Below are 144,179 nucleotides of genomic sequence, written 5' to 3' on the forward strand. Positions count from 1 at the left end.
GAACTGCTAATGAGACAGTCTTTACTCATTTGTTTAATCTTTTAGTAAGATAATGGGCGATAAATATATCGCTATTCAGCCATCTTCAAGTCCTTAATGCATGGAGAGTGTTTTAAAAAGAGATTTGAGCTAATTTTTTACACTTGCATTTAGTAAATTCGGCTGACTGGGTAGGTGGGACGCCTGAAAGAGTTGGGAGACCTATATAATTAAGTGCCTTGACATTCTGCTTCTGAAGGACATTGGCGGATATCCAAATGCTGTGTTCTGCTCTCAAACCATTTAATTGAAACCATACAAAGGGGAGGGGGGGGTGCAAAAGAGAGAGAGATCTTGGCAAAAACCTTATGTGCAGTTTTTTCGCTATTGGATTGACCAGACAGGGCAACAAAGCTGATAAAACAGGATTAGCAAAATTGCATTGTTGGATATTATATGCTGTGTGACATGTACTACAGCAAAGGAATTTGGCAGGATTAACCTGCAGAGGATAAAGATGTACCAGACAAGAGGGATGAATTAATAGACTGCTGTGACCAAAGCAAGGAAATCTATTTGCATGGGATATTAAGGGCGGTAATAACCTTGTGGGATGGGTTGCAGTTGATGTCCCGAGTTCTGCGCTGACCCCACGCCCGAGTCCTGCTCAGCGCTCAGAAACTCAGCATACAAAACCCAGCTTGTTGGCATGGTTTCTCCTTACGCTTTCCTGTTTCTAAATATATAAAAAAAAAAAAAAGATAATTCCTAGGCAGGATTATCTGTGTTACTGGGGTTTTTGTGTTGGGTTTTTGTTTCCCCAAACTGAGAAGTTTGTTTTCCTGTTTATAGGAGATGAGATTCTTCTCGTGTCATCCTAATGTAAATATTTGGTTTTGGTGGTTTTCCTCAGGGCTTGTAGACCCAGCCGGCTGGACAGCATGGGGGAATGTAGTTCCCTAGCTGCTGGTTACTCAGCTGTTTAGGAGATTTTACACTTACGTACACGTAACCTAGCTGAAATCATAAGAAACCTTTCAAACCACATAGCATTAAAGAACATGAAACCTATTGCCAATAGATAAGTGAATAAAATCATACTAAGTAAAAATGGGAGGATATTAAAATTTCGGCTTAGATGTACTCTAAGACTATGTTGGACTATTTGACCGAGGGGGTAAAGAAGCAGAAAACCAACTTCCATCTCTAGTACATTAAGAGGAGAGAAAGTCTTAAATTAAGTGTTCATTTCTCACAACATATAATACTGTCTTTTACTTGAAAAGGCTTTTAAATTTGCTTCCTTGGGGAGCAAGCAATGCATATACAGTATCCTGCTTGTTTACAGTAGTCTGATACACTTAAGCGCAGATTGCATGAAAGGTTTCAGAAGGATTTAAACCACCTTGAAAAAGGCTCATGTAATTTGTTTTTCTTTTTCCACCCACAGTACTAGTGGCAGGCTTTTGTGTTCCCAGGGAACAGGGAACATACAAAAAGTATTGGCATTGTGTCACACACAGAGTAATGTGCTTCGTCAAGTGTGCTCGGTGCCACCACACGCGGCGAAAGATCTGCTCAGGGGAGACGATTCACCTTCATCCGGCACTATCGTGTCATCATTGATCAGCACCAGCCACAACACAAGGTCAGCTTTCGGCTCTTCCTTTCAAGGTTGAAGGCCGGATAATGGATATGCATAAATTATAAATACGTTGGGTTTTTCCAATGTATTAAAATTCCAGAAACTGCTCTTTAAATAAAAGCTCTGTTAATACAACATGCCTGAGACTCTACAAGTGTGCACACACGCATGGGTGTCAAGAAATTTAGCTTAGTTTCCTACAGCGACCAAATCGTGTATCTCTCTAGGATGTCTTCTGTTAATGTGTATGTTAATTGCTCTTCTGCCCAGGGACTAAATGTGACTGCGTCTCCCTTCTTTGCAGGGACAAGACAATGCATGAAGTTTCCTTTGGATTGAATTCGGTGGTGGGGATGGATGGGGGGACACTCCCTTCATCAGCAAGGTCGGAAGTTTTGCCTCCACATCTAACCCATATCAGGAGAACTATTAAAAACCAGCAGTTTCTCCCTGGAGGTTTGCTAGGCTTCACATGGCTTGCTGTCTGTCCGGTTTGCTTAAGGACTCCTGCAATGGGTCCTCGTCCCAGGGATAGTCCTGAGCTAATTCACAGAAACTCTGCTTTCTTTTGGGTTTTGGTTCCTGCAGAAAGTCTGTAATACACAGGATGAAGTTTATTATTTGCTTATTTTTCACAAATATTTATTTGTGCCTAGATGAATTAGCCCAATAAGGAGTTTTGAGGGGAATTGGGGAGAAGCTGGTGTTCATTTCCACATTTTTTTTGTCTGCTTGAAAAGCTGCAGGACTGCCTGGACCTGTGCTCTCCCCAAGGCCATTCCTATAGTGCTGCAGCATTGCAGCACTGAACTCTCGTGCTGCTGCCCAAGGCTATGATGGTCACCATGCTCTCCAGCATCAGCCCTACACAGACGAAGGGTATTTCTTCTTCCCTTGAGCAACATGAAAGCCCCTAGAATCTGTAACACTCTGTGGTTTCAAAAGACGATCAGCTTTCCTGGTCAGCAGTGGGTTGTGTCCCTCAGCTTCTGCGAGCTCCTGAGGGATGGGTGCCTTGCAGGGGAATGAAGGGCTGCAGAGTAGGACAGTCATGGGTCCCATCATGACTTCTGTGGGGTGGGGGCACCTTCCTGAATGCCAACACACTGGGCTACTTCTGGGAGTGGACCATGCACACACTGATGTCTCACCCACGTCGGAGGAGCAGACAGGGTGCAGACATGAGGGTTAATGGCAGCATTGTGCTCGGGAAGCCACACGGTCCCTGGAGCACCTCTCTCCTTCTGACAATGTCCTCGGATCTGTGAAAAAGCAGCCTGTTTCTCCCATGTCTTTGAGGACTTGACTGAGTTTCTAGGTTGCTTCCTGTGCCTGCAAGCCTCCATCCCTCCTGAGATGAGTGCAGGAAACGAATAGCAGGAACGCTGTACACATGACCAACATTGTGCTGCAGTGCCCACCTCTACAAAGCAGTAGATCTTGAGTGCAGCACCAAGTTGCCACTCTTATTTCTTTTTTTTTGTTTTTTCTTGGAGACACACACCCTTCACACATTCATATTTTAAACAGGTAGGGGTATATAACCCGTGGGATTGATGGACCTAACCCTGTCACTTTGCTTTCCAGCACGCAGCAGTGTGGAAGATGGACGCCAGAGGAGGGCAGAGCGTGGAGGAGCCTGGTGGCGGGGCGCCTGGCTGGGGGGCCCCTTCAGGTGCTGTGCAGCAGCTGGTGTTGTGAATCAGGCCGTCACCAGTCAGAGAACGGCTACTTCACAACACCAGGGTCGCACCACACCACGGTTCGACCACCGGCCGGAGAGGAGCAGAGGTTCCCGTGGGCAGGCAGGGGATGTGGAGCATCTCCTGGCTGCCTCCGCCCAAGCCCAGACCTGCACAGGTAATCAGGTGCTCAACTCCTATTTAGGCACCAGCCTCCCACTGAAGTCTGAAATAGAAGTTAGGCCCCTAAATATCTCTGTGGGTCTGGCCCCAAGACCCTGCCTTGCTGTGCAGTGCAGAGCAGTGCTCCAGCAGGCACGGGGCAGTGCTGTCAGCCACGCGGTCGCTGCCTGTTTGCATGCCATGTGCGTGTTCAGGAACGGGTAACTTTTATTAAGCCGTGGGAAACAGTAAAAAAAAAAAAAAAGCCTCTGCATGCTCTGTGTGTAGTTCTCCCTGACAGTTGTGTCTGTGGTCCTTGCCTGTGACTAGTCCTGATCCCTTCCCTATCTAGACACCTGATCATGTGCTTTCTGTAAGAGGTGCAGCATATACCAGGAAAGAAGCCAGACTCTCTGGAAATTATATTAAAACAGCCCTAGGTGTGTTGTAATGAATGAAAAAACACCAAAAATAAACAGTGGGGTTGTCCAGAAGTGGTACCAACAGCTGCTGTCCTTAAAATAGAGAAAATGTTTGATTTTGCATTGCTTAAGCAACCCTTCACAAATTATTAGGTTTGGAGGGACAGGGAAGCACACTCAATCCCACCCTGTCTGGAGTGGCCCTGTAACACATGCCACGTGTTTCAGGTCTGAAATGGCAGGCTCTTCCCTGCCTCCTCCCTTGGACCGCAACACCAGCGTGATGTTAGTTTGAGGGAGTTAGTTGTGTTGATGGAGGTCAGCACAAAGCTGATGGCCATATACAATCCCTTAAGTCAAACTGAAATGCTGTTCAGTTTTGATCTCTGAAAGCAGCCATCTGCTCTTGGGCTCAGGATGGTGTTTTATCTCATGGTTTTTCCCAACTCTAGTGGTTTTTCCCTTCCTCCTACCCCCTAAGATATATGCTGGGTATGTGCTCTTAGGTGTTGTCTGGCTGTTCTTTTGTATGACATAAAACACTGGATGTATCTAAAGCAAAGTGGAGAAATGCAGAGCAAACAATTAAGGTAACATAGAACTGATAAAGGATTTTTTGAAAGTTTTCTGTGTTATCCTAACTCATCTGGTTGAAGCCAGCAGTAAAAATGACTTAAATCCCATCCTGGATGTGTGATTGCTGGCAGGGAAGATCGATGTAGGGAAGAGTCAGGATATACACAAGATCAGAAGTAACATGGGACAGCCTGAAAATGCACATGAAAGGAGACAAAGGTGGCTACATTAGACACATCCTAATCTTTCTGTTCAGGTGGGCTTCCTACAGAAGTAGCCCTGAGTTCCCTTGATAGCAAAAAGTCCACAACTAACACCATGAACAACGTAAGAGGTGTGTGGGAGGCTTACTCATACGTTAGGAGAGGGCAATCTGTTGATGCAGGCTAGCATTGGCTTGTTGTTGTTGATCAGATGAAAAGCAAGACCATGTTTCTAATTCAGGAACTATGGCAAGGAGGAGTATGAATTTGTCAACCTGACATGCAAGAATTATGTCTTATTAAACTTGTACTCTGCTAACACAAACCGTGAGCTCTGTGTGAAAGTCTTATTGTTTGCTATAACCTTGCTTTAAAGCTTGATGCCTTTCACTCCAGGGCTTGTTTCATGGGGTAAAATACACAATTCTTTAGAAACAGGAGGCAACAGTGAAATAGCCCTGATAACCCCTGCTCACACACCGATTCACGTGAGCAGTATTCATATATAGAACTAAACACTGTTTCATTTTCTATTGTGAGCCAGAAACCTGTTTGACCTATTCAGTTTCTGTCAGTAAATACACATAACATTTGAAATAGGTTAATGCTTAATATCCGCTGGCGGGTGACCTGAGAGACTATCTCCATACTTCTCTAAGTGTGATATGTGGAGACAGGTCATTTCAGTTCCATTCGCTAAAGAATTTCTCAGGAACGTCCACTTCAGAGGGACCTTTGGAGCATTTATTGTACTCCCTGTTTCTAACTTGAATCCATCACACTTTATGCTCTTCTGAAGTGATTTCCTAGCAAATTAATGCGTACTGTAATGTAGCACTGCCGCTGAAAATCAGGCACTCCTGCTTGTCGTTAAGGAGCCTGATCCTGTCATCTCGTGGGGTGGATCGCAGGCTGCATAGCCGACTGTCGGCTTCAGGTGATGGAAGCAGTTACAAGTACTTGATGTTAGCATGTGCCGCAGTGAAAGGTGAATGCACAAAATAAATAGTTCTATATGGGTGTTAAGTTTGTGTGAGTGTTATTCTTAAATAAGCACCTACAGTTTGTGTTCTTGTTGACCCCCGTTCTGGCTGCTAAGCTGGAAAAACAGGGGCTTGCCGGGTTTCTGGGTAGCCCCCAAAATGGGAGGCCGTTGCAGTCTGTGGGTACGCCTGGAGAGCGTTCTGGGGCTTTCCAGATCCTTTCTCCTACTTGTGAACTATTACCAAAAATGGTAGTTTACCTCCCAAAAATATGGCATTAAATTGTTGAAAAGCCTAATTTTATAATCTTAATAAAACACTGTGCTCAGCAGTGGGGAAAAAAAAAAGAGCAAAGTCTATCAAAACTGAAATGTTGGGCTGTAATCTCTTGTGAGATTTTTTTTTTTATTGTTTTTAAGGGGTTGTGATTCCAAAAGTGCTTTTTATATTTAAGCAAATATTTAATTTCGCCCTTGTACCCTTTAAAATCTAAGTCTGATGGGTTTATTTTCTCAGCACATCCACTTAGTACTATGGCTGTTCTTCAATTACTCTGAACGGCTGTCTTTGTTTCCTTCCCGGGCTCACCAGCAGCACATGTAGCACTTCACAGAGTAGCATCCTTGTAAATTTTGTTCTCTTTCCCCTGCATGCAAAAGCCAAGCTGACAGGCACAGTAGGGCTCAGCATCTCTCACTTTGTGTTCACACACATGCTCCTTCGTTATCATGGGGTTCCTCATGAAAACTGCTATTAACGGATTTCCTTTTCGTCTCTTTAATTGGGCTTCCTCTTTTGCAGACAACTAATGTGAAATTAAAATTATATTTCAGGCAGCATTGCAAAGCAAACAGTAGGTGGGACTGGATTTTGGTACCCACAAACCTGAGTCAGGTTTTATTTCAGGGCTATAAAAGCATCTCAACAGGAGGGAGAAAGTACAGAAAGAGTCTTCAGGCATCTTACCACAGTAAGCAAGAGGTGACACTAAGGAGGAAGAAAAGAGGCTTGTTCACAGCTACTGTTTTAAAAATCAAAGCAGAATTTTGATAGGCTGATCAGATTAAATAACCTATGAAACTCCCATCTGTTTATTTTGTGCTTGGAACTTTGAAATAATTTCTGTGGGGCTTGTGCTTTATCCAGCATGTGGCAAAAAGATGGCCGGTGGCAAAAAAAAAAGCAGGAAAACAGAAAAAGAAGCAAAATGGATAAACAAAAAGGATTTGGGAGGGAAAGGGATGGTGTCCTTGCAGCAGCCGTTGAGGCCATGAGGCTGGTCTGCCTCACCACAGCCGCTCACCCCACCAGCAGCAGCAGGCAAGGCAATGCCAAAACCGTGACAGCACCAAGTGGACGTTATCTCCCTGTGGGTGAAGCAGCTGTGAAATGCAGGTCTTGGGCAGCAGAGACCTCACGCTGCTTCAGCGTTTGATTTCCACAGGCCTGTATGTATTGCTGTAAGGTGCTTGCTCTGCAGTGCAGGGTGCCTGGTGATGCCCAGCTTGGTCACCCTGTAGTAAATGACTAACAGCAATTTTTACAGGTCACAAATACAAGTATATATATTATGTATGTATTTCTTTAAAAATCAGTGTCTTCCCAGTATATAACCAGGCCTCAAGCATGCACATAAAAGGGGCCAAAACATTCCCATTGTGCAATGAAGTGGAACCACAAAGAGTATAGAAATCACCAAGTAAGGCTAAATAATCATTTCACTCAAAGGTTGATTTAAACAACAGAAGAGAGTAAGCAGCCTCTGAAGATCACATAAATTACTCAGAGAAGTTTTATAACCCATCTTCTAAGGAGATTCTCCCTGCTTAAAAGCCAAAGCAACGGAGATTTTCCTGTGTCATACTCCTTGTCTTTATGTATATGGCAAATTCCAGAAATCATGATGCTGCTTTGACAAACAGTTGCCGCTGTTCTTTAACAAGACTAACTACATGTGCCTCAATAAATGAGTTTTTATGTTGTATTTGATCAGACCAAGTCCTCCAACCACGCTTTACCAGCAAAGAGCTGCCCACATGTTCAAGCTTAGTGCACGCAGTCTCCCCGCCACGGAGACCATTTTGAAAAGGATGTGCAAAACAGCCCAGCCAGCTGCAATCTGATGCCCGCTTCATGCCAGGAAAACTCTGCTCCCAGAGGGGCACAGGCTCTGTGCTGGGTGCTAGGAGGGAGGCTGGGACTGGGTGCCCACCGCCGTGGCCATTGCAGCTTTGTCCCCCCAGCTGCTCCATCCGCAGAGCCTGGGGCAGGGGCTCAGGATGGGCTGGTTTGTTCCTGGACTGGGACAGCATGAAAGAGCAGAACTGGGAAGAGATCTCAGATGCATATTAATATTTTGAGTAAGTGGCGTCTCAATGATTCAGCTAAAAATTTTGATGGTTTGGGATGAAAAGCCCAATTCTGGAGGAGAACTCTTCGGTGTATGTCAAAAACTCAACATCCGAATACATTGTCCCCTGTAGGCTTTTAGTGAAGTGGTTATTAAGAGGGCTAAACCTGTATTTTAATTCCTTGGCACAGGGGGTCTCATGCCTAAACTCTTTCCCCCTGGTCTCCTTGCCTCCTTGCCATTTGGGATGTGTAGCTGCAGTAGCACACGTGTCCCTGGGCTCTCCAGAAGAGCTGGCAGCTCCTCCGTGTGAATAGCAGCCGTGGACTGAAGCGGCTGACAACGCTGCAAATTACATTTCCAAAGATCCAGCTGAATTTCGTAGCCACAGAGATGCCAGATCAGGTAGAGGTCTGAGAAGGCAGCACTTTGTGCCGTTTTTACCCTTCCCTGCTGAAGCACATTTCTGCAGGAGAAGCTGAGAAATTCCTGTAGTTCACACCCATTACGATAGTGGGGAGCACTTGGATCGTGTCAGAAAACAAGCCTTGTGAGCAGGCGTGGGAAGTCCTTGGGCAGGCCAGGAAAGGCAGCGAGGCAGTGGCCAGGGCCCTGCAGGGAAGGGGGGCAGTGACGGGCACCCACCCAGCCGCTCCCCTCTCCAATGCCTCCCCTGACGGCCAAAACACATGTAGGTGCCCACCACCCTCAGCCGGTGAAGAGCAGGACGGCCTTCTGGGAAAGGCACTGCTCTCCCCATACGCCCGATAGCTGGCTGGATTCCTCGCCACATGGCAAAAGGCTTTAGCGCTGATGACCTACAGGGGTTTTACATGACTGCTTTGTATGATGTAAATATACTGGTTTCCATAGTAACAGCCACCTGGGCTGGTGCTCACCCCAACTCTGGAGATATGTTGTAGGAGACACGGAGAATAAAAATCCCCACATGCCCCAGGAACTGCTGCACATCAGCAGGGTTTTTCCAGGGAAAGCACTCCTGCTCTCCGTAACCTCTCCCTTTGCTAGATTTCAACATATCTAGTTTATTATTTTATTGTTCCAAATAAACTTTTGCTGTTGTTCTACTGTAGAGACCTCCAGAGAGATCCGTAACACAACGGCAGCAGCTCCTGCGGTCTGTGATAACTCTCCAGTGAGAAGAAGCGGCTCTTTTCCTCCAGGAATGGTTTTTGATCTCTTCCCACTTTCAGCTAGTCTAAAAACCAAAAGCATTGCATCGCATTCTGGCGGCTGTGTTGCTGAAAAAAGCCCTTCTAGTTTTATTACTTGAATTAAAAGCATACTGTCTTCAAGCCTTGAATTCAGAACAGCAGTGTCGACTTTGCTGCCTAATCTCAAAGTAAGGGAAGCGGAGCTGGTGACTGCTCCCGACGGCACACGCCGAGGAAACGGCATCGCTCATCCTGTCATGAGGGAGAAGCGTTTGCTGTCAGGGAAGAGTAACCTAGAAATCCGCCACCCCCCAGCGATGGGCCGGTGAGGGTGCAGGCAGCTGCCTGCAGTGGGAGGTGGTGCGTGCCTCGAGAACAACTCCAGGGCCAGGGCAGCCCAAATGAGCTTCCCGTGCTCTGGGCTGCAACAGGCAGCTCAGTTGTGGGCAGGTGTGCGTGGAGTTGGCACAATTCCACAAGTGAAAGAAAGCCCACCCAGTTGGGGGGTGTTTTTTGCCTTTGTAAACAAAGTAGTTATATTTGTGCTGGGGAAATGGGAGATGTTCATCAAAAAGCCTCCCTGTCCCTGCCGGGATGAGCAAGCCAATTTCCAGTAGCCAAATACCATTAACACAGATGCCTCCAGCATGGTGCAGCGGAGCTCCCCGCTCAGCCCCTGCCCTGGGCTGCCCGTGTCCCACACACACATCACAAATTCCGGCACCTTCACTGGGGCTGCAGCTTCGTTCAGAGGAGCTGAAGACTTACTCCCTCAGAGCTAAGCCCCAGAAAAATACCAGATTGCAAAATACAGATGTTTCATAGTGACTGAAACGCTCAGTGACCGAGAAAACCCTCACATGAGCTTTTCTTTTTTAATAAAGCAAACTGCACTGCCTTGTCATGTGAATTAATAGCCCCGCAGCACGGCTTTGTGTATTTATTCCTTGCTGATGTTGCTTTTGATCACTACTAGATGAAAATGAAATCTCAGATGCTTCAGGGCTGCTGTTAGGACAGATTCAATGAGATGAAAACACATTTCAGGAAATACCACTGAAGCCAGTTTTTGTTTTAATTTCCGAGGACACGCGGGGCTCCAACTCCCCGGACACAGGAGGAATTGCAGTCAAAGAAAGGCACGCTGAAAACACACATCGAAAGTCTGTCCTTCCAACCCGCAGAAGCAAATGTCATTCAGAGGCATTGCTGTTATCCCCCTGTGTGGGATAACCTCCTTTCCCTGCTTGAGTTTCTATCCCCACATCTCTGTCTGGGAGGTGTATCTGGTTGGAGAGGTGGTATGAATGTCAGATAAGGCACGAGGTGCTCCTGTTACTCAACACTTGTAGTTACACAACCAGCATAAGGCAAATAGTGCCAGACCAGATGATTTATGCTGTGTAAATCACTGCTTTTCTCTACCTGCTTGGTTCAAACCCAACATCAATCAGTTTAACCTACATCTGAAGAATCGGGTCTCTTCTTCTAATTTAAGCACATGACTGGAATCCAACAAGTCTCATAGTTAGATCTGGTCAGGAAAAAAAATTGACTTTTCCCCATAAGTTCATAGAAGGAAAAATCCATATTTGGAAACAGTTTAATTGAAAAAGTCAGACACTCTGTTATTGAACATAACCCAGATTAACAGTGACAAACTCCAGGATTTTCTCAGAGGAAAACAAAAATCCAAACTGCTTCAAAATTATTTTTTTCCTATAAAAAATAGCATTATGTGGGGGACAGCAAAACTTCTGCCCACACCAGCCTCCCTCCACAGCGCAGTGGCAAGGGTCTGGGTGCCCTGAATGTCTCCCGCAAGGGCATAGGGTGGGCAGGCACGGCTCTCCTGCCACTCCTGCTGTGCCAAGGGAGCTTAAAAAGCCGTGATATTCGGCCCCTTTCAGATTTTCTTTCAGCATTTCCCCAGCTTTCTCCGTAGATGCATTGCACATAACGCAGTGGGGTTATGACACACAGCAGGGCTTCCTAAACACTTGTAATAATAAAAAGCAATAATAAAAAGCCCCGACCATCCCCATCTGGGTGTCTCACAGAAACAGATTTAAAGACCTCATGGTCTACAGACAGGGACAGAGCCTACAAAGAGGCTGACAAAATCCCACCACCCCGTTGCAAGGCGGGGAGGAGACCTCTGATGCTCTACAGCCCAAAACTGGGTCTCAACCACCCACATCGCCATCGTGGCTCAGTTTTGATCTTGATGACCGCAGCGCTCCAAAGACTTCCAGATTAGAGAAGTGAACAAATTAAGTTTGCTGCCACATCAGCCCAAAAACTTTGTAGCAAGGAAACAGACCTTGGACCTGATGTTCTTAGCAAGACCAAATGAAACCCTCTGCCATGTGTGAGGCTCGCTGTGGCTGTGTTTCTACACACAGACCAGCATCAGTCATCTGCAGTATGAATACAGTAATGCAAATATACTGGTGAAGTGATTCAGGAATTAAGGAATAAGAAAACTTGTACCTTCCTCTTGTCCAAAACTGTAGGTTGGGAGAGGAGGATATAGCTGAGAAGAGTCACAATGCCTTTGGGAAGCAAAAAAAGTTATATTGTGTTCATTTTAATTACCCTGTGAGGGAGCACAGCAGCTTGGGTGAGTCTCTCTCTATCCCATGGCAGGGTGTTGTTTCAGCACAGAAAAATACAGCAGAACAAATACCAGCCCAGATGGGAGTTTCTGAAACTCTCCATCAAGTCTTTCCTCTTTCCCCAGATAACCCAAGCTCTCTTATATAGCCACGACACAGTAATTTCACCTTCATTTAGAGCAGAAGATACTGAAATGGAAACTTGGGCCCTTCCAGAATGGAATCAAAACAAATCACTTTTTTGCATATTAATAAGGCTTCTGATTGAAAGTGTTCTAGCTGTTCATGGAGGAATATCAACAGTAGATGCTGCTAATTTAAGCCTGGCTAATTAAAAGCAAAAAGAAAAAAATTGCTCCCCTAGAAACAGCCGCACGCAAGACGCACTCACCCAGCACATTTCATCAAGCTTCATTTATTATATCTGGGTTTAGGGAAACAATCCCATGGCTTTTTTCCTCTCTTACTGTGTGGGGTTTTCCCACCACACATTGCCTCCAGCACCTTGCCCTTCTGCAGAGCTGGCAGCAGTGACTGGTGGGACCCACAGGGACATCTGTGGCTGTTGTTGTTGGACCTGTTTGGGGCTTTGGCAAGGCATCGCCAACGGCGCAGGGCGTTAGAGGTGGCTGAGGTGGGACCATCCCTGTAGCAGAGCCTGTAAAGACTGACATCTGCCAGAGTGCCATCGGGAACTTGTCACAGGTGTGCTCTGACCCTTGCCCAGCTCAATGGTAAAAACATTAAACCGTGCCAGCCCCAGAACTGACCCCCTAAGGACCAAACCACATCTCACTAATTGGCTACAAGGATGCTAGGGGATATTGTAGCATAAACCTTTCTAAAGTAGGGAAAAATGTCATCCACTGCCATCCCCCGGCCACCAAGGCTGTCATCTCACCTCACCACAGCAAGAAATCTGGTTGGGCACGATCCTGCTTCCCCCCATCCACACTGATTACAGATCTGTAATTTCATTTGACAACAGCACACACAAATGATGCAAAAACTCAGGGAAAACGATTAATGCAGGCAAAGCGTAGGAGGAAGGAGGGCCATACCCTTGGCTGCAGAGCGCTGGCAGTGTCCAGCGGGACTGGGGAGAGTGGGTGGCAGCGAGATGCCACCTTCCCCAAGCAGCAGTTCTGAAGCAGAGCTATAGTAGGAAAAGCTGCTGGTGGGCTCTCAAAAAGCCACCAAGAGCTTTGCGTTAACGGCTCAGAGGCGTACGGCTCAGGCAGCGTGGCTGCTGATGTTCAGCAGCGCAGCTGCTGATGAGGGGAAAAGAGTCGGACCCGTAACCACCGGTTCTGTGCAGACTGAGGGTACCTGCTTTCCAGGCAGTGCCCGTCCGCAGCTGCTCTGCGAGGCAGCAACCAGCCAGACCCATTGTCTTGCTACCCCTTCAACAAGCATCCCTCTTCTCCCTGCGCTGGGTCTGGGCTCTGCAGCCTAAGCAGGGAGGAGAAATGTCTCCGCAAGTCTGCTGTCAATCAGCACATTCTCACTGAAATGGGAAACGGGGTTTTGTTCTCCTTTTTTTTTTTTTTATTTTACAGTTATTTATTGTACCTCTTTGAATTTGCATCCCAAGGGCATCTGTAATGACAGAATGTAATAGTATTAGTCACCGTTTTACACATTAGGGAACATAATATTTAGCACTCATAACAATTCCTAGCTTCAAAGTGCCACACAAACATTAAAAATACACTGTATTTTTCCCTGTTTTTTTCAGGGATAGCTTGTTCTTGCCAGAAGCTGTGCAACCTGTCTTTGTATTATCCCTCGTGAGAAATGGGGCTTTTCTGTGACTACCTCTGTCACGCCAGAGGATGCCAGTTTTCTGGCCTCTCACTCAGAGCAGCCCTGAACAAAAGGGACTTCCCTGGCTCCCCCTTTTCCCCATCCGTCCGCATCTCCCACACACCTACCATATTTCTGGCTACTGAGGTCCAAGTCCAGCATTCAATAGCACCAGCAGTGGTCCAATCAATCCTTCCTTTTGGCAGTTTGTTCTGTTGCCTGTAGGATAAAAACTACAAGATGTTAAATTTCTTTCTTCTTTTCCACTGATGCTTCGCTCATGCCTCCAATAAGCTCGTTCTCTGTACAGGACTAGAGACGTCTCATAACCCACCTCATGGCCCCGTGGTTTGAGTCGTGACAATGACCCAAGTCACTTGCAACAGGCACATTTAAACAGTGGTGGTCTGCAGAGCTCCTGGAGGTAATGGTGAGGCTGCTCTGCGTCATTCTGGGGATCGAAAGGACCTTGTCTAGTAAATCTGCACCCTGAGAGGAATGCTGAATGCATCTAATGGAAAAGTAATATCTATCACATTTATGTGGGAATATCCAACTTGTGATATATGCGATATATTCTCATAACTTTCACTCGTGTATTTGTTAGACCAGAACAAATACAACTTATATGATCAGTCACATAATGTTCTCCATGCTATGACATATGACTTCTTGGTGCCTTACAGCAGCATATGAAAAATGGTTAAGAGTTTAAAATCTGTTCTCTTAACATCAGTGATTCTTCTACCTGCAAGAGTCCGAAGCTTTTGCAGGATCTATGAAGCTCCTCCAAGTGTCCTGCAAAAGAAGACTAAGATAAACGAGCTTGTCTGTTATTCAGTACGTGTCTGCACATATTACATTTCCAAAGGGCTCTGCACCTCTGCTGGAAAACATTTGAGATCCTCAAATCAAAAAACACCTCTTAATGTTATGCCTCAAGAAACATTTTTTGATCCTTTGCGTAACAGGTCTTAATCTTGCCTTCAATTTTACTGTGTTTAGACAACTGAGAAAGGAGGATTAAAAATACTGTCTCAGTTGGAGATATCACACAGGATTTGTATTCATTCCCCAAGTGTGATTTGTAGCATGATGAATTCTCAAGCAATATCTTAGCTTGGCAAGTGTATTGCTGGAAAAGAATGATTCAGGCTGGATGGGATCTCTCTTGGGTCATCTAGCCTGTCGCCCAGTAGTCGTGGCTATGCTATGACATTGGTTGCATGGAAAGGTCCTCAGTGAAAGAAAAGTCGGTCATGGTATGTATGTCACATACGCTAGATTTGACAAACAGAAAATCCCAAATCTAAGAACAATGAAGCATATAAATATGCCAATTCAGGAGCCATAACAATCCACAGTTTCCACAAATTGCACGCATTTTTCTTCCGCCAGCCCCAGCCTTACACGCCTCATGCATTTTAATGCACACTTGCAATGCAAATGCGTTTCCAATAACTCCTGTTTGTCGGTTGAACAAAACCCAAAAGTCTCAACCAGCAAAAGTTTCTCCAGACTCAACAGATGATCAGCTGTACTTCCAGCCTCAGCCTCTGCAGAGGAGTCAGTGCCTGAGCTTTGGGGAAGAGAGGGCTGGGAAACTGGTCCTCACGCATGCTGCTTTGGGAGGGAGGAAAAACTCGTGACTGGGAGTTTGTTCTCTTAAATTAAATTCCCTGCCTACGCGCAATTGCCAGGTAAAATGAATTCTGTAGCCCACTTTAAAAGAGGAGTAAGATGTGCTGCTTCTTGAATGACTACAGAAGTATCCGTAGTTTCTACAGTGCTCAACTGCAAGCCTGTAGACATCTCAGTTGAGCAGGAACTGGGGACCAGTGCTCATACAAGCCCATGCGGCCCCGGGCCCTCGCCTTGTTCCTTAGTGCAGGCAGCCAGCGGCCAGGTCCTTGCCACGGTATTTCAGCTGGTGTCTTCTGACACTCCCTTAATCTTATTTCACGATAGGTGGGGAAAAAAAGACAGGTCTTATATTTCACTGAGTGCTTCGTATACTCACTCATTTGCGACAGATGTAAGCACGGATGGGTTCAGCACAACTTCTTAGCCACACATGAAAAACTCCCCAGCCTGATCACAGAGGCACCGAGTTTCATACATCCATGTGCACATCCCTCCTCTTTTCCTGGTTGTCTGCAGGGACGGAGCCCTACGGCATGTCATCATAACCCTCCTCCACAGTTCAGCCACCGACCAGAAGCTGCCTGTAACTTGCCCCAGTAAGGCTGGTACCCACTCTCAAACTCTCTTTTCTCCTGTCAGATTTAAGTAGTGTCTTGTCAAATGAATACATATATTTGATCACCAGCAAGGGAGAATAAGGCCATAGGAAGGAAAAGACACCTCTAGGTTAGTTTTCATAGGCTATCATGAAGTGCACGTCAGTGTGCACTGGTGTGACACGCCGCGGGACCAGCCCAGGGTGCAAACCAGCTGTATTCTGGGTCTTCATGAGGCTCTGCTTCTGAAACTGAAAAGTTGGAAGCTCTGTTTTGCAGGATGATTGTGTTTTTATCACAACTCCTACTATAGAGCTGCCTCCAGCCTAACTAGCCAGTGGTCTTTGTTCCCAGGCTGGTGGAGATGTGGCAAAGTCAAGTCTCCGTGCAAGCACAGTTTCTAAGCTCCTCCCAAGCCTTGCTCTTTGCTCCAGTCACCCAGGAAGCTCCCAGGAGGCAATGCAATCACCTCAGGTCCGATTCACAACTTCTTCAGCAAAAGGCAAAAGAATTATACCGAGTATAGCCACATCCCATTGGTGCGAGAGTAGAGAGGATTGCTGTGGAGAGGACCATTGGAGCTTTGATGTATGGAATTAGGTCCGTTCATATGCGGGCCATGAAAAGATCAGGTAATTGAACAGCCTCATCTTTGGTTACATCTACACAAGCCATGTGGTATGGACTTGACCCAGGGAACCAGATGCTCAACACAAGGTCACAGTTTTGAACAGTCTTACCAGCTGGGCTTGCACAGTCCTCCCCCAAACCAGTCATGGAATCCCTAAGATTTTGAAGGGCTGGGCATAACTTGCTGCTATTTAGCTGGAGATCTTTAATGTATTTATTTATTTGCAACAGGTCAGAAGTTAAATAGGGCAGATGATAGATACTAAACCACAAATCCAAGACCTCCACTTTTGGGACAGACATTTTCTAAAGGCTTATGTGGATGCCTGCACCCAGCATTCTCCATTTTTCTACATTTGCAAATGTAGAAAATTCCATTCTCTACATCTGCAAATGATGCTTTGAAACATTCCAGTTCTTTTAGGGCACAGAGATTTCTCTGAAAGGAAAACCAAGTCAGCTATGATACATTTCTCTGCCCCTTCCTTTGGCAGCTCTCTGCAGAATCTAGATGTTGCACTGACAGGCAGCTGGCAAACTGCAGCAGAAGTGACAGCCAGTTTTTAAGTGGCCTAGGTTGCTGATTCTCGTATGCAAAAAGTGGGTGCATGGAGGCACCTAGGATATAATAGGAGGTTAAACTGGAGTCCTAACCTTGCCCAGGCTCAGAGCAGAAGCAGGTAATTCTAGGGCTATTGTTAAGAGGCTTTGCTCCAGGCAGACACTTACAGAGCAGCTGGGAGGGGGTGAATCTTCCCCAGTGCTGGCTCCTCCACTTAACACAGCATCAGGGTTGTCCAGGTTTACACTGCACTTCTTAAAAAGATGGTAGAAACTGCTCAATTGCTGTTTCTCCGCCCAACCCACAAACCTAAAATAGCCTCTGGATAAAGCCATGGCCTCGTGACCCCCTCTTGTGCAGACTGAGTTAAAGCTATTGCTGAAGGTGCCCCATTGGCAAAGCTAAATGGCTGTACGTACTGCGTTTGGACAATGCAAAGAACTGATAAAAGGCACTGAACAGCCTCAGAACTATCAGAAGATGTCACCTTCTTCTCCACCTGAAGAACAAGGCATTCAACCAGAGCCTGTTCATTCCCTGTGACCAAAAACCAGACGCAGGGCCGCTACCTGAGCCAACCGAGCAGGAGAAGTAGGCAGCAAAGAGAATTTGGAGTGACTGAAGATCGGAACGGGTAAGGAGGTCATAAAACAACTAACGAGATAAGGAGCCAGACGTGAAGCAGAGACATCACGCAGAGCATCAAAATGAGCAATTGCCAGTGGGCAGCACATCCATCAGAAAGACATAGTATGTCGGAGGAATCTCATAGGTGACCAGGGGAAGCGGAAAAAAGCCCTGTGCTGCTATGGGACCCACTCCAGGCAGGGGACTGCCACCCCTCCGGCAGAAAATAGGACTATAGGTGAGCACGAGTGGTCTCAGCCTTTTCCTGGGAGTCAGTTAATTTAATGCTGCTCACAGCAGAACTGCAGCAAGAATGCAGAATTTCAAGTGTCAAGTAAGTAAATTTGTATTAAAGTAACTACAATTATACACAGCCTGCACTCACACCCACGGGAGGCTATGGCAGGTTTGTGATGGACTTCACTGGAAGCAGAATTAGGATGATAATCGATACAAGCACAGCCATCATTTTGCATTTTCTTGTAGCTGCCAAAGCCTACGATAGTAAAAAGCAAAGGGCTTTTTAGATTACAGAGCAAAGGCCTGCAGAGATTTCAGCTACTCTCTGAATAATGGCATGTGATCAAGTCCTTTTGTGAACAAAAAAAAAAGAGAGAATTTCCCGCTACGTGCATGTAATTCCAATGCTGTGATAAGTTATTTGTTTCACTGCTAGTTAGATCGCTGCACAGTGTTCAGTGGCACAGAAAGTTTTGGTCAATCGATGCATTTTTCATCTCTCATATAAATACTGGTTTGTGCCTTCACTGTGTTAGTGGCAAATGGATCTCTGGTCTAACAAAAGCAAAACTAATTTTAGCGCTGTGAATAACCCACTGTGCTCAAAAATTAACCACTTCTTTCAATTACACACACAACCAGGTAGCTGAAAAAGTCATTCAATATATTATGAGTTTGATTGCTTTTTCAAAAAAAAAAAAAAAAAGCAATAATGGAAAGAACAGCGGTTTGCCCATCCAAATGGCAGGGGGCCAGGGTGAGTAATGGGAGGCAACCAGTGCTGCGGGTGGGTACCAAAGGTTGCTCCCTCGAGGCGTCTGAATTTGGTTGGGAAGAGAAAGGCTTGATGAGCACCGCTACCACAGAAGAGCTGAGGGCTGCGAGACTGAAGGTGTGATTACACCAGTGAGCGGCCAGTGCGAACTATGATCGGTCCTTCCCAGATAACTGCAGCTTGTTCCACAATTCTGCTCTGAAGATTATGGCAGAAAAATCCTCATTTGGCTGCCGTGCCTGGCTAACCTAAAGAAATAACAAGCTGTCTAAACAGGATTTATTTTCCAAGAGATACCTCAACCTGCTTCAGGGTAAGCCTGGGTAATTCCCACGGACTGCACGCAAGGTGGACTCTCTCACCATCTTCTCCAAGAGCCCACCTGCCTCAGAGCAACCTAATAACCCAAGAAACAGATGGGAGAAAGGGAAGCACTAATCACCCGCTGTTCTTCCTGGACACTAACTTTATATTGATGAGACCTCTGGATTTCAGAGGGTACGTACAGAAGTGTAATGCAAATGACTTGCAAGGAGCCAGAAGCTCCCTTTTGCATCCCAAAGCAGAAACTCATAGTTCACTTTCCTCTCACTGGGGGCCAATGATGTGACTCACCAGAAAACTTCCGTGGTTATCACAGAGACAGACTCAGACAAAAGAAAGACAAGAAAAAGAGGCAGCAGTCCTGCAGAACAGCCAGACCAAAATGGTGCAACTGTCGCACAAGCTGCTGCTCGGACAGCTGGGGCCAAGCTTCCCCACGCTGGCTCTCAGGGTGTGCGCGCTGCCAGCCCACCGCTACCTCCTTGAATTCCCTTCCGAGCAGGTGTTTTGAGAGGGAGCAATACAGAGGGCATGCTTTGGCTTTGGGTGCTCCAAGAGGAGCTCAAAGACCTGAAGGAGCTTGAACGGAGAAGAGGGTCTATCCACTGGCAGGTCATGCAGAGACCTAGCCCCAGTCAGGGTAAAAATCCATTCTGTACAGTGCTGGAATTAGAAAAATACATATGCACTTGCATCTGTGTCTCTTGTAGAGATTGGTCAAGAGCAGGTGGAGACAGGGAGGGGACAGGGGAGAAGATTGCTAGGAGAGTGGCGGAGAAAATCCTTACCTTAAGTTGCCATGTGGAAACTGTTAAAAAAAAGAGAGAGAAGAGAAGAGAAGAGAAGAGAAGAGAAGAGGAGAGGAGAGGAGGGAGAGGAGAGGAGAGGAGAGGAGAGGAGAGGAGAGGAGAGGAGAGGAGGAGAAGAGAGAAGAGAAGAGAAGAGAAGAGAAGAGAAGAGAAGAGAAGAGAAGAGAAGAGAAGAGAAGAGAAGAGAAGAGAAGAGAGAAGAGGAGAAGGAAGGTAATGATGATGAAACGAGACCTTAGGCTGGGAGGTCAGTAGTTTTTTTATTTCTGCTGTATGTTGAAGCTCATGGGAGCTGCCAACGTGCTCCCTCCTGCCCGTTGGGTGCATGCAGGTGAGAAATCGGCAGTGGACCTTCATGGTGGTGGTTCATGGCAATAGGGAGTGGGAGACAGAAAAGGGGGATCCAGCTCCCTGGTTTCTTACCAGTCCCAAGGCAATCACCCTGCCCTCTAATAAGCAAAATCCTTTCACCAAGGGCTGGCAGGATTTCTGCAGTTTTTACAATCTTTGGGTTCCCTACATAGTCTTGGGGAGAACTAGTCTCCTCTTCCTAAACTAACCTCCTCTCTGCAAAGACTCCTTCTCCACTGGCTGTAGAGCAAATCATGCCTCTTTCCCTTACAACCCAAGTTAGAGGGGGTCACCACCCCCTCGGTGCCAGAGGGCAGAATGGGACACGTCCTCCCTTGCTCCTGCACCTTCTTGAATTTCTCACAGGAAGATGGAGATGAGCAGCAAGAGTTGTTCGTGCTCGCTTTTTCTCTGACCCTGTGAGAGTGCAACACTGAGATGCAGGGCTGAGACACTTGCAACTTGTCCTGAACTTTGCTCCTCTACCAAGGAAATGCCAGAGCCTGAGAAGGTGCACTTCTCTCCCTTTCCCGTCTGCTTTCACCTGCCTGCAGTCAGGAGGAAGGATATATCTGAAAAATGGTTGTACAGTTCTCCTAGTAGCAAGTCCTGCCACTATTCAGCATGGTCGCTGGGATTAAAAGGGTTTCAGTTTTCAGCACTTTCTGTACACTCTCTTTTGACAACACGATGTCCTATTGCAGCTATTTTGCAAATCTTTTAGCTATCTGGGAGAGAGGTGTGATGGGCAGATTCGGCTATTGCCTTGTGCCCTCAGATAGGGCACAAGGGGTAAGGAGGATCATAGCAGATCTCTGCCTTCCCCTGGTTGCCCTGGGGTCAGCCAGATTCAATGTTTGCATTTTGTTTGATTCATTCACCACGCTGTCAGCGCAACCCAAGACAACATGGGTGACATTTGTTTGTGAGCTGGCCCCTTTTCATTAAGAATTGGCCTAAATCCACACACATTTAATGGTAATTGCTAGGCAGGCAGCACAGAGCAAATACCTTTTATTTCAAATCCAAGACAAGTCAGTGCTGGCTGATAGTTTGTTGGCGCTTTCCTACATTAATTAAGTACCTCTCATCTAATATTACACACGGTCTTTCTGAAAACCTCTAGTGAAAAGTCTATTTGTTAAAAGCGCCAGTTGAAGTCAAAACAGTGTCCAATATTGCAAATTAGGATTCCAGATTCCAGGATGAGATCTATTAGTCTTTCCCTGTTTAACTAATTAAAAACATGGAGGGACAGAATTTGTTTTGTCATTCTTCTGTCCATAGCACTCCTTACAATAGCTAAGAAAAGAAAACAAAATTCCCTTCATTTATCTCAAGATATCGGTTGGCTTACCCATCTGTGAGCAAAGAATGGTTTTGCTTAGCTTGCTTAACAAAATGAATCTTGGTTCACTTGCTTGCAGCTGAAGACAAATTAGGCTGATTATATACGAAAGGGCATACAGTACATCTAGGAATTAAACTGTGACTGGGTATTTAGGATGAATGAAATGAATAGGCAGCAACAGCTTTGCATTGCTCTGAACAATCAGCAGTCCCCTTCTCTCGCAATCTTTTTAAAGCACTTTCAAAATAATCCCCGGTGTTATTCTTGCATGTAAGTTGCTGGTTTGCAAGTATGGATTTTTAGAGGAACAAAAAAAGCCCCATGCAAACTTTTTCCCCTTGTGTACAGGAAGCCTTTCCGAGCCCAGCAGCTCGCTGCGATGCTGCCTTTCGTTCTGAGCTGAGGAATTCCTGCCACGCCACGCTGCCGGGCTGCTCCGTGTACAAATCGCAGAGGCAAGCAATAGCATCGCATCCTCCTTTTATTTCCCACATCTCTCTTACCCCATAGGACACCGCAGAACATATACAGTGTCTGCTGCAAGTGCTTGACAGGTGGTATTTCACATTCACCGCTCTTGGTGGTATGGGGAGTAGGCTGAAACACTCAGTTCTTCACGTGTCGGTGGTTTTCAGTAATTAGCATATTTCAGCCCAAATCACAAACATCCTGCCTTGAAAAGAATGATAACTGGTGACAAAATCCATGGCATGCAGTTTCATCAAATGCAAATTTAGGCTAATAAGACAGACACTAGTCTACACTAGAATAGAATGAACCATAATTTTGATTAAAAAAGGTAATTTTTGCTAATGTTTTGGGCATAATGATTTTTGAGAGGACATTTGTAATTTTAGTGTTTACATGACAAAAGTGAGGATTTGAAATATACAGACAAAAAAGTCTTACAGGACTGTTCTTGTAGTATACTATTGACATGAGCCCATCCCTTGTAGAACTGCTTCTCAGTATGGCCATGAAAGGTCCATACATCTCAAACAAACTGGAGCTTTAGGTGTCCAGATCCCCTCTGAAACACACAGCCTCATTTGTGCTATTCAAGGGACTTGCTGAGATGCAGTAATTCCAGTTTTGTGCTCTCTCCCCTCAGTATGGATTCAAAACAGAGGTGGAAGACTGCCTCTCTGGTCGTTTGAGTCAACGCAGGCTTAGGTTGGTGCTAGCTTCTTTGCAGTGCTGGTTTTGCAGCTTCATAACCCAAGCACGGGGGTCAGGAAGATGTTTGCTCCTGTGATTGATGTCGATAGGGTAAAGACAAGCAATCCCTCTAGCAACAGAAAACATACATTTCTTGAATAGTGGGTGTTGCCCATACACTGAAATCAGAAGAAAACTGAAAGGCAAATATTTGTGCCCGGGCAGGACAAACCTCTCTTTTGAAAACAGCGGACAGCTGCTGGGAAAGGTGGTAAAGGCTTGAACTGGCCAGAACCCCGCCAGGGAAATTCCCAGGGAAATATCTCTAAACAAAGATATCTCTAAACAAAAACACACTAAGGTGTTTGGAGCTTGTTGGCCAAAAGTCTTTCTACATTATGATCATCTTAAGGAGAGATGGTCTTGAGGGGCACCTTGACTTCTATTTGCAACTACACATAACTCCTCATCCATTTGGTATTGCATGCAGATACACTGCTACCTCTCAGGTGCCCATGGGTGACAGAAAGACAGAAATACTGCAGTTGTTTTACCCACTGTGACACAGGGAGCCCAAGCCAAAGCGAATACTGAACCCAGGTCCTCGGGATCTCAGCTCACAACTTCAGCTAAAGCCCTCTTTTCTTCCCATCACTCGTTTCCAAAGTCTGATTGTTCTTTCCACCTGCACCTGCTTTCCTGCCGCTTGGTCATCCTCTCTCCCTGCTGTCCTGTACTCCCATGGCCATACTCCCTCCCTAGCGAGCGGTGACTCAGTCGCTATGGGTGCAACACCTCATGCCTCCAACGCCTGGTGTGTTTTCTGCACGCTGTTTTAGCAGCATGGATAGTCATGGTAGGCTAACTCTCTGTCTCCTCATTTCAGCTGCTCTAACACATATTCAGGCTATGGAGAAGCAATAGAGCACTTTCTAGACCACAGGCACAAGCTTTTTTCTCTGACTAAAAATACCCAAACTACTGCAGCAACTGCAGATCCAGCCACTCTCTGTTAACTGAAACGTGATTCTCATCTCAGTAAGAAATCAGAACAAAAGTTTTCTTTCAAAGACTTTCTGACTGCAAAAACATGGGAAGCAAATATGACAAGTCAAATCCCCAGCCTGAGATAACATAGTCGATACAAGGCAGGATATGGCTTTTGGTCTGAATTGGATGCTGTCTTATTAAAAGCTGATAGGTGCTCATGAATATAAGTTAGCAGTTTCCTTTTATCTAATGTTTTTGTTTTCCTCTGATATGACAGGCTCCTGTTTTAGTATATAAACTTGCTTTTGATGTATTGATGCACCAAGAATTTATCAATCATGGGGAAAACAAGACAAACTATCATAATATTGAGGTTTTTGTAACACAATTGTTGGGCTTTCATGATATAAGCATCATAATAAAATGATTAACTACATACAGGAGTGCACATCCAGCTTGCTTTTGAAAAATCTCATTCCAAACACACACACATATATTTCTATAACAGCCATATAAATAGATACTCAGCCATATCCTAACTTACAAAACATATACTACTGGCAATCGGAGAGATAAACCCTTGTCTAACACTGAACAGCTTTGTCTCGTCCCTCGCTGCAATTCTCCACTATGTTGAAAACAATTTTGCATCTATTGCTGAATCCAGGCTCTGAAATCTGAAGACTGTTTATACCACCGTGCCGTACAATCATCAAATGCCAGATTAAAATATACACAAACACCATATTGTTCCATTATCAGGAGAGCAAAATATGTCTCCTTTCACATATTATTTATATGGTTTTAAGAAGCTGCATTTCTTTCCAGAAAAGACTGAGAATTTCCACCTTTATAATATAGTAATGTTACAGGTACCTAAAGGAAAAAAACAACTGCAGCAATTCGTTTTATACATACTTTGTATGTATAGAACGATTAGCTTCTTAAAAATGAGGACGAAGTTATACCTGTCAGAGATGTGAACATTTTGTAAAATAACAGTGCTTTTCTTGGCGTCACGAAGGATGAAATTCAATTAAAATTTTACATTACTGCTGAAATACATTTAAGGTAACAACAACAACAAAAAATACCCTTAGTAACGTTAATAGCTAGCTTGCTTTAACAGCCGCCAGTGACTGATCCTCACAATGATTCCCTGTGGCACAGAAAGCGGCAGCATCCCCAGCAGTCTGCACGCAGGGAAATTTTAAAAAGCAGTCACACAGCGAGAGATAAACCAGGATCAGAACAAAAGTAACCCCAGAAGCCCCACTGGGTTTTTTAGTCATAGATGCGTGCCAGTCCTCCTCTCATGTGCAGCACCGAGGTTTCCTCGCGGAGCCGTGCCAGCGAGAGCTCGGCAGCTCGGGGCGCAGGCAGCACTCCCGGGGCTCGGCTGTGTCGGGGAATCCCTCCCCTTTCCCGCTGACTGGGCTGCAATTATTGCGCTGGCGGCGCAGCTCGGGGAGCAGAGGAGGGAGAAGCAATGCGGGGGCCTGGGGAGGTGGGGAGCACCTGGGAATAACCCTAGCCACACTGGCCCTCTGCCTCACAGGTGTTTGGAGGAGTTTCTGCGGGAAAAATCTGATTTACGGACAAGGCAGAGAGTGCCCGTTTTCTATCACATGTGAGAATGAGGCTGCACGGCATATATGTGAAATTAAACCTACCTACATGCGGTGGAATTGCAGTCTCAGCTCAGCGGCATCATTTTCCATTGTGTAAAGAATAGCATTTAAAACCTGACAACAACTCTTTTAAACATACAGGGCTTCCTCAGACAGATGACTAAGCAAAAGCCCAGGCAAGAGGTGTATTGAGTATTTTTGGAGAACGTCCTTGTCTAGAAAAGAGGCCTGTGGCCACAATTTTTAAGTAATTCATGAAAGCCTAGCTGTTAATAGTCTTAAGATTTCTCATATAGGGTCTTTCTTTCCACTGGAAAAACTGAGGGATTTACAAATTAAATATATTTTTTAAAAAAAAGAAGGTTGAAAACTCTGGAATTGTCATCACTGAGATGCACAGACAAACAGCAGGGACGGACAGTGTCACTAACCAGAAAGACTGGCTGCACCAGCTGCCTTCACCATCCCGACCAGTGTGTAATCAAGAGGCTTCCCTGGGTGACTACTTCTGGAAACACCAGCAGGTTGCTCCGGCAATGCACAGAAGAAGAACAAAGCCAGAACTTGGGCTTATTTTGACTAAAATTTACCTGCTTGATGTGCGTTCAGACATCAGGAGACACCAAACCTCTCCTGAGCCCAGTGTCTGTGTGTCCCTAACACTGAGCAGGCACGCCGCCGCTGTGCGAGCTATGGCTGGCGGTTCATACAGCCCACTGCAAGGAACAGCGAGCCATCCTGGAATGAGTCAGTGCAAAACTTTTCCCAGGATAAAACTGGGTTGACTCCATTTTGGTTTCCTACTTTTCACCATGACTGTTTGGTTTTATGTGCACTGACATTTCCCAGTTCTGAGTGAAACTGGACATAAATGCCAGCTCTCCTCCACAGAAGCAGGAAAGCACAGACTGTTCACAACACTCCTGACCAAATCTGCAGACTCACTCCTTTCCCAAAGCATCTAAAATATTTGTTTGCTAATTCCAATCTATCCAGCTAACCCTCCATCCAGGATTTCCTGGAAATGACCAAGTTATTTAGGATACCCAGCAACCTTCTTTTCTGGGAGGTTCAAAAGCTAGGAAAATAAATGTGTCAAACGAGGATTTAAAAGGAATAATTAAGGTAGCAGGAAACATGAGCCAAAAATGGAGCCGGTACCTACTATCCTCTAATATTTTCCCTTTCATATTATCAAAGGATCAAGTTCTTAAGCCTGCTGAACTCCAATGGCTACAAAAACCTGAGCTCAAACACAAGCTGCTAATGAGAGGCATTTCCTAAAGCTGCTTTAGCAGGTGTTTCCTGCTGAAACGGGGAGGGTCACGAATGTAAATCTCATTTGGAAAGTTCCTAACCCCAGGGATAATATTCAGCGGTGCTGCCACTCTCGCTGCCATCTGCACTAGAAAGTGGTTCTGACTGAACTAGATAGCTCTTGATCCCACTGAGTGAGCCCAATTGTTTGCATTCTTGCACAAATGTGTGAATGGCAGCCTTCCGGCGAAGCAAATGCTGGGTCTGCTCCCTTCAAAGGCTTTGCCAGTGATCCTTGCCCTGCTGGCTTCATCCTTAATTGGCCTACACGGTGGGGAGCAATTAAAAATAAATGGTAGCTTGCTGCGCTGCTGTAAGGGGAAGTTCTGCGACTCCAGGCACGAGCGCAGCTACTTTAGTCCACTGCGTATGCCATGCACGGGGAACGGTGAGAGGGAAAGGGGAGAGACCTGGCTATTCTGAGTAAGCTCCAGGGGAAAAAATCACATTGTAGGCTGTGATAAATCATCATTAGCCTTACAATTAAAGGTTTGATTGTCTGGGGCAGGAGCACCCTTTCCCTGGTGTTTCTGCAAAGTGTGGGAGTGGCGTTTCCTATTACGCCTGTAGTCCAGAAATGGGATTTTTCATACCATCTTCGCAAGACGGTATAGTCCCCCTTCCATACAGTCTCAACGGCGAGAGCAGAACGGCTCTCATCCATGTGGAAAAATGAGGTTCTTTCAAATGAAACATCCAATGCCAGAAGTTGTAAAACTAGTCTTTAATGAAAGACAACTAATCTTGAAGAAAAGCAGTGCCCTCCCGTAACTGTGTCATCAGGCTCTCCGAAACTTTAATCATGGGAGGGGAATTTTGAACCAGCCATTAACCAGCCATTTAACTACTTGTTAAAAAAAGTCCACTATAAGGATGAACCAAAAATCTTGATCAGTTATGGAATTAAAACCTGAATTAAAAATAGAGACTTCTGCTACACACCAACCCATATTTCCATGACATTCGGAAGTGGATTAAAGCACAAACAAAGGGAGAGCTGAGAGTCACTTGATTTTCCCTCACTCCCAGAAGACATTTGACATGGAGCGTAGCCAGCTTCACCCAGGAACTAATCAGGTAACTCACGTCAGCAACAGCCATTATACAAACACTATGCGTACATCATTGGAAACGGCAGGCTTGCACATCACTTTTTGCATCTTGTTACTTTACTATAAAGCATCTCAATGCGTCCTGTATCAGAAATGTGTGTGGCACCTCAGGGGTGTCTCTTAATTTCGTGGTGGAATAAAAAGGGACAAAGTCTGCACTGGAAAATCTCCAGGACATCCTTTCCTCTTGTCTCTCTTTGTTGGTACTAAATTGAAGCTAACAAAAGGCTTTACTCAGATGATATCCTAAACAATCCGTGATGCAGTTTTTAAGAGCTTGCCATCTCTGGGAAAAGCTACTACTCTTTTTAAGCTGATTCAGTGAGCACAGGATAAACCTAGTGTATGGACACACACTTCTTCTTGCAGTCATTTTTATACCCAGTGTTTAGAATGAAAATCTAGACATACCTCTAAAAACTATTTCTCCCGTAGCTAATGTGTGATGTTCCAATGTCTGCAACAAATGTTGGGAGTGGGTCAGAAAGGTGTATTTATTATGTACCAACCCAGTTCAACCTCTGTGATTACAGAGAGCTCCTCTCTCCCAGGAAATGACCTACAAGAAGCAAGGGGAAAGATTTTTTTGCAGTGGATTTCATCTTCAAAGAGGAAACAGGTTACATAAATCAGGTGTCTGCAGAGAAATATCTTGTGTGTTGTGCTGCAATGTGGCAAACCATCTGAACTGCACTACAGCATATGATTTGCTCAGCTGCTGAACTGGGACATCTATGTGCAAGCACATACCTTCAAAATTCACCTTCTCCAAACCTGCAAGATTTCAACAGCAGTAGGGTGCTGTGGGAGCTGTGGAGATGCTTTTCATGTTCTCTCCATAGAGGGCTGGAGAAGATAATGTAATCCATAATTCTTCAATAAAGAAATGTCACTCATCTAAGGCACTTTCCTTTTAGTCCATTAATGTGTGATATAGTTTCTACAAAAGAAAAAGTTAGAAATGATGCAAATCATTCTCAAACAGTTCTGAGCAGAGAAACAGTGAGGGGCCAGTTGCTTAGTGATAATCACAAAGGCAGGGAAGGAAATACTGCAAGCCCTGCTATATCTGCACAGTCAACGTGGTGAAAAGGCCATGGCCTTGCAAGGGAAACAACACTGAGCTGCTTTGTTGTGTTGCTTGTGAAGATTTCTTATATGCTCATTCTACTTGATTACACTCAACGTTGATAATTAGGTCTTTTGACTCCAGGGTTAAAAATTTCCTACTTAATAACGTTAAGGGTTCTAATATATTGTTGCTATGACCTTTGTAATATTGTCTTTAAAAATCAGGTGGTATTTCAAAGCACAGGATAATCCATAGCATTTTGCATATACTTTCTGTTCCTCTCACATACTTACAATACAGTATTTAAGCACTATGAAATGTGTTAGGATGAGGCACAAAATATGCCAATGACATGAAGGCTGCCCTAAAAAATTTGTCTGCCCAGATGATTAGACAAGTTCTGCAGGGAGAATTTAATATTAAGAAGTTACTATTGCTAGGGCTCGTCTTAACAGCCATGAGGTCACTTAGGGGTCCCGCCCCCATTTCTCAGGAACCTGGATCCCCTATTAGTCACTCCATGGGCCACAGGCAACTGGTCCTCCATAAGGCAGGAGGACATCAGCAAAATCCTTTCTGAGTGCTGCCAGTGTCTTCCTGTTTGAGAAACACAAGCCAGAGCTTAGTGAACACTCACATTTTTTAGTGTCAATTCCCGAGTACAGTGCTTGCGATTACAACAGCAAAAATATGATTTTATAAAACAAATATAAAAATTGCAGTTTTGCTTACCTAACTGCTTAGTGCTTTTCACATTTACAAGTTACTCCAAGATAGTAGATCCAAAGATTATTTTTGTTCTTTTTTTGCCAAAAGGCTCAATAATTCTTTAATTAAGAATGGAAGAGGAACACTGCCCTGGCCCATCTAAGAGGACAAACGAAATGAGGGTGCACATTATTTCTAGCCCCAGAAGTATGCTGTATATTTATACAAATTATGCAAACCTTGAGTCAATACAATACAAAGCCAACAGTACAAATGAACTAAAGATTAATGCAAATGTAACAAAATGCCACAAGGGGAAATTCAGGTTGCGCAGCACCTTTGCATATGTGCAAACAGACCACTTCCACATTGCACAACGGCAATTTCCAGCATCCTCGGGATGCCTTTCCCTCAATAAATGTTGCATCTCAAGTTGCGTATCACAAACTGCTGCACAAGAGCTGGCAGGGGGGCGAGGAGCAGCCCTAGGCTCATCCCTGGTGCACGGCCACCAGCGCAGCAGCATCTGCTAACACACACACTGTGGACAGATCTTTCCAGCACCAGAGGCTGTCACTGCCCGTCTCCCTAAACACGAGATGCCCTGAAAATTTCTGCCTCTCTGGTTCTTCGCCCTTTTTTTCAGCAAAGATGAAGTGATTAATCACTCCAAGTTAATCAGATGGTTACTTGAGCCATTGACACCCAGGAGAACTTGGCAAAGAGCACAGTATGGCCTGCAGAAAGTTTGCATTTTAAGGTCCTATCCAAGAAGTCATTTCAATAGTGGCCTCTAATCTCTGCAGGCTAACTGCACGGGCAGGCATTTTCAACAGACTGGTACAGGCTAGTGATGCCAAAACGAAGCCAGGAACCTGAGGCAGGGCCCCTCGGACTGAGCAATGGTTTTGCATGTTCAACCCTTCCAAGGAGGCTAGTTTCAGACCTTCAAAAGTGCGACAGAAAAGGCAAGGGTTAATTCAATACAAGGTGGTGCAAGGTGAGAGATCTAGGCTAGTGAGCATAGCACCGACTGTGTTATTTTGCCAGCACTAAATCTGCAGAATTAGTCACATTTCCCCAGTCAAAACTATGCTTCATTATAAAGTAGGACATCAACATCTTTATTAACTATGAAAAACATCATGCATCTTCCCCACGTCAACAGCAAGAGCCAGCTGGAAAATTTTGGCAAGCTTTTTTGTGCTCTCAGAAAATTTTTTTCTGCTCAGAAAAACATCCATTGGAGGAGTCTGAACCTTTGATGGAAATCAGAAAGCTTTCACCCTGAAATGGTACTCCAGGACAGAATTTCTGCACCCTCGGAAGGGCTGGTTAGGGGTGTGGGCAACATGCTGAGACAACCATACTGCTGCTGCTGTGAGAAATACCTCAACTGGTCCTTCCTCAGAGATCTCCTCACCCCATCCCATCATGTGGCACAGGCAGGGCCAGAAAGACATTACTGAAAAATGGCCAAACTTTTTGCTTGAAAGAAATGCTCGATTCAGTGATACTCCCAAGGGTTTTGTGGTTTGGGGGTGGGTTGGCTTTTTTTGGCAAAACCTTAATTCTTGTATCTCCTTTAAAAGCAAAACAAAACCTCCAAGAGCTAAGGATCTTTTAGTAAGAGGGAGGTAAGAGTGAACTGAACTAAATGATATTATCTTAAGGTATAAACTGTACATAGAGCAAAAGATCTAGGAAAGACACCCAGGAATCCCTGACAAGTTGTAGGCTTTATTCAGTATCAGCCAACCAGTTGTGCATGACGTAAAGTGGTTCAAGATGACAAAATATATCAGAGACTTAGAGACCAGATGCACTTAGAAGAGCGAATTCATCTAGTTTGTTAAAGAAACTCTTTTCCACTCTTACTGGTAATCCCAGTGGACTGTTAGCACAGGCAAATCTGCTTGTGTGTTCAGACTTCCAGCGAGAACTAACTTTTTATTCCCTAAGAATACCATCATAGATTAACAATCAAGAAAGGGCCATCCATTATGTTTTTCAAATAAATGCTTCCTGTTTACAGTTACTAACGTATCAAAATACTACTAGGTTTTCATCCCTATCTGTCTACAGCTTTGCAAATTCACTATGCCACTGTGTCATTTGTCCCACGATGGTATTTGCAAGTAGAGCAGTCATTCACTCCTGAAAAATCCGATGTACTACCCACAACCTATATTTCTCCTAGAACATTTTATGATTCTGGAAAACAATTTCTATCATGAGGATTTCATAAAATAGCAGGGAAAATTGAGCATATAAATCTATATACATACCTAACTGTAACAACCTCTGGCACTTTAATTCAACATAGTTTAATTTCCTCCTCATAAAAATGGTTTCATTTCACAAAAGGTACATTTTAACATAAAGATTACTATAGTTTGAATAATCTGAATGACATTTCTGACTAATTCTTTTTTCCAACTACTTTTAGTTACAAAAAGTGAACAGGAAGGAAGGTCACTGTGACCAGCAGTGTTCTCTGAATCCAGCTGGAGACTGCTAGCAGTAGCTATTTGGTAGTTTTAGTAGACAAATCCACAAGCCCCAAATATTTTTCAAGTGTTAAATCAATTAGTTAATATCAAAAGGCCATATATGATAAAATTATTCATTCGGTTGCCCCTGCAAACATTACTGCTGTTACCTCACGTGTACAGGGCACAGCGGCAACTTGCAGGCTCCACCAGTTGGTGCCTCATTCTGCGAGCCACAGAAGCCCAGAGTGATGGTCCCTGACCCAAAAGCTTGCAGTTTCAAAGGCAAGTCTCCCCAAAAGGGTGACATATATGAGGGGTTATATGAGAGGGAATAATAAAAATGTGTAGGTTGTGCATTCTAGTGAATACTATCGCAGTACATATAATTCTTTTTCAGAACAGTATCTCTGAATCTCTACCTGACTAATGAGGTGTGCTATTTTAGTTTGCTTTTATTTCACATAGGCCATGTACTAACTCATATTACATAGCTTGAAGCCTTCATGCATGGTGTAGCAGCAAGCAAAGGAGGGAAAAGAAATGGCAGTCTCCTCACAAGACCATGTCAGTATTTCTCTCTCCAAAGTCTCCTGCTTCTCCTTTTTCTTCTTCTCCCAGAACGCAGAGGTTTGTACATGAGTTGAATGCTGGCTGTGGTGGCAGAACACAGACTGCAGTTCACAGGGCCAGCACGTGCTTGTAGAGGAGGTTAGCTGTCACTCTGAAAGAGAACAACAGATACAAAGCTCAAGGTGAGGGTTCAAGCACACTAGTTTTGGCATGGAAGGATTTGTTGAATACCAGTTTCCATTCACACTGGGGTATCTGCTTAGCTTCTACTTGCACGTAAAAGAGGAAGATACAGGTGTCAGGGAAATTGTTGGCCGGCCACTGATTTCAAACAGCTTTCAGGCCATCTTTAAATCCTTACACCCCTTTATTGAGAGAAAAGTGTGCTCAAATGCCAGGAACGTGGGCAGTCATTCAAAATGAAGGGTCAGCTAAACCATTGGCTAAGGCTTCAAAGCCGGAGGCTGGTGCTCCGCAGAAGTGGGAGCAGGGCTTCCTAGCAGCCCCCAGGCTAGCACCAGAGGGCAGTGCCTGCCAGAAACAGGCGCCAGAGGGTCCTGCCTCATTTTTATATTTTAGCAACACTTGTGTTGGTTTTGTCCTGCTAATAATATCCAGTTGAATCTGACTGAAATTACAGTCTCTGCCTAGCATTCACTGCTCGGGACTCCCGGGGATAAAAGGGCATACGGGAGTGCAAAAGCAGCAACTTGCACGGGACCATTTCATTGCTATTTCTCTGGAGTTAAGCAATACCTAAAACCCCATCGCGGAGCTCTACACGACCCCACATGTAGCCTCTCGGCAGTGCGGAACATCCAGCAGCACCGACAAATCCCAAAGTGAACGTAAGGACTCAGCGCACACCCTGAACTATTTACAATAACCTTCTTCCCATCTCACTCACAGAAAACATTTATTTAGGCAAAGAGAAGAGGAGGATGAGGGTATCAGAAAACCGGTCTCTGAAAAAGAAGCATCAAACGTAAATGCTCTGCATAGTGCCTGACTTTTTTAATGAGGCAGCGATCTGTTAATTCATCTTTCTGTTTTAATAAATGCAGCCTATAAAGTAAGGGAACATATTCTATTCACAGAAGTCTGTAACTACATCAAAGTAAAGATGCTAATTAAAAATATCCAAACAGATTCCTGATTAGGAATAATTATTTGACTTTGGTTACATCTTTTCATTTCCTCAATGGCCAGGAACAACAGGCAACACCCCCCAGGAAGACCACAATGTAGATTTATGTGACAAACCACTACCTGAAGATGAAATGTAAACGCTATGGGATGATGGGGAAAGACAAGGTACCAAGTCTATCCCGCACCACAGGTAGAGGTTTCAGTGCAGCATTTGCCAAGCCCTGATCACCCGAATCCCTGAAGGCATCATTCTTAGCTCACATAAGGCAACTGACTGATTTCACTTGTCTCTTTTCAGACTGTTGAGCATGCAAAATGAATACAATTACCTGGCTCTTTTCAAGGTTCAAAACAGAACAGGACACTCAAACATAGGCTGCAAAGATAAATAACTATTTGCATATTTACAAGAGCAACTTAGATATTTTTAATGTAAATAAAAGATATAATTTGTTTACATTTATTTATAGTTCTACTACATAACATAAACTATATATATTGTACATAAACAAAAATGATTTTGCTGTAAATTCACATGGACCAAGGAAGAGGCTTATTGGAATAGTCCTGAAAAATCATTCAGATGCGTCACATATGGAAACATATTTATCTACATATGGATTAATACTGCTTTGCAGCTTCTAGCCTGTGTGCCCCAACTTGCCCCAACTTTAGAAAACCTTCAAGAACAACACTTAGGGCCTTCTAGTCACGAAGCTCTGCTGGCAAGTGTAATTCCCATGGCAGCTCTCTCCCCTCCAGCAGGTCTTCTCATAAGCAAGATGTCCCCTGACAGCAAGTCCTGCCTGAAACCATATTCAAGAGCTTATAACCAGTAGTTCTGTAAGCAGTAGGACAAGACCTGGTATCTTAAATCTCTCTTTTCTGTGGATTCTCTGCAGTTTAATAAAGAGTGAGCCTTTCTTTCCATGGACAATTTCTCATTTACATGGATGTCCATCTGCATGAAATATGCAGGAACTTAATAGCTCTGTGATCTCTATCCTATCACAGTCAAATTTAGACGAAATTGCCCAGTGTTTGATACTTACTCAGAGGCCAGGAAGGAATGACTGACATAAGCAGGCACACAAACAGTGAGTGCAACACCATCATTGCAGCCAAGGAGGAAACAGACTGCCTTGCTCTCCTGACTTGTCTGTTGAACAGTGACAACATTGCTATTAATTGAGCATTATCACTTATTGCCAGCCTTATTACAGGTAAGGTTTTGAAAAAGAAACTCCTGAGATGCAAGAAAAGTACTTCTGCATAGACACAGTAACATCAGAGAAGACCTACTCTTCTTGACTTTTGTACCCTACGCCATGTGAACGCGTAACCTCACTTCTCACCTGATCATCACAATATGATTAATGCAAAGCACTCCAGTTCTCATGTTGAGCAACATGCCAAATAAGCAGTGAAACTACAGTTTTAATTATCATCATGAATAAAAGTCTTTAAACCATCCATGTACAGTCTCTGCTCAGAAAGTCTTCATGAAACTAGCACTTGACATGGTTCATTCAATCATCCTCAGCTGACTGGCCCGGGCATCAGGAATATAATTACTCACTCACTTTAGGATTCTACCAATGTAATAGTAATAGTAATAGTAATAGTAATAGTAATAGTAATATTATACAGAAAGCCTACAGTGTAGTCATGACTCTTAATGGGGTTTCAGAGCTCTTGTGAGTATTACATCATTAAAGGAGTTTTTCTTTATTTAGAGTCAAAGGAATTGCTCTAGAAAGTAGCAAGACTGAAGGGCAGTCCAGCAAATAATTCCTCCTTTAACAGTGAAACATCTAATTTCTTCAGTAATTACATATTTCTCTACACCTGACAGGTATAGAGACATTCTGATCAGTTCTCTGCAGTCACAGAGTTGCTGTTTGTGGGACACTGACTCCAGAAATAACACTTTCCATAATTACTTACGTGCTCAGTCTGACTCACCGGATCACAGCCAAGCAGAATAGTGGACACTCTTGAATTTAACATGATGTGGAACCTGGGCAATCACAAACACATCAACAATCCTCTTGCTGATTAGAAAAATATTTATCTAGGTGAAGAGATAAAAAAGAAGTTGTCCGTCCCCAAATGCTGGTTAAGCAGCAGAGCATACAGACAATTATTTAGATTTTTAATGGACCTATCACCTTCTCATATGCAGAATACAAACAGCTGAGGTTCCACTTAGAAGATATGACCCATTTATACTCACCTCATCAAAGTATGAAGATATGCAAGTGGTGTCGATATTAACTGAAGAATTTATGCTGGATGCAACTCCCTGTTGAATAGGTGCGTTGCTTTGACTTTGCATCAATGAACTTTACCTCGAACCCTCACTACAGCACCTAGTATGTGCCTGGTTTATCTGAAGATCAGTTTCTGTTGTTTTCAAATAGAACCATTAATTACATAAGAGGAAGTAAGCAGATGAATGCAAAAGCAGGTAAATCTCTGGTCTCCTCTCCCCTTCCCTACACAGAAATTTGTTGCACATATGAACCAATAATGTCAACTTTCATGCAACTCTTCCCATAGATTACCCTGGAGATGCCAGTGGGATAATGCGCAGTGGTACAGCCAGCGTATGTTTTAAAATGGTTGTATGCTGCTTTGGTTAGGGGAAGCTTTATAGTCACTCCATTGCTCAATACAGTCAGCATGGCTGAAACAATTATGTTTCATCAACTGTAAAAGGTACTTTCATTGCTAGAGAGTAATACTGTCTCAAAAAAAAAGAAAGAGGCAAGAAGCAGCCATTTCCTAGATCTGCAGCTTTAAAAAACTCATGTTCAAGTTCTGAAAACATACAGTAACTGCAAATGCACTCCTCAGGTTCAAAACTATATATACAAACTACATAATACATTGGGGGATGTGGAGTGATCTGATGCTTATGGATGACTCACCCAAGGAAGAAAAGACACGGCAAGTTATTCTGCAGCTCCACACTTCGTATGTCAGCCACCTTGACACTATTAAGCAGCCAGAGATGTAAGGCCTTAATGGATGACCATAGCACAAGAAATTGAACCTAGGAGCCAGTCACTGTTCAATGCCCAACAGCAAGATTAATTAGGATTCAGATTTGGATTCCAGTTTGCGATTGATCACTGTCTCCATTCAAAGTTCAAGGCTCCCCTTCCTTTTCCTAGGAGCACTACTGAAGATGATCCTCCATGGTTTCTTCAGTCAGCCTGAACCGCAGAGAAGTTCCCCATTACTGTGGTTTGTCCACAACTCCGCTTTCTTTAAGGGCAATTTTCTGAATCAATTTGCCATTTTTTTGCCTGATTTCTGTCTAGCACTGTTTTCCCTGTCTATCTACTGTTTCATGACATTCTGTCTATACCTTACCCCACCCTTACTGTTTCTAATCCTATGCCTCTTCTAGCTCTGATTTACTCAACTTCCATTTCCTCTTTTCTTTTCTTTTCTTTTCTTTTTTAATTTTCTCATTTAGAAATCACATTTCATAATCCTTTTTGGCAGCGGGATGGAGATGTCATGTACTTGCTGGTGTGCAGATGCTTTCCTCATAAGTTCAACATCTTTTTCATCCAGCCACTAAAAGAAGTTGATTCTAAAGGCAGATTCAGTGGTAGCGACATGGTTATGTACTATCTAGTTAAAGCAATGGTATGCTTTATTTCGAGAATTTTAAAATAAATTGAGACTGAATATGTAGTCTCCTATTTGGCTAGTTAATCCTCTACTGCATCTGTATTTTTTGAATCTCAAAATCCAGCTAGCTAGTTAGTTTAGTTCTTAAACTCCTAAGTGGAAGTTTTAAAAAGAGACATAACTAAAAGGGAATAAAACAGAATAAAAACCTAACACAGGAGGTTCCCTCGTGGAAACTTAAAACTGATTAGTGCCACTTTCTGTAAGGCTCAGATCAGATGTGATCATCTAGAAAGACAGTCTTCCAGAATAAACGTCAAGCAGTATGATTACCAAAAAAAAGGCAAATGGTATAGATGACTTTCAAGCTTTGCAAACCTCAGTGTCAGAGGCCCTTATCCCTCCTATGACTATCCTTTGAGAGAAACTGAAGGAGCACAAAATGTGCCAGAGGGAAACACTGATTCCACACAATCAATAATTTTGATTTTCATGCTGTCACAATTCAGTAGTAAATCAGGAATCAGAGGATCTACCAAGAAATGCCAGATGTTTCATTATGAAATACACCAGCTGTCCTTTTTCCTCCAATGTCTCATTTTAAACTGGTGGAAAATGAAGTTACTTTAATCTACCCTGTACAGCTCTATAATAAAAACAGACACAAAAATAAAGGTTGAAATATCCAACTACTCACTGGATTCACCTAGTCCACCCTCAGGATGCCATGTAGTGTGCTCACTCAGCTACTTCACAAAACAGATCACAAACTTCCAGTGAGGTACCTCTGCTCTCAACACCATACTGACCCTTGTCTTAATGGAGTTCATAGTGTCAGGGTAGACAAGCAGACAAACAGCTGTTAGTATAAACTGGATCAACAGCTACACAGTTGAGGTACCAAGGACATGAGTAGAATGTGTACATTGTAACTCCAGCCTAACAAGGGGAGTTAGCACGATTCTCATTAGATGTCATGTCAAAGGTGGTTCCTGCATTAAGTGCCTGGGAATGGAAAGCAAAGGCAGTTTTAGAGTTTATACATGAATGGCTTGAGACAAAACTCCTTAGTTCAACAGATTAGCAATACATCTATTTCCAAAACACCTGTGTATTTGAACTGAGGCAGAGGATAAAGAAATTACTTAAAAATCATATCTATGTTTAGTATCTTTGGGTGCTACCTTTGCAAAACCAATAGCTCAGAACTGTTAATAAATAAATCCTTGAGGTTATAAAAGGATACTTTCTTGGACATACTGGACTAAAACTCTTCCCTGTTTCCTTTTAGTTGTATTACTTAAGGGATTAATTTGGCACGTTTTAAGAATGTAACAGACTATGCATATTCTTCAGAGCTCAGCCTCAGTTATTACAGCACAGCCAAACGCTTTCCACTAAGGTTTGCTAGAGATAACAAATCTATTCCTCAGCCAAGCATGAAGATGTAAGCAGTGCAAAAAGAAGTGGTCCAGGGGGACATTCTTCACATTGCCTCACAAAATACCCAATTCATTTTCAAGTTAATTCTTTTCTGTTCCCTAGCTAAAAAAGACGACTTAATTCCTGTTGCTAGGTGAGTGTATTAGCAAAATCTAAAATACAGCCCAGTAAAAAATTTATAGGATTTGCTCACCTATGTAGCTATTTTATGTGTTTATAAATTTCAATCCTTCAAAAACTTTTGGAAGGTTACTCAAATGTATCATTGTTAGATCTGCAGCCACAATTTCTCCACACTAGTAATGTAAACTACATTAGTTGGTGGGATAAATGCACACACTTACTCCTCTGAGAGAAGAAATAAATAATAATTTCATGGACTTTACATAAATGTAATCACACAAGTTCCTTTTCCCTCTTGGAAATTGCCAGGCACCTCTGAGTGTACTGGTTATTCTGGAAAAAAATGTTTTTAGGCACCGGGATTCCCTTTTTACTTTCAGATACTCAGTACCTCATATTTCTATTACTGTGTTTAAGGGTCTAGAATGAACAAGAAACCAGTGAAACAAAGCAACAGATCAGCAAAAGTTGAATTAGTTCTGAAATATAGATATGGCATTGAGATACAGGACTTATAAAATTCAAGCGAAACAAGCATTTATCTTTATTTCCAAACAAGATATAATTTTAAAATAAAGTTTAAACATTTCCTTGTAGTATTGCTAATTCAAATGTTGTTGGAATGTGAAAAAACTCATTTTTCCCCCACTTTAATAACCCATAGCTTTAATAAACACTTGACACAGAATTCTTTAAATAGTATGTCCATGTAATAAAATTCACTCTTTTTTCAAGTATTTTTAAAAGATGCTTACATTGATCCACTTCACAAGACAATGTTTATATTATCTCTTTTTAGCAGTATTCTAAACTGAATGCAATCTGGTTTTTAACATAATCCACAGCTGCTTCAAAATGTCCTTTCTGAGGCTCTAGCCCTTTTTTCAAAGGACTTTCATGAAGAATGTCTTTAATTAGTATTCGTTTCAGGTACATTTTTTATTCATTTCATAAAAATCTGGTCTGAGTTCTCATCATTGTAAATAACTGACTAAATACTCAAAAATTATACTGGAGAGCAGTAAGATAATTCATATGTCGTTCTTCCAGATTTCCTTTACTACTGCTTTTGGGCATATCTTTTTCTTTCTTGTCTTGCTATCAAACTTAAAAGACTATGTCACACACTGGAGAAGGTTATGTTTGAACTGCTGAAGGGTAAATTTGGCCAGAGCTGAATGTTTTATGTAATACTAGCCTTGCAGAACACTGACGATGATAAATGCTGTGCAGTTAACGCCCTTTTATTGGGTCCTTTCTGTCCCAAGGACTTGAAGCACAATACTGAACTGGGGGAGAAATTGCCTAAGAAATCTGTATTTTCTGATTTGATTAGCTTTAGTTAGCCACTCAATGACTTTTTTTGTTGTACTGAAGCACGTGTGTGCACCCTAAGAAGATGATAAGCAAAAGAAAGTTAATGGCTTCCCAGCCTGCCTGTTCTTTCATCATGTATAGTGAGGGGAAAAAAATTTCAGCTTGTCCTGAAAATCCAGTGTTCTCTGTCTTTATTTGGACAGTGATGTATTATCTCTACCTACAGATGGAGAAACAAAGATAAAGTAAGTAACATCAGCTGAAGTCACATAGTGAGCCAACGTCAATTGGCAAAATATGCCTTTACTCTTCAACTACTCTTTTACATCCACAGTTCTGCACTTCTAGGAATCAGTGACACAAAAAGCTCTATTTCTGCGCCCAGGTCTCAAACTAGGACGCATGAGATGCGAACACTGCCAAGCACTGAGTGAGGGTGAAGTGAATAAGGCACTTCATCTCTCAGAGACCACCTGCGAACAGAAAGGGACCACTGTAGGATACAGTCATTTATCAGTCAACCACATGCAATTTTGCTGATTGCATTCTTGGCATTAAAGTATCACCTTATTAAGTTTAATCATTTATGATTTTCATAGCATTCACCATTTAGATTCAATCTTTGTACAACATTAGTTTTGTAAGCTAACTTCTATGTGTTCACATTAACATGCAGTGAATGGTCTAGAAGCTTCGGTGTCCTCCATTCGTGTGGAAACTATCACCACATTTGAAGCCCAATCACCAACTTTGGCTGTTTTCTGACTATACAGTCAGAAACTATCAGAGCTATTTTTTTCCCTCAACTCCAGTCCTGAGAAACTGTGTCATTTGAAATACAAAGTTTACATAAGCTATGGTTATGCAAACAACCATATTGCCCCTCAATTACAGGAAAGCAGGAGAGGCACTTTTTACAATGGCAAGTAGTGACAGGACGAGGGGGAATGGTTTTAAACTGAAAGAGGGAAGATTTAGATTAGATATTAGGAAGAAATTCTTTACTGTCAGGGTGGTGAGACACTGGAACAGGTTGCCCAGAGAAGCTGTGGATGCCCCCTCCCTGGCCGTGTTTAAGGCCAGGCTGGACAAGGCTTTGAGCAACCTGGTCTATTGGAAGGTGTCCCTGCCTGTGGCAGGGGGGTTGGAACTAGATGGTCTTTAAGGTCCCTTCCAACCCAAACCATTCCATGATTCTATGAACCTCTGAAGTGCTGCGGACAGAGGAGGTAATGCTGCTTCATGGAGGGGGATGAAGCACCTGAAGAACCTGTCGAGCTGGGCAGTCTGGGGTTTTTTCTACCTGACTCTCAGCTCCGGGCGAGCTGAACGTTTGCCGCCACTTGGGGGTTCGCAGGGTTCGGCAGTTCCACACAGGACCCTGGTACCTCGGGTCGCCCCTAAACCCATGGCTGCGCCTGCAGCTGGGCCTAGCAGCCTCTCACCCCGCGGCCGCTGCGGCACGGGGCTGCGGGCGACAAGGGCCCAGCACGAAGGCTCCGCAGCCACCACCGAGAAACCACCCCCCGGCCGCGCTCTGCCGCCCGGAGGAGTCGCGTTTGCGGCGCACGTGCTCAGCTCCCCCCCTGGAGAGGGGTTTCCGCCATGAAGGCGGCACCGTTGACCCGGCAAGACAACGCGCACAACAAGGCGGCGGTTCCTCCCCCCTGCCCGTGAGTGGCGGCACGCCCGGCCGCGCAGCCCCCCACCGCGTCGCTCCGCCGCGGAGCCTACCTCACGCCGCCGCTCTCGGCCGCCTCCCGCCTTGCGCCTGCGCCGCCATTACCCGCGGCGGGCGCCCGCCTCTCAGTACGGGTGGCGCGTTGCGGGCAGGCGGCGCTTGGACGAAGCGTCGAGGGACGGTTCGGTGGACGACAGACGGGGCTCGGGGCTGGGGGCTCGGGAGGGTGGCGCGGAGGGTGGCCTGGGCGGTTGCTGTAGCCGCGGGGGTGGTGCGGGAGGCGGTGGGCTGCGTGGCAGGGGCGGCCGCGGCACGGTTCCTGAGGCGGGGGAGGTGCGGGGCTGCTTCCTTCTTCTCCCTCCGCGGTGAGGAGCTGCTCCGGGCTGGGGGGGCGGTTCGCTGGCGGCCGTGGGCTTTCCCCAGGCGGCCTGGGCTTTCTGTGAGGCTGGGCTCCCCCGGGGTGACCACTGAGGTAGCCTGAGGGGGGTTGTGCTCTCCGCCTGTGCCTGCCTTGGGTGCCGGGCTGGCTGGGGTGCAGTTGAATTTGCACTGGTGAGTGGATTTTGTGGATTTTGTTGCTGTCTCTAGGCTCCTGTGATGCCGCGGCTAAGGTCAGGGAAAGTGGTAACTGCCAGCAAGGTGAAGCGGGCTGACAGGATGGTCACCAGCCCAGGCTCTCTGGGTGTGGGGGTAGGACATGAGCCAGGGGAAGAGTTGGTAGTCGAGCAGAGTCCTCATCTAACACCAAAGAGGAAACCTAAGCAGCCCTTATCTTCCTCTCTGCAACCTGCCATGCTGTCCAGCGTTTCCTGTGAGCAATTTGCTCCTCTTGTGCCCATGCAGAAGAAAGGTAAGAGTGGCCAGAGACTCCCAGGTAAAAAAACAAGGGGATACAGCACAGGAGGGCTGCCAGAAGGAAGAGGGGTGTAGCTCTGCCGATTTCAGACACTGCTGTATGTGAAAACTGGCAGGCAGCAAGCATGGCTGCAGCAATGTGCTGGGAAGAGATGGTAGCGAGAGGGACAGGACAAGGTCAACAGCTATTTTTCTCAGGAACTACTTTGCAAAATAAATTCTCAGTAGGGATTGAAAGGGAAGAACATAGCTCAGAAGGGCTGACTCAGGTTCCCAGGAGAGTTCGGGGAGCTCAGGAGAAAAAGGCGAATGTTCCTCTATGGAAATAAAACTACAAATCCCATAGAGGAGGAAATTGGGAGCACAGAGAGACATGGCATTTGCTGTTTGTCAGAGCCAGAGGGGCTGCAACCCATAAAGGACACATGTAGTACTGAAATGAAAAGCAGTGGCTCCTTAATGATGCTGAGGATGCAAATCCCAGATCTCAAGAAGAATTTGGGGACTGAGGAAGCCTTGTCTGAACCAAGACCTCAGGAAGAGGTAGATATGCTAGGGAAGTTGGATGGGTGTTTTTTAATTGGATTGAGAAAGCCAGGGGGACAGGTGAAAGGAAAGACATGCTTGAGCAAGAAGGGCAGGACATCTTTGATGAAACCAAAACTACAAGGTCCCAGAAAGATGGGTAGATCTGCCTTGCTAGAACTGCATACACAGTGTCCGGAGTCCAAGAAAGGAGCTGTGAGTCAGAGGAAGAGGGGCAGAAACACACTGGTGTCACAGCAGCTACAGGGTCTAAGTGGCGAAGAACAACCAATAACCAGAGGAAAGATGCACAAGCGTTGCATAAAAAAAGAGTAGCAGAGCTCAAACCCTCAGAAAGGAGCAGACAGCCTGGGGGAAAGTGGTAAGCACTTGTGCCTGGTTGTAGAAGTACCAGTGCAGAACTTGGGCTCCCAGGACAAGGGACTGGTGCTGCAGTAAGAACCCAGTAAAAAGTGAAAAAAACAGGAGATAATTTTTCTTTTGCGGATGTGTCTGTGTGGGACAAAGTCATGGGGGCAGGAAAGAGTGGCCTGTACCCTATCTCAAAGTGACTTAGCTCAAGAAGTGTAGAGATAAGAGCTAGGCTCTGCTTTACAATACTGTGAATACCACTCTTGGAAGAAAACAGATTTTAAGGAAGAGGAAAGGCAGTTCTTTAGCACAATGGAGAGGAGACCAGGTACCCTTTTGGGGGGTGGGGGGAGGAAGGGATATCGTCAGCAACAGGTCCCAAGTAAGAATTTTTCTTCTTTTTTCCCCTCAGAAATGGTCTTTTCATTCATGAGTAGAAGGTCAGGCACAAGCAGGAAAGGAGGCAGTAGTTTCAGCAAAGCCAAAATAAAAGATATTCAATTCTTTATTCACCTGTATATTATTTGCTTATTTTTGAATAAGTATCATGCTGTCTGGTTTTGGTGCTTGCCTTTATAGATTGCTGGGTTTTGTTTTCAGAACTTTTTGCTTTTTAGTTGCTATTCTCTGCAAAATCGTAAAAGATGTGGTGCTTAGGGACATGGTTTAGTGGTGGACTTGGCAGTGGACTTAATGATCTTAAAGGTCTTTTCCAACCAAAACGATTCTCTGATTCTATGTAGAAGCAAAGATTGTATTCTGGTGTTTTAAGAGAGTGTTGTATCAAACTGGAACAATTTTGGAAAAGGATTTTTGAGATTCTCAGGTTTTTCAGGACAATTGTCTCAAAGACATTCTTTTTACTTTCCAAGTGGGGACATTCAAATGACAAATATTTGCTGTAGGTTAGTATTAATAAATATTTTATCTAGAAACCATATTTTGAAAAAATTAGGTATTAAAATTGTATCTTTCTTACTTTGAAAACTAAGATCTAAAAAAACCAACATACTATTAGTACATTCTTGAGTCCATTCTCCAGATGAAATTTTCAGATGTACAGTTTTTTATATAATCTGTATTTAAATCAAAAGTAGTACTTTGTAAAAATGCAAGTCCTACAGTTTTCCTGAATCTTCTTGAACAGTCTGATGCATTTGGTTGGACTATTTATATATGAAATAAATAACTATATTCTTATAAATAAGCTTTCCTATTACAGAGAATCTACTGTGTAAACAAAAGATTTTAACACTGAGTGTGCAAACAGCTGCTGTGTTTTCTTGCCAGACTTCTCTAATTTGGTTTACACCTATGTTTTAAATATACAACTTAAGTGTCCTTTTGACACCTTAAGGTTCTGTTCATCTTCGCTTTTTCTGAAGACAAAACATAATTTGTTACTATAAGTCTGATAATAGTGCTCATTTTAAAAAAATGGTAAAGCTTTACAGAAATGTTTTAGTATTATACAGTGTCATGTTCTTTAGTAGCCTTGAATGTTTTTTTTCCCTTTATAAAATATTGCAATAGGGTAGTCTTTTCCCCTTAACGTATTCTTTAATGGCACTTTTTTGTTTTTAATCAGCAAAGGAAAAATGGAAAGCAATTGAGCAAGACTCTAGTACACAGGCTATGAAGAAGCTTAAGGCAAATGGAAACAGATCAGAAGATTCCAAGGAAAAGGAACCTCACTACTCTAAATCTCCTACGGCTGCTATATTAGATGGGACTCAAAGCAAGAGCTTCCTATGCCATCCTGTAACAAAAAAGTTCTGTGTGCAGCATAAAAAAAGGAAACCCAGAATTGATCAAATCAAGTGCTTGCAAAGTTTTAGTGTGACTACAGCCGAAAAAGTGAGAAATGTATCTGCAAAATGTGATGTGGAACATTGCAGAAACACTCTAAACCATTGTAACAGCTTGTTCTGTGCAACAGAAAAGAATCCATTTGTGAGATTAGAGGCCTGTAGTTACATCAGTAGGTTTGTAAAGTCTTCAGCTAGTGGAACTACCAGCAGTTATAAATTAAGTGGATTCTTCCATGTAGCCCAGGATAAAAGCAAGCATGTTTTTCCTGATGGTACTGTAGAACAGAGGGATATGAATTGCAGCACTAGGAGAATTCAAAATGAGAGATCACCCATAAAAGATGGTTTATTGTTTAATAAAGAAAAAACTCAAAACAGAGAAGGGTGTTTTTCATGCTGTCAGAGTGAAAACAATAAGTGTCCAATGGGGAAAAAGCAGAATATTGGTAGAAAGCCTAGAAAAAAGAGAAAAATCACTGAGAAATCAGCAGTGCAGAATATTTTCACAGACATGGCTAATGAATGCAGTGAGCATGAGTTACAAACGGAAACAGCAGTTGCCATGTCAAGCTCCTTTGCAGTCTTAGGACTAAATCACACAGAAACTACTCTGTCAGCTTCATGTGATCATACATCAAATCTTCATATAGGAAAAAGTGCTCATGAAGCACGAAATACATCAGTCCGGAGAAAGAACAGTACCAAATTACTTGCATTTGATGATGGCTTTAAGGAGACATCTGAGCTCTCTGTAATAAAAGGAGAAAATTCAAACAGTGTGACACATCATTCTGCTGCCTCAGGTAGCCTGAGAGTGCTGGCTCAGGTCCGTGGTGTTTCTAATTGTCACAACAGCAAGACACATGAAAAATTGAACAAAGTTAAGAAGAAATTGCAGCAGTTTACCTGTCAAAGAACAGTACCTATGACTGGTAAAAATGTTTGGCCTTTTGTATCTTGTGCCAGGACTTCTGAATGGGTTCATAAAAATCATGGGTCCATCTCAGAAGGAAAAAGACTTTTAAGGGCTGCCTTCGAGGAATCCTCTGATAAAAGCAGTGTTAAAGCTGTAGGAAACAGTGCTGTGACTGGGAATTTGACACAGTTGGAGTTGCGTACGTCATCGGCAGAAATTAACAAAGAATGTGCACATAAAATAATGGATCCAAGTACTGAATGTCTGACTTCACTTGAAACACCAGAACCCTCTTCTGTGGATATTTATGAGACTTTGAGAATGAGCAATGAAAATGTGGAATCTTTAGTTAATATGAATAGAAGTGCCGTGGCTTTTAACCATGATGATGTGCAAGAAGTTAGATCAACCTTGAATTTTACAACAAAACAAAAAGGTAAAAATAAAGGAGCTGTTACAAAAAGAAACCTGTCTGTGACAGTCCAGAATGGTGCATCTACAGGTGACAAAACCAGAATAAACTTCAACCATAAAGCATCAGTAATGAAGCAGACATTTTCTCATTTAAAGCTAATGAAAGTATTAAACACTGGAAACCTGACAAAATTCAAAATTCCTTTATACAGAAACAAACCTGAATCCATGAAACTGGAATCTGTCCATTCATTTGAAAGAAAAACCTGTTGCCCACTAGAGCTTCTTGACAGCACGAGTGTTTCAAGGAGGCAGAAAACAAGTGAAGAGACTTCTTCAGTAAATTCTGAGCATCAGCCTCTTCCTGTCACGAGTGATGCTACATCTACAGCTTCCATGAAGAAAAAAGCGGATGAGGTCACCAGCAAGGACTTTCAGCATGATGGCTCTGAAAACCTTTCAAATGAGATGTCTGTGCTCCCTGAACATTTTTCTTCACATCCTTTTCTTGATGGACAACTAGAGTCATCTGTGCCTGATTTCCGTGGTACTGAATGTGGACTAAAATCTAATTTTCCTGATCGTTCTTGGAATGCAGTTGACCACCCTGTTGCATTAGAAATAAATGATGATAGCAAATTAAGAGAGAATCTTTCACAACACAAAAGTCAAAATTTTCCAGATATTCTTGAAGCTTATGAAGAAGATGTTCTTGTCATTGATGTGATTCAGGATGACCCTGACCTTTTTGGAACCAATAACGAAGAGGAGCTTGCACTTGCAGATTCTGAAAATTGTCCTGTGAAGGCGTCCTATACTAGCATTTGCATTAAAGGCAAAAGGCAGGATCTTAAGCTGGAGTATCCTGTTATCTCAGAAAATAGTGATTCAGTAGATGATAATTTTAGGTATGCATATCATTCTTTTTATTACAGTAATCCTAAGTACTTTGTTCTCATATTGGTGTACTTTGGTTGTAGTGATCAGGCTTCCTTACAGAATTTCACTAATTTCTGGATTGATTTTAAGTGTCAAAATTTGGTTGAGGTACGACAGTATTCTGAATGCAAATAAATTAATTTGTTCTTCATAAGAACTAGGATAAACTCTGAGTCGAAGGAAAACATAGTCCTAAAGAATAGGTTTAGACAAGTGAAGTGACATATGAAAGTATAAACAAAGCTAATTAAGAGTAATATTCTTAATGAATAACAATATTTTTAAATATCTGACTTGATTTGAGATAGCAGATATCCATTTGAGGGTAGTTTTTTAGTTGTGAAGTGGTATAATACTTAGAAATATTTTTTTACTTTCTAGGTGTAGCTTATTCTTTTGCTGGATCTGTATGAGTAAATGGTTGTCTCCACAGTAGTACTCCATTCTGCCGTTCTCCTTCCCTGCTTTTCTCCTATTCCCAGACATGCGAATAGTTTTCAAATCTGTAATTTGGCTAACACGTTACAGATGTTTATGATCCTGCGTCTTCATTCAGCAAGTTCCTGGTGTAAATTATTAGGCATTAATGTTTTTCTGGGTTTTGAGATGATAATAAAAGTCACTGAAGGGGGAAGAGAAGTTTGAAGTAGAAACAAACTTTTGTAAAAGAGGTAGTAGTCCTTTGTGGGATGGATAACCTTGTCAACGGTCTAGTCTGTTTTCTCTCTAAGCTTTGATACTTGTGTTTGATAAAGGATGAAATTTTTCATCTTACAAAGAAAAACATAAAGCTGAGATAGAAATAGTACAAGATTTTCCTCTGAAGATTAGTTTTTTATTGGGAGGGGTGTTTTGATTCTCTTACTCTGGTGTTTCTGGGTGGCTTTGCATTATCCCTGTTTTAAATAATGTTTTAACTATATTCAACATTGTACTATCTTATAACTGCATTCATCTTATTTTTACTCTTTGCTGTCCTTATCCTTTCCTCTGCATTAAACCCACATGCAAAAGAGGAAAGGAGTCTTTTTTGAGGTGCTGAACAGTTTCTTAGACACGAGAATATAAAACTTTCAGATGTTAATAGCGTAAGACTTCTGCCAAAACAGGCCTCTGAAGAACAGGGCAAGTATTTAGTAGGAGCATCCAACTTCTTAAGAAGCAGCTAGGCTGTATCATAGTAAATTTGTTAGAATGAGTATTCATCTTGTGTACAGTGTATATTATATCTTACATACACTGTATATGAGTGTATATTATATCTTATATACACTGTATAACAGAATGAGTATTTGCTGCATATTACCCCAGGGTAATAATGGCTGTTCAGAGATGGTTTCCAACTGACTCTGTCCAGAGAGCTGTTGCACAGAATGGAAGACCAAAACTTCTGAGCCCGTTACTACCATAATTAATACATGAGTGTAAAGTTTGCTATTTATATAAATACTAACTGAAAATTTTATGGGCTCTTGTAAGTACTTTGTAGGGAGGACAAATATTCCCTTTAATTAGTAATGACATTGAGTTAGAGTGACATTATCACAACCATTAGATTGATGAAGACTGAACTTCTTTGAAGTAATATTTCAGCTTTCTTCCTGATATCTGCTGAATTTGCTTGCCATCAGCCAAGGGAAATAAAAATGCATGGTTCTTATTTCTTAGAATTTCCCCTTAATTTGCTAAAGAAGCAGCCAAAATAGTCTATTTTTGCTTTTTACCTTCCATAATTTGATGCAAAGATCATTAGGTGATGACTAATTGTAGCTGGTAACAGTCAGGAACATATCAATGAACTGAATATGAGAATACTAAAATAAGGCAATAGACCTTACCAGAGTTTTATCAAGTGGCTTATGATATCAGCAGATAATACTAAGAATGGCCAGTTCATACTGTTGTTTTTTGTTTTGTTAGTATTTACTAGATACAACTGGGACGTCAGCTTCATTTGGCCAACCAAAAAAGTGATTATGCTGGTAGAGTTACACTCACATCATACTATATATTTTAAAACAAAATATTGTTTCTGTTAATGTTCTTTTTTTTTTTCTTTAGAGATATTCTAGAGTATTGTATATGTTTTCTTGTTTGGCTTCTTATTTTATGCATACTCAATTTTGCTTCGTTGCAGTATTAGTTTGTAACACCACTTCAGTCTGTCCACGTAGAAAAGCAGTTCAGGACTGCACTATTGTAAACCATCTCTAACTTGTATAAATATTAGTTTACATGCATGTTTTGTTTAACATCTGGTTAATGTTAGCCATTACACTCTAGATGAATGTAATCTAGGTGATTTTAGGTAGAAGAGCAATGCAAGCACTTAATAGCTGCACATGGTGGTTGTTGCTGAATGTTTCCTTTAACTGTATCAGTACATAGCTTTTGTTATGATTTCCCTTCAGATTAATAAGAGCAGGCAGATGATGATAGAAAGAATCTGGATCTTTGCTAAAACTGTTTTAGTGCATGTATGCATGGGGATGGACTTCAGTACATTACTTCTTGTGTACTGATATTTTAATCTGACGCTGGTACAGAGCAGTAAGAACTGCTATTTCTGCTAGCAGCAAGTTATTCTGAAAGTATGACTGGGTTGTTAAAAGGCTTTTTAAAATGTGTGGAGTTTTACTCATGAGTTTAATAACATTTAAATTGTAATTGTAAAGGAAACGATTGGTGCCTTAATTTGTGTTGTCCTTCCAACCACAAAAATTTGAGATCTAGCAGCTTGTCAAAATATCAGTTGCTGTAATGAAGTAATACTTTTTATTCAAGTTTCATTGTGAAACCAAAGCACTGAAAATGGGTGAAGGATGTACCCGGTTGAGTCAGTAACTGACAAGTGTTCAGTGGCAACTATTAGCTACTGTGGATGTGTAACTATTACTGTGATTCCATTTCATTTGAGCTTTGAGTTTAAACACAAAGACGTGTTTAACCAGTGATGCTTTTTATCTTTCACTGTTTGTGACCTTAAAAGCCAGAGGGTTTTTTTAGTTCTGAAAATTCAAGGATAATAATTTTTGGCTTCCAAATTTCAGATAATGAGAGCATGTGTCCTTCAAAAGTAGAACATACTCGTCGCAACAGTGATTGAGGTCCAAAATTCAGAGGCTTGGGGTTATTTTTTGGTTGTTTTGTTTTTTTTTTTTTAAGCAAACTAACAAAGCACCCAACAACCAAAGAGAGACCTAACCTTGCTATACATCTCAGTAGTTTCCTAACTACTGTAATTGTGCTTGTGCATGTGCCCAGAACTGATGTCTCTGAACAAGTAGGTTTAAGTAGGACAAGCAGGTCCTGTCTCTTCATCCTCGAACATTCAGAAAAGGCTCTGTGTGTGTATGTCTTGAATGGTTTGATTCAGTTAGCATGCTCTGACCTTAAGGATAAGTAGGACCGGTTATTCCTCTGGTGGTTGCATTTGAAGAGAAGAGTGAGTGCTGGTCACTTCCAGGCATTAGTTGCTAGTCATCAGGAAAGGATTCTGGACCTGCAGCCTGAATGGGGCAGTGAGACTCAGTTTTCATGTATACTTCTGTTTGCCATTTTCTGTTGCCTACCCCTAAGTGACTCCTGACAGTGCAGGTTTTTGAATCAGTCATCTGAGTTATTTCTTTCCTCTCATGTAGGGAATCTAGACACTTAACATTAAGTGGCATCCAGTATATCTGTTCATCCCAACAGAACTAGTAGGTTCAGTGGATACCTTTGAAAGAGCATCAGCAGCCATTCTTGCTCTTAGGAGGCTTCTGCATTTTACTGTTTCCCTTTTTGAATAAAAAGCCTAAACTTGAATCCATTTTTCATACGCAAAATAGCAAACTCAATACTGGTTTGTGTAACTTGTGCTATAAAGAGAGATTTTTTTAAACTTTATCAGCAGCAGCATGCAAGAGCATCCCACATTCGGATATGGTCTAGTCTTTCTCCATTGCTAGATCTCTCAAATGTGTTGATGACTTCTGGTTCTATCAGCATTCCTAGATTCATCAGGCTCGTGAGCAGATGCCAAGTACTGTAATAAATGTAGTTTTCTGTATGTGTTTTAGGCATCTACTTTACAAGAACTTATAAAGTGCTTGTGTAACTATTTCACACTACACAATTAGCAGAATCTGGTAAAGATTTGGAAGTGGCTTTTGACCTGAACATGAAGATTTCTGTCTCTTGGTGCCGTCAAATATTTTCAGTTTTAAGCAATGTTTATGAAGATGACAGCTTTCTGGAACTGTCTGCACTGCAACTTTACAAAAAAGGAAGTCAATTGTTGCTATAGGCAAAATCACTCAGACTTTGTATTTCACATAAAATGTGAGGGAGAGAGGAAATAAGCCTACAGAGAGCCTGCCTTTAACAAAAATCCCTCTTGTCTCTGCAAACTTGCTGTAACTTATTAGGCTCTGCTTCTTAATGTATCTCGTGTATATACATAGATATCTGTGCCTGAGTGTTTGTAAAGTTCCAAGTTACGCATACTGGGGAACTTTTTCATTTCTACTAGGTTGTTGCAAATTTTCATTTTTCCACTTTATTAGGCAGCTTGCTGTCATTATACCTGGTGTCATTCACCAGGTGCAAGTTTCCAAAATCTGCAGTGATGACGTTGTTTTGTATATTCTGTATATCGTATTTTAATATGTTTTTTTACCTTCTGAGTTTTTCTAAGAAATACTTATTTTTTCCCAGCTTATCTTTAAAATAAGTGAAGTATCTTACTATGAATAAATGTTTTTGTTACTCTCTTTGAGGGTCATTGTTATGCAGATTGTCTTGAATATAAAATTACTATAAATCATGTTTTGTAGAAGCTGATGAATTGGCTCATTAGCACAGTATTTTCATAATTTGCTGTACAGAGAAGATTTCCCTTCTCAATACTTTAGACAAAGGTGAAACGATATAATGAGCTTTTACTGACAAATTTGGGGATTTGAAATGTCTTGGTTTTACTTAACATATTTAGGTGTATACCTATAGGGGTGGACATCAGAAAGCCAAAAGAGAGAGTTAAGAACAGTCTTACGACAGTGTGTTGTAAGTAAGGATTCTGTCCATAGCTAAAAGTATTACTGAGAACTTTAATTTTATGTAACTGGTTAGATTAATTCTGCTTTTGTGCAAGATGAAAATCTTAAATACACTTTTTGTTCAAAACAGACACATTACCATTCAAGAATCTGGAATGTTGAATGATACTGAAAATTCCTGTGATTGGGTGCTAAAAGGTAAGAGTCTTTGGAGATTTTTAATGCATAATCAAGAGAAGAAAGTAACCACAAAGATGTTCAGTGGCAAAACCTAGGATTGCTACTTTCGACATAAAATGAGAACTTGTCAGTTCAGTAATACCTTTTAATTGTAAAAGTGATTTGTTTCCTAATGCATATAAAATGGATATATTTTGGAATGGTACAAACCTGACCCTTAGAGCGGACATCTACTTCTCGGTAGTACTGGGGGGTTTTCTTTGGTTGGTTGGTTTTGATTGTGGTTTTTTTGACAGCTCTGTGATACTTTAGGCAAGGAATTCTGTTGGTGGATGAGATGATAGTAAGACACTGAGTACTGTGTTACTGCTTTAGAGTCTGGCTCATAATCTCACTTGGTTGTTCTCTTGTGTTCATCAGCAGGCAGAGTTTTAGAATCTTTTTTTCCAGGTTGTACTTTTGTTTTTTGTGGATGCTATGCCCATTCCTCTGATAAACTGTTCTGTTTTTTAAGAATGCTTGATTTTTTTTTTAGAGAAGGATACTTCTGACTTACTGGTTTTTTTCTTCCTATTTTAAGCAGAACAGTCCAACTAGGCAGCATCTGAATGTGATTTGATTTCTTTTCTACAGCTTCCGTACAGACCTACTAAGCAAGGTATGTCTGACGTGGAAGTTTCTCTTAGATAGGTTGGAGGAACAGGATTTTGACTTTGAACAGAAGCCCATTACTGACATGCTGGAGAAGGCACAAAGTGCTGAGACTGGTTTTGGAGGTTCTCAGTGTCTTCCTTGCTGGTGTCAGTTTGTCAACTTGCTGTTAATCTGGAACTCTGCCATTATATATTGATGTTGTTGCAGGCTTGAAAAGTGTCAGTGACAGTACCTCTTGTGCTGTTTTTTTCATATCAGTGTGTTACGTTCACGTAGAAAGAGTGAGTGGTTTGGGCAGATGTAGTCTCCTGGCGAAAAAGGAGTGAATAGTGACTATTTGTGGGAGAGAAGTTTTCAGGCTTCAGTGATTAGAAGGCAAAATAAAAGGTAATGAGAGTTTAATAGCTCAGACACCAAAAAATAGACACAAGTTCCCTGAGGACGAGTAGGGAGGAAGTACACGGCTAGGCCTCTGGTGATATAAAGAGCCAGAGGGGCCTGTGCCATGGCATCTGCAGTACTGAGGTGATTGAAAACAAACCTGGGAGCAAGTTCTGTACTATTTAGTAACTTCTGCATTTTCTTAGACTGTTTGTTGTTTTACTTCATGTTCTGACAAAGTTTGAGGCTAAAAGTCTTTGGGTCTTTTTGTGGTGCTTAAAATAAAGAAAAAGGAGGTCCTTCTTCCCAGATCTGAGAAACTTAGGATCACATCACACTATTAGATTAATATGCACGTGGTAACTTATGTTTGATGTATACATTTTTTAGAGAGACCTGTACAGAACAACAGAAAGATGTCTGGTTTTGGTAATTACTAACAATTTCTGTATTTATTTAGAGATACGTATTACTGCTTTGGTGTCTTGTGTTATGTAGTTAGGTCATGGCTGCTTGTCTCGGTGGCTTTCACAGCCTAAGAAGGGCAACAAATACTACAGTTAAGGCATTCTGGATGACATCAATCCTCTTCATCTTTCAAGTGGAAATCTTATGTACGTTGTCTTCACGCAGATGTGTCTTGTACTGATGATCATACAGAGACCAGTGACTATAAGATAAAAGCCTTTCCAATGATAATCTGATTCTTTCTTCCTGTGTCTGAACAACGCAGGGCAATTGAAGTACATTCATGTGATCCAATGAAATAGGGAATTTCTTTTCTATTCAGAGTTCTTCTATGGTATATAAACACCTGCTTCAGAAGGCTGCAGTCAGGTGTTCTGTTCATTTCCTGTGGCATCTGCAAAATGTGCTGAGATTTCCTGACACTGAGTTCTCATTGAGCTTACTCTATTACAGGAATTTGGAGTTTCTCAGAGCTATCTATATTTAGTTCAAGGTTGCATCATGTCATTACAATTAGCTTATGCCCTTCTCCAGCAATGACTAAGTCTTTATTTGCTTAGCAAATCACCATACATATCTTTGGCTGTGTTTTAATAACAAGCTTAACTGAATTTATTTCTAAAATACTGAATTCAATATTATATAAATAAACCTGTTGTACTGTTCTACAGGGACTATTACAGAACATACAGCTTGAATAGAATTTTAATTGCAGATTCTGTTTAATATTTATTTGAAATGGTTCATGCTTTAAAGTTGAAATAATTTTACATATAAATTTCACATTTAGGAAGTCCTAGGAGTTCTTAAATGTCATTAGTGTTAAGGCTTTGTAATATTTAGGAAATAAAAGCTTTGTTGTCTTGTAGCACAGGAAACATGTAAAGTGATGTGTTTATACATTTTCAGCTACAGATATTAAAACCCACAACTCCCCCAGAGGAAGCAGTCCTTTGGGAGGTGTTACTGAGGACTTTCTTGAAGATGGGCAACTGAGAGAACTAGATGAACTTCTAAAGAGTTATGATGTTGGATGAAAGGTACTGAGAAATTCATGCTTTCTGTCACTAAATAGTTTAAGAAATGATAGTCCATGTAATTGGATAATTTTAATTACTAATGCTGTTTTATCAACAACATTTTTAATTTCCTGTAGTAAAAAGAATATTAGCATTTCATAGATTACTGTGCTATTGACAATGTAAGTTTTGCTTGACAGAACGTTTTTTTTTTTAACTTGTCACTAATAATTCATCTTCAAATTTGAAATGAAACAAGATGTTGTTCTATCAGTTGTTACAGTAGTTCTGTATTACCAATTGCATGAAAATTACTGTTCCAGTGAACACCTAGGAGTACTGTTGTGCATATGTGACATTTTTACATAACATACCTAGTTTTAAAAGTTGATGTTAAATGCTTCTCACCACACAGCCTCAGAAGGATGGGGTAGTGCTGGAAAGCTGGAGAGCTGCACAGCCATCATGCATCCAAGGAGGATCAAAAGCTGGGGAGCTGCACAGCCATCATGCATCCAAGGAGGATCATTCTGTGGCTCATTACGTGAGCAGAAGGGCCATTACATTAACATACTGACTTCCTGGCAGTTCAGAGGGAACATTAAGCCATTTTCTTTCTCAGTGACTTTATCTGACCTTTCTACTCTTTCTGTCCTCCTTCCTCTAGATAATAAGTCTAGGTCTTTTAAGACTTGCTGAAGTGTTATACTATTTACGTCTTTGGTAATGGATTGGAATTTACATCTCACTGCCACTCAAACATAGCTCCTGGTAGCATTTACGGTTTTCCACTACTTCAAAAGTGGATAATGGTTTTAACTAAATAAGTTAAACTGTAAAATTCATATGGCTAAAAACTGATGAGTAATTGTTAAGGTAATTGAACAGTAGGGAATCAGTTTCCCTGGCAAAATCATTATTTAAAAGCAGAATAGAAACATCTCCTTGAGCAAATGGAATCAGGGCTGCTAACACCTGATTCAACAAAGTGAACAGTGCCATTTTGTTCCCTGACCTCTTAGAGAGGATAAAGGGTCTTGTCAAATAGTATAGGTTACTGGAGGTGTAGTACTTGTTGCAATATTGCCACATCAGTCCCAGCTGGGCTACTTTGTACTGTTGTGGCTTTATAAAATCAGTGTCTTGATGTTTGCTTTTCTGCTCTGTGCTGGACAACAGTAAATATGTACAATTAATCTCACCCAAACCTCAAACTTAACCAAACTTAAGCCACAAAATACATGCTACAGCCCTAAATGTATTCCCGTACGTGGATGGAAAACTAGCTGTGCAGCTAGTGGGAGAGAGTGGAACGGCAGAACACTTGTTGCAAGTATTCTGCTGCTTGGGGTGATTTTGGTGTTTTGTTTTTTTGATGACTTTTCCAACTAATAATGCTGTGAGAAGGACAAAAACTAACCATGGATAAAATCCCAAAAATATTTGGGGAACTGGTAAAATGAAGTTTGGAAATCTGATGAGAGAATATCCATCTCTCATTCTTTGACTATCATACATTTGTGATATAATGTGAAGTTCAAATTACTACATGAATAATGGACAAAACAAAGCCAGGATTCCATGACTCTGTTCTATATCAGTCCTTCCAGATTCTCACTCCCAAGTATGTCAGGTGCTGTCTTTTTTCTTCTTATCTTTGGGGATTTTTTACCTATACACCATGGTGCACAGCTGAACAAAAGCCGGAGATTTCATCTCAATACAGCTTTAAATTTTCATTAAACTTGATGGAATGTCTTCCGTGGGTTTCTACACATCTGTCAGGCACCGTTAACATTGGGCAGTGGGCCTAAAAATTGCTGGGATTATCAGTGGGATCAAAGAGAAGTGAAGACTATCGTGTCACCTTTTTTCCAATTAAAAATCACTATTTTAAAGATCACAGAATATAATGGCAGTGTGTCCATTTAAAAAGATGGTGTAAGAGTAACCCTACAGTCCAAATTACAGTTTTTACCGTCAAGACTATATTATCACACCTTCCAATGATCACTAATGGTTTTAAGTCTGTAGTGTAAAGCGTAACAGGCTTAGTAGTGCTTTGCTATATCTGAAAGTACATGTTAAATATCTCCACAGTTCAGGTTTGCAGACAGAGCGCCTGATGTTAAGCAAGGAAAAAAGACTGAAGCTGAAAAAAGGTATATAAATTGTGTCCTTCATGTAACCTGTGATGTTTCCCAGTTACTGTACAAATGAAATGTGATGTTTTTACTGAAACATCATCAGCATTTTAATTCAATTTTTCTATGTTATTGTGACTACGTGATAAAGAAAATAAATATGTGAAATAATATAATTCCACTGTCCAAAGTACGAGACAAGTATAGTCATAGTCTGACAGGACAATAGAGGTTATTTTGTCCTTCGTCTGTGGTGATGAAATATATCCACTTCATGCCAGTGCCTCACCTTGGCATCTCAATGTGAGTATAGCATAAGAGACATTTCCAGCCACAATAGCACTTACTAGAACTTTAAAAAAAAAAGTCAATGAAACTTTCAGCTTTCTCTTCTGCCTCTTGGGACTTTCTAAACTGATGAAAAAATTGAAAGATCTCATTCAAATTCAGGCTGACAAGTATTTGAACAGCAGTAGAAAAAGGCACTTAAAAACATTTCATGTACTTTACTGTTCTGCTAGCTTCAAGTTGTGCTTACAGTGTTAATTGTACATATGACTTAGTGTCAGACTAAGAAACTTCCATTCAACAACAGTCCAAAAATGAAGCAGAATAAGACTTTGTAGAAGTGTGCTTAACTGATGGAATACTTCAGTAATTAGAAGAGAAATAACAGATATTTCAGAGTTATTTTCACAATAATCAAGAAACCATAACTGGCATAGAAGAGGGTATTGTTTTTTCCTAGCCCTAGTCACATTTCTGTGACAGACTTGAAGTGTACCAAAAGTCCGTTAAATGGAGAATATTGCATCTTTTCATTAACCCACTAGAGAGCTCCAAGCTCCTTCTTCTGGTAAAATACCCATTTAAGTTTACCTTAGTAGCAGAAATAGTTCTTTCTGCTATAGAATAAGTAGATTATGCTGGATAAAATATGTTTGTGCAAGTCATACTGCATTACTTCACTTCCGTAGCTGAAATGCAGCGCACTCTGTGGCTAAAGAAGAGGCGTTTATTCCTTCATTTGGAGTTGAACTATTTTCACTAGTTTTACTCAAAAATGTTACCATTGCAAAGTTTCATCTAGAAGAAAACATAGTTACTGTTCTTATTTAGCAAACTCCACTTCTAGTGATGCTGTTACTTAAAAAAAGAAATTGATTGTAAAAGAAATTGATTGTAGAGCTTTATAGTTTACAGTTCTTGGCAATATTGTGTATACTTTCATGTCTAGATTAAAAAGAGAGCTGAGGTTGTTATCCTGAAGGTAAGCTGCTGTGAAAATCCTGTTGTGTCCGATCTGAGGCTAGCATCACAAGGAAGCATAAAAAAATTTTACATGGTAACTTGAAAATTCTGAGTAACTAGATCTGCAGATTTTTTTCTTCTGGAGACCAGTACAATACATTGACTAGAATAAAAATAAAGATTGATATTGAAGAATTCGGGCATATTAGATAGGATTTATTCTTCTCTTCTGTAGCACTTTTATTTCAAACTGTATTAAAACCAGCCTGCAATTTAGGAAAGATTTGAATTATCCTGGCCGTGAGAAGCATTAAAAAGCTAGAATGTGCCACTCATAGGGGATAGCAAGTCTATTTCGGTCTCCAAGCAGCAAGGCGGATGAAATGTCCTTTGAACTGAACCTAGATTCTTAGTTGAAGGGGAGAGGGGAGGAAGATCTTGTGAAAGGGGATTATTTTTTTTCTGTGGTTTTATTTACAAATAAAGAGATCACTAAGTATTTTGCTAGCAATATTGTAGCTTATTTTGGAAAACATCACGTTTTAGTCGTTTAATTATCTGGAATGTACATATTTGGAAATAGTTAAAGGCAGGACAGTCTTTAATTGGAGTTCCCTTTGAAATCGCCTAAATCATCTGCCAAGCAGAGTCAGTTATTAGGAAAGAAAACAGTTGGCTCTTCAAATGTAATTTCAAAAGCTTTGTGGATTACTTCTTTGTCAGATACTATATAACAGACTACTGAAAAGTAGATGGTTCTTCAGAGGTGACAGAAATCATCTCAGTCTTCCCGTCAGCACAGTGGAAAAAAATAAAGTGGTTCACAGGTGCCTTTACTACTTATTTATTGAATTGCATGTAGTTATACTTTAGGACAGAATAATCTCAGCTAAGATCATAATCAGATTGGACCAGGCAATGAGAGTAGTGAAAGTAAAGTTGTTAGGACTGCTAGCTATGTAAATTTACAAGAAGTTTTTAAGTGTTGTGTAAATTGTTGAAGAAATTCTCATCTTTTATACGCTTAATTCCCCTTTTTAGTCGTCTAGTATGTGGGAGAAGCACCTGTTTAATTTGGTTAAACAAATTTTTGTTCTTTAATACTCAACAGTGACTATAAATACAAAGATCTTATGAACTGTGAATTGCTACCAGGATTGCCATTGCATGCCCGGAAAGTAAATGTCCTCAGTGAACCTACAGTGATGAAACCCTGGACAAATGGTATCGTATGCTGTATCGGTGAACTCTCCAGAATTTGTTTTTACACATGTTCTGTTTACCTATAAAATCTTAAGGAATTTCTTCAGTTCCTGAAGGCATTGGCTGGAATTTGTTTTAGTTTGCATACACAGAAGCAAAAATGCAAGCTCTCGTATGATAGGTTAGTGGGGTTTGTTGGGTTGGGTTGGGTTTTTTAGCATAATCCTATTTCGTAGGGTCAAATAGCAATCGTTCTGCCTGGGTACTTATGGCTTTCAGATACTTTAATGGTACAGCAATGCCTGCATTCTTAGTATTTTGACATATTGTGCTTAAGCCATGTTATTGGCAAGTAACTTGTTTTTCTTTATTTGTGGTCAAAGAACGTGACTGCAGGTTTTCTTGGTTGGTTGTTATCTGTCGGCAAACTGGGCTAAGGGATTTGCCCACCTTGCCAAAGGTCAGAACTTTGTTGTTTATGCCAATTCAAACATTTGTGAGGTGGTCACTAGACTGGATCAAGGAAATGATCTAGATATAAAAAGCAGCACTTTATTTTGACCTGGTATATTTCACAACTGGGACAGGTACCTCTTAAGTGTCTCTGCCACCAGAGAAATCATAACATAATGGAACTTCCTTCTCTTTTTCTCTGCACATGACAACTTTGACATTTAGCCTTACATAAATGCATAGTTTTATTTGGCGTACAAGATAGAGAAAAACAGGAATTGACTACTTATGGATAGATACTGCGTTCTGTTTCTTTGCAACAGCTGTTTTGGAAATTAATGTGTTTAGAATTAGTGGTTAATATGGATGTTTAGAAACATGGATTTCCTGAATTGAGATCAGTGGCAGAGGTTCTTGCTTAGTTTCAAATTACACTGCCAGTCTGAGCTTGTAGACCAATTTTATCATCATATCATTTAACAGTATTTTCAGGAAGTGCAAGAAACATACATGCTATAAAAAGCAACCGTGAAATATGTCTCTAGACTACAGTAGTTTGAAGTTGCTCATGTCTTTGGCCTTGAAAGTGTATACACCTTCTGAAGAGTTCTTCTAAATCTTCCTTCTTAAAATCATTTGAAATGGTTGCCAAAGCAAGAGTTTCTGTGCTAGGGGAGGCCAAAACAGTCTTTTTTTCCCCTGTGCAGGCACGATTAGCTATTTCACTTTAGTGCCTGCTTCCCTATAAATTTGACATACAGTCGACAGGCAGAATACAAACTGTTGAAACGACCTGTAGAAACTCTATGCTGTGGGGACAGCAAGAATCTGGAGGAAAGACTTCTAAGCTCAAGTTCCCAGTGGCATTTTTCTGCAGCTAGCTGTTGACTGTTTTCCTGTCACTAAATTTATCCAATCCTGAATTTACCAAATTGCCCATTATCACTGCACACAACTAAGCAGCTGTGACAATACGTAACATTTAGATATTTAATTGTTCTACATTATATTTCTCCTTCCTATCCTGAGATAGTCCTGTCTTTTTAGTAAGACACGCAGGTTAAGAACCATGTCCCTAGTGCAAGTCTGTAGTAGAACATGCATCATTATTGGATGCTCTCTAGTAACTATAGTTTGTCGGAAAGGGCTAAGCACCCTGCCTTTCGAATACCCAGTTCTTCCAAGGGGCCAGGTGGGAACCCTAGAAAGCAAGGCATTCAAAAGCTCTTATTTCTCTTTAGATATGGAGTTGAAAATTGAACTTTTATTTTCCATTAACATTATTCATTTTTCCAGAGAAAGAAATCTGTTTATTGATAATAATTAAAGTTCTAAAACCAAGTTGCATGGTTAAGAAACCAGTAACTTAGCATTGGGCTTAAGCTTGATATTGCACTGCTTAAAACATAGGGTATGAAAGATTTTATTTCAATTCTGGAAAAATAGTTTAAATTTATGGGTAGTGATGTGGGAATGCAAAGATTACTGATAAAGTGGTGGGTTTTTTTCCTTTTGAAATTAAACTTCTGGATATTTTTATTCCACCACAGATAAAGTAGCAAAGTTTTTAACTTAACTGTGCTTACTCTTGAACTTTGTGTAAAGTCTCAGTTTTAGGATAATAAAGAAAACTGTAACTTAAATTACTGACTTTAGATTGTATTAATCAAATTTTCATTAATCATTGTTGTGACTTGAAGGAAGTATAAATACAAAGGAAAATAAGATAAATGAGAATGGTTTCAGTATGATTCATTTTATTACATGGTCCATTTATTGCCCTCATCCTAATTTTTAGATTACAGATTTTCAGGAAAAAGTCCATTACTGTCATTGCCAAATTATGGAGATTTTGAGCCATGGAAGATGGAAAAAAAAGCAACTGTGAGTTTTTAAATCCTTAATGATTTCTGATCCTTTGGCACTAATTTTGTTATGGATATTCAGACAATTCTCCATATATCTAGTCAGAAATTATGGATCTATGTATGTTTATGTTTTGACTCTAAAGATGTTACCACTGAGTAAACACAATTTCTGAGAACAAAATCAGTGATGAGGGGACGGCTGTTACAGTGGAGCTTTGTTGATTTCTATTTCCAGCTTAAGCAAAATCAAATAATGCTTTTTGCTTTATTGTTTCTGTAGAACTGAAAAGCAGTCAAGGTTTCTCATGTTTTGAGGCAGACTGCATTATCCATTATGCTGGGCACTGAAAAAAGGGTAAAGGAAATGGATGCCTCAGAATTCTCAGGCTGTTACTCAGAGCCATGCAGGAGTTTGTTGCCTTTCTGCCTCCTTTCTACTCATTATCCATCTCATTTAGCAGTTCTTGCATTCTGTCTGTCTGTGGTCTTCAGGACAGATTTTGTTGTGTTAGACACTAACACAAGAAGACAAGGGATTGATCTTGGTCTGCTTTGAAATGCTGCAAATACAGTATTGAGATGAGTGTTGTTTCAAAGGTTTAATCATAGATCACATTTTTTGCTTTTGTTTATCATTTGTGGGTATTTTGAAATTCTCAGATTAGTGTTTGCTTTCAAAAAATATTCTCTGTTGGGTTTTTTCTGCTTGTTTTAATTGTATTTTATTTTAGGCTTCTCATTCAGTCCGGCAGATCCTTGAGATGATTGAATTGCCCCATAGATATTGCAGATTTTATTTCATGACTTTGCGTGGGTGTGAAAGAGCAAAATGTTGGTTTTGGCATGTTCCTGCACAAGGGGATGAAAAGGTAAAGAGGTCTATTGAAGAAAGGAACAGATTGTAAGTGTGAACACTTTTTAAATGCAAAATGACATATCTTTTGTTCATTTCTATATGGAAAAGGAGTACATTTCAGAGATTGATGGATCAAAAAAATATTCAGAAATTCCTCCACTTGAGGTCTTTTAAAGTTCTTTTTTTAAAAAAGTGGTAGAGTTTTGAACTAGTAGGCTTTTTAAGAGAACAGACATCAGCAAAAGAGCAAGAATTGGGCTGTACGAATTATAGAGTAGTAGAATAGGGAGGTTCTGAGACATTTCTATCCCAAGCATCAGAGACCTGTAAGGAAACCCAGGCTTTGTATGTATTCTTAAAGTCAAAAGCCATCTATGGTATATTACTTTCTGCAAGTTTTGTGCAACAGGGGCATGTCTGTTTAAAGATGCTGTAACCTCCTTAAATGGAGCAACAATTCTCATAATATTTTGAAGCAAAAATACTTTTCCAGTGATGGGCAAACCAGATGTGTTTTCAAACCATTTAACAAAAATTATCAGTCTGTAATACTTCCAAGAACCGTGCAAAGCAAGCTAATTGTGCTGTCATATTAAGAAGCTAATTGTGCTGTCACATAATAAGACTTTGGAATTGGCTGTATGAAACCGAGACTTATGTGGTTCTGTAAGTCACTTGGAAGCAAACAAAAACATTAAAACAACTAAACAAAGACAAATGCCTAAACTTGTCCTCCTCGAGTCTTACAAGATTTGTTTCTTATCTACCATCTTACTGGTATGAGTAAGATTTTATTATTGGTGTCAGTAAGTAAGAAATTACAGAATCAAAATGTAAAAAATAACTTGTGGTGAACCTGTTAGACATAAATACTAAAAAAAAAGAAAAAAAAAGGTAGCATCTAGAGGAGCTTATTCATCTCTTTGATATCTTAAATATACTGTGTCAGAATTTTTAAAGTACATCAATGTAATTTGGTTTTATTTTTCTTAATATTTTCTCTTTTCCTTTTTATGTCTCAAAAAAGAGCTGGTTTTTTTTTCTAATGCTTTGTAACTCCTTTGAACATGTATATGACAGCTTAAAAATACTAAGATCATTTGAGAGTAGTTTTTTGTGGGTCGTTTTCCTTTTTCCTCAATTGTGAAATATCTTTGGCAGGCTGTAGTGAATATCAGTAATTTTCAGTAATTTTTCTATGACTTATCATGGTTTGTAGTGCTTCATTATATACAGACACATTAAAGAATTAAATTATTTGCCTAAAACTATTAAAAATCCATTCCATTTGATTTTACTTGTGGTGCAGTGCTCCAGCACACTTACTGTTCTGCCCACCAAGCCTAGCCTAACTTGCTTGGTAGTCTGGAATTACACTTTGGGTTTTGTTTGTGTATTTATTTATTTTTTCAGAATTGTCCATTTAAGAATGATAATAGGCCAAGCACCTCATGGTGGCACCAAAGTACATAAATGGAAGACAGGTAAAGCAGCAATAAAGTCATCTAGTCAAATACAGGGGAAATAAATCTTTTTAGGAACTTTTATGCAGACTCTTTAGTCGACTTGCTTAGTATTATGTTTTCAGTGATGATTTTTGAAGGGAAATAACCTTTCCCCATAATGGAAATTCCATCCTTTTGATTAAGTAACTCTTTAATGCTTTATATTTTAACCTACTAGGATTTAGTACTCACAGTTGTAGTTAATCACACAACACAGAAGTGATTCAATTCATAAAAACATCAGATCTTTTGAAAATCAGCATACTCTTGAGCTCAGCAAGTTCTACAAGTTACCAGATTTATTTATTTGTAAAAAACATCGCCTTTAATTTCACACAGTGAAATGTCTTCTGTATTAGGCAAAGTAAACAAAACTTTTAAGACTGTTTTAAATACTCCCCAGACTATTTAAAGGGTGTATCTTAACGATGTGTATAAATATTTGATGGTGGGTTAAAGAAGATGGATCTGGACTGTTCTCAGTGGTGCCTAGTAAAAGGGCAAGAGGCAGTGGGCATAAATTTAAATTACAGGAAATTCAGGTTACATGTAAGAAGAAACTTTTTTTACTGTGAGAGTGGTCAAACACTAGAACAGGTTGGCCGAAGTGGTTGTGGAATCTCCATCCTTGAAGATACTCAGAACCTGACTGGGGATGGTCCTGAGCAACCCAGGCTATTTGACCCTGCTTTTAGCAGAAGGATTGGACTAGGTGGTTTACGGAGATGCCTTCCAACCTCAGCTATTCTGTGATTCTGCTTATGATTTTTACCAAAGTACTTGTAATATGTCGTACTGGCTTGAATGACACTTCAGACTGTAGGATAGATAATCGCACAGTTACAACAAATAAGTGGTTTGAAAACATGTCTTTATGCAAACTGTATTTCTTTGATTTTATCTTAGTTTTGTGCACTGCACTTGTTAACTTTTTGGACTCATGTTGTATCCACTAAAGAAACGTTTGCTTTTTCTGACTTCTTACTGTCTTTTTCCTCCATCCTATGAACCTCTTAACTGGAAACAAACAGGATATTACATAGGAAGATTTTTTTTCTTCATTAATGTCATCTTGCAACTTCAGGGCCTTGGGTGTATGTTTCTATTGTGGGGTTTTTTTTGATCTGGCTTCCTAAAGAAATAAGACTTAAAGTTGCACTGTCTCTAATCACCTTTAAATAATTTTTTTAACCTGTTGGTCAGTTTCAACCACATTTTGTATGGAGTGTGTGTCTCAAAGATGCCACAGGGTTCAGAAACAAAATCTTTTGTAAAAAATATCCTGGTTTTGATCTCACTGAGCAAAGGGCTTCAGCATGGAGTTTTCCTGCTTACTAAATATTCAGAGTGCACACTGACTGGGAGATGCTGAAGGATTTCATAAATTCTGGTGCTTGTTGTTCTGATTTAAGCACCTCCGTCTTACTGTAGTAGAACTGTGTTTTACTGTAGGTTGCTTGTATAAAATACATGGCCCTTTTGTTACAGTTTTTATTAAATTGTCATGTTAAATGAGTTGTGGACTCAACTGATAGGTGAAAGAATAGTGTGATCTATGCTACCTTTTGAAAATAGGAATTGTCTCTTTCATGTACCTTCATTCTAAATCTGTTATGATTAACTCAAAATTTAGAGATTCTCACGTTTTTACATGGTCTGTAGGTTCAGTTACAGCTTTTATAAATTGAAACAATTAAATCAGCTGAAGCTTACTAGAAGCTGTAAATTAAGACAACAGTTTCTTTTATGAATGTAATATAACATGTCCCATGATTAAATACTACTACAGCTGGATTTTCCAAGCAATTTCACTAATATTTGGAACAGTCAGAGCTCCAGATGCAATCTTGGCTTTTTTTTTGGGAGTCAGTCCAAAGAAGGAGGAAAACAGATTCCAAAAGAAAACAAACTAATATACATACTGTAAGCATGTGCTAAAGTTTGTTTTGGAAATGCCCTCAGCCACCTGGGATTGTAGATATGGATTAAATGAGTTAACTCATTGCCAAGTGACAGTGCATATCACAGAATCACAGAACCAACCAGGTTGGAAGAGACCTCTGGGATCATCGAGTCCAATCGTTGCCCTGACACCATCATGTCAACTAGACCATGGCACTAAGTGCCATGTCCAGTCTTTTCTTAAACACATCCAGAGATGGTGACTCCACCACCTCCCTGGGCAGCCCATTCCAATGTCTAATAACCCTTTCTGAAAAGAAATTCTTCCTAATGTCCAACCTGAACCTCCCCTGGCGAAGCTTGAGGCTGTGTCCTCTTGTCCTGTCGCTAGTTGCCTGGGAGAAGAGGCCGACTCCCACTTCACTACAACTTCCCCTGCAGTTGTAGACTGCAATAAGGTCACCTCTGAGCCTCCTCTTCTCCAGGCTAAACAAGCCCAGCTCCCTCAGCCGTTCCTCATAGATCAGACCCTCCAGACCCTTCACCAGCTTGGTCGCCCTCCTCTGGACTCGCTCCAACACCTCAACATCTTTCTTGAAGTGCGGGGCCCAGAACTGGACACAGTACTCAAGGTGCAGCCTCACCAGTGCCGAGTACAGAGGGACAATCGCTTCCCTAGACCGACTGGCTACACTATTCCTAATAGAGGCCAGGATGCCATTGGTCTTCTTGGCCACCTGGGCACACTGCTGGCTCATGTTTAGCTGACTGTCGATCAGCACCCCCAGGTCTCTTTCTGCCAGGCCGCTTTCTAGCCACTCTTCCCCCAGCCTGTAGCGCTGCATGGGGTTGTTGTGGCCAAAGTGTAAGACCCGGCACTTGTTCTTGTTGAACCTCATGCCGTTGGTCTCGGCCCATCTATCTAACCTGTCCAGATCCCTCTGTAGGCCCTTCCTACCCTCCAGCAGATCGACACTCCCACCCAGCTTGGTGTCATCTGCAAATTTGCTGAGGGTGCACTCAATCCCTACGTCTAGATCATCTATAAAGATATTGAACAGCACCGGCCCCAGAACTGAGCCCTGGGGAACACCGCTAGTGACCGGCCGCCAGCTGGACTTTGCCCCATTCACCACCACTCTCTGGGCTCGGCCATCCAGCCAGTTTTTAACCCATTGAAGAGTCCACCCATCCAAGCCCCGGGCAGCTAGTTTGTCTACGAGGATGCTGTGGGAGACAGTGTCAAATGCCTTACTGAAGTCTAGATAGCCTACATCCACAGCCCTGCCCTCATCTACTAAGCGGGTCACTTGGTCATAGAAGGAGACCAGGTTGGTCAAGCAGGACCTGCCTTTCATGAATCCATGTTGGCTGGCCCCGATGCCCCAATTGTCCTGCATGTGCCATGTAATGGCACTCAGGATGATGTGTTCCATCACCTTGCCTGGCACCGAGGTCAGGCTGACAGGCCTATAGTTCACTGGATCATCCTTCCGACCCTTCTTGTAGATGGGCGTTAATATATATTAATATATATTAATGATCAAAGATTCTACATGATTTTCTGAAAGGTGTATCTTAGACCATAGTTCAACAACATTATGACACTGTTTCAAAATAAAAACAATAAGCTTTATTTATATTCAGCATACTTACACGTACAGTTTCAGTGTTGTTTGACTTGATGATCTGAACAGGTTAACAGATTTAAGAAAAGAAAGATGTCTTGGCTACAAACCAGTATCTTCTGCTTTGATGGTAATTCATTTGCTGCGTAACAAACTCCATGAGTGGATCCTGCCTAATTTTGAAGTTGCATGTAAAAATAAACCTGACTCAATTCTGTAATAACATGACTACTAATTTAGGGGGGTTTGTGTCTCTTGATTTTTCATTATTTCACAAAATAGCATTAAATATGAGCCATTTACATAGTTGTGCAGAAAGACTGTACATGTTCCAGAAGTAACAAAGGGTATCTGAAAGTGTGGGTGGTTTTTCCTTAACTTGGAATTCTAAGATATAATCTCAGTAGTCTTTATTTCTTCATCTGCAGAGATGGAGTAAAATGTGTAAGTATCACAAAGCTAGCAGCTTAAGATGTTAAGGCAAGAATGTTCCAGTACCAAATAACATATTAAAATATCTAGGTGTGGATGTTCTTTTTTTTTAATCAAGTTGGGTCTGGGGTGAATTGGTTCATTGAATCAAGTTAGTTCTGAGGTTTTTTTTCTGTGTCCTTATGAGTGATTCTTTGTGATGATCAGTGTTACCAACTTCATTTCTAGATGATTTTTTGACATCTTATTTGGTACAGTCATATAATTTTTGTTTATCATGTTTTCATTTTCACCTTTTTGCTTCCCTTTCTCTGTTTGTTTAGTCTGCCACATTTGTACTAATTCTAAAGCAACTGTATTTTCAAAGTCTTATTTTTGTTTGCTATGAGTATATACACACACATGCATGCAGCTGTGGTCCCAGCAGCTCCTTTCCCAAACACTTCATCTACATTATTTTTCTATTTGATTTGCTGTCCTTTTGACAGTGCCTTTGCCTACAGACCCAGTTACCTTCTTAGGCTATTTGTCAGCATGTGTGGGTTAAATAGAAGCAATGTAAAGCTTGTTTCCCTACAGAACTAGTGTCTGTGGGTAGTTCTTTTGTTTGGCATAAACTGAGGTAACATTTTACTATGGAATTTTTTTCCTCTTTTTCTAGATTTGCATGGCAATACTTAAGACATACATTAGTATCAAAGAATCAGGCCTTCTAAAACGTGCAGGTATGATGTAGCTTTTGATGTATCTTTGATACTTAGCTTATTTAAAGCAAATTAAAGAGGTTGTCAGGAGAGAAATGAGTGCACTTCAACAGCGAATAAGAAGTTCTGATTTTGAAGGAATACATCCAGTCTGTGGGTTTTCATGTTCCAATTTCCCATTGAGGCTAGGGATTTAGATACGCAGTTATTTCAGAAGGTTGTTATAAATCTTACTTCCACGGAAAATGAATTTAGCCTGAATGGAACTAGGCTTGAGAATAGAAATTAGTAACTAGGGCAGGGGGAAGGTTTAACAGAACCAAAATTTTGTTAAGGCACTTCTGAACACCCTGGCCAAACATCACAAATCCAAAAACTTTAGAATTAAGCTCTTGAAATAAAGTGCTGTTACGGCACCCAAACAGCTTTAGTTTAGTCCTTTCACATTACCATATACACAAACAATTATGATTAACACATTTTAGGGACTGTAGCTGATTCAGATGCATCTGAGCTTTTGGGTCCAGTCAGAAAGAGCGAAATTTTACTGTGGACAGTCATTCCTTTTGTACCTGTTCTGAGCAGTCTTTAAGTTTTTGAAAGCTTATTAGAGTGTAGTACAATGTGAACATGGGATCCCATTGCACATTGTGTAGTAATGTTCCCATGCTGACATCCTGAGCACTGCAATGCAGGTGACACTGGGTACCAGCAGGCTATATTATGAATCTATCAAGGCCAGCACTGGAACAGCTTGTAAGACCATCCACCGTGATAACACTGCACTGCACTTCCTATAGCTTCATGTCTGGAGAGGCCTTACTACCTCGATGCACTTACCAAATCTAACGTGGTTTTGTGCATTTTTCTTGTGCTGCACCAAATCAGCTAAGCTTTCTTAAAACCCACAGAGCTTATGGTGTTCAGCTCAGTGACATGAGATATTTCAGAATAGTCAGTCTAGGTGTAGTAAGGTTAACACTGTATTCAAACTGGATCCTTTCACCCACTTTTCTCCATATCCCTGTGCCATAATGTCCTGGATAATTAAGGGTTGTTACGCTGCATTGAAAATTTAAGGAAATAACTTGTTTAAGTAGTTAGCATTAGTTACCCCAAAGTGAAATTATTTTAATTGCCTTTTCAGTCCAAATATTTGTGGAATATTACAGAGAAGTTACTCCGGGTGTGGCTTTTGCTTCTCAAGTGCTGAATGATCTTCTCATTTGTTTGCTCAAGAACTGTTTGTTGCAGGAAGTATTTCAAATATTGAATGTAACTGTACGAATCAATAGACTGGTAGGTGACCTTGTAATATTTTTTAAATGTTTGATCCATATTTTCTTAGTCTTTTGAGTACTGTGCCATTTGTAGTAATAAGTTTGTTTTTACTTTGGTACTCAAATCTTGGGGGGAAAAAAAGAGCAATTCAAAAGTTCCTATTATAAAAACTCTAAGCTTTTAATTGAACAGACTTGCAAAACTGATTGTGCTTTTTCGTCTAAATCAGCCAGCTGTAGATGTTCTTCTGAAAGTCTTTGAGCATGTGGCTTCTTTGAATATAAGAGACGCTGTACCTACCTTAATCAGTACCTTTTGTAAGGTATGAGTTTTGATTGTACTACTGCAACTTGTTGGAATTTCTGAAATACCTTGCCTGTTTTAAAATTCAAACATATCACTTGAATATTATTTCAGTAGTATTTTTTAAAGATATATTGTGACTCGCTGAATTTGTGGTATATGTTTCCATTTATCCCTTATTTTTTGACTGAGATTCACTGTGACATGGTTTTCCCACTGTTTTGTCACTTGCCTCTGGAAATACATGAGTGATCACAATTTTTTGTACGCTTACTTTTCTTCCTCCTGTTTGATATTATAGCTCATTGATGCCGGTATGCTCCTTGAATTGGAACATTTTGACTCTATTATTAAGTTCCTTCACCAACTGCAAGTTTCCACTCAAGAAGTAAATATTGTTCTGAACATAAAATCCAGGTATGTCTTTAAGGAGCTATTTTATAATTATATCTGTCTAGTTCCTTCTTCAGGTTCTATTTTTATAAATTTATGTAAAAATTCTAAAAGGCAATTACAAAATGCAAATTTAGTGTTTTGGATGAAAATGCTATCATGTCATGCCTAATTGTATTTTTAAAATGCTTTCAATCTACTATACTTGAAAGATCAAGGGTTGTTAAGTCAAAACTTAGATTCTGACTGCAGTTATGATTAGTTTTTTCCATATTGATCATCATTGTACAATCTGTTCCCAGCTGTGCTACAAGTTTGTATAACTGTAGTCAAATTAGAAACATCATGGTTTGATATATCGTTTGGGCCTGCATAAGCAAACTGTACTTCTGCAATAAACAACCCTTCTAGGCAATAAGAGGATTAGTTAGAATCTGAAGTCGTTTTCTTGTTTCATTTACTGTGCAACTGCATAAACGCTTGTGCCAATACAACTAGGGAGGAGGGTCATTTTTTAAGTACTGCTGGATTATGTTGGGCAAAATGTGAAGTCACAGCCCACATCTGTTCCAAAACTGTTGATGTCTTCCCATCCCTTGCACAGATTGTGATCCTTTTTTTTTTCCTGTATCCTCTGCATCATACACACACACACACACACACACACAAGTTGAGAAACTAAATTTGCGATTTATAAAGCAACCTTTGATTCTTAGAGGAAACCAAATGTGCGGCATCTACTGTGTGAAAACAAGCAATCGCTGTTTCAGGTGAAAGCACTGTAGAAATCGTTTGTTGCTTTTCATACGTTTCCCATAGAGTACCTTTCAGCCACAGACCTCAGTGTTTTAACAGTGCAACTTACCACACATGTTGGAGGTCATTTTTATCACTTTTCAGATAGGAATCTCATTCACAAAGCAATGACCCCTTCCAAGTTGCCTCAATATGTGTGTGTTTTCAGCACAAACTGAGAAACAGTCTGTATCTATGAAGACTGAGCAGCTGTGCTACTTCAGCTACATGTGTTAGCTCATTCATGTGTAGGTTATATATCTCTACATGATAGCATTGCACTGGGTAGATTTATCCATTGTTTCAGTGGTGGCATCAGAATAAAGCATTATGCTCCTATGTGTTTGAAGCTGAATAGCACTTTCTTTCATATAATTTACTTTTTTTTTTTACCTTTATGTCAGAAATACATACAATACAGTTCTGCATTTACTTAATGGATTGCAAGTCTTATTCATACCTTTTCAGTTATATTTATACTGAGACAAGGGAATATTTTCAGTGAAAATAGCTCTGCTCAGTTATTTGCATAATACGTGTACTGACGTCTCTTGGCATGATTGTCTCTGTTTTCAGTGTCCAGATTGCATAGTATGTAGTAAATAGGATCAGAAATCACTTCAGGTTTTAGTTCATATGTGATAATTTGTTAATCACCTTCTGCTGGTGCATAATTTAGTTCAATAGGATGTGTTAATTTTTTTTTTCTTATGGAAGATTCCAGGAAAGACATTTTGAAAAGAACTGGCTTTTTGACTTCAACTTGGCAGTGGCTGAAATCCAGGTACAGTATGTGCGTTCTCCAAGCCCTTTGGAATGCTTAAACCATGACTTCTTCTAAACCTACAGGAAACAGCAATTTCTACGTCATTTAAAATTAGTAGGCTTTATTATTAAATATATTGAGATTATGATAAAATATTCTTAGGCAAAGCCATATTTGAGAAATATTAACGTGCAGGGAAAAACTGTCTTTCTTTTTTCTGTGATGTCAGCATTTTAATTTACATACTTGTAGTTTTTATCTTGCTTTTGGATCTAATTCAAAGATATTATAATTTTAAGCAATTATTTCCTATGCCTTATATTTGTTGTGCGTGTAATCAGTAGTGGTACATCATTTCTCACCAAAAAATTATTTAATATATTATTTAGCAGATAGAATTCATATCTAGGATAAAAAGGCACAATTTTAAAAGGCTGTAATTGGCAACACTAAGCAGGTATTTTAAAGAATAAGAAAATATTATTAAAAATCCTTTAGTTGGGCACTTGCATCTTTCATATTCAAGGGCAGATTACTTATAATATAGTTTACATATTATCATACTTCCTGCACAGATCCTGAGACCGAAGTCTAAGAAGGGAAGAACCAGGACTGATTTTTTACTCCTTTAACACCAAAGTCATCAAGTGATCTGGCAACTGAAAGACTAATTCATATAGAAAATAACTATCAATTTGTCATGCGTGGTGCAAAAAAAAAGATAGTAAAATACTGGATGAATGCCAGTTCTTAAATAGGTTTAATAAGCTATGAGCTTCCCCAATTGGGGTCATGACAAACGGAAAAAGGATTTTAATTTCTTGAGGGACAAAAGTGATTAACAGTCCATGCAACTTAGGCAACTTGTAACTATGCCATATTGAACATGGAGGTTCTTGGCAGTAGCATTTCATCTGCATCCTTCTTCTGCTTTAAGTCTATCCCAGGTGTATCTCTTGGATTTTAGTATATTTTCTGTTTGGTGTTCTGAAAGCAGGTTTGCTTATATTTATCCTTTGCCGCCTTTGCAGCATTGCAAGGAAAAAAGTGATTGGACTAAACTGGGAGGTTTGTATGTTAATGTGAGAAGCGGATGTGAAAATTTTGATGATCTGCAGAAGTTGTCTTTATGTGTTGCTGAAATACTAACCAGTGATTCTGAGACAGACGGACCAGGAGTTCCTTTTTGTGATTTTGCTGATGCAGGTAAAAATAAGATGCAATGACTGCTTTTTGTTCATCCCTATTCTTTGTAGAGTTTTTAAAAGAGGTAAAAAAATGAAATCGTATACCGTTTTCTAAATATTAGCTAATTTTATATGTTACAAAATTCAGAATTTCTTGAGGTGCAACTACAATCAGCTAAAATGCTGAAGAGAAGCCATTTTCTAGTAGAAGAAAAATCCACAGTGCTTACACTTGAAGTCGAAGAACTACATGTTCTGAAAGAACATTTGAGCTTTGTGAAATCAAGAACAAAACCCACATTTAACAGGGTTACATCATGTATATCATTTGTGCTTTTTTTTTTTTTTAAAGTAATTTGGATTTTCAGAATTATTTAATTCCGTAAAGAACCAAGAATTTCTGCAAGGGCTGGGTCCACAAAACACATTCTAGTTTTTTAATAGTTCTGGCAGGTTTTCTCACCCCTTTCCTCCCTCTGCCCCTTCATTTATATATATCTGTATCAGTCTTCCTAGTAAGTTTGCAGAAAACTGAGGCTCAGTGAAATGTTAGTGGGATATTAAAGCACTTTGTAATGGGTGCTTCAGATCTTTTTCAACCTGCATTAACTACTAAAACATGATGAATATTGATTCCAGATATGTGACATGACCTTTCTGACCACAGACTTTAATATTATAAAACAGTTATCGCAGCTTCCAGTTGTGACATAGACAGAAGATTTTGGTGGGGCTTGGAACTCAGTCTGTCTTCCCTAGAGCAGTGGTCTCCAAACAGATAGGCACCTCTACCACTAAAAAAATCTTGAGCACTCACCCCCTATTTATTTATTTATTTATTTATAAATTATATACATGTACTACTGCACTAATACATTATGTACATTATAAAACATACATAAAAATAGAAATTAGATGAGATAAAGATGAAATAAACATTATTTTTTAAATATTTTATTTTATTTCATTTTTAGTGGTACAAAAAATATTTTCTTCCCACACCTGAATGGATTGTTGTGCTCACACCCCACTCGGGAGACCACTGCTCTAGAATACCAACAGTAGTTCCGAAGTGGTTGTATAATATGGTTGGAAAAACTTGTAATTACTCAGTTCTATACTTGCCAGCATTTCTTCATGGTGCTAGAAAATGCAAAACTTACTTTACAAATAATGATGTTACTAAATTATGCCATTACATGTTCAAGCATCTTATGGATGAATTAGACTACTATGAAATAGTGTCTCAATAAACTATAGTTATTTACCCTACTTCTCATGTTAAGACTTAGGAAGTTACTACTTTTAATGGCAAATATTTCAGAAAGTACATTTAATATTTTCACAATGAGCATGTTTTTCAAGTGTGTAATTTCTTTAAAACTGCATTTACATGTAAATTTTTTTTTTAATTGTTTTTTTTCTTTCCAGTAATAAAAAATTCACAACATAATGAAGCAGACAGAATTTTCATTGGAAGGACTGGGATAAGTGTAATGTATTCTTATCACAAAGAACTGCAGTGGATAAAGGTATATGGGACTATAGGAACCTGACTGGAAGAAAAAGAATGAGTCATTTCTTTTCTAGATGTTAAACTGTGTTTCTCTAGTTGAATGGCTGGATGTGTCACCTGCCTCCCCGCAATTGTCCAGCTGGATCAAAGCATTTCGTTGTGCCTTTCTGAGCAGTAGTCTTCTATGGGGCCCATCATAACTTTGTCTTGCAACCTAGAAACTTGATTGTTCAGGTTCAGCTTTGACTTTCTGAGCTAAAGATGAACCTGAATTAGGAGACAGGTCTTCCTGAGATTCTGGGGTGAGGTGCTGATGGGATTGTTTCCCAGAAATGTCACTTTCTTCCATCTGGCAACAATGCTGTATTCTCAGACCTCTCAACTCAAGGGATATTTACAGAAGTTTGAGTGGGCCCTTTCCTGCACTGATCCTTCTGAACCTGACCTCAAATGGAATGGATAAGGCCAGGAAGACAGAAGAGAGGCATATCAAGGCTGCTAATGTACTTGGTGAACTGCTTATTCCCCAGAACATCACTAGAAGTGTTTGTCTTCCATTGAATCTAGGGTTCTAAATCCTGTGAATCTTGCAAAGACTCAGACCTCACAAAGAAATACCTTTTATAATCCTTTCTTTGCTGTCAAATATTACAAAGGGCCAGGGTGGAGAGACTAGACCTTTCACTGGGTGTTTTACACTCTTTAGGCCTCATGCAGTATTGATCATAAGTTCACTGCAGCAAGATCCGTTTCAATGTTAAATTCTTTTTCTTCCTGGAAGGAAGCAGTGTATACCAACCTGCATCTCCTATACAGTGCAACATGACCAGTGACAATATAATACAAGCCACCAATGATTTTGGAGTGTGTTTTGGTCAGTGATCGCATTCTGAACTTACCTTTGTGTCAATGGGCCTGATCCTTGCACCTAATAATTATGCTGTACTGAGATGTTCCTCATCCCATACAAGGTGATTTCCAGCATGTATTTTTATGAACAAAAGCAAACACTCTCTTTGTGCCCTTATGTCACTTGGGGTTTTTTGTGAATTATCATCAGGGAACCCTTTCAAGTTTGTATCAAAGGACTAAAATGTCTTTTGTAATATTGTCTCTAAAGGGATGACCTTCAGGAATTATGTTATGTAAAACCTGTGCACTGCTCAGTCTGTTTCAGGGTCAACCCAAGTGCCAGGAGATATTTGACAGAGATACTTAGTCTAGAGGCAATACACTCATTTTGATGAATCGTTAATTTTGCAGCATCAGCTTGTTGAGTTGAACAGTCTTTAGCAGGTCCCGATCAAGCTGCAGCACAGTTGTTGCAGCCATCGCAAAAGAATGCCACAGCACAGTGTGGTACTGTTTAGGAGTAAAGGGAAGGAGACAGGGTCTTTGCATTAGCACTTTTGTAGTACTGCACTAGAACTTTTTTACGCATTTTTGTTCCACAACACTCAGCAGTTAGAACAGTTAAGATATTCCTGGCCATAGAAGAGGTAGTCTAAATTCTTGGCATTGCAGAGTGGTCAGTGCTCACGTGCCCATCAAAGAGCCTGGTTTGGCTTGGGTTTTAGCTGTCTTCTTCAGCAGAGACAGCACATATTCAGTGTTTGCAGGGAAATGCCTTCATATATTTTAGCTGTTTTCCAGATCCATCTTAAAGGAAATCCTGATATTTGAGTTGCAGGATCTCTGATATTCCAAGGAGGTTCATCTTCACGTCTTAATTTCAGAGGTGCAAGGTGTCAAAAGCGTGTGTAGCATTTCTGTTGTATAACAGGCGTTACTAAAATTAGACAGTTCTTACAATACTGTGATTTTTTTCATGTCTAGAGCAGAAGATCATTGCTTCTTTGAGAATGTTGTGTTAGGTATCAAACCCACCTCTCTACAGACTGCTCACCAAGATCCTCAAATAGCCTTGTAGACAACCTGTGTTGACCATATTGGAGGGTGAATGAGGTTGTGTGCTGAATGATTTTTATCAGAACTGGCAGATCCCAAACTGATCTCTGCTTCAGGGATGAACTAGTACTGTCATTCTTACCTGTCTCCAACCAGTTTCACTTCATTATATGTATCAGATAAGTCCCTAATACTGTGGTTACGGGCTAGTATCTGCTTGATCCCGTGTCTTGCTTCTTCCAAAAAGTGATCCAGAAAATAAGATAGAGTGAAGAATTTGTTCTTCCTGATTTGTGTCCAAAGTAATTTTGGCTTCAGGATGTGCCCTATGCCATTTTATGACTATTTTGGACTGCCTAAAGCTCTAGATGTGCTTTTCAGATCACTTTCCCTTCATGAACATCAAACCTTTTTATCACATAGCTTTGGTGCTTGTTGTCTCTCAGGGGTAAATATATATGCTCCTTGGTCCTGAAGAGAATATTCTTAACTGCTGAGGAAAGTTCATAAAACAGATGTACTTAAAAAAAAAAAAAAAAAAGGGAGATTTGAAATATATGAATAGGTGTTCCATGGAGACAGCTCTTCAAGCAACACTAGACTACTTTCTTGATATTCTACTTGTAAAGAATCCTGCAACATTAATGCTCCTCTGGTAACTATTTCATCCACTTCCTGTTTCAACTATTTCCTGTCTTGAAGGACTTTGCTATGGTTTATTTTTTACCCAACTTTTTATTGCTTCAGATTGGTCAGAGGTTCTTGAGCAATTAAGAATCTCATTCCACAACTGCATTTTAACTAGGTGCCCTTCCTTTATAGATCCTTCTTAGTGGCCTTCCTTTTGCTAGAAGGATGGAATAGATGCAGGTCCTCCTTAATTTTGTATTTTGTCTCTGGTTTGCACTTAGATTTCAAGTTTCTATTTTGCTGTCAAAGTTTCACCTGAGTCTTTCTGATATGTGTTTTTTCCCTTCAACCACATACATCTACAGTTGAATGGGTTCTTTACATCTTAAATGTTAACTGCAATGATGTAATTAGTATTCTTTTATGGGTTATCCTGAGATAAACCATTGCAGATACCTGTAGGCCTTCAAAAGTCTCAAATTTTGAGCATATGCCAGTCCACAGTATGTATGTGTATATGCATAAAACATTTTCAAAAAATGAGCGTCATAATAAGTAAGTTTCATTTTCTGTCAACTTCTCTGTTCTCCTAAACCTCCCTTTCGTTCTACCCCTCTGACCCTCGTTCCTCCATCACAATGTGTGTGTGCACACACATGACCACGATTTTTAATAAACCCCCTCCTCATTGATGCACCCACTAGGCAAGAGCTGGAACATGCCTAGTTTGGAGTTTCGTTCATGTTGCTTGACCAGCAAGGTGCAGCCAGACAGGACAAGTGCTGAATCCTGCCTGTCCTTGCCTTGCTGGGGACATTAATTTGATATCCTACCTTGACTCCATCTTTTTTAGATTGGTCAGATCTTAATTATCTTTGAGACTGTTACCTTTCTTCCATCTTTGACTGAAAAGGCCAACCAAAAGTTGTTAGGAGGAAGCTTCTGTAGGAAGCCAGTCTAAATATCAGCCTGGAATATGATGATAAAGTTGTTCGTTGTTATGCTGTTCGGCAGATAGACCCAGCTTTTTCCAGCTTATCATCCTGCTGGGTACAACTATCAGTGTTTTGTTTGGCTTATGCTGGAGTCATTATTTCAGTTTAACAATTATGTATCTGCTGCAAAGTGAAAAGTCTCTGTATGATCTTTTTAGAATTTTATAGGTTGTAGTGCTGAATGGAATCAAAAGAGTAAAAATATTAATATACTACAGTAAAATGAAAATTAAGTACAAAGTATATTAAAAATACTGTATAGGAACATTATATAGTAGAAACAATGTTACGGGGAATAGTGTGCTGGGAACTGTTAAACAATGGGTTGGTGGGGGATTTTTGACTATACTGTCAAAAAAACCCCTTACTATTTAGAAATTTTACTATACTTTTTTTTTTCCCCTGATTCAGTTTGAGTAACTAAACTGATGCCTATAAATCTGTATGACTGAATTAAATCTGCTATATTTGTGTAAATATACTCTGTGTTCACTGATATTATTGCTTTCTCTGACCTCCTCCCTTTCCTTTCTCCCTCGTATGCTAGGGAAGGAAGGTTTTGGATAAATTGCATGAGCTACAGATATATTTTACAGTCTTGAAAGGACTTATAGGTGCAGAGAGGTTAGCATCAAGATGTCAAATTGTTAATAAAGCTGCAGAAATTTTTCTTAAAACGGGAAGTTTGGATGGAGCAATGTGGGTATTGAGAGGTAAGCTTGTCTTATAAAAAAATGAGTTTTGACTTAAATTTGAACAGTCCCCTTCTATGACAGATTTCAGATAAAAGTTACAAGCTGGTGGTCTATGTTATTAAATAAAGTTAATAATACTGGGACAACAAAAATAAAACGTGATCCATCTTACTGGTTAGTATTCTCCTTGATATGTATAAGAAATATCATAACTAATACCAAATTTTTTTCAGACAGTAGTCTGCCATCAACACCACTCTACTCAAAAGCCTACCATAATAGGGAAGGGTGCAGCTTGGAAAGTGACCCTGCCCCATGTAGATTTCCTTTGAGCCAGGTGATATTCAGTGTCAAATTTTCAGGCTTGGGTCAATGCAGTGTTTCTTTACCCCCCACAGTATCCACATTTGGTAAAATAGCTTTAGAATAGTACCATATTTCTGCAGTAAAATAATGCATAATTACTGGCTTTTTGGAATTCTGATCTGCTGAAAAGAGAAGAAACTCAGAAGTATAAACAAGAACAGTTGGTGTTCTATAAAGTAATATTGAGGATCTAAAATTTGCTATTCAATTCTATATATGTACATACATATATACATATTTATATATACACATATTTATATATGCCACTGACAGTCCATTTTAGTACCATAATACTTAATAAAAGGGGTTATTTACAATATAACAGTTCAGAGAATCCATCTGAGAAGTATTGGTGGTAAGAATGAATTATCAATAACTAGAACTGCATTTTCTGTGAAATTCTGAAATTTGTTTTCTGCTACAGTTTACAGTATATTCTCAATGGCCAAAAGTCTCAGCATTCAGCAGTTTCAGTTCATAGAAATAACACTGCACTGTTGTTTGCCACAGAGTCAGCGTGGACCACAAATGCACTGTTGTGGCCCTGTGATAAAATGGACATCCTCAATCGACATAATCTTTTATGTACATTAGTGCACAAATACTTGAGGAAGAGTTTATACAGGCAGGCATTTGAAGTTCTGCAGAATTTACCAGGTTTTCAAAATCATTCTGGTAAGTAAAGGAAGAGGTACTGTGTTAAGAGCTAAAAATTTAACAGATGATTCTGTACTGTTCTTTTTGTTTATTTTCCAGCTAAAATTTTTTGAAGAAGTAAGATGGTTTTAGACAAGCCCATTTATTTTTTCCGTAGAGCGTAGTGTCGGTTAAAACATGTATTGTACTCTGCAGCTCTTGCCGCACACACACACATGCACGTACATGCACACACAAGAGTTTATATGCTTGTCCTCTTTTTCCAATTGGCTCAGTTACACAGGGCAACAGGAAAGACACACTAAATTTTTAAGGAACATACGCAGTCTATACAGGAAGATAAAATAGGGATATCACTGGGGCAATTCTAAATTCAGATGAACGCATTGTTTTTTCTATAACTGAGCTAGCTACCCTAGGCTTCTTTTACATACCATGTTAAGGACTGAGTGCTCTTTTGGGCTTAATTTATCTAACAAATTTTGGACGTGTACTCCAAGATGAGATGCATCATTACTTAGATTCCACTGAGGAAACCTCAGCTGATTCCTGTGTGTAGGTCTCAGTCCTATTGCCAGCATGTGCTTTTAGATGTTAGGAGAGCTTAGCTGGAAGACTGTCTACTTAAAGAATCCTAAAAGGATCTACTCCTTTGAAGCATGAGGTGGATACAAGGCTGCTCAGTCCTGCCAAGAAGGGGAGAGCTGAGGAAGTGGATGGTTCAGAGTAAGAGTAGAAGCAGAACTTGAAGCACCAAGGTGATTTTTATTGGTGCAAATTTTGAGTCTGAGAGATCAGGTGTAGATTGTATTTATAGGCTTGGGCAAGTGAACATATTTTTATCTGATGCTATTGGTCTTGGCAGCAAATTATTACTTGGACCTTAATACTTTCACAACATGAATGAACTAACTGCATGAAAAGACTTCTGATGAATAAAGCATTATCAGAAGTTATCTCAGCCTTGTTCCATTTTGCTGATAGAAGCGAGAGTCCTGATTTAGGTACTCATTAAGAAGCAATTCTTCAATTAGATTTGCATTTGACTTAATTCAGTAGTTAATATTCTTCATTTCATTTCAGATACTGTAGATGTTTCTCAGTATAGCTGCCTTTTTAACAAGCTGATAAATGACTGTTTTGAGAGGAAGAACCTTGGGGTCTCATCTGCTGCAGTAGACTTCATGCTTTCAAAAAACATAGCTGTTGATTTTTTTTTGCTTAGAGAATTAATCACAGCTTTGGGAAGAAGTTCTTTGTGGTCTAAAGCTAGGACCTATTACAAAAGTAAGTTGCTTCTTAAACAATATCCTTTCTTTATGTTCTTTGGATAACATATGCTTGTAACGGCTCAGTACGTTGGGGAGAAAGGGGTAAGAGTATACTTTGTAAGAAGAAAACAGTACTTTCTGTGTCACTATCAGGAATTTATTTGTAACCAAAGTGTTTATTGGGAAATAGTGACAGTTGAAAATATGAATCAGTGCATACTACCTGGATGAAATAAATGTAATTCTGATAAAATTAATTTTTCACGTTCCATTTCAGAATTTCAAAAATGCGAACCCTGAAATGGTTAAAAAGTGCATCATCTTCACTTTTTCATCTAGGCAAATTAGATTACTTCTGTTTAGAGCTGTGGTGGTAAAATTATTAATATCGAAGATTTGAGAGGTCTGGCTAAGAAGTGTATCCTAACTAAAAGAAAATTCCTTTCAGCTAAAAGCTAACAGTCTGTGATTGTTTTCAACTCCCCACTTCTGAGCTAAGATAATACTGGCTCTGCCACTCTGATAGGGTCCACCAAGAGCCATCTCTCCATATTGTCACATTATTTACTGTTTGAGTCCATCTTAGAATTGCGGCAGTTAGCAAACTACTTCAGGAGTCCATCCCTCCTGGGATGGATACTTGGCTTTGCTAACATTGAAATTATTGTTTTTCCTCACCTCTTTTTTTTTTTTCCTGAAATGCTATATAGGTTGGGTCTCTGGAATCACATAACAGAGGACAGGGGAGCAAAGGGGGAGATGCTTAAATGTCCTCTCACTGTGATCATAGTTAATAAAGCTTCTGTCTGACCTGTCCTAAATTGTACTTGTGTTATTATGCACTTGGAGTCCCTGGATTTCTGACAGAGCCTTTTAATCATAACTGATAATATTCATTGATAAAAACATTTTACAACAGTGAATATTATGAGTGAATACTACTTGCTGTGTTCTCAAATCAGGCGATTGCACAGGTGAAATAGTAAAATCCATTAAGAGTTTGATGGGGGTTTTTCCACATTCTTAGCCACATACCAAAAACAGATCTACGTTCAGTGTTGGTAATCCTCATTACTTAACATTTCTGCATTTACTCTCAGGTGCTTTATCATTGGGTTGCTACCCACCACTGCAAGGAAATTTATGTGACAAACTTCTGACGATTCCGTCTTACCTGTCTGAGGTTGAGATGCTGTTGGCTATTGAAATATTTCTTGTTTCAAATGCCAGTGATATTCAAAGTCCAATGACTACTAGTCAGACTCTTCAAATAATACTGAAAAGGTTTGTTGTCAGATATGTACCATTTTGATTGTATTTATCTGTGTGATCATGTAATTAATGAGAGATCTTATTTTCCATTGGCTGGGAAAGAGAATGCTTGGGTTTAAACTTGTTTTTAATCCTTATTTCTAAACTGGTTATAGAACAGTAAATGCTTTTTGCTTTGGGGTTTTTTTTTTACATGTGTGTAGCAGAAGAGTAATTGTTCCAGAATGATATTGGCCTGTGTTCCCTAACTGAATGTGTCTACCATACAAAGACTGTACTGTATTTTCAAAAACAGGATAGCTTGATATCTAGGTGTATAGATTCTTGTGCTATGGTTAAGCAGTGGAGTAGAGGGGCACAGTCAAAATGTTACTCCCTTCAAAAAACAACTCTTAAGAAATTTTTTGGAAAGTGCATGAAGCCATTCTACTTGATTCTCTTTATAAGGGATATCTAAATATTAAATTTCTTACATTTTTTCCCCCCCTGTCTGTGAGACTTAATACCTTCAGATCAAAAAGCATTTTGTTCCTTTTTCCTTTTGTCCATAAACCACCAACCACTGTCACTAGATTATACCTAAAATTTATTTTTCAAGACCCTATTTTCTCTGAGATTGGCTGGCTCAGCATCAAAATGTGAAATTGCATAGAAAAGCTACCTTTGTTAAGAAGGATGAACTGGGGCATCTCAAACTTGAGTACTCTTGTCTTCCTTCCCAAGGAATACACCTCTTAATTTTGTTCTTTTCATAACTGAGAAGTTTTTTATCTCTTGTTTTCATGTGCATGCTATTGTACCCCTGCTTGTTTGCTTAAAGAGTAAGTTCTGCTCTTGCAAAAACGTAAGCATGTCACTTAGGCACATCCTTATTCCGAAAGTGCCTACATGCCAAAAAGGAGTAATCCCTTTGGATTCAAGCATTACAGGAACTTGCTATATCCAGTTTATAAAATCACAGAATCACAGAATCAACCAGGTTGGAAGAGACCTCTGGGATCATCGAGTCCAACCGTTGCCCTGACACCACCTTGTCAACTAGACCATGGCACTAAGTGCCATGTCCAGTCTTTTCTTAAATACATCCAGAGATGGTGACTCCACCACCTCCCTGGGCAGCCCATTCCAATGTCTAATAACCCTTTCTGAAAAGAAATTCTTCCTAATGTCCAACCTGAACCTCCCCTGGCAAAGCCTGAGGCTGTGTCCTCTTGTCCTGTCGCTAGTTGCCCGGGAGAAGAGGCCGACTCCCACTTCACTACAACCTCCCTTCAGGTAGTTGTAGACTGCAATAAGGTCACCCCTGCGCCTCCTCTTCTCCAGGCTAAACAACACCAGCTCCTTCAGCCGTTCCTCATAGGTCAGACCCTCCAGACCCTTCACCAGCTTGGTCACCCTCCTCTGGACTCGCTCCAACACCTCAACATCTTTCTTGAAGTGCGGGGCCCAGAACTGGACACAGTACTCAAGGTGCGGCCTCACCAGTGCCGAGTAGAGAGGGATGATCACTTCCCTAGACCGGCTGGCTACACTATTCCTAATAGAGGCCAGGATGCCATTGGCCTTCTTGGCCACCTGGGCACACTGCTGGCTCATGTTTAGCCAGCTGTCAATCAGCACCCCCAGGTCTCTTTCTGCCAGGCCGCTTTCTAACCACTCTTCCCCCAGCCTGTAGCGCTGCATGGGGTTGTTGTGGCCAAAGTGTAAGACCCGGCACTTGTTCTTGTTGAACCTCATGCCGTTGGTCTCGGCCCATCTATCTAACCTGTCCAGATCCCTCTGTAGGCCCTTCCTACCCTCCAGCAGATCGACACTCCCACCCAGCTTGGTGTCATCTGCAAATTTGCTGAGGGTGCACTCAATCCCTACGTCTAGATCATCTATAAAGATATTGAACAGCACCGGCCCCAGAACTGAGCCCTGGGGAACACCGCTAGTGACCGGCCGCCAGCTGGACTTTGCCCCATTCACCACCACTCTCTGGGCTCGGCCATCCAGCCAGTTTTTAACCCATTGAAGAGTCCACCCATCCAAGCCCCGGGCAGCTAGTTTGTCTACGAGGATGCTGTGGGAGACAGTGTCGAATGCCTTACTGAAGTCTAGATAGACTACATCCACAGCCCTGCCCTCATTTACTAAGCGGGTCACTTGGTCATAGAAGGAGACCAGGTTGGTCAAGCAGGACCTGCCTTTCATGAATCCATGTTGACTGGCCCCAATGCCCCGATTGTCCTGCATGTGCCATGTAATGGCACTAGGATGATGTGTTCCATTACCTTGCCTGGCACCGAGGTCAGGCTGACAGGCCTATAGTTCCCTGGTTCATCCTTCCGACCCTTCTTGTAGATGGGCGTTACGTTTGCTAATTTCCAGTCAGCTGGAACTTCTCCAGTTAACCAGGATCTGCCGGTAGATAATAGAGAGTGGTTTGGCAAGTTCATTTGCCAGTTCCTTCATTACTCTGGGGTGAATCCTATCCGGGCCCATAGCCTTGTGGGTGTCCAACTGGCACAGCAGGTCACTAACCGTCTCCTCCTGGATCATGGGAGGTTCACACAGCCCCCCGTCCCTAACTTCAGGCTCTGGGGGCCAAGTCTCCTGAGGACGACCGGTCTTGACATTAAAGACCGAGGCAAAGAAGGCATTGAGCACCTCTGCCTTTTCCTCGTCCCCTGACACTACACTACCCTCCTCATTCAGCAAGTGGTGGAGGCTCTCCTTGACCCTCCTTTTGCTGTTGATGTATTTGTAAAAGCTTTTTTTGTTATCTTTGACTGTAGCAGCCAAATCAAGCTCTAATTGAGCTTTGGCCCTTCTAATCTTCTCCCTACACGACCTGGCCACGTCTCTATAGACCTCCCGAGTTACCCAACCCTTCTTCCAGAGCAAATAGGCTCTCTTTTTTTCCTTAAGTTCTAGCCTAAGTTCTCTGTTTAACCAGGCCGGTCTTTTTCCCCGACGGCTTGTGTTCCTACACACCGGGACACCTGCTCCTGAATATTTAGCAGTTCCCTTTTGAAGCATGTCCAGCCTTCCTGGACTCCTTTGCCCTTCAGGACCGACTCCCAAGGGACTCAGTCCACCAGCCTCTTAAACAGGCTAAAGTCTGCCCGCCGGAAATCTAAGGCAGAAGTTCTGCTCTTGCCCCTCCTTACTTCCCCCACTATCGAAAACTCTTAACATTTCGTGGTCGCTAGTCCCAAGACAGCCACCGATCCTCACATCTCCCACTAGTCCTTCTCTGTTCACAAACAACAGGTCAAGCAGGGCCCCTCCTCTAGTGGGCTCATTTACCACTTGCATGAGGAAGTTGTCCTCCACACATTCGAGGAACCTCCTAGATTGCTTCCTCTCTGCCATGTTGTATTTCCAGCAGACATCCGGCATGTTGAAGTCGCCCACGAGTACAAGGGCCGGCGACCGGGCGGCTTCTGACAGCCGCTTGTAAAACACCTCGTCCGCCTGCTCATCCTGGTTGGGTGGTCTATAACAGACTCCCACCGTAATGTCCGCCCTGCCGACCTTCCCCCTGATCTTCACCCATAAACATTCAACCTTGTCATCCTCACCATCTTCCTCAATTTCGACACAGTCCAAGCACTCCCTAACATACAGCACTACCCCACCGCCTCTCCTGCTTCGCCTGTCCCTCTTAAAGAGCTTATAGCCATCCATAGCAGCACTCCAGTCATGAGAGTCATCCCACCACGTTTCTGTGATGGCAACCACATCATAACCTTCCTGCTGTACAGTGGCTTCTAGCTCTTCCTGTTTGTTGCCCATACTGTGTGCATTGGTGTAAATGCACTTCAGCTGGGCTAGCGGCCTTGCCCCCGACGCAGGCCTGTCGCCCCTAGGTTCATTTGTGGCTGCCCTGGTCTTATCCCCCTCCCCCATCGAACCTAGTTTAAAGACCTCTTGATCAGCCCTGTCAACTTCTGGGCCATAACCCTTTTCCCCTTCTGATTCAGCTGTTCCCCATCCAGCATAAGCAGGCCCGGTGGCATGAAAGCCGCCCCGTGGTCAACAAACCCAAAATCCCACCTACGGCACCAGTCTCTTAGCCACATATTAATCTGTTGTACTTTCGTAGTCTTTTCCCTATTTTCACCAAACACCGAAGGAATTGAAGAGAATATCACCTGCACACCTACCCCCTTTACCAAACGCCCCAGGGCCCTGAAGTCCCTTTTGATAGCCCTGGGACTTCTCCCTTCAATCTCATCCCTACCCACCTGGAATACTAATAGTGGGTAGTAGTCGGAGGGCCTCACCAGTTCAGGAATCCTCCTGGCAACATCCCTTACCCGAGCTCCAGGGAGGCAGCAGACTTCCCTGTGAGTCGGGTCTGGCCTGCATATGGGGCCCTCCATTCCCCTTAGCAGGGAGTCGCCTATAACAATTACTTTTCTTTTCTCCTTTTTGGAGCTGGTAGCAACCCTCTTACCTGGTTGCTTCTGTTTGCGTAGCCCCGTAGAAGGTCTTTCACCTAGATTCGTGTCTTCCTGACACTCAGGAAGACGCTCAGGCTCCAGCACCTCATACCTATTTTTTAGGGGGACGCGGGGATGGGATTGGATTCGCCTACCACCCTGAGCAGGGACCTGCCTCCATTCCCCCCCATCCCCTAGGTCTCCTCCTGCTACTTGTGGAGGAGGAAGAGGATCCTCCGCTACCTGGGGAGCATTAGGCCCGTCCGTTTTCCCCAGGACAGGCAGGGAACAGCACTGCCCGCCAACCTCTTCCTGGGATGCTCAATGATTTACGTTCCTTTACTGAATTTTCCAGCCTAGAGTCGAACATTTCTTCATGAAACATGCTGTGAATATTGCAGACCTACTTTGCGCTGGCATTAAATCCTATTACTTTTCATTACTGTAAAATATGTTAAAAATATTTTCTAACTTTTTAATTCTTCAGAATAATCCGCTAAAATTTGTCTAGAAATTAATGTAGTCTATTGTAAGTGAAGTGAACACAAAGCATTATTTTAATGTTTTTGTAATCTTATTGCCAGTATAAAGCATTAGGTGAGTGACGAAGGGCCTGTGTGGTACATAATTTTGTGTTTGTGAAAATTCGCTTACAGATGTGAAGATCAGACAGTTCAGAATAACAGCGACTATAAAGCAGCAGTGGAGCGACTGATCCTGGCTGCTCGTTTATCTGATCCGAAGCTTTTGCTTAAGCATATGACAATGAATGTTAATATGGAAGAAGTTTACAGCTTGGAGGTTACATCTGCTCTGAAATGGCTTCAGGAGAATATGAAATGGGCTGAGAAGGTCTGGCTGTTTCAGTAGTCATTAAATAGTGAAGACTCTTTTGTTTTTTGATGGTTAAATCAATCATTGTTGAAAATAATACAAATTAATAAGGGCAGTTCCCACTCTGTTCAGACTGTGCCTACTGATTTACAGCAAGGCTTCAAATTCAAGTTGTGTTTTTATGTACTTATATTGATGATAATGTGGATAGTAGCACAGAAAGAGTAATTTTTTTTCCTAACTATATACTATATAGATTGTCACACTGGCATACATAGATCTGTTGTGATGGCATCATTAGACAATGAGGGAGCTGCAGCCTCAGAACCTACATTCTCCTTTTTAAAGAGAATCTAGTACTACTGTTACTCTTCTACTCTACTATCACTCTATCTAGGTGATAGTATATAAGTGCATCGAATGCGTGTATCATCTACTGTTCTTGAGTGAGACATTTTCCACATTGCTTCATAGTCTGTAGAAATAATATGTGGTTCCTTTTGTTTTCTTCATAGTACCCTGTGAGGATATTGTCCCATCTGTGTGCACCTTAGATCTTAATTTCTTTACTCCAAAAACCCAGTAAAAAGCAGAGAATAAAATAACCTCAAAATCACTTGAGAGATGCCTGACTTAGGATACCTTCCTTCACAGAACTGAGAGAGTCTATCCAAGTTGCTCACAGCTGAAGGGTTAGTTGTGTCTTGATAATAACTTGCATATGGCTTCACGTTTGTATATATGCATACTTTCACTGAAAAGGAAAACTTGCTTTCTCCCTTGATCGTGCTCTTAGAGGGAAGTGTATTTGCCCATTTTTTAGTTTCTGCCAACTGCATGATGAGATGGAGGCTTCTAGCAAACCGGTTCTAGCATTCCTGGTTCTTCAGTAATTCTTTTTTCCACCTGCAAATCCTGAACCGGATTTAGAGCATGAATTCCTTAAGTCACACGTCATCTATTGATCTGCAGCCTGAGTAGGAAGGACCAAACATTTCGTATCAGAAAACTCTCATGGCAAATCAAGGGGACCTCTGTCAAAGTTGATACTTGCCTGAGTTCCCCACTTCTGTAGTGTTAGTTTAGATCTCCGGTACCAACCTTCACAAACATGCCAATAATACAGCTCTTTAGATCCTTCTGTCCTTCCCCATTAGAGCTTTTTGTCCTGAGAATTTCTGCTCTCTTGGGTATAGAAGTTCATGGATTTTTAAGGCGGTTCTATCATAAGTGACAATCAAGATGGTGGCATAAGCCCTCAATATTTCAAAATCTTTCCCTCCTTTGGGGCAGCATGAGTCTCTTCCCAGATCTAGCAGCATTATTGCAGGCGTCCTTTGTGCCTCTGAATCAAAAAAGCCATTGTGATCTTAGCGCTGGATGGTTGTGGAGGGTTTTGGAGGGGTGTCAGTGTTTTTTTGTTTGGGGCGGTTGCCACTCTAGTCTTGAGGTTTATGCCATTAATCTGATGTCATTAATCTGATCAACAGTTGTTAGATTCCTGACCCTCTTTCAAGGTCAGATCCTGACCCTTTTCTATACCACTGCTCATCCAGTCTGTCTGGGAGTTGCTACTGGAAGAGAGACGATTGAATACCTTCTAAAAAAATGGTATATTCAGTACTAACCTCAAAATTTCTCTTGAAGAACAGTTGGCACCAGTTCAGACAGACTTTGGGTTCCACAACGTGGTGTTCACCACGATGGCTTTGCCATTTCTAAGACTGTTCGCCTGGTCAAATCCAGTAGCATTCTGCTGCTTCTGTTTCCCAGTAGCTGAAGGACTGGATAAGAAGTGGTCAGGTTTCCGAGAAGGGATCTAAACTGATGTTCTTCCAGCCACTCCAGCATTAGCGGCAACAGCAATTTTGGAAGGCTTCAACAAATTAAAACTGGCAGTGTAGTCAACAGTGAGAAACTAAGTCATTTTTTGCTAATTACTTCTTGTAAGATCCTTTGTAGCTTAATCTTCCTTGGAATTAGACAGAGGCTATCTGAACCTCAGCTAAATCGTATATGTCTGTAAACAGTACCAGATGTGGCTAATACTGTGTTTGAGAGATGCAGAAGGACAAAATTCTCTTAGTAATCTGTATGGCTTCAAAGCTTCGGATGTTCTAGAGACAGCATTCTTTTTCTGTTAGAAGCAACCTTAAATTTTCATTTAGATCATCCCCAGAAAAGAATTCCAAATGTTGCTTTATTTTTCAGACAGAGGTTAATCATTGACCTTGTAGCTTAACTTGGAACTATGTAAAATTTGTGCAGTGTTTTGGCTCCGTCTCCTGAGTATCATCTTCAGCTGATAGGATGCAGTCTCAGTCATGTTCTGTGTTAACAAGCAAAGCAAACTCCCTACATCATTGCTCAGAAGTTTTGTTACAACTGGTGCATCTGGTGTTTCTGTCAATGTTTAATTTCTCCATGTCACCATGGTAAACGAGTAGGCAATTTAAACAGCTTTACTGTCAAGTCCTGTATTTTACTTTCATACTGTCTGGGTCCACTTGCAATACCATACAAATCTGGTCATTTTGGTGTGTATCAGAACGCCAGAAAGGTTTCTTGAGCAACATTCTCAGTACTATTTTGGTGACAGAAATTCCATGTGCTAAACAGGAAAAAACTCCAATGTGGAATGGAAACGAGCCTGGAAAGATGAAAAAGTATTCCAAAGAATAAAGTTAAGTACAACAGAGACAATGCAGTTTTGCAGAGCCAGCCACTCAGGAGGCAATATCCATATTTTTGCTTTTCCACAGGTAAAAGTTACTGTTTCTTAGTAGCTGAAGGAACTTCTGTGTTTGAGATTAAGCAACTTGTTTGACATATTTAATTTTTCATATAGGAAATAAAATGTATGCTTACCTGTTTGCAGAGACAGAAAACTGTGCAAAAAAAAACTTGCCTGTGCTGCGCTCAGTAGCTAGGTCTAAACAACACTGTGCTCCTTCAGTGTGTTGTTAGATGCATGAGAAATTCCCTTTGTGAAAATCTTTCTTCAATATTCATTCATTACAAGATACGCTCTTGGAAAGATTACTTTTCTTAGGTATGGACAGTTTCTTGTAACTAAAACAGAATAATGTTGTTTGGAAGATTTACCACAACTTTATTTCAAAGCATTGATAGTTTTGAGAGTTTCTTGACTCACATCGGGGACAGAGGTGAGAAGCTGGAAACAGAAGCTTGATAGTTTTACAGTGTTTTGTAAAGAGCAGTTGGGGGGATCATTTTGGAGGAGTTGTTAAGATGTTCATAATAAACATTTTTTATTCTTTATATGAAGTATCCAAAATATGTGTGAGTGAGTCAGTATTGTCATTCAATTACTGAATTCTGTTCAGATCCATATAATTAATATTCTTATGTATGCAGGAGGATAGGCAAATGGCAAAGCAGACGTGGAGAGTTTAGTATCTCATAACTGCTGCAAGAATCTAGCATATGATATGTTGCATGAGGAGGTTAAGAATGTGTGAAATCAGTCAGACTGTGCAGTTTTTTACCACGCCACAGCACATAGTGTAGGAAATGCTCATGAGTCAATTGGGCTGAAACTCTCAGCTGTGGACATGGCCAGCTTCCAGTTTTAACTACGGACTCGAGTGGGGGCTACAGCGAGGCCCACGGGCTGTGCTCAATTCACTGAAGAACTCCTATGGATGCTAGTGAGAGTTTCACATGAGGAGAAATAGTAAAATTAAATGTCCCTGGTGTACTAATCAAACTTCTAATTACAAAAACTTAATGTCATACTCCTCAGCTTAGTAAAATATGGCCACATTCAGAGCAATTACTAGTTCACATTTTTGTGCTTTCACATTCTCTAGATACATCTTGCATCTTTGTGGGGTTTTTTTTTGGAAAAAGGTCTACATTTTTCAGTCTTAACCCCTCTGGATAACTCTTTTCTAAAATGACTAGTATGATGACTAGTATAAAAAAATTAATGACTAGTATAAAATGACTAGTATAAAAAAATTAATGCTGACATCATTGGCCTGAGAGCTTCTGTGCCATTGCGTGTAATGGGACTGGAGAAACTGATGCCAATTCTTGACCATCTGCAGACCGAGGACCAGAACAGAAACAAAGGAGCAAGGAGAAAATGGCTCAGTTGCCACTTGTAGCAACTTGATTGTCATGCCTAAATTTCTCCTTCTGTTAGGGGACAAGAGGTAGTCAAAATACAGACTTTTTCAGCTGTTAATTCTATCTGGTATAAAACAAGCTTTCCATTAGGCAATGGCTGTGCCACTCTTGCTGAGCCGGTGGGATGTATCCCGAGAACTGACAGGGAATAACGGACCAGATAAAGCCACAATACTAGTCCTGTGGAATATTGTGGTGATATTTGTAAGCAGTAAGTGTCAAGACCTTTAGCTAGAAAGTAGGAATTCATTCCTGGGCTCGAGGAGCGGGTTGCTCTGGCTCGTTTGAAAATGGGCACCCTACGCAATGGAGCTGGTATCTGGCAGTGTCACCTGCTGATTACCTCTCCCAGTTTATTTCACTCCTCAACGAGTTAAAAGAAATCCCAGGTGAAATGAACAGCACACTTTTCTGTTGAATCAATTAAATTTATTTTTCTGTCTGCATAATTATGCAACCAATTTGCTTACATAACTGATGGCTTCTATCGGGAGGCAAAAAATATGCTGCATGTTATAGAAATTATGCAAATCCCCCAAGGGTTGAGAGTGTTAACTTGATTTAAAGCTTCACTGAGCTACAGATAGTTCCTAAACATTGTCAGTCCTCTTTTCAACCTTTTCTGCCTGGAAATGCAATAGATTGTATGCAAATAACTCCAATCCCTAACAGTTTATCTGTCTTTGTTCTGAAACTCATCAGCAATAGACATTTTTGCTTTGAGGTGGCATGTCTCTGCATCAGCTGCTTCTTGACACCAACTAACTACCTTGGAAGAAAAATAGCTGTATAAATGTATGGATACATCGAGCATTAGTAATTGCAGGAAAATAGCTCTTGCTTTTCCCCTTGGGACTGCAGAGCTCACGGTTGGTTCTTTGCCCATTTGGCATTTTCTTTCTGGAGAACAAAGGAGAGGCGAAGCGTGCGCAGGCACCTGGATAACCCCTTCCCTCCTCTTTGCAAAGAGCAGTGGTCTCTCGTGTCAGGGATTTCCCTTCTATGTCCCCGAGTAGCAGCTGAGGACATACTCTACTCTTAGAAGCAGCAGTCACTGAAGTGAAAAGGGGGAGCTTCTCCGCACCTTGTGTTAGCGGGCCTTAGAGAAACGGCTGCCGTATCGTCATTCCAGTTTACGCGACGGGGCGCCGTTTGCCACCAAGGCCAGCAGCAACACCTAAAGCACGAAATCAACGTGTTTGTTTCACCTCATCCTTCGGTCCCCGACGCGTAACATTTTGCGACAGCGCCGGGCACGGCCGCGGGCCCTCGCGGCGGCCCCAGCCACCGTTTTCGCCGCGGGGGTGGCGGACCCCCCGGCACCCCCGAGGTACGGCCCACGCCCGCCTGACAGCGTCCCACCGCGCCTGCGCGGGGGAGGCCGCGCGGCCGTCACGTGAGCACCGGGGCGGGGCGCGAGGAGGTGGCGGCGGCGCGGCCGCTGGCGCAGGAGCCGCCGGGGCCGGGAGCGCAGGCGCGCGCTGTCCCCGCCGCCGGCCCGGCCCCCGGCGGGAATTCCCTCGCCCGCCGCGGCTGCTGCCCCGCCCCCTCACGGGCCGTCGGCGGGGGCGGTTGCGCCAGGCGATGGGGACCGAGCCCCGGCGGGCACTGTCTGGCCGTGGCGGTAAGGGGGGGCCGGGCCGGGCCGGGCCGGGGGCCTCGCGCTCCTCCACCAGGGGGGGCACCGGGGACGGGGGGGAAAGGAGAGGAGGGGTGGGAGCCAGCGCGACCCCGCGGGGGGCCGGCTTGGCCGTCACCAGCATCGGCGGCCGGAGGACGCTGCGAGGCGGAGCCCGGGCGGAGGGAGTCTGCACTAAAACCGCGCGGGGCTCTGTCGGTGTCCCCCGCCGGTGGGGTGGGGGCTGGGCGAGGGGCAGCTCCCCTCCGCCGCCCCGGCGGAGCCTGCCTGCGGTGTAGCGGTACGTACGCGCGGGGCGGCGGTGCGGGCCCGGGGGCCGGGCCGCCTCGCTGGGCTCCCGCGGTGGCGGAGCCTCGGTAGGCTGCCTGGGGAAAGCGGCGTGGCAGCCGCCGGCTGGTGCCGCCGCGCTCCGGTAGCCGAGTCCCGAGGCGCCTGCCTGGGCGCCGCGTACGGCCCGGGGGGGGGTCAGCATCGACATGCCCAGAACGGCTCCGGCCCGCGGGGTTGCTGGTTCGTCGGTGCCTTCTTTAGCGGTGCGGGGAAAGGCCCGTAACGCCCGTCCCCAGCAGGTGTGCGGTGAAGCGGCTGTCGGCGAGACCGATGCCCTTGCCTTCAGTGAATTTTAAACTAAATTCCGTCTGGTTTCTGTTTTAAGTAGTTAAAACTATCAGTGGTTGCATCGCTATAGCTTATTTTCTCTCATGCAGTGAGTCAATCGATTTCGCCAGCGCTTATTTTCTGAACGCTGTCGTCTTGGTCGCTTTCAGGCTGCCTTAAGGGTCAGGCGCAGGTAAACAGCTGAAATGGATCATCTCGGTTGGAGTGGGGAGGCAGTGACATGCGATGTCATGTTCCCAAGGGTTTTTGCAAGATGACTGAAACATCATTAATGTTTTGGTGTGTGTTACCAAGCATATCTTGGAGGTGAGGTGCAGGTGAAACTTAAAACCAGGAGATTTTGGTGTTTAACTAAGCAATGTAGCAATTTCTAAGCAGTTAATAGAGCATTTGAAACAAGAAACAATGTTGCTTTTGTCTGGTTATATAAAGTGTCACCACAGATTAGTGAGATTCTTGGTTTTTTCCATCCTCTGTCCAAATCCCTGAAGCTAAAACTCCAGAGAGAGAAAACTGTTTTATTACCAGAGAGCTTGTTAATGCATTTAAGTTACTTTACAATTAGGACTGTTGTTAGGGGCACTAAAAATGAAATTATTATTGTCTTGCCTATCTAGTTAAAAATTGGAAGACAAAATTATAAAGTGTTTTGGGGATATTTTAGCTCAGTATATCTTTTTTTTTTTCCCACCCTATTTGCCTCTAGTAAAATATTTGGTAAAGGATTTATATTCTTAGTTAAGTATGTTTGTATTAGTAAGATGCACTTCTAAAACTTCAAGTGCTTTGGAAAATAGCCATAGGAACTATCCCGCTGTATTGGAATGGGGATGGTTATTTCTCTGATAACTGCTCATCCCAGGTGCTTCAAAATGGCATATTTAGTGGAAAAATGTTATTTTGAAAAGTGCAAAGAAAAGTATATTTAAAAAAAAAAATGCATTAAGACATATGAGAAAACATTGCCAATAGGGAGCTCCCCTCATAATCCCTAGTAATTAGGTATACGTTTGCACTCTGACATGCTAAGTGGTTTATTTCCTGTTGGAAAACCCTCAATTATGGTTGCATGGGGCAGAAGTTACTGGTAAAAATTGCTGATTCATTTTTATGAATGCCAGCAAACTTTTGGTAAAGATTTCCAGGCGTTGTTGTAGGACAGTGTCATTCCCTCTGGTTTTATAATATGCCCCATAAAATAGTTGGCATATAAATTTTAAAGTATCATCATTTGTTTGAAAGTTTTGGACTTAGAGTAAAAATTTACATGGAATTCAATAGCTGGTATGTGTTAGTGCTTAAAGAAAGCTTCTATTTTTTTGTTTCTATTTTTAAGACAAAAACTGAACATCTGGAAGAGTGGAAAACATTTTCAATAAATAGTTTTTTAGGGGTTTTTTTTTGTAACTGTAACATCTTTAAATACTCATCTTCAAATCAAAATATGGTAACAACTCAATATTTGTAAGGTTCACTGTTAGTAGAGGAAACTGAAAACATTCTTATGTAAAACTTAAGGTTTTATGTGTGATTTCTCAATTTTGTATTACTGTTGTGACTTTAAAAGTTATCACCCTGGCTTTAGAGAATGCACTGATAAGTAACAGGGGAAAATACTCATGTCCATTACTAAACAGAATTTTCTTTCCTTTTTTTTCTTTTTTTTTTTTAAAGTGAGTTAGTGGATGGCTGAAAGTTGGCTTGACTGTTGACTTGCTGAAATGTTTTGCTGCTTGAGAGCCGTGAGAAGGTATGACATGCTGCTGACCTGATTTACTTTTAGCATATGTTTAAATGTTTGCTTAAGACTTGCATATATGTAAAACTGGTTTGGTATTTTTGTTTTATGCTTATTTCCTTGGCTTTCTCATCTTTACAGCTTGAAGCTTTCAACAGAACATCCACAGCTGAAAATCCCCAAAAGCCATATGCTTGTCCTTGAGTGAGATATTAAAAGGACTCTCAATAAAAGAAGGGTTTTTAAATAGCTTAATTATGAGAAAGTGGTAGCCTAAATCTCAATATAATATCCAATATATTACTGCGTTATTGAGTTATTAAAGCTCAGTGTTTCAAAATGAGTGAATATGTCTGTAATAATGAGCTTAATTTAACAAAGCTTTTCAGTGCCAAAGCTATAAGCTGGGAAGTTAAACTTCAGAGACATGTGAAGAAAAAGTAAAAAGAAAGCTGAAGGGTATTATTTAATCAATAAATTAAATCTGTCTTAGAGTACAATTGCATAACGTGTTCTAGTGGAGATTGTGTTTCATATCTTTCGTGAAGTGGAGACGGATGTCCTCAAAGTGATTATGACCTTGATTTTAACAGAAAGCCTTTCTCTGCTTTTCAAAACTGAGTGAAGCTCTTGGAACAATCCTTGCTCCTTGTGAGCGAAGCCATAAGCATCTTTCTTGCATTTTCTCTCCCTAAATTCATTTTAATTCATTTATTTTGTCACTTCACTTGAAGGATGCCTCAGAATCCTGTCTTTCACCTTCAGTGAATGAATTCTTCCTTCTGTCACGCAGACTAATTTTGGCCTTTGAGCGTTTCTCTTTTAAGCAAGTTCAAAATAGACTTTTGGCTGGAATCCTGAGCCTTCCTACTAGCGTGACAGTGTTGTGTAGATACAAAACAAGGGAACTGAGTTAGCCATACTTGGCCACTTTTCTTGTAGAATACCAGAGGAAAGTTTATGATTAATAAACTTGGAAGTATGATTAATAGTTTCCAGGTACGTTGGAATTTTTTTCTAACTATTGGAAATGGCATGCAATGTAGCTCCAGAGTGGATGTGGGAAATGGTATACGAATAAGGTGAAGAAAGAACTGAGCTCCTTACTTCCTCCTAGAAGCTGGGTCTAGGAGGATGTGGGTTTCTTGCATGGCTGTTAATCAAAACTTCTGTTAGATAGGTAGCTGGTTAATTTACTTCTTTTTTTCCTTGGCTGGAAAGAAATTTTTTTCCTTTTTACTGCTTTGTGTCCACTTGCTGCAAAAAAAAAAAAAATCTGCTATTTTGTTCCTCAGCAAGATGACTGTTTGGTGTTTCTGGATCGAAAATGGTAAACCGTATGACCAAGTGGACTTTTATCCAGTGTACTTTGCTTCTTTTCTTGCCAGGTCAGGTGGAGGTTTTTTTTTCCTGCATCACTGAGCAACTCTGGCATGTTTTTGTCATTGAGAGCTTTTGCTCTCCATAAAAACATGATATTGCTGTGGTACTTCACCATGTCCTGCTATTTTGAGTAGGATCATGGTCTATAGTGATGGCTAGTCTTAAGAGTCTTTCTCGGATGCAGCCACAAAGGAGATAGAAGTGTTTGCCAGTAATACATTTTATCTTTTTTTTTAATCTTCCATCTAATCCACGCACGTGAAAATTGTTTGTAGTCATAACAGTTTGAAATTTTATCCGTTGTCTTACATTACAGGTTTTCTATCCCACTTTTCTACGAAAACTTCTCCTCTTCTCAGCAAGCTGACTTTTAAGACCTACTAATTAGATTCTGCCAACCTCTTATGCAGAAAACATTAGCTTTAATTGCTTTCATGTTTCTAATTGAAGAGCTGGAAAGGTTGACAGAAAAAGGTAAAGGGTCATTGCATCTGCTTGACAGCTCAGCTGTTGTCATTTACTCTACCATTTGCCAAAATGAAAAATACTGCTTATTGTCTGAGCACAAATTTGGGGAATTATTTTTTTTTTTTTAATTAATGAAAGCAGTATGGAAATAGTCTCATATGTTTCTGTGTCCAGGACAATTATTTGGTCTAGGATGCTGAACAAATAGCTCTTTGTAAAACCGTCTTGCTTACTATTATTAATAAAGTTATTACTTTTACGCGAATTGCAAGCAGCTTTGTCTTCAGTCTGCTGTATATTTTCCTATATGGGCCTTGCAGTTTGAATGATACTGAGGAGTGAAACAGCATTGATTAACAGAGCAGAATCCCTACCCTTCTGAGTTGCGAACTAAAATGAACGTTAATCACAGAGAAAATGGTCGGCCCATTGAATTTGTTGGCTTGTGAAATCAGCTGAAGGAAAAAGCTGTTATTAAATATTTACCAATTCACATTTTCTTTCTTGGTAATTAGTTTGCTATCCTGAATGTCAGCTTTGAGCTATGGCAGGAAATTTTGGTGGTCTTTAATTCAGAACTTGTTTTTCCTTCCATTTCAATCTTCTGTTACACAAGTGTGCTCTTTGCAGAACTGTTGTTGAATTTATGTATAACTGGAGGTATTCAATCTTTTGTACTTTCTGAACTTCTAGAACTTCTTCAACTTAACTTTTCAAAATTTCTGATCTTAGGTGAAACAATCTTCTTTTGTTACCACTGAAATTTCTTTTAGTCCTTGTTTTCTTCTATTTCAGTGAAGATCAAAGGGAAAAAAAGTACTGTCTTTTTACTTGATGTCTTCTATAAAAGAGTATGTTTGGGAAAGTAGATTTTTTTTTTTTTTTTTAAAACGGACACAAGTGTGTGGACTTCAGAAACTAATGCAGAACTTATTTTGATTGAATTGTGATTATTATTCCTGGGTAAAATTTAATATTCTTTTGGCACTGCTTGAAAAATATGGGGTTTGACTTTTTAACTTGGAGGTTCAAACGTGTGTAAGGGTTGGCTTTTAAGAGCAGCTTCAGCAATAGTTACAAAACATACCACTAAAGCCAGTCTTTGTCATTCGAACTAGTTGACTGGAGAATTTTTAGTTGAGCCTGCTTTGAGAAAGTAGAGGGAAAAGTTATTGTACTTATTTACATGTTTCTAATCAGCTGTTAGCATCCACCATCTTTCAAACCTGTTGGATTTGCTCTGTACAAATACAACTTTGTGATCCCAAGGGGAAAAATACAGCACTCAGAATTCTAATACCAGTTTTAAATTATTATACTTGCAACTGTGAATGTTTACTCCATTCTGTCACATTCTAATGTAATTTATATCAGTTTGTCACTTGATTGGTTGCATCATACATAAACATTTTATTACTTTATTAGGCTATGTCTGGAGAAGATATTGCTACAATGCATTCTTCAGTCAAGAACTTTGTCAGGAGCTGATGCCATCAATGCTCTCAGACCTTTCTATTTTGCTGTGCATCCAGATTTCTTTGGCCAGCATCCCAAAGAGAGGGTACAAATCTTTTAGTGTGCTTTCTTTATAAATGTGTCATATATCAATGATGGAAATTTTCTGGTTTTCCTGCTGTCAGGGAAACAAAAGTAGTATTAGAATTGAATACGGTTGTTATCAGAGAGCAAACGTGCACTTTGTTTATTTTTAACAAGGACAGATCCCTTAAACACCCATTATTTATTAGTCATATTTTCTGTTTAATTGTTATAAAGAAAATACTGAATCCTTCCAGTCTAATTTATAATGCATATTACTTGCTTTATCACTTTGAAATGCTGTGCATTATATTTGAATGAATGGATTTCTTTAAGCTTGAAAGCCTTAAAAGTGGTGCTTTGGAATGTACAAGAATGTACAAGTATGGACATCATAGAGTTTATTAATGCAAGATAATTATTAATTTATGCTGAGAATATGAACAGCTGGCAGTTTGTAAAAACTAATTCTACATGTAAGATTAAAAAGGTTTAGATTAAAAATGGCCAAATTCATCATCTGTAACGTTTTTCTCTTTTTTTTTTTAAACAGGAAGTAAATGAAAACTCTCTGAAGAGATTAAATGGCTACTTGGAAAATCTACAGAAACCAGGATTTCGCTCCGTTAAGCCAACTCAGCTTACTTTTTATGTAAGAGAAAGAGAACCAAACTCTTCTAATGTTCAAGAATCCTTCAGTTCTTCAGGTGCCTTTATATTGTGCAGAATGTATCTTCCTGTATTTAATGGTCTGAAAGAATTTACTTAGCCTTGTGCAGTCATAATGACTTTTCAGCTGAATAAAATCGTGTCAAACCATGAAAATATGTATTAGTTCAGACAGCTGGGACCATCCCAAGTAATTAAGTATCTTAAGCTTTAAAAAGCATTGAAAGAATGAGAAATTACGAAGTTGAGGTCAAGTTACAGTATGAAAAAGTAAGAAACATAGGTTGATGTAAATGATATTTTTTCTGCTTTTAATGCCGTTGTCATGTTTAACGGGAACAACAGTTGGATCCTTGTTTTCATTGCAGATAATGTGTAGTACACAACATCAGAGTGCTTGTAGGATCAGTAGGAACTTACTCTGTAAGCAGAATTTGTAGAATATCTGAAGCTTCAATTTACCACATTGTCTCTTAAGCTTTGAGACTACAGAAAATACTGCTGAGTTTGGTATATTGGTTTTGATTAATTTTATTCTGCATATTTGTCTCTGATGTACTGATATGCCTTATCTAACAGATGAGTTTTATGTTCTATATCCTGCTAGTCAAGGCACTTGAGCAAATTGTGAGGGACCCTAGTGCTAGAAAACAAAATCATACTGTTTTTCAACAACATAGTAGTGTTATGTCCAGCATACTTAAAATAACAGTTGAACTGGCAGCTGTGTTCTGCTCTTGAGACTAATGCTTGCTCTCTAATGAGGCAGTTAGGCCCAACTGCTAAGTGATGTGACATAGTTTTAGCCAGTGTTCAAGTGTAATGTTTTGTTCTGAAGCTTCTCTTCATAGCCTGTGAAGAGCTGTTGTAGTACTGTGTTTCTATGGTAAATTATATCCAAAGTGATGATCAGTAATAACGTGAATTGTGTAGAGCTGTTGGACAAAACTGCCGCTGCTGAAGAGAAAGCATCCTTTTTTGGGTTATGCTGCATCTGTAGCTAGGTTTCCGATTTGTCCAATGATTCGGATAGTTAAAACCACTCTATATTTTTGGACACATAACAGTTTTAAAGGTTAAACTGCATGTGAATTTTGCAGTGAGTATTGAAATAACAATATCGTAATAATTTCCAACTATGTATGCCTTGTTTGGGTTCTTCTAAGATGAGAGAAATGTGAATGCATTTTAAATAATTTTAATTAAATAATACTGATTTTGTGGGACTTGTATTTTTTAGGGTTTCGAGCAGTCAGTTTTACTTTACATACTAGGGATCTCCTGAGCACAGTATTAGTTATTCTCAACTCCTGCAGTTTATCTACGGAGCATGTTCAAAGTTTGAATGTGAACTCTCAGCCCCACAAGGAAGCAAAAAGCACAGTGAACAGACCTATCAAGTGGGATAAGACCTATTATTCATTTACTGGATTCAAGGATCCTGAGGAGGAACTAGAACAAGCCCAGAGAATGGAAACAACTTTAATGTATGTAAGGCTTTTATTTAACTGGTATTTTGTAACCTAAATTGGTCTTATTCTAATGCTAACCTTTTTAAAGGCAATCAATAAACATTCTGAACAATACAAAATTTTATTGTCCAACATATAATTCTGCCACACTTTTTATAATTAAAGAGGGTTCGAATGAGCTCCTGGGATAACTATAGCTAAGCTGAGGCATTCTTGTCTCTTTGCCCAGCATTCATGTTTGGTCAATCCAGTTTTAGTTGACCTGGTTTTTCAGTTTTGAGGCATATTGGTGGCGATTCAGAAGGAGGCAGAGGTTCCACGTGCTCCAAATAGCTCCTTACCTCTTACAGGACTTCCGTAACACAAAACTATATGGCTATTAACTTTTTTGTTAGTATTTTGTTATCACATTCTGTTGGGGGTGGGAGATAATACATAAAAACTAAGGTTAGAATGTTTTAATTTGCTGGCTATCTTAGTGTTGTGCTGCTGACTTGTTTTTCAGCATACCAACCTTAATATTTAAATTGAGGCAATTGTAAATACTGAACTTGCATTAAATGCAGCATGTTCTGTATTTGAAGTTCGTTGTTTATAAAATCTGTATGTGCTCATTTTGAGGAATGGTGAAAAATACTGCCTTGAAAAACTTTTTGTAACAATGAGACTTGGGTGCCATTTGAAATAAATGCAGAACTGTGGTGGTAGTTATCTTCAGAGCAACAGATAGCCCTCATCCTGCCTAGGGCCTCACAAATAAAACTACTATAATATATTCTACTGTAAGGCACTTAACTGAGATTTAACAACACTAGAGAATATTTTTTACTCATTTTTACACATTTACAAGAAATGCCACAAACAGTTACGTATTAACAGTCTGGTTTTAATACCTAGCCATTTGGCAATGGGCCACTCTTTGTGCCTCTGAGTTTGAATTTTTTCGCTTAGAATACCGTATGAGAATGGAAGTATTTGTTTGTAAAAATAAGAGTATGAAAATAAGTTTATGCTATGAACAAAGGCTAAATCTCTTAAAGAGTAGCTTTTTCCTAGAAATAGAATGATCTATATTGAAAGTTTTAGATGTACCCTGTGAGTCATGTTTGCCTGGATGTGATTATTGACAAAAGAACTGTAAAACTTTGACCTGCTTAATCTGTGTTCATCCCAGCTCTGTAAGAGTTACCTAACTTAGCCCTTTAGTGCCACCTCCCTTATCTGATAGTCTACTATGATCACTTTGGTTGTGGTTTGTTTTTTTTTTTTTAAAGGCAGATGTGTGGGAACTTTTCGTTAAAGTGCTAAGTTCTGAAGCTGCCTCCCTAAATCACACTGATCTGCTGCTCTACACCTTTCACACCTTTAAGTCTTATGGTTGTAACACTGTCAATGTCTTTTGGTTCAATTTGATTCCCTAGTCCCCCCCCCCCTCCCGAAAGACATTAAGCGCCAGGTTTTCCTTTGTAGATATCTTAAGGTGAAGCATTTATCAATTTCAGTTTCTGTCCTCTACTTTTAAAAAAATCTCTTTACCTGGTAACTTGAAATAAAATGTTAAAGTTAACAGTATGAATTCAGTTAGTTGTACTGTTTGCGTGAAAGATAATACAGCATGCCTCTACTGTTGGGTTTTTTCTTCTTCTTTCAGATCCTGGCTAGATGATAATGAAGCAAAAGCAGTAAAAAAGCTGCAAAAGAGTTTGCCACTTAGAAAAGAACTAGAACGTTTAAAATTTGAACTCTCTCATAAACTCCAGCTCTCAGATATCAGGTAATAAATTAGATCAGTTGGACTTTGCATTAAGACGGTCAAAGCAAGGAAGTGTTGTGTAATACTACGCCATGAGCTTTAAAGACTTATTCCAGCAAAACAGCTATATGTCATATATGTAAAAGTGTTATTGTACTGAATAATGTTTTTCTAGAAGAATTCTATTGGGATAAAAGTTTCCTGTTGAATCTGCTAAAAAAGACCTGTATTTGTAACTAAGAACATAGGTTCCAGTTGAGGCAAACACATAAGCACTTTAAACAGGACCTGTGCGTATGCATTAGTTTCGGTGTTTTGCTGGATAAAATTGCTGTTCCTGAATTCGAGTGAATATCTACAAAGGTAACTAGATTGACAGTGAAATGCAATGTTGCACATGGTACATATTGACATCCTGTGAAGACTTAATAAAAATGTTGTTCTTTCTAGTGTCTTGTTTCCAACACTCCAGAGGAGGAGGAGATTTGTTTGCTTGAAAGGGCTGCGTACAGTTGGTGATCTTGATTCTCCAGAATATTTTCCAGAAAATAATTTATGATCCTTTTTTGAATGTTGTGCCTTCGATGAGGATGTTCTGAAGTGTGATATTCAGGATGGGAAAATGGCGATAATGGAAAAATAAACTTTAGGGGATTATTTCAAGGGCTAGTGTGTTAAGTTGTTCTTTTAACCAGGAATGAGAGAGTTGGAGCTTATGAAATTATGCTTTTGTTCCTTTCACCCTGTAAAAGACCCTGGCTTCCTTTAAGCTGAAGCCAGTTTTTTTGAACACAATTTCTAATCCTCTGCAACTGTGCTGTGGTGGAGGTTTTTAAGTTTCAGAAACAGTCTTCAGTATTAGATGCTTAAGTTTGGTTTTATTAATGGCTTATATTTAATTTTCTTATAGTTTTTGCTTTTAAAATGCACTAAAACTCTTGTGTTCCATGAAGATTTATTAACCTTCCAAAAGTTATATTGTTATAATTAAGAAAAGAATGTGTCAGAAATCTGACAAGCAAGTATCTTAATAGGGAACTGCTACTTGTGATCCTGTAGCCTAATGCTAGTGTTCACAGAGATCTGAAAAAACAACAGGGTCTTTGGCTTTATTCCTTTGACTTTAAGTATAGTATAGTATAGTATATTCCTTTGTATAAGTTTAGGACAGCTGAAGAGAAGGTAGGATCTATAAGCCACCTTTTTACATTCCTGTCTGGTGCTACTGAAAGCAAAGTGATAGATATTGCTAGGTAACAGTAAATAGTTATTAGAATCACTTGCATTATAATATATTGAATTGCCTCATAAGTGCTGTGGCATAGTGCCATTCTCTGCATTCCAAAGAGTGGTTTTTTGCCAGGTAAGCTTCCTTAAATGAGATGATGTGGGTTGACCCCAGCCAGCAGCTAAAGACCACACAGTTGCTCGCTCATACACCCCCAGCAGAATAGGAGGAAGAGAATAGGAAGAGCAAAGGCAAGAAAACTTGTGGGTCAAGGTAGAAGTTTAATAGGTGAAGTGAAGCAAAGCTGTGCATTCATGCAAAGCAAGAGGAGGAGTTCATTCACTACTCCCCAGCAGCAGGCAGGTGTTTAGCCCCTTCTGGAAAGCAGGGCCTCAGCATGTCTAATGCTTGCTTAGGAAGACAAATGCCATAACCACGAGTATCCCCCTCTTCCTTCTCCTTTCCCTCAGCATTTATTGCTGAGCATGACATCATATGGTCTGGAATATCCCTTTGGTCAGTTGGAGTCACCTGTCCTGGCTGTGTCCCCTCCCAGCTTCTTCCCCACCCCAGCCTACTCACTGATAGAAAGGGGCAGAGTGGGAAGAAAAAGTGAAAGCCTGGACACTGTGCCAGCACTGCACACTGACCAAAACAGTGGTGTCTTATCCAGACTGTTTTAGTAAAAAATACAAAACACGAGTGCTATGAAGAAAATTAACTCCATCCCAGACAGACCCAGTACAATAAGGGAATGGTAATTTCCCTTTTTGAGACAGTTTTGTATCAGCTAGAAGTTTGTAAAAGGATGTAATTTTTCAATACACTGGGACAACTTCACAATTTAAATCCTTTTTGAAATTCAGTTAGGAGTTTGATCTATATGTGATGGAAGAGATGTCAAAACTATGTATATTAGTCACCAATGTAACACCTGGCCTCTGTATGATTTAACAAAAATTATTCCACTGTAAAATATGAATATATATATATGTAGCAACTTACATGGTAATGTTTTGGGCTAGGAACTCAAAGGAAAAAAAAAGAGACAATGTCTTTATATACAGTATTTGCTCCTCTAGACAAACATTACAGGGTGTACAAACAGAAACTGCATGCCACATGACTGAACCAAATACTGAGTTGTCTGTTGCTCTTTAATTACGAACCCTCTTATTGGGGGAGAGATTTGCAATTCTGTTCTGTCTACCAAGTTTTATATCTATTTTTCCTCTGTCTGGTTTTATTCTTTTTTTTTTTGTCATTCACTTTAAGAAAGACTGTGAAATTTTATTTAGGCTTTTTATCTGTTCAAATAGCATGTGACATGGACAGCTTTTCAGTAGGCCTTTGTTTACTGTTTCAGTGCTATTTTGTTTGAGTTGTTTGTGTTATAAGGCTTTCAGCTGCATCTCAACTTCTGTGATTTTTATTTTTTTTTCAATAATGTTGAGAATAAAATACTTTCAATTATATTTTTATTTAGGTGGCAGAGAAGCTGGGGTATTGCTCACCGCTGCAGCCAACTACACAGTCTAGGTCGCTTAGTCCAACAGAGACCTGAAGTATTAAAGAATGTTAAAGGTATTTCTGTTGCTTGTTTCATATATTCTAATATAGTATTGATTCAAAGGTGAGCATGAGTCTTCTGTGAAAAGGGACCTCTAGTTCTTTTCACAAATGCTTTTGATAACTGCAAAAACAAACCTGCCAGGCTTACTGCAAAGCTGGTGAGAACTTCCATATTAAACTACTGGGTATTTTTTAAAGTGACCTTTCCTTATAGTGTATTTGCTACACTCAGCTTCTATTTTACTTCTTAATAAATGCAAACTGAGAGAGTCAAAGGCACTAGACTTAGTACTAACAAAGTAAAAAATCCAGACTGAATCTCTGAAAGGGTGGAGGTAGCAATAGATTGTTACTCATGGTAGATTGAAGACAAAAATGCAAGTAGCTCTCTAAAGAGTCAGTATAAGGAAGACTTACTAGAATACCTTTAAAATCATATTGCCTTCTCTCATTGTGCATGTTCCATAAAATACCTATATTAAAGTCTGTATTTTCTCAGGAAAAACTAAAATATTCTGTAAACTTGCCCTACCATTCTTCTCATACAGCTCTTTGACCTGTGGTGGTAGCTGTTTCCTCTAATTGTAACTCCACATTTTATGCCTGTCTGCAGACACTCAGTTTTGAGTGGCTTTCATTTGAGGGTTCGCCTAATCCTTTGTCAAAAGACAGAGTGGGTAGGACAATAAGTAGTAGTTTTAAATTGTATCAGGTTTCAAATTAATTTCTTTACTTAAGCATGCGAAGGATTTAAAGTGCTAGAGAAGTCTGTCTTGTGAACCTGTTGTAGTCTCCATCTTTTAAGATCTTTAGTAATATACTGGACAAATATCTGTCAGTAATTATACAAGTACAGTCGATTTTGCCTTGGGGTACAAGGATGGACTAGATACCTTAAAGTCAGTGTTGCTCTTTCTTAAGGATTTTGGAAAACTGATATCTGAAAGCAAGAGCTTCTATTTAAGCCTTGTCTTGTAGATTAATACATCACACAGAAGGCTTTTGTGGAAGCTTATTTTGATAAATAGTTGTCTGTGCTTATACCCTAAAGAATTATTGAGGATCTTTGTACTTCACTTAAAACCATATTCAGACTCAAAACTGATTTGTCCCTCCCAAAAGTAAACCTAGTATTATCCTTCTATGTTTTCTCTATTCTTTCTTTAAAAAAAGAGCAAAAACCTAATGTGAAAGTGTTTCTTACAGCTTGCGAGTTGCAGAGACTTCTGTGGCAGTAGTGTTGAATGGCTGTGCTAATAGTTCTTTGGCCAGCCTTTACCTTATTTATATACACTTTAAGCATACAGCATATATTTCCTGCTGTGTACATGATTTGTACAGATTCTTTGAATATGCTGCCTGCTGAGATTTTCTCTTATTTTAAAAATATTCTTTTTAAGAAAAAAGTCCAGTTAACTAAAAATCTATCAAGTTTAAACAGGGAGAAGGCAAATGCGAGGTAAGGTTTGTATGAAAAAAATTCTTGCACTGGAGTTTTCAAGTATCACTCTTTCAAATTTTGAGAATAACGAAAGCACCTACTCGTGTGTGTTTGTGCTGCAGGAATGCGTTGTTTGTGACGTGTTAGTAGCATAGTTAAGCCTTAAATAATTGTGGGAATAATTGCAATAACCCAAATTAATAAAGAGCTTTGTTCAATCTTTAGGACACACGGTGGTATTTACAGACCGTTCAGGTATGAGTGCAGCAGGCCACGTAATGCTGGGGACCATGGATGTTCACCATCACTGGACCAAAGTAAGAAGATTTCAAAGTAAATTATAGTGCCTTTTGTTATGACATCCTTTTTTTAAACTATAACCAAAATATTAATTGGTGCAGATAACTGATGAGTAATTTAAAGCAAACACATAGCTACTGTGTTTAGCGTGTGTACGTTGCATTCTAAATTTAATCCTGTGAAATACTAAAACCAATCTTTGTCAGATCTTACCACTGCTTTCACAGCAGCAGTCCTACCTCTGATGAGATATAAAGAAAACTAATTTGTTATGTGGTGTTCCCGTCTATGCAATGAGCACTGGCAGAATATTTCGTGATCCATAAAGAGCTCATTCCCATGAAGAATTTAGGAATCTTATTCAGATTTTTTGTAAAAATGGAACTTAAAAGGAGTTGTGAAGTGATCATTTCAGTCAATGGCTGCTAACCAACCTTGTCACTCCACTTTGTTCTTTTAGGCAGATAATGTGGATGTTGCAGGAATTTATCTTTAGTGAATATGTGAATTCTGCTGCTGCTTGCGTAAAGGTTGGAGTTGACAAGCTTTCTGGCATCCAAATTGATAAAGTATTATATTCAGAGGACCACAAATACAATATGTAGTGATATCAGCATGTAACTTAAAGAAGTTTTTTTAAATCTTGGTTACTGAAATATTATTGATAGTTCTATCAAAAAGTATTTCTTTGTAAAGGAGATAATTGGTGGAATTTAATAGTTGAGAATTTCACCCAGCTAGAATATCAGAATATTCTATTTATGTATTCCAATCAATTAATAATATGAAAATCTAGCACTCAATCCACAGCTTCTCTAGTGGTTGTTTGAATTTTTGCCTGTATATGTTTCACTAAGGGAGAAAACAAACCATGGTTTGTTAATGTGAATGATTTACAAAGAACTTAAACTTAGAAACTAGAATTTAATGCAAAACTTCCTACTCTGAGATTTGAGAGTGTTGATAGTCATTGGAATAAAAGTGTTCTTCTGATTAATACTAAAATAAACACTGTCTTCCTTGAAAAGAGAAGATGCTTCCTCTTTCTAACCTTTGCCAAGGGATTTTCTGAAGGGGTCGTATATACACACACAAAGTATTGCGCAGGTGGGACAATGTGTGTAGTTAGTTATGGTGATGGTATTTGCTTTGGAAGACAAAGGCTTTTTATTTTAAAATGATACACAGAAAAAGGCAGTGAAAATCTTCATGATGTTGGTTAGCCACTTGGTTTTTAGAGAGCAGAAATTTTTGTCCAATTCTAACCCATTTTAGAGAGCAGTCCTAAGTGCTATTACTTTTGTTACTAATTACTAGAAAAAGGAAGAAGTAGAATAGTGTCCAGGTCAGTCTGTAGAATGCTTGGTCAGAGGTACAATATTTAGAGGATTTTTGCAGTTTTTCTCTATAACAAATGCAAATGGTGAACCAATGGATTTTATTGTGCCAAAAGCTGTTCTGATTCTACTACACTCTTGGGTTTCTAAAGAGATTATTCTGAAATCACTTGACTCGTTCCAGCAGCAGTATTTTTTGTATGGAAAACTATGTTATAGTAATAACTGGGTGGAAGGTAAGTAGTGACTACTACTGCAGACTTTCCCTTTTCACTCGTTGCCCTGTTCCAGCCTTCTCCTTATCACACCTTCTATGTCTCAACTCACAAGTCTGATTGCTTCTTAACCTTTTCTGGTATAGGTTTTGTAGATCAGAGATCTGGTACCTTCCTCCTTTCTTCTCTCTCTTCAGACTCAAGACGAGCTAGGTTATCATCCAAGAACTAGTTCTAGCAACAGAGACTTCTTTTTTTTTTTTGAGCATTGGTATAAATTAAGCTAAAACACTTTTGACTATATGTGGAATAGCTCTACCACTATAACTGTGGTGATAAACGTTTTATGTAAGCCTCAGATTACAATTTTTTTTTTTCTGGGACTATTATTTCTACATATAGAGAGAAAGAGGACATCCATCAATCTTGTTATGGCCTTTTGGTGCCTTTATAGTATAAATACTGAGAATGCTTACGAGTTTGTTCCATTATATCATGCCCCAAAATGCATATATTTGATACTTCTTATTTTTGTTTTTTTTTTTTTCCTCTTGGGTTCCATGTTTGCATTGTTAAGTGTCTCATCTTTTATAGTTTCTTGGGGTTTTTTTTCATTTTTTAAATTCTTAAAATTAAGTTTTACGCTTTGTAACATAGGAAATGTTTGTTTATGTGTGCATACAGATTTTTGAGAGATTGCCAAATTATTATAAACTTCAAAAAAGGCTGCTGTTGTTGGAAGATCGGATAAGCCAACTTCTGGGAGGCATACAAGTAATATATATTGAAGAACTGCAACCACTGTTGACTCTAGAAGAGTACTACGAGACTCTGCACTCTTTCTATAATAAATTACGTGACAGTAGACTACCTTTTCATCCTCACAGTCTGCGAGGCTTGCAAATGATTCTGGACAGGTAGGTGTTTGCAGGAAAAGTTTCTTCCTTTTAGAGCTTTTACTTTTTTTTTGTTACACTGATTTTTGCTCTCTAGGAAGAAAAATAATATCTTGGATTTTCATTATGTCAAAGTTTTTGTTTCTAAAGGTTTTAAGTGCCTTTTTATGGATTAAGAAGGAATCAGATTGAAAATCCTGCTTAATTTCATTCAAGTTAGAGTCAAAATTCTGTCTTTATCTTAACAGTATTGTGCTGGGTTAAATCAAAGGTTTTGTGCTGTCAGGTCAACACTCAGCTGTGTATGTTGGTGCTGCTGTTTTTTGAGTATTGTTGACAGTTGCTTTTGAAATGTAATTTTAAAAAAAGCTTTATGTATGATGCTTCTGTGTTCTCATGAACCAAATTTGATTAATTTTTTACTAATTATTCTGGTTGTAATTAATTTATATTCTTTTATCTTCAGAATTCATTCTGAAAATAATTCATGTAAATACTTGTGTAAAAAAAAAAAAGATACCTTGTTTTTAACTTCCATTATATTTCGTTAGTGACAGATATGCGCCAAGCTTACACGAACTCGGACACTTTACGGTCCCAACGGTCTGTGATCCAACAACCCTTCAATGGTTTATTTTTGCCAAAGCACAGAAAGCAAGAGAGAATCTGAAGAGAAAGGAGGAGTAAGTGTTCGTGTGACTTGATACATTTAGCTCATGAAAATCTTTGTATGTCATATGTTTTATTTGTAGGAGGAGGAGAACTTTGAAGAATGTATTTATGCTCTTTTGGTGAAAAAAAACCCCTTCTGTTTATAAAACAGAACTTTACCCATCAGCTTTACTAAGTAAAATATTTCAGCATTCAGTGAACACAAACAGTTGTTAGAAAATACCTGTCCTTCACCTTATAGAAACAGTTGTACTTTATTCAGAAATAAAAGATCTTTGCTTATAAGACAAAATTACATAATGTTTTTACTTCCTCAAAGGAGAGGTGGGTTTTTTTAAGGAAGAGACCTTTTTATTGAATAAGAAAAGTAACAAACTTCTATTAATGTTACTTACATTGTGGCAAGAAAGCAGTGAAATCTAAACTAAAAATAACTGAAAATGACTAGAGAATTAATATTTCTAGTTGTTTGTCAGTTGAGGAAAAGGTTAGTTAGCATCTAACAAGGGAAGAAAAAAATCGGGATAGAATGATGAGAGAAATACCTCCTTGGTACTCTTTCACAGGTGCAAGTGAGATGAGAGAGATGACAATAGTGAGTCATAGTACCATAAGTCCATGACTTGTTATACCTATCTGAACTGTAAATTTTGTTCTTGACCTGGAGAACAAGTCTTATGAGGAGCCGCTGAGGGAACTGGGGTTGTTTAGTCTAGAGAAAAGGAGGCTGAGGGGAGACTTTATCACTCTCTACAGCTACCTGAAAGGAGGTTGTAGTGAGGAGGGTGTCCATCTCTTCTCCCAGGTAACAAGTGGACGAGAGGAAATGGCCTTAAGCTGTGCCAGGGGAGGTTTAGATTGGATATCAGGAAAAATTTCTTCACCAAAAGGGTTGTCACGCATTGGAACAGGCTGCCCAGGGAAGTGGTGGAGTCACCATCCCTGGAGGTATTTAAAAGACGAGTAGATGTGGTGTTTAGGGACGTGGTTTAGTGGTGGACTTGGCAGTGTTAGGTTAATGGTTGGACTCAATGATCTTAAAGGTCCTTTCCAACCGAAACGATTCTATGATTCTGTGACCTTATATATTTCATGTGTGTTTGAGGATTAAGCGCATGAAGTAGAGATACTGTTTTTGTTTTGAATAAAATACTGTGACAGGTAACTGGGTGTTACTGTCCTTTTAGAGGTTGTTACTGTAAGTTTATTTATCTGCTTTGGAAAGCTTTTAATGAATTGTTGAAATATCACACTGTCATGAGTGTATACATGATGTATAGATCCAGATATTTTTTTGTGAAGGTTATTTTAGGCATGAGTCTTACTGAAGGCTTTATGATTTTTAGCTCTTCTAAGACTCGATTTCTTGGGAAGATATATTTTTGAGATGGACTTCAGTAAAACGTGGAGGTTTGGAATTTTTCCATGACCCTAGTCCAGCTTTGAAGTTAGGCTATTTTTGCCATGTAAGTTGTAACTGCTGAATTAGCTCCCTATGTAGCTGACCATATGTGACAGCTGGGAAAGTACTGTCTGTAGAGGTTGGGAGGGATGCTGTAGCAAATGTATGCATTTGCATCTGGGTAACTCACTTTCCAAAAAACCTCACACTACCCCACATTATAAAGACACTAATCCAGGAAAAATGTGGGGCTCCCCTCAGAGTTATAAGCAGCTGCATTGTAAGAATGTAAGAGCCAAGCTACATATCTCAGCTCTTCTGTTGTGTGTTGGATGATTGCTGGTTTGTGTAAAATAGTAAAGAACAACTATATTGGGTCATAGCGAAGGTCTGTCCCCATCATCTATTAGCTTACAGAAAGGCTGTATGAATGGGGCAGTGTGGTTTTTTTGCTCTGTACTTCTTCCCGGTTTCTGACTGACTGCGCTTAAGAAAATACTTAAAGCTGGAAACATTATCTCATGTTAAGAGCATTCAATAGATCTTCTTTTTTTCCTCCCTCTTAATTTTCTAATTATTTTTTGAGCCAATTTACACTTTGTGGCTCCAAAATATCCTGTGGCAGCAAATTGCACAGTTGAATTACATATAGCATGTGTATATGAAGGAGGGAAGAGGTGTTCTTTGTCTTATAGACCCATGGCCTGATGAATTCGTTTGTTATTCTTTTGTTCTTGTACTGTGGGAAATACAAAGCAGTCATTCTGTATTTATCACCTCTGCTTTTTTTTGTGGATTTCCCCTTAGCTGTCTTTTTATTGAAGCTGAAAACTCCCTTTTCCACTTAATCCTTCCTTGAACAGAACCCATTCTGTACTTCTGATTTTCCTTAGCCTCCTGTCGTTGTTCAAGGGGCACCGAGATAAAGGAAAATATTTTGAGATGTATTGGACTTACTTTGCACATGCAGATGAATGTTTTACATGCAGTAAATAGCATAGCATAGCTGGAATTCTGTATGACCTGATGCACTGGGGAGTTCAAATGCTGCTGCTCTAGAACATTGTCTTATCTGTGTGGATAATGCCAGTCTTCTCCTAATGCAGGGTTTACTATGAATCTACTGCTCCTTCCCTTGCTTTTGTAAAGTATCAGTTGTGTATTGAAAGAGGTGTAAGCCTCCTTGTGGAGGTGACTAAAAATAAACCTGCGGTTCTCACTATGTGCAGCTAACTTTATATCCTTCAAGGGAGCCTGAGGTTTCACAGCACAGGAAAGCCTGGTGCTCAAGTATTGGAGAATGTGCTCAGGAGGGTGGCACAGATATGGTCAGTAGAGGGGGCAGGCTTGCTCCAGGTTAACTCACTGGCTTAGTTCATCCCTGACTGCCAGAGCTGGGCTGGACTCTTGCACAGTGATCCGAGTGCCTCAGCAGGGTGTGGTGCCATGCAAGTACACGGAGATCCCTTACTGACCTCTGGAAAGAGCGGTGTTGAGCCCCTGTAGTAGTGTTTTCACATGAGTCGGATAGTCTCAGTCGCCGTGTCTGTGCTTCGCTTGGGCTGATTCACATCCTAGTGGCTGTGCAAATGTGCTGCCGCCTTGTAGCTCGTGCCCTGTTTAGCACAGGGTCTGTGTTGTAGGGCAGCAATAGTGCTGTTTCTGTAACCAAGTTGACTCTGGAAGTATAGCTACGTTCATGTGGCACAGTGCCGGAGCTAGTGAGGCTTGCTGAACCTGAACTGTCTCTGCATTAGATGATTGGTCACAGTTCCCGTTACTCTTAATTAATTCTGCACATTAACTTTATTTCTGAGTAGCTTGATTTTGCCATGTGGTATCTTGTCACTCTTTGTCTGGGGTGAATGGAAAAAATCATCTGCAAGCTGTGAATTCAATATTCATAGAATCATAGAATCATTTAGGTTGGAAAATACCTTTAAGATCATTAAGTCCAACCGAATCCATATACTTCTGCAATTAGTAAGCTGCTAACATGTTTAATATGCATCAGGTGACTGTACCTGTCATCCATTCTTTTTTATGACATGCAGAGTACTGGTCTTAGTTAAGAAGGCAGAGTAGTTACTAACATGATTTTATTCTTAAAGCTTACACTTCCAAGGTTATTTAAGTACTTTCATCCCTGACAGTAAAAATGGAGTGTTATAGGATTTTTATTTTGGTATTTTTCCCCATTACCCAGTGAGCAAAAAAAGTTGTGGTGCAGGCTTTCAAATGTGACTTGTAGGCATGCTGTTGGCCATAGTCATGGAAGCATGTTCAGTCTAGCCTCTGAGGTAGACATGGGTATGAACCTGCACAAAAATCTCAGCTGTACCATAGCTGTACATGAAGTGACACCTTTGTTTACATGCTGATAACCTACAATTATACTTATTTCAAGGGGTTTTTTTAAGAGATAAAGTTCTGATTTTTTCACTGTATATTGTCTTCATTTGCTAGGATGATGATTACCGAGAAAGAGCTAATCGATACTTCTACTGAAAGATTTTCTTTGGATCGGCTGTATAAGGAGCCCAGTGTTTCCAGCGCACAGATGATAGATTGTTGTAAGCGACTGCTAGAAGAGTCGTTGCCGTACCTACAAGGCATGCACCTTTGCATTTCGCATTTCTACTCTGTGCTGCAGGATGGAGACCTGTGTATACCTTGGAACTGGAAAAACTGAGGACATATCTGATAATCAGATTAATTGTTTATTTTCTGTAAGAGGCTATAAATATGAATGTTTTTAAGAGTAAATTATTTAAATCTGTATTTTGATATCAGTATTCAACCCACAAATTTTATTCCAACTGCTGTTCAAAAAGGATTGGAGTCCTAGACAATTTGCACAATGCACAGTACTGCCAGTTCTAGGAAAGATATCTGTAAATTCTCCATACTACTGTAGGAGTCCCAGTGTATGGTAGCAGTTGTGAAACCACGTTTTTGTAGTGAATTATAAAAATACATTAAATTGCAAGTCTGTAAAAATGTGCATGTGTATTTTTAATATACATGAAATAGCTCATCTTAAATAGAGTGTGCTACTCAAACCAGACACTACATGTTATCTTAAGGGATTCATTGAATGCAGAAGTTCAGTACATAAGTTATCTGGTGGCAATATTGGCATTTCATATTGCTACCTATTACTGAATTAAAAAAAAACAGACAAGGGAAAAAGCATCAGAGTATTTCTACTTTGCAGAAGAAAGCAGGACATTAACTTGGTCTCTACAGCAGAATTTCACATGCTAGTCCAGTGTTGTTGTCTTAGAATTTCAAAATCTACCAGTGGTACTGTCTGCAGTTACTTTAAAGGAGATGTCATTCTCCTTTTGTTTTCTGGCTTTTGCTGCATAAATACAGACAATCCTCTTTACGTACACTATAAAAGAGTGCAAATCCCATTCACAACACTTAAAACCTGAGTAGCTTAATGTGACATCTAAGGAAAGGAAGCATTGATTTCTGTAGGATTGTCTGCACGAGTAAGTACTTCTCAGTAAGAGCAAGGAGTTTGCATTAAGGCAAACGTGTGGATCTTTACTGGTACTTTATTCCTTGAAGAAAATGAAATAAAGTGTGAATGAATGTCAACACTTTTTCATTGTAGTACATGCCAAGATGCATTTTGTATTTGGGTTACTACTTTGCAAAATATCTTTTGAGAAGAACCAACTGCTTAATGTTTCTGGACTTGAATTCATCTATAACAACTGGCAAAAAAAAAAGGAATTGTCAAATGCTTACTTGCCTTGTATTTATACTTGTATTGAGCAGGGAAATTGTTGTGGTTCTCCGTTTTCTCCTGTTAAAAGGCTCAGTGTCAAGTTGTTTATTATGTTGCCAAACTTAAAAACCCCCACTGTGATTTCAAACATGTCGATTTTAAAACATGGAGACAGAAGTTGTGATTTCTCAGGCCTTTAATTCAGCCGAATGACTAGCAATTCCTGTATGGGTTCTGAAGATCAGTTGATAGTTTCTTCTAAGTAGTTAACTTCCATTGCGCACTACTTCCCCTTGCTCCATCTAGCATGTCTGTGTCCCAGTTGTGTTAAGGCAGTGAGCCAGTCCCATCAGTTGTAGCCCAGCAATATTCCCTGTAACAGCCCTTTGAAAGTAGGGTGTCTTCAGGAATAAAAGCTGAGCGTGGTAATTTTTTTTTTCTTGCTTGAATTGAATGGACAGGCTGGAGAGTTGGGCGGGGAGAAATTTAATGAAATATAACAAGGGCAAGTGTAGAGTCCTGCATCTGGGCAAGAACAACCCCATGTACCAGTACAAGTTGGGGGCAGACCTGTTGGAGAGCAGCGTAGGGGAAAGGGACCTGGGAGTCCTAGTGGACAACAGGATGACCATGAGCCAGCAGTGTGCCCTTGTGGCCAAGAAGGCCAATGGCATCCTGGGGTGTATTAGAAGGGGTGTGGTTAGCAGGTCGAGAGAGGTTCTCCTCCCCTTCTACTCTGCCCTGGTGAGGCCGCATCTGGAATATTGTGTCCAGTTCTGGGCCCCTCAGTTCAAGAAGGACAGGGAACTGCTAGAGAGAGGCCAGCGCAGAGCCACGAAGATGATTAAGGGAGTGGAACATCTCCCTTATGAGGAGAGGCTGAGGGAGCTGGGTCTCTTTAGCTTGGAGAAGAGGAGACTGAGGGGTGACCTCATTAATGTTTATAAATATGTAAAGGGCAAGTGTCAAGAGGATGGAGCCAGGCTCTTCTCAGTGACATCCCTTGACAGGACAAGGGGCAATGGGTGCAAGCTGGAACACAGGAGGTTCCACTTAAATATGAGGAAAAACTTCTTTACGGTGAGGGTGACTGAACACTGGAACAGGCTGCCCAGAGAGGTTGTGGAGTCTCCTTCTCTGGAGACATTCAAAACCCGCCTGGACGCGTTCCTGTGTGATATGGTCTAGGCAATCCTGCCCCGTCAGGGGGATTGGGCTAGATGATCTTTCGAGGTCCCTTCCAATCCCTAACATTCTGTGATTCTGTGAATGACCCCTTACAGGTCTTCAGGCAAGAAGCAGCTGTCCAGTTTGACTGTAGAGGAGATTTTTTAAAAAAAAAAAAAGTCTGAGAGAAGGTGAGTAGACTCTAAGAGCTTGATGGGATTCTGTGAGGACTTGACATTAATGTTGCAGAAAGCAGTGACTAGACCTAGGGTCATTCTCTTTGCGGCGTAGAGAAGACAACTAGAACTGGCTGGGGGAGGAGATGCAAGCTGTAAAGAGGCCGTATGAAATAGAGCATGGGATGTTTCCACAGGTAAAATGGGACAGTGGAGAGCCTGACCTGGAATGGGGATTGCAGTAGGCAACGGCAGGCAAGAGGGAACAGGACTGAGTTTAAATGTGGAAGCAGTGAAAATAGTTGCTGTTAAACATTTCCAGTCTGGGACAGATCTGAAGATTCTCACTGTTCCTTCTAAGGAGAAGTAGCGAAAATCCTCTGGCAAAATGTGTCAGGCCTCAAAGGGTGGCATGACAGCCTGCTTTTCTGACAGTTATCTCCAGGCCTGGGTCTCAGGTCTGTGCAATAAGCCAAAGAGTTCCAGTCCTGCTGCTATCCCACCAGAGAGGGGTCAGCTCAGGTGCCATGTGGGGGTGGTCCTTCCCTTTTCTGTTAGGTTTTGAGTTTTGTTTTCCCGAGTTCTGAAGGAAATACATGTCAAAATCTCTCAAACTGCTCAAAAGTTGAGCAATAAAAAAATTAAGGTTGCATACAGGTCAGTAATACAGCATGGTAAGGTCTGGGCTTAACAAAGTTATTTCGTAGTACGCTTTCTGTAAATCAGTTTTACTGCAGAATGGTTGAGTTGATTTTACAAACATATGGGCCTCCCAACATTTTTTAACATAGTTAGAAAAGCAGTGGAAAAAAACAAAAGGATAAACTTAATGTGCCTGTTGTAGGTATTTATTTTTACAAGTTTGACTTATTTTGAAGACTGTCCCAGAAGTAACAGAGAATTGTCCATTTAGGTAGATATGTATGGGTTAAATCTGTCATAGTTATATTTTGATTTCTGATATTTTAATGAAGTTGGGAAAAAAAAAAAGGTTTAGGACTCTGAAAGCCTTTTTTCACAATGGCAGGGTGGAAATGGACAATTATTTGAAACTTTTGTCTGTTTTTAAACTGTGCAGAACACCTCAAATTCTGTTCAACAGACTGTGCTATCAGCTCATTGTGGAAATAGACTTGAATTAATATCAACATCTACTGTAGTTTTATTCAATACAGAATTCCTGCTTGCTCTGTGGTCAACAACCAAAAACATGCTTCGTATGATGTTTCAAAAAGTGTTCTCTTTAAAAACAAATCCTAATATTAAATTAGGTGGAGTTAATGTCTTGCTGTTTTAATCATTATTGTTTGGCTTAGATTTGAGGTTTTCTCCTCCTGTTTAGAAATTTGCAACAAACATTTGAAAGATAAGTAAGAGTCTCTATCAGTGATCAAAGACTTGAAACGTGTGCTGGTCATCCGTCACGAGTCAATAAACCGTGATGCCCAGATCGTGTCATTCAGCCTTTGAGAATGGTTTAGTATTTTATTGCAGCTGCCAGAAGGAAATTCAATGCTCAATTCAATGCTAGAATAAAAGAGATGGGGACTTAAGACAAAATTTATCACCTTAACGAGTTATTTTGATGCTGTTTAATACTGTGACCTTGAGATGCCCGCATTGGCAAAGAGCAGTTTCCATTTTGTCAGGTGTTGGCATAACATTTTACGGTATCAGTTCTGTATCAATTCCAGTATTACAGGCTCCTGCCTGTGTTTTAACAGCTTGATATGTGACTTTTATTCTTAGAGCTGTATATGAAAATTGTGTGAAATTGTGTGAAATAATGCCCGTTTTGTCATTGTTCTTTTGGCTATTAACTGCTGTGGTACAGTCTCAGGGACTAACAGGCTTGTATTCATGTTTTGTAAGACATTCAAAATGTTGATAATGAATCTTGAGATTAAGGGAAAATTTTCCAGAATATTAGAGCTGATGTGTCAAAGCATATCCAAAATTCATTAGAACTTTTCATGGAGAACATAAATCTCATCTAGTTTGTGTACATTACAGCAAAAAAAAAACACTTTCCGAGGAAACTGAAATTTTAAGGCTTATTAGTTTAAAATTGTCTTTCTGAGAATATATGGTATTTGTCTTAACAGGGTTATCTCTGTGATTCCTTGGACATATGCCTGTGCTGTATGTGTGTAGTGTATGTGTCCAAAGATGAGACTTTCCTAATATAAGCTTAACAGTATACAGATTTGTAACAGAGCAGGGCAGGGTTTGTTTTTTTTTAAAAAAAAAAAAAGCAGCATAGCTGAGAAAGAGAAAACATAGCTGTAAATACAGTAAAAATGGTAATTTAAAAAGTTCAGAGGCGGAGATCCTACTTTTCTCTTGCATATAAATACTAGAATAATTTGAATTAAAAATACAAGATTAAAAGCTGGGATCTTGATTCTGTGCATGGAAAAAATGTTTAGGTATGTTCCTGGAAGGCCCTGTTAAAACTACTGTATATACTGAAGTAACAGAAAAATAATCTTGTTTTATGGTTTGTCTTTTTCAGCTAAATATTCCTTACGCGATTGCTTAAATGCTGAATAATTTAGTACTTCATTTTTGCTAAATCCTCAGATGGGGCACTGTGTGTCAAGTAGCCAGACTGATTGATGATGATCTCAGCTATGTCTTTAAAAGAAAAAAGCTTTTGAAGATACTGTATTTAGTAGAGCTGAAATTTAATATTTTCTTGCCAGCTTTTATATTCTGAAAGTGTCTTTTCTGTGATCTTCTATTTCCATAGCTTTTGGCTATTGTGTGGTTCTGTATTTTAGCATGTTTAAATATTTTTTAACAGTTTTGCTTTTCCTAACATGTTTACCAAAAGAACACAGGTTTAAATTGACCCCATCTATGCTGTGGACTGTGCTAACGACAGACCCCCCCAAACATGCCTTAAATTGAGTTCCATAACCTCCTTGTAAACTTCTCTTGGATTTTAACGGGGAATAAGATTTTGGAAAAGTGAGAGTGGCCAAAGCTTGTGCCAAATGTAACGGCTGCAACAACAACATGAAATGGTGTTTAACACCGAGGTTAGATAAGAAGAGCAGGGTTATAATTTTCTTCCTAATTTAGTTCCCACATCCCTACCTAGCTGCTCAGGAGAACACAAGGCAATTTGATGTAGCTTAAGATACCAGTCAGCTTTAATTTCTTTTTGATTGTTTCTCTTTAATCATCCGCTTTGTCATTTGCTTTTTATATGTTGCAGGGGCATAGTTGAGCAGTCAGCTAATGCCTGTGGTAGCTGTGTGCACCCTGTCTCTGTAATGGGATATTCTGGGACCATTTACTAAAAGCAGCAATGATGAGAACCTGATGTCCTCCCTCAAGACTGCTCTGTGATCTGACGGCCACAGTTCAAGATCAAGGCGTTTCCTTGATAGTGCTTTGTCCAGCCCACACATTATTTTACCCATCAGTTTGTCATGCTCTTGGGAACCTCTCGTTCTGGGTTGTGTTTTTTTTAATGGGATGTTTCAAGTTCACTGAGTCAGTGGGTCATAGTTGTAGACTGAGTTTTTGAATCCTGCTCGTGTTATAATCCAAGGGCATGGATAACTCCTATTTTCAGCTTGCATTGATTTCAGACACTCCATCGAGATAGCGCTGTAGCTTCTACCCAATCACACAATGCTCAAAAAAGGAAATAAATTTAAGAGTAAATGCAAATTCCTCAATTTCACTCTTAATTAAAATTACTGGGAAGTACTTAACAAGGAGCACTACAGCTAGCTTTGATTTCTCTCACCGATCTGCAGCCAGGGCAGCATTGTACAGAGTCCACATGATCTGGGGCTTACCCTAGTAGCAGGGATCTGCAAAGGTGATGCTGGCTTGGAGGAGCAGAGCTACCAAGGGTGAGTCAATGCTGTCTTCATCAGGACTGCCTACGCAGCCCCAGGGGAGGACATCCGATCGCAGCAACCTCTGGTGGGGCGGCCTGAGGAGCCCTGCTCATTGTAAAAAAGGAAAAAACACAAAAAAAACCCACAAACCAAACATACAAACAAAAAAAACCTCTCCAAAAACAAAAGTGAGGAATGGCCTTTCTGAATCTGCTACCTGGTTTTGTAGCAGTGTTGACAGAGTAACAGCTCATGGTGTTATGAACCAATTCTCTGGTGCAGTTTTGCACGTTTCAAATAAGGGAAGATTCCTGGAGGATGATGCTGCTGTCTTCAAAACGGACAATCCCTCTAGCCAGGTGCTATTTAAAGACAGCGCCAGTGGTGTGTTGCATGATCAGGTGCACGCTGCGCTCTGTTTAATCTTAAAGGTCACAAAGCATTAATCTAAATGTGACTAACCGGTTCACAAAGGTTTTAGTAACAGTGAAACTTTCTTGGTCAGTATTTGTATGATGCCTGGAATAGCTGGGTCTCTTGTACTCTTGATTACCACCAAAAAAATCAAATTAATGAATCGGAATTTAAAAGCCTGTATGGTTGCAAATGTTTTTTCACTGCTCAGATCTTTGCTGTCCTGGTACAACAGACTTTGAAGGGAAAACAAGCTGTGCTGTAAACTGGGGGATGTAGATATATTCTGGTTTTAGCCAGAAATCTGTGCTGAAGCCCAAGATCTCCTGTCTCGATTTTGAGATGGTGAAAAGTGGGTGGGACTCCTGGCCGATATCAGGAGTTTAAAAAAAAAAATTGTATATAGATATATATTTCTCGCTACTGTATGGTTCTTTCCATCTTTGCTGGGTATGGAAACCATAACTGTAATCTTCTGGCAAGAACCACATTTCATCTACAATTTATGTTCTGGTCTAAAAATGAGGAACAACAAAGTTTAGGACTGCTGCAGCTTGGCACTTATAGTTTTTGCCCACCTCCTTCCTAATGCAGTTTGTCATGGCCAGATGCTACGAGCAGGTTCCAGCTGAGATTTTAGTAGCATATCACTACCTGAGTGGCAGCCCTTTGAAAGTCATGGAGATCTTATTCCCTTTGCAGGTATCTTCAGATGTCTTCAACAGGTCCTAACAGACCTTCTCAGCTCACAGGTCTCTCTTAGAAGCCTTGAAATTTAACTATGTCTTAATTTGAAAAATCACTTGTGGAAAGATACTCTCTCACAGAATCACAGAATCACAGAATCACAGAATGTTAGAGATTGGAAGGGACCTTGAAAGATCATCTAGTCCAATCCCCCTGCCGGGGCGGGATTGCCTAGACCATATCACACAGGAACGCGTCCAGGCGGGTTTTGAATGTCTCCAGAGAAGGAGACTCCACAACCTCTCTGGGCAGCCTGTTCCAGTGTTCAGTCACCCTCACCGTAAAGAAGTTTTTCCTCATATTTAAGTGGAACCTCCTGTGTTCCAGCTTGCACCCATTGCCCCTTGTCCTGTCAAGGGATGTCACTGAGAAGAGCCTGGCTCCATCCTCTTGACACTTGCCCTTTACATATTTATAAACATTAATGAGGTCACCCCTCAGTCTCCTCTTCTCCAAGCTAAAGAGACCCAGCTCCCTCAGCCTCTCCTCATAAGGGAGATGTTCCACTCCCTTAATCATCTTCGTGGCTCTGCGCTGGCCTCTCTCTAGCAGTTCCCTGTCCTTCTTGAACTGAGGGGCCCAGAACTGGACACAATATTCCAGATGCGGCCTCACCAGGGCAGAGTAGAGGGGGAGGAGAACCTCTCTCGACCTGCTGACCACACCCCTTCTAATACACCCCAGGATGCCATTGGCCTTCTTGGCCACAAGGGCACACTGCTGGCTCATGGTCATCCTGTTGTCCACTAGGACCCCCAGGTCCCTTTCCCCTACGCTGGCCTCCAACAGGTCTGCCCCCAACTTGTACTGGTACATGGGGTTGTTCTTGCCCAGATGCAGGACTCTACACTTGCCCTTGTTACATTTCATTAAATTTCTCCCGCCCAACTCTCCAGCCTGTCCAGGTCCCTCTGAATGGCTGCGCAGCCTTCCGGCGCATCAGCCACTCCTCCCAGTTTTGTGTCATCAGCGAACTTGCTGACAGCGCACTCTAATCCCTCATCCAAGTCATTAATGAATATATTGAATAGAACTGGTCCCAGAACCGACCCTTGCGGGACTCCGCTAGACACAGAATCACAGAATCACAGAATGTTAGGGATTGGAAGGGACCTCGAAAGATCATCTAGTCCAATCCCCCTGACGGGGCAGGATTGCCTAGACCATATCACACAGGAACGCGTCCAGGCGGGTTTTGAATGTCTCCAGAGAAGGAGACTCCACAACCTCTCTGGGCAGCCTGTTCCAGTGTTCAGTCACCCTCACCGTAAAGAAGGTTTTCCTCAAATTTAAGTGGAACCTCCTGTGCTCCAGCTTGCACCCATTGCCCCTTGTCCTGTCAAGGGATGTCACTGAGAAGAGCCTGGCTCCATCCTCATGACACTTGCCCTTTACATATTTATAAACATTAATGAGGTCACCCCTCAGTCTCCTCTTCTCTAAGCTAAAGAGACCCAGCTCCCTCAGCCTCTCCTCATAAGGGAGATGTTCCACCCCCTTAATTATCTTCGTGGCTCTGCGCTGGACTCTCTCTAGCAGTTCCCTGTCCTTCTTGAACTGAGGGGCCCAGAACTGGACACAATATTCCAGATGCGGCCTCACCAGGGCAGAGTAGAGGGGGAGGAGAACCTCTCTCGACCTGCTGACCACACCCCTTCTAATACACCCCAGGATGCCATTGGCCTTCTTGGCCACAAGGGCACACTGCTGGCTCATGGTCATCCTGTTGTCCACTAGGACCCCCAGGTCCCTTTCCCCTACGCTGCTCTCCAACAGGTCTGCCCCCAACCTGTACTGGTACATGGGGTTGTTCTTGCCCATATGCAGGACTCTACACTTGCCCTTGTTATATTTCATTAAATTTCTCCCCGCCCAACTCTCCAGCCTGTCCAGGTCTCTCTGAATGGCTGCGCAGCCTTCCGGCATCTCAGCCACTCCTCCCAGTTTTGTGTCATCAGCGAACTTGCTGACAGTGCACTCTAATCCCTCATCCAAGTCATTAATGAATATATTGAATAGAACTGGTCCCAGAACCGACCCTTGCGGAACTCCGCTAGACACAGACCTCCAACTGGACTCTGTCCCGCTGACCACTACTCTCTGGCTTCTTTCCTTCAGCCAGTTCACAATCCACCTCACTACCCGATCATCCAGACCACACTTCCTCAGTTTAGCTGCGAGGATGCTGTGGGAGACCGTGTCAAACGCTTTACTGAAATCGAGATAGACCACGTCCACAGCTTTACCATCATCTATCCACCGGGTAACATCCTCATAAAAGGCTATCAAGTTGGTTGAGCAAGACTTCCCGTTGGTGAAGCCATGTTGACTGCCCCTAATGATCCCCCTATCCTTGATGTGCCTAGAGACAGCACCAAGAACAAGTTGCTCCATCACCTTTCCGGGGATGGAGGTGAGGCTGACCGGTCTATAGTTACCCGGGTCCTCCTTCTTGCCCTTTTTGAAGACTGGAGTGACATTCGCTTTCCTCCAGTCCTCAGGCACCTCTCCCGTTGCCCACGACTTAGCAAAGATGATGGAGAGTGGCCTAGCAATGACTTCCGCCAGCTCCCTCAGCACCCGCGGATGCATCCCATCAGGGCCCATGGATTTATGGACGTCCAGGTTGCTTAATTGGTCCCTGACCCAGCCCTCATCAACCAAGACAGATTCCTCCTCTATCCTGACTTCTTCTGAGGCCTCAGGGGTCCGGGGCTCCTCAGGACAGCCTCCAACAGTATAGACAGAGGCAAAGAAGGCATTCAGTAACTCCGCCTTCTTTTTATCCTCTGTCTCCACGGCCCCCACCTCATTCATCAGTGGGCCTACATTGCCTCTAGTGTTGGCTTTACCTGCAATGTATTTGAAGAAGCCCTTTCTGTTGTCCTTGACCTCTCTTGCAAGGTTTAATTCCAAGGAGGCCTTAGCTTTCCTAGTTGCCTCCCTACATCCTCTGACAACAGACTTATATTCCTCCCAAGTGGCCAGCCCCTCCTTCCATGATCTGTACACCCTCTTCTTCCACTTGAGTTTGTCCAGCAGTTCCCTGTTCAACCATGCAGGTCTCCTGGTACCCTTCCTTGACTTCCTACCTGTTGGGATGCTCTGATCTTGAGCTCGGAAGGAGCAGTCCTTGAATGCTAACCAACTATCTTGGGCCCCCTTACCTTCTAGTACCCTGTCTCATCCAAGTAAAGCTGTATAAGGCTGCATAGTGAGTGTAGTGTGTCTGCATAGCTGGTTGGCACTAGAAGTTTCTTACGGAGAAAAGGACGGGTGTTCTGGCTAGGTGTGTGTGTCCTGAATTTCTCCTTCTTCAGGTTATTCTTGGTAGGTACAAATGATAGACTGGTTTATTCTAAATGTCTGTGTTCAAAGGTGGTTAAGAAGAGAGCATGAAGGGATTGGATGTTGAGCACATGTCTGTCTTCCTCCTCTCCTCTCCTCTCCTCTCCTCTCCTCTCCTCTCCTCTCCTCTCCTCTCCTCTCCTCTCCTTTGTTGTCTCAAGCACTAGTGCCATTGGGCAAAGATTTCTCCATCTTGAGTGAATGTGGACCGTTGGCTGCAATGGTGACAAAGAGTTTGTCAAGAAATTACAAACCAGGGTTTCCAAAACTGCTTTCTGTTTCTGATGAAGTAAAAGCTTCTCTGGGTACAGGATATCAATCTGTGTCTTAAACCCTCATGCTGCATCATAGCGTTACAAAATGTACTCTACTGTACTGGCACTTAAATATGTGCTAGCATGCTGCTCATCTCTGTGTTTGGTCTGTAGAGGTTCTGTAGAAATACTGAGTTATCCATGGTATGGGATATTTGGTAACTGTTCTGTTCTTTTTTTGTTTTAAGCTTTGTCCTGTTTTGTTACTCCTTATAACAATATATAACCTTATTTTATGATGTTCGTTTATTCCAAAGATAAACCAGCCTTTCTTGAGGACAGAAACACTAGGTGAATCATTATTAGGCGGCGATTAACAGAAGCCTAGGTGCAGTTAGCAATTACTTAAAATGGGCTGGATTTCCTAATGATTACTTTGTTCTGTACAAATTTATTTTGCAGACAGCTTAGCATACTGAATTCTTCTCCGATAATGAATTTGTGAAACATTTTCAGCATCACCCTTAGGCACTAGCGGAGATTGCCTCCTCAATGACCACGTATGACAAATAAATAAAATGGATAGGATCTTGCACAGACCTTGCACGCTTGAAAGGCCTGCACAGTTTCTAGCTTCTAGGGGGTGGAAAAAAGTGAACAGGTGAGTGAGGAGAACTGTGCTGGAGAATTTGAGCGTTATCGTCGTGGTGCACTGTTCAAGTCGTGGAATATGTCTTTAGGTAAGAGGCATGAACAGATGATAAGTGACAAACAAATTGGAGTAGCTGTAAGCTCTCCCCATGTTTCCCTTTCTGCTTTATCAGTCATTGTAAACCTCCTGCTACCCCGGTTATAACCTTGGGATTATTCTTTATACAATGAGAATATTTAAAGTGAAATTTTGTGTCTCATAACTTTAACCATAGCATATGTTATTAAAAATTAATTTAATGGTCCTCTAGGATCCAGCTCTGGAGGTGGAAAACAAGCATGTCTGTTATATATTATCTTCAATTATTCATTAAGAACTATGGGGATTTTCTAGAACATATCTCTAGCAAAGCTCAAAGCTGTTCTTCTAATGCCAGCAACAAAGCTCTGCTACTTAGTTTAACAGAAATGGACACGATTTCCCTGTTGGGTTTCTCTGTTTGAACTGTGTAATATTTTATCACATTTAATAAAGTTTATTACAAACATGACTTGGTATGAGAAAAATCCTGGTGGTGACGCTAAAGCATCATTTAATTTTGAACAGACATTTTGCCAACAAGTATTTTAATATATCACCATGTGTGTGAGCGTAATGAATAGTTTAACACACAAATTACACAGCATCAGTATGAATAATTTTCTTGTACATTACAGCCATTTTCTCAGCTCTTTGCACTTCCAATTACATTTTTTTCTGTCTTCATTGTTATTCTGGTTTGGACTTTGTAGTTGTTGCTGGTTCTTTTTTTTTTAAAGCAAACCTGTTTTCCTCAAAGAAACTGCTTAATTATGGAGCTGCCAGTGCTGCGTCCTCTCTCTGGGAAATGGTCTCATTCCACCTTGTGCACCAGATGTACAGTTGCACAAATGCATACGGGTCTATGGGAAGGGTATATCTGGGAAAATGTCACCAGTTTGAGAGCCACAGTTGCATTCAGGGCAGTTAAACCAGCGTAACTTCTTGTGTGGATACTTGTTCCAGTATTTAGTTTTCTGTTTTGTTGTTTTATTTTCTTAAACATATACTCTTAGCCATAACTAAAAGTATATTAACTGTTCCAGAAGTGAGTTCCCAGTGGATAATTGCACCAGAGTTACCGTAAATTAAATGTATGCTTATAATGCTGTCACTTTTGTGATGACAAGCCCTTGCATGGCTTCAGTGAAGCTGTTTCTGATTTATACCGCAGCTCATGTGTTTTAAAATATTTCCCCATTCCTAAAGGATTGCACTGGAGTTCAGTGCTTCCGTAGTCCCTGTTGGATGCTTGGCATCCAGCAATCTCTGTTCCAACAGTAGGGTACCAAGTGTCCTGGATTTCTTTTTGCAGATTTTTAATTCCTGCCATGAACGGCACTCACTCCTTTCCCAGTGGCACATGCGTGACCTGGAGGGTGAGCGACTGGTGACACTGTACTGCAGGCTTGAGGGGAGCTGATCAACCGCTGTCTTCACGGATGCAAAGGCAGGAGGGCTTGGTAACGGCAGGGTGCAGCCTCCCCCAGCAGCTGGGGGGGACCTTGAGCTCCTAGAGGTAATGCTGCTGTCGTTCCTGGTTAACTTGCTTAGGCGGATTTGCTGGGAGAAGCTCTCGATTTCTGGACCCGTATTTTCTTTGATAAGCCAGATTCACATTTGACATTGGTATGATGCAAGACAACCCCCACCACCACCTTCCATGTGCATCTTTTTAAATTGGGAATAAGTTTTTAATCTTCTTGGCCAGACTCTGCCCCTTCCAGCTTTAGAAATGCTCCTGCCCTTAGGACAGGGGCACTTGTCACCTCCTGGGATGGTAAGTGTCCTGCTAATGATAGTTCCTGTACTTGCCTTACTTGTGACTAATTCATTAACCCATTTTGAGATAAAAACATGGAGCATCCAAAGTACTGCATTTCCACACACACATTTTCTAGATGTGCCTTTATTCCAGGCGTGCATTACTATGTGTGTGTTTATTTGCTAACCGTGCCTTACGAAGCCACGCAACCAGGGCAATGCCTGCATGCAGCACGCTGCTGTTGCTCAAGGTGAGGAAAGCCCCGGGCTTAGGTGAACATGTCAGCAGGTCCCTGTGCATATGCTGCCTATGATTCACCTCCAGACCTTCTGGTTTTTAAATAGCCGGATCCTCTGCTAAACTTCCAGCCAGCTGAACATGAGTGATGGTATGTGATACAGTGACTCGGAAGTTGGGCAGGCTCCAGCCCAGAGACAGAGGGAAGGGCTGTGAGTACACAGGCTGCCCTGGAACTGTGGGGACCTCCAGTCCTCCTTCCCTGCCACCACCTCCATCCTTGCTGCAAGGGAAGGTTTTGATGATCCTTCAGTCTGGTCCTTGTGGGAGGAGATTCATGCACATTATTGGATTTACCAGCCTCCACCATCTCTGCCACCTCCAGGAACAGTATGATCCAGCATCTGAAGGACCTGTTGATCTGCACAGAAAGATCAAGAAAGCGAAGGCATTGCTGGCAGTTTCTGACCATCATTCATCATGAGCTCTGGGAAGAAGCATCGCTTGGTCCTGTGACGTACATACAGTGGAGACCAGGTAAGGATCAGAGTCCCTCTGCAGGACTTGTGGAGCCCTCAGCGAGACAGAGCATTTCAGCTGTCCCCACAGCGGTTTGTTCGCGGGTCCCCTTCAGACAGCCTGGCTGTGCGGGACAGTGCTGCTTGCTGGTCACATTGGTCATCTGCAAGTAGAGTGCTACATCTGATGTTACATCTGCTGCTGCTGAGGGTCATGGGCCAGCAATGCCTGGGGGCACAGGGACCCGCAGCGAGCAGGTATGTCCCAGTGGGGTGAGGGGCTGGCTGGTGCAAAACCTCTCACCTGGAGATAGAACTTGCACATGGAGGAAAATGCTCATCCTCTGCAGGGAGCCCAGCCAGGAGAGCTGGAAGCTGCTCGGAGGTGGGGCAAGGGCTGCTGTGGGCAGGGGGCACAGTACAGCTGCAGGCAGCTGCTGGCAGGAGGGCTGGGTCTATGGCAGCATGCAGCCTGCCACTAAGCTGCAGTGCAGGACACGCTGTTTAGGGCTCCATTAGCCAGTAAAATTAATTACATTCTGTCTTTTCTTAATAGCATATACAAAGACAGAAATATCCAGGTTATTTGCATATCTAGCGGGTTGCATTCAGTCTGTCCAGGTGAACTCTCTGCGTCTTCTTTTTAATACAAAATAGAATATGCCTATTTTTAACTTATCTGTCTTAAAGATAAATCCACTGCGAGGTGTGGTCTAAAGCAGAATTAATCTCTAAAATGTTTTAACAAAGGGGAGGCGGGTGTGTGAGACCTGGAGCTCTGTCCTGCTGGAGGAGCAGCCCCGCGAGCGCGATGAAAGATATTCCGCTGGGGGATTTCTGACACACGCTGCCCCTACATTTCTGGTATTTATTATAGAGGGAAGGGAAGACAAAAGCTCAAGGGAAAACAAAAATCTAGGTCTGCCTCAGGTTATTATAAACTGAGAACTGATAGGCAGTCTCAATTGCCTGTTGCTAAGCAGCCAAGAGAATTGGTTGACCATACCCTGGGCCTTTTAAAAAAAAAAAACAAAGCAGAAAGCTCTGTGTGTGTGTGTTAAGGGTCTATGAAATAACGTGTAAATATCATATTAGCATACAGTGCTTCAATTTTTTTTTTGTCGTTGAATGTGTTTGTGAGACACTGCTGCATGGGTGATGTGAAACAAGTAAGGCCTTGGGTGGACAGGATAACCTTTGCTTTAAGATAAAGAGAGGGAGAAAGAGAGAGATTCTGCCATGTGAGCAAGGTCAAGCAGCACTTTCTTGGGTTTTGAAGGGTCCCTTTAGGGTGTGATCTTGCGTCCCCCTGAAAAGCTGCATACTGATGGTCACCGGGACTGATTCCTGGGGATCCAAGTCCCTCCTTTCCCAGCCAGTGTCACCAAAGTGGCCTTCAGCGTTATTTTTTTCAAAACGCTGATGTATAAAACAGCTCAAAGCACTGGTGAGCCCCCACCCCTCATTTCCACCAGTGCTGGTCCCAGCTTGCTTTTGGCCATAGCTGTGGGAAAGGCAGGATGCAAAAATTATACTGGGTGAAGTAATGCGTGCCCAGGTCCCGGCAGCCCCCACCACTGCCCCTGGGGAGGGAAGGGAGAGCCCAGCCCCACCTGGGGACACCTTCGCGCTGACAGGTCCTGCTCAGCTCCAGCAGTCAGGTAGCTGGAGTGGGAAATAAAACAGCGTCTGTCTGGCAAAATAGTCAACCAGGAGGTTGTGTGATTGGTTTTTTTTGCATTTTCTTATGGCTCAGCTAAACTAACATAGTAAAATAAAATAGACATTATGCTTAGTGAAGGGGATGTTGTCCTGGGAGCCAACTTCGCTGTTATCACCTATGATTATTTTACCCCCTTTTCCTTGTTTCTGCAAGTATGATTTTGCTCATCTTAAATGGGAAAAAAACAGAGCCTATGTTGTTTTGCCATAATCAGTGTCTAAATCGATGATTTCTGTGTTCGGCCTCTGACATCCCCAAGTCCCTCCTCCTCTCCGGGACCTTCCCGGCAGCCCCTCGCTCACCAGCCGCACACACAGGGTCAACTCCACACGGAACAGACATCTGGCCGTGGCTGCGCTCCTTCACACCAAACCTTGTCTTTCCCCTCGCCGCCCAGAGCGAATCCCCTTGGAAGATGCTCGCTGCCGAGCGCTGCTCCCTGCCCGAACCAGCTGTAGCACATGCTCCTCCTCCTCGCACGCACCAAGCGGACGGGGTGGACGTCGGTCTGTGGGGGATTTGGGGTGGTGGAAGCACCCCAGTACCAAACCCAGCGACTCGGGGTGTGCATGGGCACACGGGGCCGTTGCTGCGATGTGCAAACCGGGGCACACGCGGGGAGGGAAAGCAGCGGAGCTGTGCTATGGGGCAGGGTCAGCCCACCCCTGCCCCCCCTCCTTCCCCAAGCACAGGCCTAAAAATAGGCGTAATCAGGTTTCAAAGAGGAAAAGAAATGAAAAGGTCGAGTGTCACGACCTTAGGCATGCTCTGAGGCTGCTTCTCTCCCCGCTTGGCTCGACTTTGCTGGGCCTCCCGCTGGCGTTTCCGGACCAGAAGCGGAGAGGGCGCACGCCCTGTGCACGGCCATCAGCTGTGGCCTCTGGTCGGGGGGTTCTTCCTTGTTATCCCTCCCCATCCGCCTTCCTGCCGCCTGCAACTGGCTCCTTCCTTGCCTGGGAAAAAGCACTGGTGGGCGCCTGGGGCTCCATCCCCGTCCCCCAGCTGCGGTCACATCATGGGGCTGACCCACTCCGCTGGGGCCCCTGCCAGAGGCACATTGATTTTGGGGTGCTTGAGCCCCGCTCCATGCCGGGTGGGTGCAGGGATGCACCCAGCGTTTTCCCTTCACAAGCCCACAAGCGTTGGGTTTCCGTGGCCACGCTGCTCCATCTGATTTTGTTGAAATCATACTATAATAAAATGGTGGGTTTCACAGTGGTTACTCAAGACCTGGAGCGGGGAAGGCAGAGGATATGGTGTCTTTGCAGTTACGGTCTCATTTTTTGCAGGTAGTGAGAAATCCCTCCATCCTCCTTTGCTTTTCCCCTGCTCAAATAACTTCTGAAAATGTTGGATAATTGTTTTTAATATGTATGTGCTCTGTGCAGGCTTGAGTCAGGACTCATGCTTTGCCACGTCTTTCCTCTTGGTGCAGCAAGGAGCACACGTCCACCCTCTGGATCCAATCAAAGAGCCACTTAGAGCATCCTCTGCCTCTGCCAGCAGCAAGTCTGCCCCAGCAGTCTGCATTTATGAAAACTGCAGCAGAAGATACCATATTTCACCATTTATTAGTGTGTACCAGGCTGGCACAGTAACAAAAACTCACTCTGTGTTCTCCATTTGCAGACTTTCATGTTTCCTAGTGGGAGCATTTTACTCAATGGTTTGCTTTTCTTGCAGCAGGAGAATGCAGTAGCACAGCAAACCCAACCCTTGGGTGCTTTCAGCTCAGTGCATCCCAGGGCAGACAAAATCTGCACCCCATCCTGGCCGGTGCCAGTGGATGCAGGAGCTGGTGAAGCTCCAATAACACGTATCTTCTGGGCTTTCTGGGGATGCCATGCAGCATCAGCGTGGGAGGAGAGCCCCTCATCCTCTGCCGGCCATGCAAAGCGCCACTGCTTCCTCCTCTCCAGGGCTGGGGGCAAGAGGGGAAAAAAATGACATATTAAATAAATCTCGACATTTCTGAGGTGCAAATGGTCATTCTCACCACTTGACACATTCAGCAGTGTAGCACTCTGTCTTCAGTGCTTTGCTGTCCCCTCGCTTTGTCCGTGTCCCTTTGTCCTTTTTATCCTAAAAAGCTCCAGCCACTGCGTTGCCAGCACTTCCCTCTCATGTGCCTGCGCCTCAGCCCTTCTCCTGCATCCTGCACACCTGGATCCTGCCTTATAAAGCGCAGCAGAGGATTTCAAAGCCAGTCATCTACATACCAGTCCACCCAACCTTGCCCAAAATAACCGTGGCACACAGAGAGGTGGTGGCCGTCATACAGAAAATAAGTGTTTTCCAGGGGCAGTGAGTGTCCACGCACACACTCTGCACAAGCCATCCTGCCAGCAGCTAGTGTCCCGGATGGATGCGTGGGGGTCTCGCCAAATTTCCCCTTTTGCTTGCTCCTGCCAGGGCCCAGCTCCCCACATAAACCCCTTTCCCTCTGCCGAGACCTTGGCTCCACTTTTGCATCCTACACAGCTGCCCCCATCCTCTCCTAAAGCTGAATGAAGTTCTGCATAAGTTTATCATGAAAATAAGTAAATGAAACAGTTATATAAGAAGTGGTAGTGGAAAACAAGAATTAAAAACAGTGAAGAAGCTGACAGGTTAGAACTGAATTTGCAGCTGATGCACACAGGATTGATTTGTTCTGCTTTTCAACTAAATATTTTTCTTGTATTGACACAATAGATCAATATATCAATATACCAATATACAGATCATATATTATATATCAGCAATATCGTTGACACTTGTTTAAAATCCAAAATATTAATACTAGAAAATCACTCTGAAAGGGTATATTCAGAATAATACCCCTTTTTTTTACACAAGAAGAAATACCTACTAAACAGGCATATTCTCTGCTTTAAAATGTTCATTACTTCTGCATTTTTCTGCTTCTGTACATTTTAAATCTATTCTGGGCAAGTATCTTCCTCTGTAATGATGTGTGGAAAACCTGGTGCACGTCATTTTACTGGTTATTATTTGCTTCATCTGCAAAACAAAGATCCACTGTCCGAGGTGGGGTTTGCCTCATGATCTTTAAAAACCTTTAGCTCAGCAAATAAAAAGCTGCTTTAAAAAAATTAAACCCAAGCCCTCAGAGCAGGAAGTTTCCCTCTCCCAGATGCGATCTGCCATGCAAACTGGTGAAAAACTTTCTGTAGGAGACTGTCTCAACCCGGCTGATGGTGCTAAGTGGTACCTGGAGATGACGGGTGTTGCACACGCTCTTAGCGCTCCCCGTTAAGCCCAAGAAAGTTCACGGCCATGGGCATCCTCAGACCTGTAAGGTGTGTCCAGGCAGCAAGCACCTGGCACCCCTGCTCAGGGTTCAAAAGGATGTGTGTGTGCCATCATCTCCGAAACACCCTACGTGACCTGGTGGAGGAAAGGCGAGGCAGTGTTATGAGACCGAAGGTATAATGCACTTGCACCCTCTTGACCTGAGGTTTGTAAAATAGGATCCATTGATTATCTTTTTTATTCTTCATACTGATCAATTCTTGACAGAAATATAGATGTCAATGCTCTTTCCCTTCGCTCCCCCAGATCCACCTCTGTGACACCAGAAATAAAACCACTCGGTGCCAGACCACGTGCAGCCCCAGGGAAGGATGCAGGGGCTCAGGGGGAGCCGTTCCCATGGGGCTGGCACAGGCCGTGCCTCAGCTGATGAGGACAGCAGCAGTAAGACCTGGGACCCACCAGGGACAGCAGCAACCCTGAAGACTTTGACAACTGGTTTTATCGTCTTGAGCACTGTGCGTGCTGGCTTAGCACACCCTGGCACAGTTGCCCCACACCACTGGTGTGAGGAATGCTATTTTGGGGATCGAAATCTTGCTCTTACCGAGCTGGGAGGGGGGCTGTCACAGGCTTACTTTTCCCACCAGAGTCAGGGAGGAGGTTGTCTGCCAAACTGTGTCTTGTCGGCCACATGACTGCCGAAGTGCGTGGGGCTGTGTCAGCACTGGGAATCACAGGATTACCTCGTGTTCGGTCCAAAAAAAATCTGTGAATTTGTATGAGCATAGATTGCAACTTCTCCTGAATGTTGGTGAAAACTTTTCCCAAAAGCCAACTTGCTTGTGCAAGGAAAACTTGCCTCTACATTTGTCTTAGCTGAGCATCTTGAGCAGCCTGAACAGGGGCACCAAGCCTACTTGAGGAGGCTGGACCCAGACCTCGTGATGTGCAGCATGACCTCTCCAGGCAGACAAAGAGCCACCCTGGTGAGCTGAGCTCTGGATGTTTTTCTTGAGTTTTTTTTCCTACAACATTGGCTGATCTTGGCCAGACCCTCAGGCGTTTACCCACAAGCAGCAGCAGCAGCATTGTGGAGCACGTGGCAAGGGAAAAACAACATGCAGCGTGCCGTGCTGTGGGGTCTAGTACACGGAGCATGTCCCCATGGCGTGCATCAGTGCGAATCCTGTGCCAGGGCTTCTGACACATTCAACAGAGCCCAACACGCTTGTGCCCCATCTGCTTTGAATTTCTGCTCCAAGTGACACGGTTACATGCAGACAGGGTCTGTGGCCTGATCTATGAATTGACTCGGCGTACCCTGTAGTTCAGCCCAGAGCCTCTACCACGAGATTGTCCCACCTCCTCTTACTTAGCCTGTGAAGAAAAAAGTGTGCTGGAAACAAAAACTTCCTGAGAGAAGCCTGGTTTAGACAACACTGAAAATACTGGGGGACAAATCACACTGGCTAAAGGAGAATTGGGCTCACTTCAAAATATTTCTTGTGAAAAACACTGATTCCTCATGCCATTTTGGCAAGAACTCCTTAAGCTCCACTGGCTTCCCAAGCTGAGTTTTGCATCATCTGTCCTTGAGAAACTTCATATCCCAGCAGCCGAGTGGCGCTGCACAGAGTACTGCCATTGCTGTGGCAGATGGAGTTCAATTAGTTGATGCGTTGCAACCATGATTTTCAGGCTGCTGCTGCCTTGTGCCTTGAGCAGGAGGGTCGGGAGCCATCAGCCCAGGTGCAGTTTCCCTACTGAACAATTCGCACTTGTAGAGCAGCAAATTAAAAGCAAACTTCTGGGGCCAGAGGTTTGCCTTCTGAGGTTGTGTCCACGCAAAGAGTGGTTGCCAGTTGAATTCCTCCTGGCTTGTCAATCACGTTGCTAATCCCTCTATGCCTGGTTTTACCCAAAGCAAATATAAGGTATTGTTCTTCCCAGTCCCTGGCTAGACTGGTTTTCTCCCTGGAGAGGGATGTATGAGGCATGTTCATGGGCAGTTACCAAGCACAGGTAGTTTGGCCATGTTTTCATGCCCTCGTGGAGGCGATATGACTTTCTCATGTATGCAGACCCTTGTTCAGCAAATTAAAATGTGACTTGGTGTACTTAGTTCCTCATGTTGGACCAGTGGTTGAGGGCTGGAAAGGATCTGATAATGAACTGTGCTTAAGAGAGGAACCAGGGAGAACTATCCATTCTGCATGGGTAACTCTTCCCAATGCTTCATGGGAGGAGTGTGATACCTCTGAAACATGGAGCTTACATTTCTTTCTGCTGCTTTGCCATTTAGCTTTTTTCTTCAAGGGGAGTTTCTTCCAGTCTGCACAGGTAGGATTATCTCCCCTCATGTCAGGCACTCAGAGGACAGCACTGGTTACCTGAGACCACAAAACAGTGAAGGAATCTGCTCTTTTGAGATATGATTCCTCAGGATCTGGCATCTTTGCTAAAATTGAGAGCCAAAGCAGGGCCATCATGCTCTGGCTTTTTGACACTGACACATTTGTACTCCACAATGCAGCAAACTGATGCCTCCAAGGTGTGTTTAATCCAGCAAGACAGACCTGCCATATTTTAACAAAAGCTTTTTAATTGCCCTTTGGGGAATGCTGATGAATTATCAGAAGGAAAACTTCTCAGCTGAGCGTTCTCAGAAGGTGCAGAGCAGCACCTAAGGAGGGTGGCGGACAAGCCTTGCTGAGCTGTTCAAAGTGAACTGGGGTAAATAAGTGAACGCTACGTAGCAGAAAGTAGAAGAATGGCGACTGTGGGTCAGATCTGGTGTGTCTCCTCACCTCAAACTTCCCTCTAGCAACAACGAGGAGCAGATGTTCAAGGAAAGATGAGAAACAAGGTAAATGCAAAGTGATCTTATACGTCCTCTCGGCTTTCAGCACACAGTGGTTTCAACAAATCTGTAAGTCCCAGTGAAAAATCATATACGAGATCTTTTTCAATTCTTATTGCTGCAATGCATGACTATGGGATTTTTTGTCCTGAATCCACATGAGCTCATTCAGTCACTGAACAGGCTTTTCAGAAAGACGGCATTATCACAATAGCCCGATCTTCTCCGCGGCTTTCCACATGACTGCTGTGGAAGGGCAGCCTGCCAGGCTATCTAAATCCAGCCAGGAAGCCTACCAAATACCACTCAACAAGTCACGTCAACTCCAGTTTCCTAGTGGTTACATTAATGGTTGCAACTCTGACCACAGGGGGAATGGTGCGTACTCCTCTGCGGCATGAAGGCAAGGCCACAACATTGTGTTGCTCAGTCCTCCTGGCCTAAAGGGCCATTAAGGTCTGCTGGGACAGCTGCAGATTCCTCTGCAACTTGGTGAAACACCACAAAAATTTTGTGGAGAAAGGAAATGCTTAAAAACACAGAGGAGAAAATTTTGTCTGTGCAGGGGGCTCTGCCCATGGTCTAGTGGACAGGTTTTGAGTAAGACAGGCTCCTGGGAGCCAGTTAACATCCACCCGACAAACAGAATGGGGAGAACCTCTTTGCAAAATGCTCTATTTAGGCCTCAGGCTTTGCACAGCAGAGGACAGTGCAGGTTGTGAATCATAACCCCCAAGGAGTTCCCAACCCCGTGCCCTTGGATCGTCCTGGGGCACACCCCCAGGCATTGGCCTCCTCAAGATGCTTGGAGAGGCAGTGGGTCAAGGAGAGGACATGGCCACCCTGAGGGGCAGTCCCAGCCCGTAACCTACACCAGAGACCTCCCGCTTCCACGGGCTCAGATGGTGGTAGGAGAAAAAGGGAAAACTTGGGGCAGCCTAATCCAGCATTAAAGTCCTCACTAATTCTCTCCTTCCTGAGGTCACCTGAGCCGCGGGGCTGGCGCGTGGGGGCCGGCGACTGCCATCCCAGTTGGTTCGAGCAGCTGCAGCCATCTGCAGCACTTGTCTGTGGCAAGGTAGAGTTTCTATAGGATGGACGCCTCAGGGTTGGATTTCCACTCCTCAGGGAGTCACCCCAGACCTGGGGAGAGAGGGATGCAGCTTTCTGGACAAAAGGAGAGGGGATATGTTGCATAACCATCTCTGGTGCCAGGTGGGAGATGCTAAACCTCTGTGTCTCTCCAATAGCATTGCTTGGGAGGAGGGAGAAGTGGTTGCATGGAGCAGAGCTTTCCTTTTACCCTGGTAGTCTGACCTGCTGGGAGCCAGGAGAAACATGGATGCTGTATTGCAAACTCTGCAAAGGGCAGGCAGAGAGAAGGCAGGGAAGTCCCGTCCCATGGGGCTAACAGAGCGGGTCGTGTTGTAAGCAGTTCATCTAGAGATTTTATCCCCAGTTGCTGCCAAAGACAAGGGAAATTGCTGAGCCTCTGAAAAGGTGAGATGGAAAAACTCAAAGTGATTCTTAACTGTATGCTTATAAAGTAGCAATGATCTGTGAATTGTGGCTTTCCAGCTTTGGATATTTATAATGTGGTGATGCACACACCCAGATCCAAACTAAGAGTAATATAAACTGACCTAAAAAAAATTCAGACTGATGTAAAACCTAAAAAGGAGAAAAGATACAAGAACAATGTGCTTCGCATTTCCCTGTCCTCTTGGGTTGTTAGATCCACTGAGGCTAAAGCAACTTTCAAAATGCATAAACAAATCAAAGAACTAAAAATAACACCAAATGATGAACTCATCCAGACATATATTCACAAGTGACACACACATTTAAAATAAAAGGATCAAGACTGGATTTTTAAAATCCTTGCTACGTTATTTAAGTACACTGTAGACTGTGGTGAGTATACATATCTATATCCTTCATCGACTTTGCTTTCTACCCTTCACACTGATTTTTTTTTTCTACTTATCTTTATTTTCTGCTGCTTGGAGAATTAATTTAGCCCGGCCAGAGAAGCTTTCTGGTTCTTCTGCCCATGCACAAAGTGGTTGGACCAGTCTTCACCAGGGCATGAACATCCGTCTAGGGGTTCTCATCAGCCCAAGGGGCAGGAGGTGAGGTCCAGCCAGAAGAATGCTGGCATAGGGCAAGGAAGGTGAGCAGGGCATGGGAGCGAATCCCATGAGTTTTGGTACTGGCTCAATTGCAGGATTGCTGGGTGCCCTCAGGGAGGTCCTGGGCCACAGTCCCACATCTGTAAAATGGGGATAATATTTTCAAAGCTTGCATGGCTTTCAGAAGGGTCATGACTATTAATGGTCATGAGAAGCTCCACCATGGCAGAGATGTGGACCTTATAAGGGCTGCTGTCGCTCTCTTGAGAGAAAAGGCTTAATTCAAATCAGCTGTCTACACTGGTATTAAAATTGTTATCACCGTTCGTCTTTTGGCTGCCTTGGTGCAGTCTTTCTCCTTTTAGAACTAAAACTGCATTTTAAAGCTTTAAACTACAATTTGACCTCCACAGCTTGGCTGGATTCCTTGAAAATAGGAGTTGGATCTTGCTTTTGGTTTCCTTCTCACACTCCTGGCCACAACTGGGCTTGAAAACATAAATACCAGCCATCCGCATTCAAACAAAAATGACTCTGGAGTCCGAGGAAAAATGGTACCATTATTTGAAAGCCATAGTACAAACTGCCAGCTACTCTCCTTCAGAGCAATAAAACACAGATAGTTTTAGTGAAGAAGTAAAATTAGTTCCTGAGCTTCTGGCCTGAGTTTCCTACCCCTGACTGCTATTCCAGACTGCAGTTTAATTCAGCTGTTTATGTGAAGATGCCCTATTGGGATAAGGCAGTGAATCTAGCCAATGTTGCAGAGATGAATGCCTTTATTCTTCTTGAAATAAAAATGGTGTCATGGGATCTTTCATGCCTCCCCGCCAACAGAAGCTTGATTTAAAATGTCATCTGAGGGATCACATCACTAGAAGCACATATTACTTCCTAGCTCGGTGCTAGGGTGTTGACAGAAAGCAATAAAGTGTCCTCAGCCATGACGGGCAGTTAGATGTTGTGCTCTAAAGTGGAGCTTAGCACCTGGGCACCTGCGCCATGGCAAGGGACAACAGAGCTCTTTGGTCCCTAGGCCATGATGGCAGGATTGCACCCCTTCACTGGAGATATTTTTCTATTTGATTCAGTAAAAGTATGTCTTTGTAAAGAGCTAATAAACTTGAAACATCCCCACTGCAGCATTTACTCAGCTCGGCTTTTGACAGTGTAATTTATTTTTCCCCATCCACACCGCTATTTTCAGACATAGTTAGTGCTAGTATTTCAAGTGTAAAGATCCTTGCTAAGCAGAGCCTGCCCATAATTTATCTATTATTTAAACCATCCCTTGAAATATGTTTGCTTAATGGTGTCAGCAGCCTCCAGCTGACATCACTGGACATCCATAGACCCCCATCACACCGCCAAGGAGGACTGGAGCCTGGGGCACCGGGAAACAAAGCTGGCTGCTCCTGCCATCAATCGGGAAAGATGGAGCAGCAGGCACCACCACACCTTCATCCACCCGCTGCTGCAGGACCATCTCTCAGTCCCAGCCTCCTGACTCAGCAGAGAGCTACAAAATCCCGGGAGTCATTTGTTTTTGCCATAGTCCCCACAGAGTTTCTCCATGGGGGAGAGAAGGGAAGCATTTGCAGTTAAGAAGAAGGTAAAAGGGGGAGTGTGCAGAGGAGTGAGGCTTTGCTAGCTAGAGTGGGAGTGCCCTGAGGAGAACAGGTCTGTGATGGGCATCCAGACCATGCCCGGAGGTGGAGGGCAGCCCAGATGTGGCCCACTTGGAGAAGCACTTTGAGATTCAAAGTGCTGCTGTTAGCAGTTTGTGACTCCCCAGGCTTTGGAAAACAGCCAGCCTACAGGAATGGAGTGCATTGCGTGGCCAGGCACACTTGCAGAAGGAATGAAATTTTCACTGAAGTTGCTAAAACATTATTTTTGAGCCTGGCTTGATGTCCAGCCCCTCCCATTGCCCTGTGTGTTTAGGAGAGAGAGGCAACAGGTGGTTAGGGCATAGCTTAACAAACACTTGGCCACAAGGAAAAAACTACTTTAGCCATGACACGGAAATCTTAACTGCACTGAGGTTAGTACCAGGAGTAGAGCTGTCTCACCACTACCATGACACAGCATGCTTGGCTTTCTGCCCCAGGAGCCCATGTCCTCTGGAGCAAACCCCTTCTGTGCTCCTGCATCCATCCCAAATCTCCCTGTGGGAATTTCCCGTGTTGAACACCAGCTTGGGGCTAATCTTTTTTGGTCGAGGCCTCAGGGTCAGCTCTGCTCTGTGGTGGCTTCCTCAGGTGTCCTCCAGAAATGTTTTCAAGACAGTAAGTGAGCTGAATAGGCAAAAAAAAAAGTGTTCTTTGGTGATTTGCTGTCTTTACAACAAAAGCAAGAAGTAAATAAAATAAGCAAATAGGCATATTTCTGAGGCCATTAATCTGAGGGGGAAGAAGTTGAGCTGATGGGGGAATGACGAGACCACAAGTGTTTATCATGTGAAAGGGTTTAATGGTGTGGCACTGGCTCCTCAGCACATGAAACCTGGTTCAGTTCTTGCACTGCTTAAATCACTGTGTTGGTACCAGGCACTGGCCTGCAGCACTGCTGAACATTTCCACAAGCAGGGAAAACTGTTGGACAACAAACTCACATGTGTGTCTACCACAGGCTAAGGGACACTTTTCATGCCTCTGCACAGGGTCACGCAGTCTGCAGGAGCGAAAGGGCAGCTTTTGCTCTGGGTCTGGTCCCGGGAACAGCTTATGAGTCTGGTCCCACAAACAACTCTGTGTGAAGCGTGCTGGCAGAGACCAAGGCTCCCTCTTGCACTCCTACAACTGCTGCTGCTGAAACACAACCCTCGTTTTAAATCAGCAGCAGCGAAGCGGAAGGCTTTGAGAAAACAAACTCCCTCCAAACATCTCCTTAACTTCATTTCCTCTGGTGGCCCTCCTTCTTTCTGGGATAGGTTTCATGGGTCACTTTGTATTTTTTTTTCTTCTTCTAATTTTAATTCTTGTCCCACCAGGGGTTGTTCTTTCATAGGATCCCAACCACGAATTCTCAGATGGCAATGAGAGCTGAGACGGGGACTTGCCTGTCTTCTCTCTGGTTTTTTTCTTTTCTCTTTTTTCTAGGTTTTAATCTGAGCTCTAACATATCCCATATTTTATTCATTTAAGGGGATTCTTTTACACCATAAGAAAAGTAGATTGTCTGCCCGGTCTGTAATCATGCTAAAAAGATTAAAAACAATAATAAATAGAGGGGTTTTTTTCTTAAAACATTTTTTCCACCAAACTCCATTTCTGTTGAAATGCAGCCATTTGAGCACCATTTATTTATCATATTTCCAAAACCACAGCTGGATCATCCTTATCAACAGTCTCTTCTTACAAAGACAGCAACGTTCAATGCCCTAAACAGGGGTAGGGTTAAGATCCGCTCACCCTAGGAGTTCACTTGGAGTAAAACCTGCAGAGCTTGGCACTGTTTTTGTTGGATCTGTCTTCCTGATCAGACCTGGAGGAGGAAGGTGAGTGATGGGCTGGCTCCTGCTCTCCAATGGGCTCTCCTCTCCTGGCTGGGCTTGGTAGCCTGTGGGCTCCCATGGCTGCATTGCAGCAGACACCACCCAGGATAGCTATGGGCTTTGGAGCTGGTTCAGACTGTTTGGAGTGTGCAGGCCATTACTTGCCAGGCACGATTAATGTGGTCTTTGTTACTCTGAGGCAGTGGATTAAATTATTTTTGACAAAAATCTGTTCTTAAATGCAGTACTCCCAATCCAGGAGCTCTGGAGGGCTCAACACCACCACCAAAATGCCACTGAATGGGATTGGGGTTAAGTCTGACAGATTCCACCTCCTTTTCCATTTCTCTTGTTGGCGGAAAAAGCTGAGGTTTGCCTCATGCAATCCAGTCCTGGAGCACCTCTTTCCCCTTCTTGGGAGGACTCCCTGAGGCCAAAACTGGCGGGTGGAGAAACCTTGCTCTCTGATATTGGTGATAGCGAGCGTAAGGTCCCAAAGCGTGTAGCTCC

At 41.6% G+C, this 144,179-nt stretch overlaps 2 protein-coding genes across 7 annotated transcripts; both read left to right on the forward strand.

Moving 5' to 3' along the window:
* Positions 1 to 42,519: 42,519 nt before the first annotated feature.
* On the forward strand, positions 42,520 to 91,407 carry TOPAZ1 (testis and ovary specific TOPAZ 1). The gene is given in 24 exon segments (XM_068405324.1): positions 42,520 to 42,804; positions 42,807 to 43,040; positions 43,043 to 43,120; positions 43,123 to 43,686; positions 45,265 to 47,725; positions 52,926 to 52,993; positions 55,388 to 55,518; positions 57,598 to 57,659; positions 60,004 to 60,116; positions 62,347 to 62,432; positions 63,148 to 63,285; positions 69,401 to 69,464; positions 70,591 to 70,742; positions 70,954 to 71,046; positions 71,329 to 71,444; positions 72,933 to 72,999; positions 74,013 to 74,187; positions 75,600 to 75,700; positions 79,765 to 79,930; positions 80,789 to 80,953; positions 82,019 to 82,222; positions 83,307 to 83,490; positions 88,568 to 88,763; positions 91,345 to 91,407. Coding segments are annotated over 24 exon segments (5,964 nt in total). The 5' UTR covers positions 42,520 to 42,521.
* Positions 91,408 to 94,373: 2,966 nt separating this feature from the next.
* TCAIM (T cell activation inhibitor, mitochondrial) lies at positions 94,374 to 117,413 on the forward strand. 6 transcript variants are annotated; one of them, XM_068405447.1, is made up of 12 exons: positions 94,374 to 94,524; positions 95,247 to 95,329; positions 96,832 to 96,907; positions 100,172 to 100,307; positions 100,839 to 100,992; positions 102,195 to 102,441; positions 104,078 to 104,200; positions 106,894 to 106,991; positions 108,646 to 108,737; positions 110,957 to 111,189; positions 111,720 to 111,851; positions 115,709 to 117,413. In XM_068405447.1, the coding sequence occupies exons 3-12, from the start codon at positions 96,879 to 96,881 to the stop codon at positions 115,932 to 115,934; spliced, it is 1,470 nt and encodes a 489-aa protein (XP_068261548.1). In that variant the 5' UTR covers positions 94,374 to 94,524; positions 95,247 to 95,329; positions 96,832 to 96,878; the 3' UTR covers positions 115,935 to 117,413. The 6 variants fall into 6 exon arrangements, with proteins under 6 accessions (XP_068261548.1, XP_068261549.1, XP_068261550.1 ...); XM_068405448.1 differs by lacking the exon at positions 95,247 to 95,329; XM_068405449.1 differs by lacking the exons at positions 94,374 to 94,524; positions 95,247 to 95,329 and adding an exon at positions 94,698 to 94,819.
* Positions 117,414 to 144,179: the final 26,766 nt, after the last annotated feature.

The sequence above is a fragment of the Nyctibius grandis genome, chromosome 7, assembly GCF_013368605.1.
Source record: "Nyctibius grandis isolate bNycGra1 chromosome 7, bNycGra1.pri, whole genome shotgun sequence".
NCBI classification, from domain to species: domain Eukaryota; kingdom Metazoa; phylum Chordata; class Aves; order Nyctibiiformes; family Nyctibiidae; genus Nyctibius; species Nyctibius grandis.

Excerpts from the sequence above, each read along its gene's own strand:
- TCAIM (XM_068405447.1), top strand. The coding sequence starts at position 96,879 with ATGTTTTGCTGCTTGAGAGCCGTGAGAAG. Across the intron at positions 104,201-106,893 it reads CTCCAGCTCTCAGATATCAG|GTGGCAGAGAAGCTGGGGTA; the intron begins GTAATAAATTAG and ends ATTTTTATTTAG. Across the intron at positions 111,852-115,708 it reads AATCTGAAGAGAAAGGAGGA|GATGATGATTACCGAGAAAG; the intron begins GTAAGTGTTCGT and ends TTCATTTGCTAG.